Source organism: Lagenorhynchus albirostris, chromosome 19 (genome assembly GCF_949774975.1).
Source record: "Lagenorhynchus albirostris chromosome 19, mLagAlb1.1, whole genome shotgun sequence".
NCBI classification, from domain to species: domain Eukaryota; kingdom Metazoa; phylum Chordata; class Mammalia; order Artiodactyla; family Delphinidae; genus Lagenorhynchus; species Lagenorhynchus albirostris.
Genome location: NC_083113.1, coordinates 30,981,987 through 31,119,848, shown reverse-complemented (window position 1 = coordinate 31,119,848; position 137,862 = coordinate 30,981,987). Strand labels below are relative to the sequence as shown.

The following is a 137,862-nucleotide window of genomic DNA, read 5'->3' as shown; positions in this document are numbered from 1 at the left end:
CTGGAGGAGCTATTAAGCACGTAGGGTCCCTTCCCTGATCTGTGTTTTTGTCCCCCGTTACTGGGGGTGCAGCGTATTCACATACCTTCAGAGGGGTTCAGAGATGCCAGAAGGGGGGTGATTGCAAATGCTTACTATCAGGCTACTTCTGACAATTCCTAATGTAATCCATACACTACACATACATTCTAGTTATACAATTTATGAGGTATAACAAGGGGAGAGAAGTGAAGCTGGGATATAATTGTGACTGATGTGAAACAGACATGTAGAATGAATGGCCTTACAACATTTTCTTTGAAGTTTGTTAAAAGCAGTAAAGTGATATTCACTATAAGTGAAACCTGCTGTTATAGATATCCACTGGCTTGGGGAACATTTTCTTTTGACTTTATTTCTTGAATTTTAATTTGCCACTTGAAGTTTTCGAAATTTTTTTTCTTTTGACGTGCAATGGAAGAGAAAGGGAATAAAAATTGTGGAGCACCTACTACGTGCTTATCCCATAGCAGGCACTTGACATCAGGGCTGACTCACAAGCCACAGTAGGGCACAGTGCCTAGGGGCCACAGGAATGTTTTGGTTTCTTTTAAAGTCAGAAGAAAACAATGATATAATAATAATCCATTATCAATTCATATAATAAAGTTAAAATTTATTATAATAATAATGAATATAACAATGAATCGCACCTGGATTATATTTGTCTTTTAATCCTTTCTTTATGGAAGAAGGGGCCCCCAAAGGCAATGTGGCAAGGGCCCAGGGATTCCATAATGTGGTGGCCCTGCTTGATAGAAATTATCACGTTTAATTCTCCTGAGTAAATCTGAAAGACTGGAAAGTGACATTTCAGAGACTTAAGAAGTTTTCCTAAGGTCCTAAAGCTAGCAAGTGGTAGAGGCAGGTCTTAAGACTATTGTCTAATTCTTTCCACTGAAGAAGAGCTTAATGTATAGGTAATTCTACATTGGAACACCTGGCATTAGGAACGAAAAATGTCACATATATTTGGTACCAAAGAAATGAATGGAAAATCAGTTCTGAGGTTGGCATGTATTTTTCCATACAATATAGGAAGATGTCTAAAAATATATGTAACCCAGATGTCCCCAAGTTTACCAGCTTCAAGGTCAATACTTCTTTTCAATGCTCAAATTATAGTTTACGCACCCACAGGGAAGTCCGGCCTTTGTCCTATCACTATTATCTTCCCATCTTTCTCTTGGGACCTGTGAAGACCACTTATGTGTTCCTCTAACCAGTCCTGGTTAATACTCAACGTCTCAGCAGACTGCTTCTCACCACATTTGGGGCGTCATTTTTGGGGCAGGTGGTCACAGCTCTCTCTTCACACGTTGGTGCGTGCCCCTCTCTTTATTCCCCAGAGCACAGCTAAGAGAGAGCTGGGACTTCCAACCAGTTTTTACTGAAGTCTTGGGGGCATTGGTAATACAACATGAAGGGGAATGCTCGACGAATACCTAGGTCGACCAAGCATCCTAATTTGCCCAGAACTAAAGGAGTTCTTGGGAAATTTTAGTTTGAAAACTGTGTCAGTCCTGGGCAAACCTGGACAAGTTGTTCACCCTACAGATGTCTCATCTTGAACCCACAGCCCTGACTTACCTCACTTAGGGCTTCATCTTGGCTATTGGTCTATCTCCACTTGGCTAAGCTGGTTCTTCCCATCCCTGTCACCTCCAAGAATGCTCTTTCCTTAGATCCCAGACCCAACTTTTCTTGGCCTCAGAGAGAGGAAGACCTCTTTCCTCTAGTTTAAGACCAGCCTCCTTCCCTGCCCAGCCTCATTACTAACAGGAAGACCTCTTACCTTGCTGGGAAAGACCTGTGCTCCTCCATTAGCATGTCATTAAATCCTCATGGCCTGGACAAGACAAACCCAGAAGTCCACAAGACTGTTCCCAGACTCAAAAGTCATTTGGTCTTAAATGACATCATGTATGGGACCCCAAGAGTCTAATATGGGTTGTTCTGTATCAAACCCATGCAGTTTCTTGTCGCAATCTCTTGGCCTGATAGAGGAATGGGAAGTTGGGTCATCCCCATAATTTGGAATCTCTTGTGAGAAATGTTTAGTTTAGAACACAGACACATCTCTGGCACATCATGAGAAAAGAGGTTTATAACTCCTAAGCAGCACAGTTCTGTTCAAACACACCACAGATGTTACCAAGAAGAGCACTCAGCCCCTTGAGGTGAAGTGTCTGAATTTTGGTTACTCTGTGAATTCAGGACTTTAGACAAGAACAATGGGTAGGTATATGTCCTATATACGCTGTTGACTAAAACACCTTTAAATTGGACCTCCCTGAAAAAAAGGAAAGTTCTTTTCCAACACCAATTCCAAATCCTACCCTAGAGTTCAGCAACATTTGTGACTCTCAATGATGGGTTTCCAACTTTGAAAATTTAAAACTTAGGTCTACGAAGAACCCCATTACAGGTAAGATCAGAGAGTACGTAGAGATTACAAAATTTGTAACAATGCAATTAAGTGTCACATGAGTTGACAATATTTATCACAAAGCTAAGAGGCCATCTTGGGCAAACTGACCAAAAATTTAATATTTCTGAGAAGGGAAGAAAAAAATGAAATGAGACAAAGGTAAGAAAGCTGATTTCAGAAGACTTTACACTGAGGTGGTAAGACTGTAGGAGGGCTTTCACCAGACTCTGTAGCATTAACTTTACCATACTTACATTAAAAAAATCATCATTGTACCTTTTTCTATACCCTGTCATTATTACATCACCTGTTTCAGTTTTTTGACCAATGATTATATGTGTGTATGTTAAACTTGAAATTAAAAACCAAATCATCTGTTTTAATAATTTTGCTGTCACTCTACCCACTAAATATCACTTTTCTTTTTTTTTTCTCTGTATATAATCTCAAGAAATACAGGATAAAATAGGTGTTTAACTAAAATTCCAAGTAGACCTAAGAAGTTTGTTGTGCTGAGGCCTGGATAGACTTAGGAACACATGAATCCAGGGGTTAGGGAAGAGGAGGGTCAAAAAGAAAAATAGTACAGATAGTTTTTGCCTTGGTGATAAGTCAGAACTTCATATGCTGCAAAAGTGAGGTATCAGAGCAAATGTGGATTGCCACAGCAATCAGACAAGAAATCAAAGGAATCCAAATTGGATAGAAGGCTGTAAAATTACCACCATTGGCAGATGACATGATACTATACATAGTTGACCCTTGAACAACACAAGGGCCAGGGGAGCCGACCCCCTGCATGGTTGAAAATCTGTGTATGACTTTTGACTCTCCAAAAACTTAACTATCAATAGCCTACTTATGACTGGAAGCCTTACTAATAACACAGTCAATTAACACATATTTTGTATGTTATATGTACTATATACTGTATTCTTACAATTAAGTGAGCCAGAGAAAAGAAAATGTTATTAAGAAAATTAACGAAGAGAAAATACATTTACAGTATTGTACTATATTTTTCAATACTGTTAAGTTTATGTCATCCATTTACAAGATGAATTGTCTATCTGTCAGCACCTACATCAATATTGGCTTATATGATACAAAGCACAGTAGATATTATACATATTACTAATAGCAGACAGCAAAAATGAAAAGATAATGTGAAAAAGAAATCCATATTGCTTTACAAGTATAACGATTCATGCATTGATAACAAAGAAGCAGCAATATGATTGCTTTATGTTAGCCTAGTGTAACTGATACAATTGCTTCATGGTAGCCTAGCCTATAGGCTAATGAATGAATTGTTATAAATTTTCTTTATGACACACAATATTACAGTCATATTCATAATACAGTATTGGAAACATTGTTACATTATTTAGAAAACCACTTACCTGTGATGAGAGGCTGATATGCAGTTTCTCCAATTATGAGAGAGAGAGAAGCACACTGTACAGTAAGGTAATCCTTTGAAAACGAAGATATAAAACAGTAAGAAAACTAGCACATTATTAATTCTATATGGAATGTCACTCACCTATGCCTGTGTAAGAATACGCTATCCACTTCAATACAACTCTTGCACGTATATTTTTGTACATTTATTGAAAAAATATACGTATCAGTGGATTTGTGCAGCTCAAACTCATATTGTTCAAAGGTCACCTATATGGAAAATCCTAAAGACACCACCAAAAAACTATTAGAACTAATAAATAAACTCAGTAAATGTTCAGGATACAAAATTAATATACAGAAATCTGTTGCATTTCCATATACTAAGAAAAAACTATCAGAAAGAGAAATTAAGAAAACATTCACAGTTGCATCAAAGAGAATAAAATACTTAGGAATAAATCTAACCAAGGAGGTAACTCAGAAGTTATGACATTGATGAAAGAAATTGAAGACAATATAAGCAATTGGAAAGATATTATGTGCTTATGGACTGAAAGAATTAATGTTGTTAAAATGACCATACTACCCAAGGCAATGTACAGATTCAATGCAACCCCTATCAAAATACCAATGGAATTTTTCACAGAACTAGAATAAATAATTCTAAAATTTGTATGGAAACAGAAAAGACCCTGAATAGCCAAAACAATCTTGAGAAAGAAGAACAAAGAACAAAGCTGGAGGCATCACACTTCCTTATTCCTTATGCTACAAAGGTACAGTAATCAAAACAGTATGGTACTGGCACAAAATCAGACATATAGATCAATGGAACAGGAGAGAGAACCCAGAAATGAACCCACATTTATATGGCTGATTAATTTACAACAAAGGAGGCAAGAATATACAATGGAGAAAAGACAGCCTCTTCAATTGGGAAACCTGGCCAGCTACATGCAAAAAAATCAAACTGGTCTACCTTATCACACCATATACCAAAAAACCAAAAACCAAAAACAAAAACACCTCAAAATGCTTAAAGACTTTAATATAAGACCTGAAACCATAAAACTCCTAGAAGAAAACATAGACAGTACACTCTTAGAATCAGTCTTAGCAATACATATATATTTTTTGCCTATGTCTTCTCAGGCAAGGGAAGCAAAAGCAAAAATAAGCAAATGGGGCTATATCAAACTAAAAAGCATTGCACAGTGAAGGAAACTATCAACAAAACAAAAAGGCAGCCTACCAAATGAGAGTAGATATTTGCAAACAATATATCTAATAAGGGGTTAATATCCAAAATATACAAAGCATTCATACAACTCAACATAAAAAAAAAAAACAACTGGATTACAAATAGGAAAGAGCACCTGAATAGACATTTTTTCCAAAGAAGGCATACAGATGGCCAACAGGTACATGAAATGGTGCTCAGCATCACTAATCATCAGGGAAAGGCAAATCAAAACCACGAGATACCACCTCAAACCTTTCAGAGTGGTTATTATCAAAAAGACAACAAATAACACGTGTTGGAGAGAACGTGGGAAAAAGGGACTCACTGCACACTGTTGTTTGGACTGTTCATTGGTGCAGCAGCTTTGGAAAACATTATGGAGGTGCCTCAAAAAGTTAAAAATAGAGCTGCCATGTGATCCAGCAGTTTCAGTTCTGGGTGTTTACCCGAAGAAAACAAAAACATTAATTCAAAAAGATATATGCACTCCAGTGTTCATTGCAACATTATAGCCGAGATACAAAAGCAACTTAATTGTCTGTCAGTAGATGAATGAATAAAGAAGATGTGGTATATATGTTTATCGTTCATAAAAAATGAAATCTTGTCATTTGCAACAACATGGATGGATCTAGAGGGTATTATGCTAAGTGAAGTAAGTCAGATAGAGAGAGACAAATACCGCGTGATCTCACTTACATATGGCATTCTAAAAAACAAAATCAAGGAACAAAACAAAATGAAAACAGACTCATAGATACAGAAAACAAATGGGTGGTTGCCGTAAGGGAGGGAGGGTAGGAGGAGTGAATGAAATAGATAAAGAGGATTAAGGGGTGTAAAATTCCATTTATGTAATAAACAAGCCACAGGGATGTAGTATACATTATTAGAAATATGGTCAATAATATTGTGGTAACTTTCTATGGGACTGATCATGATCATTTCATAATGTAAGCAAATGTCAAATCATTACGTAGTATACCTGAATCTAACAAAACATTGTACATCAACTATATTTAATTTAGAAAAATCAATATAGTATGTTATTAGTGTAAGAATAGTCTGGTCAATGAGACACAATAGAGATTCCAGAAATAAACCTGTATTAACACAATAAATTGATTTTTGACAATGGCATTGAAAGAATTCAATAAAGAAAAACCTTCAACAAGTGATGCTGGAGGAACTGAATACCCAGATGGAAAAAAAATGAACCTTGACCCTTACTTCAGTCTGTATAAAAAAGTTCATTTGGGATGGGTAATAGACCTAATTGTAAGAGCCCAAACTATAAAGTTCCTAGAAGAAAACGTAGGAGAAAATTTTTATGACCGTGAAGTAAATAAAGACTTCCTAGAAAGAACACTGGTAGAAATAACCATAATATTTACAAAAATCAGATTTCATCAAAATTAAAAATTTCTGCTTATCAAATCGTATCATTAAGTACAGGAATAGACAAGCTACAGACTGAGAGAAAATATTCACAGAAAATATATGTGGCAAAGAACTTGTATCTAGTATCGAGGACTTGAATCTTTTATAACTCATTACTAAAAGGACAACACAATTTCTTAAATTTGCAAAAGACTTGAACAGGCAATTACAATAGAACAGATACCAGTAATTTAAAAGCACACAAAAAATTCATTAGTCATCAGAAAAATATTAATCAAAACCATAATGGTATACTACTTCACACCCACAAAATAGATAAAATTTTAAAATGCTGACCATACCAAATGTTAATGAGAATGTGGAGTGATCAGAATTTGAATCTATCTCTGGTAGGAATTTAAAATGGTACAACCACTTGGAAGACACTGAAATTTTTTATAAGCTAAACATACATTTACTCTATGATCTAGTAATTCAACGCCTAGCTACATACTTAAAGAAACTGAAACATAAGTTCATAAAAAGATATGTATAAGCGTGTTCATAACAGCTTTATTCATAATAGCCCCAAACTGAAAACAGATCAAAAGTCCATCCTTGGGAGACTGGATCAACAAACTGTGGTATAGTCATAGAATAAAATAGTACACAGCACAAAAAGAAGCAACCTACATGAATGAATCTCAAAAACATTATGCTGGGCAAAAAGAAGTCAGACACGAGAACTACGATTCCATTTATATCAAGTTTTATAACTTGGGCAAAACTAACCTATATTCCAAGATACATAGGAGAATTGAAAACATAGGTTTACAAAAAAATCTCGTACACGAGTGCTCACAGCAGAATTATTCATAGTAGAAAAAAAGTGGGAACCACCCAAATACCCACCAATTGATGAATGGGTAAACAAACTGTGGTATATCCATACAATAAAATATTACTTAGCAATAAAAAGAAAGTACTGATACATGCCACAATGCAGGGAAACCTTAAAAACGTTATGGTAACTGAAAGCCAGACACAAAACGCCACGTGTTGTATGACTCCATTTATATGAAAGCACTAGAACTGGCAAATCCATACAGACAGAAAGTAGTTTAGTAGTTGTCAGGGGCTGGCAGGAAGGGGCAGTGGGGAGTGACTGCTGATAGGTATGTAGTGTCTTTTGGGGGTGATGAAAATATTCTAAAATTAGATAGTGGTAATGATAATACAACTTTGTGAATATATCATTGAACTGTATACTTTAAAAGGATTAATTTTATAGTATATGAATTATATCTCAATGAAAAAAACTATAGTGACAGAAATTTGAGCAATGGTTGCCTTGAAATCAGGGTGTGGATGGGGATCAAAAGGAAAATAGGAAGGAACTTTCTGGGAGGATGGAAATGTTCTGTATTTCTTTAGAAGTGTGAGTTAGAAATGGCTAATAGAAATGGCTGTATGCAAATTTTTCAAAACTTATCAAACTATAAAAAGTAAGATCTGTGCATTTACATGTAGATTTTTGCCTCAATGATAAACAAATTAAAGGCAAAAAAGAAAAAAGACTTAGTTAAATTGGAATAGAATACTTCTTTAACCTAGGTATGACAATTTTATCATATATATAAATCTCAAACCAGTAAGTCAATATCTTAGTATTGAAACCCTCTAGAATCTATAATTACAGTTGGAAACAAGACCAACATGTCCCGTTATGGGTGAAATGTTTTAACAAGATTCTGCAAGTGTTCACCAAAATAATTAGTGAAAATAAAAAAATAAGTTTTCTGTATTAGAAAGGAGGTGGCCCCAAATATTGTTATTTACAGTTATTGGAATCGTCCACCTGAAAAACCCAAATAATAATGAGAATTGTTGGAACCAAGAGGGTTTACCATCCTAATGGTAAAGCCAATAGCTTTCCTATATAATATTAAACACTATTTTTAAAATATAATGGTTAAAACAATACCATTTTTTAAATTAACAAAAATAGGAAATGCCCAAGACCAATATAAGCAAAGTTATTAAACTCTACTGATGGACATGAAAATCACTTTAATAATTCAAGAGTGCCTCTCATCTTTGCATGGATGGACTCAAAATAACAAAGATATTGCTTTTCTCAATTCATGCACATGTACAGTCCCAAGCAAACCCCAGCAAGGTTTTTATGATATTTAAAAAAAATGATTCAAAACTAATATGGAATTAAATGTGTAAGAATAGCAAGAAGAAGAGTGAACTTTCTTCTACCAGGTATAAGAATCCTGTTTTTTTGGCCGCGCTGTGTGGCATGCAGGATATTAGTTCCCCGACCAGGGATCAAACCCGTGTCCCCTGCAGTGGAAGTGCAGAGCCCTAACCACTGAACCACCAGGGAGTTCCCCAAGAATCCACTAATTAACATTGGTGCAGAACTAGTACAGGAAGAGGGGTACCTTGATGGAAGATAATAGAGAGCCAAGACAAAAACCAAAGAATGAGTATGGATTGGGACAAAGTAAAGGCAGCGTTGAAATAACGAGAAAAAGATTGGATTGTTTACCAAATAACGTTAGGACAACTGACGTTTATGTGCAAATAAAAATGACTACCTATTACACACCTTACCATACCACAAATTCACGATGGATTAAAGGTTGAATGTAAAGACAAAACCAGAAAAGTACAAGGAAAACAATAGATAACTATTACATTTGTTAATTTTGGTTAGAGAAGGAGTTTAAGGAGGATGTTTGAAGTATATCATCAAAGCCAGACACTAAAGAGGAAAAGGATTGACTCCTTAAAAACAAAAAACTTCCATATGACAGAAACCTCCTTAAACAAAATTAAAAAACAAACAATTGGAGAAAACACTTACTGCTTATGTGACAGACCAAACGTTAATACCTTCAATATGTGCTTTTTTATGGTTGCTTTCAACTGAAGAGTCCTGCTCAAACTTGCTGAAACATGCACGGGGATTTGCTAGTTTCTGTAACTGGAGAGCCCAGGGATGGAGAGGCCTGAAGCTTCCATCATAAGGAAGCCATGTTGGTTGCCTGTAGCCCGGTCTCTCCTATCCTACCAACCTAACAGTCCTCCAGGAAAGAGTGCTGCTTCTCTGATCGCTCCAGCACAGAAGCTTTTGGAAGGATTCTAACCCAGTTTGGGTCACAGGTCCATCACTGAATAACCCCTGTAGCTGAAGGAAGGTTTCTTTCTCTTTTGCTCCTGTTTCTCTTTTGTTCTGGGATTCTAGTGTGTTACCCACTGATGATTCTGCCCAGGCATGGATCATGTGCTACCCTGTGGCAGGGAAAGGGGTAGGTCAGTGCAAAACACACTACTTGGGATGAATTTTTCATAATACAGAGAGATTCTGTTATCAGAATAAGGGAGAAGGAATGCTAAGGGGAAAAAAATGGCAGATTTTCACTAACATATATAAAGAGCTCTCACAAATCAATAAGAAATAGTATGGTCAAAAATCCATGAAAAGCCATAATGATTCATCATTAATTAAATTTCACTTTTCCTTAGTCCTATTCTTTTATATCTCTGCTGAATGCTTTCCAAGGTTGTAGTTGGCTACTTTGACAAATTAAGCTGTTATAATTTATCACAAGATGCTAATATGTTATAATGAGCTTCCTATCCTCTTAGGTAACCCATAGAGTGCAGGGGCTTCCTACAGACAATGTTTTAATCAAAGGATTGTCTCGGTTGTGAGGATTTTAGGCATGAAAACTAAGATACAGTCCCTCAGGCAGAATGAATGCTCAAATCTTTATTTCACTAGCATTCAATAAATCTTTCTTCTTGTATCTTTGACAAGCAAGGGAAGGCCTTGTTCTTTTGGTTTTTCTTGAATAACCTGTGATTTTGCAGTTATTTTATGTGCATATTTCTTAAATGAATTTAGGGCCCTGAACTTCACTGATTTTTTTTCAAATTTAGTTTGTCTCATTGCAAGAAAGTTTAGATTATTACTTTTATATAATTTATATGTTTTTTATAAATATACATTTTTATCTATTAGATTTCAAGTTGCTGCTTTTTAAAAAACATACAGGCTGTATATTTTAGGCCTAAATGAGAGTATTCATAGAAGATAAAAAGTTCAATTTTTGAGAAAACAGAACATTTCTATTAACTTAGAACCCTGAAACTCAGGAAGCATGATTATTTTGATTTTTTGTTTGTTTGCTTTTAAATTTTGCACATTATTTTTATGAAAGAGAAGGAACCAATGGCAGGGAGTTAATTCAGAGACCCTCTCAAGTTTATATTTCACTGAGTAAATAAAAGTATATGCTTAACCCTTTATGTGTGCTCGGAGGCGTTATTCCCCTTCTCTGTGTCTCAGATTCATCATTTTTGAACAGGGATTACAACAGAATCTACCTCACAGGGTGGTTTTAAGGGTGCAGTGAGTTAAAGTGCTTTGAAAAGTGCCTGGCCCAAAGTAAGTGCAGAGCAGTTGGCTATGCCTATTATTCATGTCATTTCTAACCATAGCCCATCCTACCGACAGTTATGTAGCTGACACAGTTCAGAAGTCCTTGGGAGGTTAAGACGTACCTCCTGCATGACAGAATGCAGTTGAATAGAGTTGAGAAGCTTACTTCCTTGAACTAGAATTCTCTGGAAATAGATGTTTCAACTATGGATAAAAGAAATGAACACTACCATTAATCAGAAACATAAAAAGTTCTCAGAATTCCTTGTTACCTCTCTGTAGTCCTTATTCTATGATGATTTATCCACTGAGGTTTCTGTTTTCTCTACTAATCTGTGAATTCAAAGGATGGCTATGATTTATTTACTATTAATTTCCTCGACCCACTATGGGCCTATCACAGAGGGGCTCACTGAATATTTGTTGAATGAATGAATGAATGAATCAGCTAATGAACAAATAACCGAACAGGCATACAACTCTTCAACCCTCTTATATACATAGTACTCTACTGAGCAGTGTACAAGTCAGGACTAGAAGCCCCAGAGGCCAACTACCTGGAGAGCAATGGGACAGGTTTTATCTACTTGCAATCTATTAAAAGATCATCCTTCAAAAATTCTTTAAAGTGTCTTAAGAAGAGGAAATTCCATCATCACATGTGCTTCAGCCATGAATTTCAACATTTCTTCTTTGAAAAAACATGAAATATTATACCAACACAGATAAAATCTTTTGACTACTTTTATTGATCATTCATGCATATATACTGTTAAAGTTGAAACAGAATTGAAAGGTGGTAACCAAAAGGGAAGGTAACTTAATTTAGAGAAATTTAAAGGATGAGAGGGAAGCAATAAACATGGTTGAATTTGCTGAATATTTTTCTATGCTGGGAAAAAAATATTACCTGATAGGTATTTGATACTTGAACAGAATGAAATAGTTCGATTCAGAAAGTATTTTGAAGCTTTGATTTTCTTTTGATGCAGTAGGTGAGGTCTTTTATTTTTTTTAAGAAAGTATCTAGTTCAGTTCTGTTTGAATGATCCTTCAGTATCTCTCTGCAGACATAACTTGTTTTATTGCACTTCGCTTTATTGACCTTTGCAGATATTGTGTTTTTTACAAATTGATGGTTCGTGGCAACCCCTATCAGGCAAGTCTATGGGCGCCATTTTTCCAATAGCATTTGCTCACTTTGGGTCTCTGTGTCCCATTTGGTAATTCTCACAATATTTCACTTTTTCATTATCATATTTGTTATGGTGATCAGTGATGTTTGATGTTACTATTGCAAAAAGATTACAACTCTCTAAAGGCTCAGATGATGGTGAGCGTTTTTTTAATCGATAGTGGGGTTTTTTTGTTTTTGTTTTTTTGTGGCCTCTCCCGTTGCGGAGCACAGGCTCCGGACGCACGGGCTCAGTGGCCATGGCTCACAGGCCCAGCCGCTCTGTGGTATGTGGGATCCTCCCGGACCGGGGCACGAACCCGCGTCCCCTGCATCGGCAGGCGGACTCTCAACAACTGCTCCACCAGGGAAGCCCACGATAGTGTTTTTTAATTAAGGTATCTACATTGTTTTTGTACAGAACACTATTGAGCACTTAATAGACTGCGGTATAGCGTAAACATAACTTTTACAGGCCCTAGGAAACCAAAACATTCGTGTGACTCACTTTATTGCGATATTTGATTTATTGCTGTGGCCTGGAACCAAACCTACAATGTCTCCGAGGTATTTCAGGTTGAGTATGATGAGCAATTGGATTCGGTTCAGCTTATAGCTCACAAAGTTGTGTGTTTCATTCTGGTTGGGTGGTGGTTGTCACCCCTCGGTCTGGCTGACACCTCCAGCTATTGTGAAACTCAGGGGTCTCCCCTGGAACTGTAAATGGAGACCCCCAAATGAGATCAAATGAGGCAGACGCCTTAAATCAGAAGTGTCAGCTGAAGAAAGAGCTCTTTCCCTGGGTTCCTGCAGAGAGCGGTCCAGGGGCCCATCACTTAATTCAGAGCTAAAAGAACATAAGCAGTGTGCTGGGTTTTCAGAAGTGGCGAACTGAAATCCTTTCCCCTCAAATTTCAGAATTAATCAGGAAATATCTACAAGCATCAGATAGATGAAGATCGAAATGTCGTCTTTATTGCTGGCCTCACTCAATTAGAACATGTGGCTGGAATCTGTGGCCCAGTAATTGGGTTTCCACATCTTGCTTCTCACTCCCTCCTCCAAGACAAGGTATTAGGACGGCCCCTTTGTAAAGCAGACACTTCCTTGGTCAACGGCAGGTAGGGTCACTGTCTCCCATCTGAGAAATCTCATGAGTTCAGACCGGTAGAAATGGCCTTCCTACCTGCCTCCAGAAAGGAGATGCCAGGCCCAAGGTGACTCATCCTCTGGAAGCAGAAGCAAGAGGAGATGCCCCCTCCAGGCAGACAGCCCTGAGACAGAGCCAGGACCAGCCGAGCCAACTCAGGCCAACTAGGCAGGTAGCTCCTTCTCCTCTGGGGAGCGAGTGAAGGGGAGAAACTCAGGCCAACTAGGCAGGTAGCTCCTTCTCCTCTGGGGAGCGAGTGAAGGGGAGCGAGTGAAGGGGACCAGCAGCATTAGGGAATAGCTGTCCACTTTCCACGTATTTTATCCTTGCCCTTTCGTCTCACAGTTCAAAACAGCACTTTGAAAACTTTCTTCAGAATTGAGTCCCTGAGTAAAAGCATCTTCATCCTTCAAAGGAGCCACTCCCATTGCTTTTTTTTTTTTTTTTTTTTTTTTTTGCGGTACGCCGGCCTCTCACTGTTGTGGCCTCTCCTGTTGCGGAGCACAGGCTCCGGATGTGCAGCACAGGCTCCGGATGCGCAGGCTCAGTGGCCATGGCTCATGGGCCCAGCCGCTCCGCGGCACGTGGGATCTTCCCAGACCGGGGCACGAACCCGTGTCCCCTGCATCGGCAGGCGGACTCTCAACCACTGCGCCACCAGGGGAGCCCTCCCATTGCTTTTAAGTCAGGAGAGCCATGGTTGACTTTTTCTAGAAATCCCCCTTTCCATCATGCCTACCCCTTCACCAGAGGTTCCTGTCCTTGTCACTTTCTTCATCCTTAACAACTGAAAGTCTGCGGCCCTTTCTTGCTAAGAAGGGCCTCTTGTGTTGTCTCACACCAGCCCGGGTGGCTCTCACCCATTTCGAGATGTTTTTCTCCCTCTCCCAAGCACCTGCCCTCTACCCAGCACACACAGCTCGGAAGCTCTGATCTCCACCAAAGCCTTGGACCATTTGGATTATTTCCTGAGCACTTACTGTAGTCACAGCCTGTCTTAGAAGACTTAGTAAAGGTAGGGAATTGATTCCCTGTATATACTAGTTTTCTCTATACTTACTAAATGTAAGACTGGAAACATTGATGTTGTTGATTTTGTTGTCATGTTCTGTTGCGTATGAGTTCTTGGGCCGTTGAATTCATTCATTCAACTCAATCATTTATTCATTCACCTACTAATGTTTCTGCAGTGTGCTTGGCCCTGTGCTGAACCTGGGGTTACAGATAGGAATAATGCTCAGTTCCTATCTTTGGGAAATCAGTCTGGGGGGAGGGATGGACGTAATAGATATTTTACCATATGGCCAGGTAAACTGAATTATAGAAGCACATTGAACTGAGGTCTTGGTTGAAGGTTGAAGGGTGAGGGAGACCAGGACATTTTGGCATGTCCTGGTCTCCTTCCGTGTGAAGAAGAGTGGAATGGGCCGCAGGAACAGTGAAAGGCAGGCTGGGCCCAATCTGTGGAAGGCTTTGTAAGACAGAAGAAGGAGTTTAAATGTCATTCTGTAAGCAACAGGAAGCTGGCAGAGATTTTAACCAGAGGTGTAACTCGATCAGCTTTTTATTAGCGAGATAACTCTGCATCAGGCGGATGGGATTCGTTCTTAGAAAAGTTAATCCTTCCAGGGCAATAGGCACTTGGCTGCTGAGAAGCCTGGCTTTCAGCTCAGTGTTTGGAGGGTCTCGAGCGATATTGATGTAATTGAGCTTTTAGCAAAAAAGATGAAATCGTAATAGCCAATATGTCTAAAATGAAAAGAACGTGATTTGCCTTATAATAAGGTACCCCCCTTAAAAATAAATCTTTAATTCAACCTATGAATTTTTAATGCCAAGAACGCAGCATAATACTTTGAAATTGAAACTTGAGATACAGGCATGGCAAAAATCATCCCTACAGTGGATTTGGGGCATACAAATTGAGCAGTATGAACTATTGACACCTCCTGGTGGCAGCAGATGTGTGCTGTTTGCTTGGTCAAAACAAGAGGGAAATGTATCAAAGGCATTGAAAATAAATAACACTGGCAGCCCAGGAGGAAGGGATGGGAGGATGAAATGGCCCTGGTCTCAGGACCGACCTGGTAGAGACCTGCTGGAAGAGAGAGATGGCAGAGGGAGGCCTCAGGTGACCAGGGCCAGCCGCCACTGCTCCTAGTGAGAAGGGCTGAGCAAGGGCGTCTGACAAATTTAAAACCAAAAGGTAGATGACTGAGATCGGTGTTCCAGAATGTCCGCTGGCAGTTCTTTTGTTGTTGTTGGTTTTTTTTAAATGTATTTATTTGTTTTTATTTTTGGCTGTGTTGGGTCTTCGTTGCTGTGTGCGGCTTTCTCTAGTTGAGGCGAGCGGGGGCTACTCTTCTTTGCGGTGCACAGGCTTCTCATTGCGGTGGCTTCTCTTGTTGAGGAGCACAGGCTCTAGGCACGCGGGCTCAGTAGTTGTGGCTCGAGGGCTCTAGAGCACAAGCTCAGTAGTTGTGGCGCACAGACTTAGTTGCTCCGCGGCATGTGGGATCTTCCCAGACCAGGGATCAAACCCGTGCCCCCTGCATTAGCAGGCGGATTCTTTTTTTTTTTTTTTTTTGCGGTACGCGAGCGTCTCACTGTTGTGGCCTCTCCCGTGGCGGAGCACAGGCTCCGGACGCGCAGGCTCAGCGGCCATGGCTCACGGGCCAGCCGCTCCGCAGCATGTGGGATCCTCCTGGACTGGGGCACGAACCCGCGTCCCCTGCTTCGGCAGGCGGACTCTCAACCACTGCGCCACCAGGAAAGCCCTCAGTTCAAAATCTAAAATGAAAAGTTGAAGTTTCTTAGGAGAGTCTGGGAGTCACCTAACAACTGTGATACCTCAGTCAGGGGAACCGTGAAGCCCAGTGAAAAAGGCTTATTTCTGTCGGAGGCTCCTTACCAACTCTGGCAGTGATAAACATGACATGGCATGTCGCTCTGCTCTCCCCAACCCCCAGACCAAGAAGGCTCTATGAATTAGCTTCAGCTCACAAGGAACAGGTCAGACAGAGGCCCCCAATTTTGTGAAATCCCAGGGAGAGAACACTACACGTAATTTATTTCTATCACTCTGCACCTGAGGCTTGCACACACCAACTGCACAGTCCCAGGCCAGCCGTCTGCCGGGGTTCAGAGCCCGGTCCGGACCCAGGCCGGACTGGGTTTCATCTCGCGACCTCCGATGGCACCAGCGGGTCGGCCTGGCTCAGGGCGACCTGGTCCTTCTTCTCCTGCTTTAAGACCTGCTCCTCCCACAGTGCCTGGACCACGTGATAGGCGGTGAGCACCACGGGCTTGGGCTTCTCCTCATCGAAGAGCCGCTCGTTGGCCTCCGGGTACAGCTGGTGGGGCCCGACTGCGTGCACATGTGCCGGCAGGTGCAGGAACTCGTGGGCCTTGAGGTCGCAGTCGCGCATCTGGTACCCCGGCAGCCACCAGCGGCCCACGAAGCCCACATCTGCGATCCGGTCCAGGAAGTCGGCCCAGCAGGGCTGCAGGTAGCGGCAGCGGGCCTGGTGGGGGCTGACCTGGGCATCGAAGGGCGTCTCATACACCAGTGAGCAGAGGCCCGGGCTCACGGGGCACCGGTGGCCGCGACCCGGAAGTCAGAGCGGCTGCTGCAAGGACGCTTCCGAGTCGCGTTGCGTGAGGCGGCCGCCAGCGGAAGGAGGGTCCCCGACGCTTCGAGAGATCGCTCCAGGCCAGGGCGCAGCAGGCCGCCGTGTCCCTGCAGGCCTCGGAGGAGTCCCAGAGCGGAGCGAGGGCACCGGAGCCCAACCGCGCCCACTTGCTGGGCTTCGCAGACGCAGCGTCGCCCTCCCTTCCGCGGCTTCGGGACCAGAATCCCTCCGGAGCGGCCACCGCCCTTCTCTTCAGCTTGGCCAGGTATGCGAAGCGGAAGGCCGGGGGAGTCTCTTCTGCTCTAGCGCCAACATTGCGGTTCGTGGCCCCTTTTTAATTAAAAAAAAGAAAAGAAAATGAGATTTTACGACTGCTTGCGTAGAAGAGAAATATTTGTCTTTATGCCAACATAGTGAAAGTATGCATCTTGCTTCTTGCAAGAAGCGGACGTTCTTGTGCTATGGGCCCCAGGGGCGCGGTGCCCGCAGCATCTCCTGGCAAAGTCGGCCCCGAGGGGGGGCAGCCGGAGAGGCAAAAGGTCACGCGGGGAAAGAGGTGAGCTTCGCTTTAAAGGAACCTGGAGGGCTTCCCTGGTGGCGCAGTGGTTGAGAGTCCGCCTGCCGATGCAGGGGACACGGGTTCGTTCCCCGGTCCGGGAAGATCCCACATGCCGCGGAGCAGCTGGGCCTGTGAGCCATGGCCGCTGAGCCTGCGCGTCCGGAGCCTGTGCTCCACAACGGGAGAGGCCACAATAGTGAGAGGCCCGCGTATCGCAAAAAAAAGGAACCTGGAATCAAACTTGCACTCAGCCACTTATTCGTGTTTGGCTTCAGGCAAGTTATTTGCTCTGACCCTCAAGTTTCTCCGACGTCAAATGAGGATAATAAATCAGAGCAGCTCCCTAGGATTGCGGTGAGGGTTGAATGAGACAGTCCTGCAGACTCAGGACTTTACGATTGCTCAGTGTCTGACATTTAGTAAGCGCTCCATAAATGGCGGCTGTTACTCTTCTTCTTATTTTATTATCATCGTCTTCCCTAAGGGTTTGACCCATTTGGCCAGTATGGTTGCTCAGCTCAGAGCAGGGCCGACACCTGTCTGCCCACCCACTTTCTCCCTGGCAAGGTGAGCAGGGGTCTTTCCTCCTGCAGGCATTAGGCCTAATTCATGGTAGCCTCCCTTTGGGTTCCTCTTGCAAAGAGAGTGTGGGCCCATGGGGCTGCCAAGCCAGCTGGTTGGTAACGCCCACCCCTAGGCACAAGCTGGTGAACCTCACCTGTGTTCATAGTTTGGGAGGGCAGTGATGGTCGCAGCCATCGCCCTGCTCTGTGACTGCTGAGATTATCACATTCCAGCCTGCTAAAAACCCGCAATCATTATTTAACGCATTTGGTTGAGTTTCAAGCCTTTTTTTTTTGCTATGTACACAGATTATTATAAATTTTTTAAAAGTATACTATTTAAGGACTTGAATCTATTCTTACACATTATTACTGGAGAGTAAAAAAGTTCCATGAAATTTGAGTGTGTGTGTTTGGGTCTTTTGCTAGCCTAAAGTTTCCATAACTACATCTGTTTAAGATTCTGTGGGTATGGAAATCTCATATTGTTGATCTAGAAGGGCTATTTTTGCTTTACCAAAGGCCAATCACACAGGTCAGTGGCAACCCCTCCCCCCGCCTTGCTCAACTGCTGTTCTTTGGGCATTAATTTTAATGTTTAAATAGTAATTGCGTTTTCCAGACTGCATAAAGCACTAGATAAGCAGAAGGCCACTGGCTTGGGAAGAGGAGAATGCTCAGCGAAGCCTTTCGCATAGAGAGAATGCTGAATATCTCCACCATTATTTAGCATCAGAATCAGTTATGGTTGTCTGACTGATGGACAATTTTTTCCCTACCTGCTCTCTTTGCAAGTGACCTATACTGTCTAGACAGTTGCATATTATTTATACATTCATTTCAGATTTTATGATTTTTGTTTGTTTCAGTAAAGTTGTGCAGGTTTCATGCAGCCAACTATTGGAAATGTACTTCATGAAAAGCCATATAATTGCACCAGGTGAATGCTTGCTTTCTTAGAGTTGTGTCACCATTAAAATTTTTAAAACGTGTTTTCTTTTTTTAAGAAAAGACCATTATATGAGCTCTGAAAAAAAATGAGACCAAACTTTCCAACACACACTCCCCTCCTATCTTCAGAGTACCAGCAGCAGGCCATGGAGAGAATTAAAGACAGCTAATTTCAAAGGTTCTTAATCAATTCAAGTTGATCCCATTTGTTGATTAGGGAGTCAAAACGCATTATTTGCATTCTGTTTCAAATTCAGAATTTTCTTCAGGAGATTTGAGGCTGGAGAAATCTCTTTCAGAGCGATCCCTTGGGCAATAAGGGAGTTAATTTGAAAACTCTGGTGAGTCTGATGGGTTTTGAAAGTTTCACATGAAACATTTATAATGGCTCCTTTCAGGGTGGTGGATTTTGGTTGAGTGTGTGTGTGTGTGTGTACTTGTGTGCGTGAGGGTTCTTAGGAGTCATGAACCAGTGGCTGAAGCTTTGTGTAATTATCTGGGTAGTGAACAAAATGCCCCATTTCCATCCAGATACATGGTGTTCTGTAGACATTACAGTTGGAGAAGGGCGAATAGCACAAAGTTTAGGATTAAATGGAGGGACATTCCGTTCCCGAGGTGCATCTGAAGCTTGGGGCTAATTCTGTGCAGGTCTCAGGCCCCACGTCTGACCAGCCCCACTACCTTGGATGCGCAGTTTGGAACTGTGTCTTTTCCTGGCTTCATTGTGGGAAGACTTTCTACATGAGACTGAAATTTGGTATGGATTCCTTCAAGCCCATGACCTGGTGAGCTCTGGGAGACATGCCCTGACCAGCGTCAGAGGAAGTGAACCCGAGGGCCAGTTCTCCTGGGAGGACGTGCTCAGTGTAACCAGAAGTGAGGGCATGCATCTGGAAGTCCCTCCCCTCGGATTTCACCTCCCGCCCTCCCAACCCCAGTGAATTTTGCTAAAAAAATCCCAGCCCTGCTTAGAAAAGAAGCATGTTGATGTGTGTGCCCTACATATTGGAAGAAACTATTTCTTTGGGGCAAGATTATACATTAACCTACTTGCATCTCATTTATGTCAACTGGAGATGGTGAGGGTGAACATTTCATAGGAATTAGATGAAGAAAAAAATGTAGCTCCAGCTGGATACACTTTGTTCTGTATCTTTGGAGTCTCACCCCTAGCCCCTCAATACGTACCCGCTTACACTGCTTCCATGTTCCATGGGGAGTCACAGTGGACACCTTAAAATTGACCCTGGTCACCAAATTGTCAACCGTGTTCTGTTTATCAGCCAACACCAACATTAAATCGTAAAACTTGCTTACCAGGTGGCTAAAGTTATTTGGGATGTAAAAATATCACAATGAAGAAAGCAAACAGTCTTCACCACTCTTACAGAAAGGGAGAAAGTTTCACCTGTCTAAATACCAATTCTAAAACACACCATTTCCTTCGATAACGGCAAAGTGGTCCTTTTCAAAGGCTGTTTCTTTCTCAGCTTTGATTTCATTTTCTATTCCGTTCCTACAGTATAAGATTAATTCCCACATTCTGCATATTGCCTGGAGTTCAGCACACATGTTCACCGAGGTGTACAGCCCTCAAATAACTTTGGTGCCTCTTTCACCCACTGTTAGGAAGTATATTTAAAAGAAATTGCCTTTTATAGATTTAAATTACAAAAGTACTGATATCATGCAAAAGGCAGTTTAACTCATGCAGGCATACAAATAGGTAAATCTTAGGGAAAAAGATACCAAGGCTAATATGAATGTAAATAGGATTAGCTGCCTGCATTAGCAGCGGCTGTGAAATTTAAAGTACTTTCTGTTAGGTTATTCTTTAAAATACACCTATATTTCATGTGTGCATTTGTAGATATTTGGGAATATATATTTTACTTTGTCTTGAATTTTGTAACAAGTATAGACAACGGTCCTGAGCTCCACTTATTGACAGCCAAAGTAGAAGGGGAATTTAACTTTCTTGACGGTTAAATATTTATTGATGTAGAATTTTAAATCTCTAGGAAAATAGGACACATTTTGACCAAGAAAACAGAGATTCATATTGCAAAGAAATTAGAAAACCGAGTGTCTAGTGGTTTTATTTTTCTTTTAAGAAAAGCCTTGTTTGTTCCCAAAGGTTGAATCAGATGTCAGTGAGCAGTTCAGAGCAGGGATTGGCAAACAGTAGCCAATGGGCTGGATCCAGCTCCCTGCCTGTTTTTGTTCATCCTCCAAGGTAGGAATGGTTTTCATGTTTTTCAATGGTTGTAAAAAAATCAGAAAAAGAGTACTTCATGACACATAAAAATTACGTTAAATTCAAAACTTAGTATCCATAAATAAAGTTTTATTGGAATATGGCCATGATCACGTGTTTAAATATTGGCCGCTTTCTCACTCTAATAGCAGATTTGAGGAGCTATGGCCTCTAGGGCCTAAAAGATTTACCATTTGCCTTTCACAGAAAAAGTTTGCCAGCTCCAGGTTTAGAGTAATAGTATCTTTATACACTTTATTGTTGAGAATCAAAATCACGTTATTGGAGTTGGAAATCCGTTCTGAAAAGAATCTCTCATATTTGTTTACATTGAGATTATTTTCTTAGCTAGAAGCATCAGAAACAGATTATAGGTAATAAGGCATTTTTAAAAAGTAAGCCACAAGCTAACAGAGCACCTAAGGGCTACAGGTATGAGTCTTTGGATGGAAAGATGTGTGGTCAAGTGAGAGGGAAGAGCCTGGATCTGGAGTCCAACTCCCTGGGCTCACATCTCCGGTCTGCGACATAAGTTATCATGCTTAACCTTCTTTTTTTTTTTTTTTTTTGTGGTACGCGGGTCTCTCACTGTTGTGGCCTCTCCCGTTGCGGAGCACAGGCTCCAGACGCGCAGGCTCAGCGGCCATGGCTCACGGGCCCAGCCGCTCCGCGGCATGTGGGATCTTCCCGGACCAGGGCACGAACCCGTGTCCCCTGCATCGGCAGGCGGACTCTCAACCACTGCACCCCCAGGGAAGCCCAATGCTTAACCTTCTTGCTCCATAGTTTCCTTATCAGTAAAATGGGGGCAATAATGAAAACTTGTCTCATAGGGCTTTGCCAGAACTAAATGAGATGATGCATTATCACGTTTAGATGAGTGCCGGTCGGCAAAGCTCAATTAGCGCTGGTTATTTTTTTTTTTTTAATATAGGATGTTGGCATTTAAATCCTTGTGTATTCTGAGAGTTCACTTCCATGATAGAAGCACCTATTATTTAGGTCACAATATTTTGAAAGGGTTCATTAGGTAACATCACTTTGGGGTTTTGGAACACTTCCATGTGATGTGCATGCCAGCTGAGGATAAAATGCTAAAAATACAGCTTCCGGGAATCACTGATCAGGAGTCAGTTTTCTCAAGCTATGCTGAGGAATGGGATGGGACCAAAAGAATTGCTGAATTGATTTGCTTCAATCCAGCCTGTCCTATATTAGTTAATTTTAGATCTAGTTAAGAATATTCGCTTAGTCCATCATTTTCACATGAAGACATCAAGGTCCAGAGACTGGGATAGACTCAGCCAAGTCACACAATAAAGCAACCCCAGAGCCATGAGAGAACTCAGGACTTATAACTCTCAGACCTGGAGCCTAACAGTAAAAACACATGCACTCAGCACCCTTTTTCTTAGACCGTGATACTTAGCACGGTGCCCAGCACTTAGTAAGTGCTTAGTAAACAAAAGAACAACAAAAAAGTATGAATGAATGAGCTACCTGAAATCTTCAAAGCCCTTTAAAACACACACGAGCATTAGAAAGATTTATTCCAATGGTTAAATGAAGAAAACGCTCCACAAAGAATTTTTTATGGTAGATCTGCCCCAGTCTTACACCTGAGCACCTGCTGTGATCCGTAGAGTCCAGTCCATCACTTTTTTTGCCAGTAAGAGTTTGAATGATTAGTGATTCAGTCCATACATAATGAGTTTATGCTTTTTCCTTTTCCTTTTCACCTACTCATAATTTATATTATAGTGGTATATTATATGGATCTCTATAAACCACCTCCAATACATATTGGAATAAGGTAAAGTGTGCATAAATAAATGAATTGATATATAGTTGGATAAAGTACATAAAAGTGAGAAGGAGAATAAATGGATAAGTAGGTAAAAAGAGACGGTCAGCCAACAGCCATAAATTGCTTAGATGGGTATACAGTAGGTGCTTAATGAATATCGGTTGACAGGATAGCTAGATTAATATATTTTAGAAAGCTTTTCAACATGCAAAATTGCAACAGAATGTAACCTGACCATTAACTTGACCAAACTGGGCACATTGTTCCAGAGCCCTGGAGTTAGATGAGCTTTCTTCTGTCTGGCCTCACAAGGAGCACGGGAATACAAGGGCACCTCCTTCCCAGACCAAGTTTGATGCACGAAAATCTAGATTCCCAAAACAGGTCAAAGAGCCATGCATCTCACTATTCATTCATTCGTCGAGTCCCTGCATTTCTGCCAGACCAGTACTGAATGTTGCACATCCAAAGCATTGTGCTTACCCTCGTGGAGCTTATAGTCTAGAAGAGCAACTAACATTAAACAGATATTCACGGGATATTACAACGTAGTTACACTTCACTAGAGAGGGTGCCCCAGGATATGGCATGTGAAGATTGGTTTGGCTAAATGGTACCTTTATTTAGCAAACCTTTAATGGAGAAGACCTGATGGAGGAGGACAGATTTAATAATATATGTTCTCCTGGTGTTTAATGGTGTGTGAAGTCCTTCCCACAGGTGGGCTGCATGATCACAATCCAACCATCAGCACTTTGGGGCATTTCTGTTCTCAGTGGAAAGCTTGTAAAACCAAGAGTCAGAGAAACCCATTGATCTAGAACTACCTTGGTCTACATAGGCCTCTTTTCTAAGGCTGTATGCACAAAGCCAAGGTCATTTGGAGGAAGCAGGAAAGAACTAAACTTTTGAAGATGCAGCAAAGGGTTAGACAGCCCTGTTAGTTGACTGCATAACTGGTTCATCAGTTGGCTACTGTCTCAGTGTGATTATGAATATTCCTCTTGCACAAATAATAAATAATTGATATTTTAAATAAGCATCATTAGTAAGTTATGCACTTGATAATTTGGTGGAAGCATTTGATGAGTGCCTAGATTGTACAAAACATTGATCTACATGCAGTGGAGATGGGGGCCTCGAAGGTGTGCCACTCACATCTCCCTTCCAGAAAGAACTTGCCATTCAGCTACAAAGAAGGCAGTTACCTCAAGCCTCTATTTGTTGGCCTTCAGAATCCACCTCAGCTTTCAGCCAAGACCATGCTCTTCCTAGGCAGTCTCTAGGTCTTGGCCATTTTTGCCCCATGCAGAACTCCACCAACGGCAACCGTTGTTCTGGAGCTTCCTGTTGAATTGGTTAAGAGTTTATCGGATGAACATTATGTTCTGAGGCTCTTTCTTCCTAATCCTGCTTCCTCCCCACTTTTCCTTTCACTGGTATCAGCTCTGCATTGTGGTCCAATCTTGCTTCCTCCTTTGTACCAGTCTCCCTTCTAAGATGGTTCCCGATGATTCCCAATCTCCCAGCATTCACGCCCTTGTGTAATCTCCTCTCCTTGGCTATTGGCTGGACCTAATGACTCACTTTTAATAAATGGAAATCAGCCAAAAAACAATGGGAAGTCATTTCTGTGACTTCCGTCTCCCTAGGACTCTCTTGCTCTCTCCCCCAGTTGCTCACTCTGATGAAGCAGGCTGCCATATTGTGAGCTGCCCTATGGAAAGGCAAGAAATTTAGGGTAGACTCCAGCCAATAGTCACCTGAGGGCCTCAGATCAATAGCCTTCAAGGAACTGAATTCTGTCAATAACCATATAAGTGATCTTGGATCCTTCTCCATTTGAGCCTTTAGATAAGAGCAGAGTTTCAGCTGACACTGATTACAGCCTCGTGAGAGACCTTGAGTCAGAAGTACCTAGTTAACTTGCGCCATATTCTTGACCCACAGTAACTATGGGGTAATTTATTACACAGCAATGACTAAATAACGCATCCACTTTTATCTTTCATAGGCATTACTCCTTTCTGGAGAACCCAGCTCATCACATCTGAGCCTTGGGAGAAAAGTCAAGGTAGGAAATGCAGACCTGATGGTCAGCAGCATAGACGTGGAACAAGAGATGATATCATTTCGGAGCATGAGGTTGAGAAGAGAAGGGATCGGGTTGGGATCTGTGCATAGCTTCAGGCATTGGAATAAGAGCCAGCCAAGGAGACAGAGGAGGGATCAGAGAGCTTCCTCCTCTGGGACATCTTTCCTCACTCTTCCGTGACTCCTCCCCACTGCTCCCCTGCAGGGGTTGGTGAGATGCTCCCCCACACCCACCACGCCGTTTCCTCCCAATGCAAGTCATCCTGCTGTATCATAATTGTTGATTTCAGTGTCAACCTCCCTAAGAACCCACAAGAGAACCTTGAGGGCAGGGCTAGTGTCTTCTTCACCTTGACTTCCCAGTGTTTCACAAGGCTGGTGCTCAGTAGGAACCCATGTAATGTGTGAACAAATGTATGATCAGAATGTATGAAACCAGCAAAATGGGATGTAAGTTTGACTGTTAAAACATAACTCAGTGAACAATTCTGTATTAAAACCTTAAGAAGGGGGCTTCCCTGGTGGCGCAGTGGTTAAGAATCCGCCTGCCAATGCAGGGGACACGGGTTCGAGCCCTAGTCCGGGAAGATCCCACATGCCGCGGAGCAACGAAGCCCGTGGGCCACAACTACTGAAGTCCATGTGTCACAGCTACTGAAGCCTGTGCGCCTAGAGCCCATGCTCCTCAACAAGAGAAGCCACCGCAATGAGAAGCCCACGCACCGCAACAAAGAGTAGCCCCCCCTCACTGCAACTAGAGGAAACCCGTGCGCAACAACGAAGACCCAACGCAGCCAAAAGTAAATAAATAAATAAAATAAATCTAAAAAAATTTTTAAGAAGGTAGATCTCAAGTTTCTTACTGTAATTAAAGAAATAAAAACCTAAACCAAAAAACTATAGCTCAGCTTTGTCAACATCTGCCCTGTAATACATGCAAAGTAATATATGCAGTTTTCTCAGTTAACCTTCCTAACTCTGTGAGACAGTGACTGCTATTTCCCACTTCACAGGGAGGAGACCAAAAATGATGCATTAGCTAGTGGGCAGCAAAGATAGAGCTTGAATGTGGGGACTTTGAGGTCCCGCTCTGCATGGGAACTAAAAGTTAGGTGAAGGCTCCCCAGCCTTCAGTCTGGACTTAGAATCTGCTTCTTGTGTCCAGGGGCTGAGTCTCCAGGCAGTAGAATCTGCCTTCCCTTCTCCCTTCAGTCATCTGGATCCTGGGAAGTTCAGTCCCTTCTGGCTGAGATCTCTGGGGTGACTGGCCAGGTTGGGTGAAATGTCTGAGATCAGCTTTTTGTGGGGAGAGGCTGGCCTGTAAACAGGAATAGTATTCTAACCGCTTACCACCCAGCATGCTCTGTTTACCTGTGGTTGGCTTCAGTGTCATGAAGATACAGACATCATCTGTCCTTTGAACTATGTCACAACTATTTGTTGCAAAGTAAAAATTTCGTCAATAAGCAAGTCATTTTTCTTCCTTTTGGATCATTCCTCCTTACCCATCCCTCCCCTGCCCTAAATTGACAAGGCATATGGCTGTTATATAGATACCATCTCAATAAGCTGACTTTTCCTGGCAACATCAACAATATGATGCGATAATGTGAGGATTGTACACATGCAGGTACAAAAGCTTTTGAAGTATCGGGGTGGGTACGTTTTCCTTGTAGCATAAAATCTGCATGCTGAGTGAGCATCTGCTAGTCACTGTCTATTCATATTATGGCAATAGCCAGTTAGTTGCACAATTACTGGGCACATTTTCATTAGATGCATACCATGTTTTTCCAAGAACAATTAAAAAATACCTGGAAATGGTCATGGAAAGTGTCCTTTGTTGATTTGACTCAGTTAAACAATGATTTCAAATAACTTTTGATCTAAATTTCTGTATAGAGCCTCCAAATTCTTAGTGACAAGCTTTATCTGTTTCTAATTTATAATAGAGCAAAAAGAAAATTTATTTTAGGGTCCAGGAAATACTTCCTTAATCTCGATGTGTCCTATCACTACAGGGAGTAGCTTTGAAGAAGTGGAGATATCAACTCAGCAAATGAAACCAGAATAAGGCAAGGGTGCTGCTTTGATAGGAGAATTAGTTAGTTCCACTCACAAAGGGGCTACAAGGCAGTGGGACAAGCATAAACTTAGGAGACTTGCTTCTCTATTGAAAGTGTGGTCCATGGACCAGCAGCGTGAACATCACCTGAGAGCTTGTGAAAGATGCAGAATCTCAGACCCCACCTTAGACCTGTGGAATCAGAACGTGCAGGTTAACAAGAGGCCCAGGTGATTCTTGTGCACATTAAACTCTGAAAAACTGCTGTAGCACCAGCCTTGCCTGTAACTAGACAAACCGGAGTATTATTCTCCATCTTTAAAATGAGGACTTTGGCCTAGAGTGGTGCTTCCTAAAGTAGGATCTTCCAAATACTGCTATCCTAAGATGCTTCTTGGGAAAGAGGATTCTGTGGTCAAACATGTTAATGAACAATGAATGTTAGCTTATTCAAGGCTCTGATAAGTCCTGCAATAAAGGAACCTTTTTAAGTAGCATTATTTGATCTCTAAACCATTTTTCACTAAAATTCCATCCCATGGAATTAGTGTTCTACTGAGCATGCTCTGAGGGAAATTGTTTTGGTTTTTTTTTTTTTGCAGTACGTGGGCCTCTCACTGTTGTGGCCTCTCCCGCTGCGGAGCACAGGCTCCGGACGCGCAGGCTCAGCGGCCATGGCTCACGGGCCCAGCTGCTCCGCGGCATGTGGGATCTTCCCAGACCGGGGCACGAACCCGTGTCCCTGCATCGGCAGGCAGACTCTCAACCACTGCACCACCAGGGAAGCCCAGGGAAATTGTTTTTAAAAGTCCTCTTTACCTCCCCGATTCTATAAAATACATGTCCTCTACGAATTTTAGTCAGCATTTGTGTTGTGACAGGTGGTCCTCTCAGTAATCTTCAACCAAATCTAAATATCTCCTCTTTCCCAGCTTGTTTGAACATTTAGAATGCTTGACCTGGAAGCTTAAGCCAAAAGATAAGTAGTGTAGGGGGACCAACCGCTTTCCCTAGACTGTCCTGGTTTTAGCACTCAAAGTTCTTCATCCCAGGAAACCCCTCAGACCAGGGCAGTTGGTAACCCAAAGTAGATCCGTCTTAACAAGATTGACAACTGGCTCGTTTTCCATTCCCCTTCTCTCTCCTCCCCTCCCTATCTAATCCCCGTCTCTACCTGGCTCCCCTCAAATGATCAGCACGGGAGGAGTTGCCTGGTGGTTTGGTCAGATTGAAAGACACATGAGAAAAAGGGTAGTAGGTGTTGAGTTTGCAGACACAAACCATGTGGGTCGCAGTTCCAATGAATGGAGTTGTCCCATTCAGCCAACCTGATACAAGAAGAAATCCCAAGCTTAAGGTAGAGTGTGAGTGTTTGCTTCCCAAACAGATGCATCATAATGTTGAAAAATAAAGACCTACTTTGGAGGAAACATGAATGCTAAACATGTCAGGTGTATTTTTGTATCTTTTAATCAGTTCTTGAAGAAACGCAGTATCCCCTATGGTGATGAAATCTAGATCGCTCAAGTTTCTGGGTATGGAAATTTGGGGCAGGAAACACCTAGACAGCCCCTGCCCTTGAATCTTTTTTTCCTGAGGCTTTCAAATATATTACATTTGATTGACAAGATCCGCACATGTGTACAAATTTCCTAGTTCAGGGATTGTTTTTTTTCCTTGCTACCGTCCAACCTCTATGAAGTATTCTTTGTTAAAGAATACTTTGTGGAGTCCTCCTTCTAATCCCTATAATTCTAAATTCCAGCCTTACCTCACTGTGCATTGCATTTTCCTAGTTTCAGTTCGATGGAACGTTTTAAAAGACACCATTGCAACCAGAACTGGATGCCTCAGTTTTTGCAAAAGCAAAACCAAGTACTAGCATCCTTTAAATAACAATATTTTCTGATGTTAATGTTGAATTAATCCAAGAAATGAATATGTATTGATGGTATTCTTTTGGGTTTTGAAAATCCTTACAACCACATAATTAAATGAGTGCCTTTAGAAATACTGATAAAAGCCCATTGCCATTCAAATATCTATACAAGACAATGGCCGTAAGCTGTGGGCTTGGGAGATTAGTTTGGCCACGAGCCAGTGTTTATCACAATATTTCCATCTCAGTTGATAAAATTTAATCATTCTTATTTAAATAGAAATCAGAATTAATGCAGGTTTTAAAGAGAAGGAATAATAAACGAATCACACTATCTTTATTTCAGAGCTCCTGGCATATATTGTCTATTCAGAATGGAAATGCTAGCAGTTGTTGTGTTGTTTTTCTACCTTGGACTTTCATTCCAGAGTCCTCCAAAATAAGGAGCTATTGCTTCTCGAATATTTATGTCTTCAGCTCTGCTTTAAATAAAGTGGTTCCCACCCTCCTCTCCAGTGGGATAAGCAGGGCTTTGCGTGTGCCGGGGATTGTGACTTGAGTTGGAAGCAGCAGGTCACGTACTTGAGTGATTTCTCCCAGAGGGGCCATGGGTTTGGACTGTCCATTCACATCCTCTTGCCTGGGTCCCTCAAGACCAACAGCGGGAATTGAGGAGGCATCCAGTGTAGATGGAGTGTGTGGCTGGCTTTGGACCAGAACCGTAGTGCTGCCAGAGGTCAAGTCCAGAGCCAAGTCTCTCCCTGGAACAGAGACCACAGCTTCATGTAAGCAGTTACAGCCTAAAGAAACCTTATTGGTCATATAGTTCAACCCACTCATTTTGTGGACTAGGAAGTTGAAATCCAGAGAGCAGAATTGACTTGATTCTTCAGGGTCACCCTTCAAGATAGCAGTCTTGTTAGTATCACACTAACCTGGCAAGTCAGTTCTCCAGACCCCAGCCTGGTGTTCTTTAGACTTTGTACGGTCCTCTTAACCCTGGGCTAGACCTGGAGTGGACGCAACTCAGTACTATTTTGTGTGACTCTGCGTATACATTTTTGGTGCATGTCTCAAAGGGTGTGTACCAAACCAAACCCGTTCAAATTTAAGTAACTCCTCATCCACAAAATAAACAAACCAACTAAAGGAACCACATTTTACCTCAGGATTTTTATTTCTTGGGTGGAGAGGTGTAGACAACCTTATTTCTCTTCCTCCTCCTTGAAATAATATTTTTTAATATTTAAATGTCTTACATTTAAATATTAAAAAACCCAGTATCCCTGTCATTTCATTGTCTACATAATATTGCTAATATTAAAAAAATAAAATAATTCCAATAGGTAAAATTTACTGATCATTTACTATGCTCTGGGCACGTTACTATCTCATCTAATCCATACAACATCCCAGTGAAGTGGGTACCATTTTTATTCCCATTTTACAGTTGAGAAAACTGAGGCTCAGAGGGGTCAAGTAACTTTCTCAAAGTCACCCAGCTAGCAGGTGACAGAGCTAGGAGTCTAGTGGTAGAGCTAGTCATAGTCCTAACAGCTTATCAAAATGCAGTCTGGCTATAGGCTCTGGCTCTTAACCATGATTCCATACAGCCTCAGAAATGTGGATTCTTAATTTAGCCAGCACTAAGGACTTACCCGAATTTTTAATTTCATTTCCTCTTCAAACTTTATGATGAATCCCATCCCATTGTATACTCTCTCCCAGTTGGAATGAGGCCCTAGTAAAGTCATTTGATGTAAACAGTTAAATTTGTTAGAAAAGGCATTTTAGAATCAATTTGACTCTATTGCTTTTGACTTTTTTATGAATTTCAGTTTGGGTTAAGGGTGTATCAGACTTCAAAACATCTGGTTAGGTCATTTAAGAACCTTCCTGAAATTTCACAACCCCTTAAGATTTCCTTTCAAATGCAGACATTTCCTCTGTCACCACACTCTTACAAATGCTTTGAGAAACAATGAAACAGTGCTTTATTCATCTGCAATAATGTAAAGAAGACCTCCTTAATCTGGCATCAGTGGGAGTAAGATGTTTCACATGAGTGAAATTTCCAGATACCTCAACCTTAGACGAGATGACCTTAGCTCTTAGATTTAAGAGCTGGGAATTTTTTTCTCAATAGGTTTTGATAGTCACACATTCCTTTCTTTTCTTTTTGTTTTCTTTCTGTTTGTTTTTCTTGGGTTTTAACCTTTCTTGATAACCCAGAGCTATGGTCGTAATCATGAATAATATACTATGTACCCTAGTTGGAGGCTCTGGGAAAAATGATCTTTTGGGATTTGAGACTTGCAAACAAATGCCACTTTGTAATCAAGCATCCCTTAAATTATTTGACGCCTTTAGAACTTAAACTATAAGCAGGATGATATAATTTGAGAATCATGCAGTAGTTTGAATACAAATACCACGCTTGCATTTTGATAGGCTGTTAGGATTATGAAGACAAGTTGAGAGGGTTAGTTAACTGTTATGGGTGGTCTGGGCTCACTTAGCATAGTGTCCTTCAGGTTCATCCACATTGCTGTAAATGGCAAGATTTCCGTCCTTTTTAAGACTGAATAATATTCCATTGCATGTATACACCACATTTTCTTTGTCCGTTCATCCTTCCATGGACATTTAGGTTGCTTCCATGTCTCCTATTGTGAATAATGCTGCAGTACACATTTGGGTGCATATACCTCTTATAGGTCCTTTTGTTTGTTGCCCTTAGCTTGTGTGTTTTAGTCTCTGTCAAACTGAAATTTCAAACATAATAACTCAATTGAGAAACTCATGAGTGACAGATGGTCCTCTGTCTCCATTATTTATGATCATGTCTCGACTTAAAAATTAACCAGGTAGTGAAGAAAGTCACGTTTTGCATGACATTGGAGGCTGTTCCAACCAGTTAGCTGCTTTAAAAGGAATATTGGTCTTTAGATGTCTTAAGTGTCCCTTTAGGAGTCTGCCTGACCAAGAACAAGAGAGAACAAACTTAACTGAGGTCCCAGCAGTTCTGTCCGTTCCAACCCGAGTCCCAGGGTGAACAGACAGTGCTGACCCCCAAAGAGGCAAAAGGCAGAGTCTGGACTTCCCAGGCCATGCCCGTTAGACTTGAGCTAGATCAAGTTTCCTCATCATCCCCATCCACTTACGGGGGTCTGTGCTGGTAAATACCATTTTGGGCAGGTTCTCCTTGTTTTTTTACCATGGTTACTGCAGGGGCACCCTTGCTGGACTTACTGTATGTCCTGCTGCTGCCAAAGTAACACTGGTCATTCTCCATCACCTTTGTCTTAATTCCCCAGAGAGAACCTTGGATTCAGGACTTTTGAGAACCCTCCTCTCTCCCATCCCTCTTTTCCAGCTTTTCCTGCCCCTCCACTCACTAACTCAGGCACTTAACCCCCCTCTGCCCAGGTAGTCCTTCAGTTATTCCCACCTGTCAGTCACTTTCCCTTTCCTTCCCCCCCCCTCCCATCTGCTGATTTGTACCCTCCACCTACTGGTTCTAGTCCCAACCTGCTCTCTAATGCTGTGTGATCCTTGGCAGGTTGCTGCACCTCTCTGGACTCCATGTGTGCATCTATACAATAAGAGAGTTGGATTGGATCAGCAGTTCCAAACCCAAGTGCAGGCAGGTTCCAAAACGAGAAAATAAGACTGATATACTTTCTTTGCATATGAAATGATACTTTAAAAAGTCTTCCCTTTCCCATCAAAACCTACTTGCTTTGATTTTTTTTGCTGAAACACATTACCGTCTCTGTCTAGCTTTCATCTTTCAACCAAGGATAGAGACAAGGGGCTGAGAAGTAGGTCACAGTTCTGTTTGCTCTAAGAACAAAACAGCACAGATGTGATGACATATAGCAAATGACACCAGCCTCTGTGTTGTGAGGCAGTAGGGAGCAGTGGAGATTGTGGCAACTGGAAAGCAGGACACACGCCCAGGCTGAGGGAAGATCCTGTTGTGCAGCTCCAGATGGATATAGCTTGGCTCTCGCTACCCCCAGTAGGATTTGGAAATTCAGGTTTTTAATATAAAAATCTCTCAATGTTTTATTTTCTTCTTAAACACTGGCATCTAATTTCAACTCTAAAATTAAAAAAAAAATCATTATATTAGTGAGCACCGTGCAGGCCTAACAAAAGAGGCCTCTGGGCCATATTTGGCTTAGGGGAGACCAGTTTGCTTCCTGGGGATTATAGGGCCTCTTATATAAGAGTCCCTATGTGTTTCCAGTTAATAATTCAGCACCTCTGAATCACATCTTTACTCTGTGCATTTTCAGCCCTTGCACATTCGATTTATACTAACCCAGCAATCATTTCATTCATTGCTTTGCAGTTTCTCGAACAGTTTCATTTCTGTGTTTTATCTCATTATCCGGATCGCTTGTTCCTCAGGGCTGAGCCAAGTGCTGGACTAGACTCCAGGGAGAATTGCTAGGGTGAAAGGCGCCGGTCTCTGCCTTGAAAGGGAGAAGATGGGACGGAGCATAGCTGATCTGGGCAGAGGGTACCGGGGGAGGTGCAGCCCAGGATGGGCCTGAGGGCAAGGGCAGCCCTTCCTCAGGTCTTTTCTTGATTCCAGGCAGTCATCTCTAGCCCCAGCTCCATAGTTCTTTGCCCAGACCACTGCAGGAGCCCCCAGTGACCCCCTAGAGCTAGTCTGGTCCCCTCCAGGCCTTTGAAATCACAACAGCCAGAGTGACTTATTGTGTTTGTCTGGCCTATTCTAAACCTTCTAAGGGCTTCTCATTGCTCTTTGGATGAAACCCCTAGGCGTTAATGGGGCCTAAGAAGATCTGCCTGGTTTGACCCTCTCCAGTCGCATCTCCAGTCCCATCTTCACATCCCTGCTGTCTTCTCCATTCTTGCCTTTCAGTTTCTCAAACACATTCCCTTTCCTCCCACACTGGGCCTTTGCACATCCTCTGCCCTCTGTGCAGATGCTGCCCTTTGCCTGGTTAAACCCTTCTCAGCATTCAGGTCTCAGTACAAGGGTTGCTTTCATGAGGAAAGCTTTCCTGAGCCCCCAGGCTAGGTCAGGCTTCCCCGTGGTCTGTGGGAACAGAGGTTTGAATTGCCTTCTTCACCATTAAATTCCTAGATTGTACAATGCCTGGCGCAGGGTCGGGAGAAAATAAATATTCACTGAGAGGTGGAATAAAGAGCTGCTGGAAGGGTGTGATTTTAGGAGTACTTGCTACCTCCCTCTGTCCTAAAAGTATGCCCTCATCTGGGTCCTCTATCACAAATTAGTTTTACAGTAAGAAATATGGGTCAAGAAAAAGCATCCTTCTATAGTCTCTCCCTGGGAGGAGAGTTTAAGAATAGGCAGGGTGAACTCGGGCGACCGGGAATGTTCCCCGTGCCTGATAATTTTCGATCCGATTACTGCACCGATCACCACCTGAGAGATGCATGCGTCTGAGAAAAGCCATTTTCATTTTGAGGGTGCGGCATTCAGCACCCTGCTATCTGGTGCCTTGTTACCCAAAGCGTAGTCTGTGGTCCAGCCACATGGGCATCATCTGGGAGCTTGTTACAATGTGTACTTGACATGGACAGGCACTTTTTCTAGTTCACTCTTGTATTCCCATGGCCTGGAGTGGTGCCAGGTACACAGAAGGTATCCAGTGAACGTGTGAATGAATGAGCGATGGGAGGACCAAAAGCTGGAGTGAAGAGCTGTTTGAATGCAGGCATGTTGCGGATGAAGGGGGAATGAATGAATGCTGGATGAATGGACACACGAGCGTGACATCATAGGCGTGTCAATGATGGGTTCCTTCCCTATGGGCACAGGGCCCTGGAGGAGGGGCTAAAGATACCCCTAAGGCTTCCTCAGGGGAGAGGGTGGGCCATCAACCACAGGCCCAAGAGGTGGAGCTTTGGCTTTGATTGAAGAAAGGGCCCCAGGAGAGTGGCTGGACTTCTTCAGGAACATGGGGCAAGCCCATGTTTGGGCATTAAAGTAAAACAAACAGCTAAACTGTTTGGTCTGTGAAACAGTGATCCTATTATTCCCAACCTCGACAAAGCTTGCTTAACTTGAACTTCAACTGTTGTCATTATTCATCAAGACAGCGCAACCCTAATCCCTTGGTTTTAGCTAAGCCCCAGGCTTGCCTGTGCTCCTTGCAATGGATCCCATGAGCAGATCCAAGCCACAGAGAGAAGAAAAAGGAGAGCAGATGACCACCAAGAGGTTGGTGATACATCCATGAAGGCCTGACTGTCCAGGCAAAACTTCAGAGGAGAAGCTACATTTTCTTATTAGTGTCATATTCCCAGGAAAAATAGGTCTGAAATATTAAGTGCTGAGTATGGAACATAGTATATTGTTTGGTAAATTTTCTACATCATGATGAAAGTAATAATAGTTCATACTTATATAGGCATTGCTCCAAGAAACTAACTTATATGAACTCATTTTACCTTTGTAACAATCCAGTGAAGAGCTATTACCACCCTCCCATTTTGCTGATGAGGAACTGAGGCCCTGAGAGATGAAGTAATTTCACCCAAGGTCACACAGCCATTGAGTCAGTAGCAGAGCTGGGATGCAAACCCAGGCAGCCAGGCTCCCCCGAGTGCATGATCTCAAACTATCTACTACTCAGCCTCATCTGAAGTCTGAAGACTATTAAACGAAGGGATGCGTGCATCCCTTCATGCATTTATTTATTCTGCAGATCTGAAAGCATCTGTTATAAACTAGACCCTCTCCATAGGGATCCAAAGGCAAAAATAGCAATTCCTTACCCCTGTACAGTATTTTAGAAAGTATTTCCTTGATGGCCCAATGATCCTCTTCACAGATGTGGACACCTGACGCCTGGAGAAATTGTGTCTTTTTCAAGGTCCCGCGATTAGAAATAGAACGAGCTAGAACCTGAACCTGGATGTTCTGACCCCAGACCCAGTGTTATTTCCACCCTAACACGCTTGTTGAAAATACTGGAGGAGATTGGATACACAGACATGTAATAGGAATAAAACAAGATAGAAATGGTTTGTGCTTTTACAGAACATGTTAAATACAATGGGGAGCTGTAGATTACCATTGTGTAACAGCCTACATGCTACCATCCTAGTGGAAGAACTCACCTCCTTTATCAGCCTTCCTGGAGAGGTGTTGGAGTGTGTTGTTTTAAAAGAATAAATACATGTATAAAACATCTTGTAAAATGCATGATTAAACCAGCCACAATTTCCTTTCCAAAGAAAGTATCGTTCTGAACCTCATACTATTAGCTAAAAAAACCCTATTTGCCAGTTTATGAAAATAATTTGGGGTCCATATTTCTCCGCCTCGTGGACTGACTTGCCCACTTAAAAGGTCGCCCTTTTGAAATGAACTCTCATTAAAATGCTCAGCTAGTGACATCAATAAGTTTATCCCTTGGAGAAAGCAAGCATGCTGGGGCTGTAATGACATGGTCTTTTGGTGATCTGAAGGCATTGATTAACCCTCACCTGCCAGAAATCATTAGCAACCAGACTGCTATTTTCTGATAGTTTTGAAAGGAGGATAAGTTTTAGTAAATAATCATTGGCCACTTTCCCAGGGGGAAAACCAGGCTGGATCAGCGCTGAACCGCCACACTGGTTTATTTTTTAGTGGGTGTATTCAGGGAGGAATGGAAATTGCATTCCAAGCAGCTAATTATAGGATAAGTGTGCCTACTTAACCAGGGAAAGCATGTCAGCTCTGCACAGAGCTATCATATTATATACATTTACTGTTCTCTGGATAATTAACAGGATCAAAATATTACTGTCAGATTCAAGGGGAAAATTAACACATTATCTTAATTGTCTTTTCTACTCAGGTACAAGGCATTACCATTTCAAAAAGGACTTGTTTAATACATTGGAATTTTAAACTGCAGTTCGTGAAGATGCCGTTAATCCCTTTCCAAACTTTGATCTACTGTTGTGATATCTTTGGACCCTGATTTCTCTGTTTCACTTTTGAACTGTTCAAAAAGGTCATAGAGGGTTACCACATTTTACTATTACCTTTGTTATTGAAGTTATCTCTGCCGTATCTCTATGGTAGAGACTATATAATGGTGACCTGGTGGTTCATCCTTTCCCAGCTCTGCATGCAGTGACATTACATTGGTAGCTTGCCACCAGCCATGGTGCAGGTATTTATGCCATGGAAACTGGCAGATACTACAAATCAAGGCTTTGTTAATTGTCTTAGACCAGGGTTGGCAAACTAGAGCTTGTGGGCTGGATGTCTATTTTAGTAAATAAATTTGTTGGAACATAGCCGCGCTCATGTGTTTATATATTACCTATGGCTGCTTTTGTGCTACAGCCACAGAACTGGGTAGTTCCTGCAGAGACTGTATGTTCCGTAGGCCTAAAATATTTATTGTCTGGCTCTTTACAGAAATGTTGCTCTGGTCTGTATTAAGAAAGTGATGGAGAAAATACCGATAATGAAGCGGCAATTTGTACGTGTTATCATGTCTATAGCTGTTACATTTATGACTAGCGTGTATAACTAAAGAAGCCGGGGATCTCGTCTGCAGTCATGGCTATATCTAGGAGTTCAAATGATGCCATTGGGTCTCTCAGCTTTGCTCTCTTCTCTATTAAGTATTTTCAGGCAGGGTTTACCACGATGTGATAAAGTGGCTTCTTGGAGTCTCTGACTAATATCCTAGTTATAGTTAAGTGACCCCAGGTAAGACAGCGTCACTTTCACGGTAGCTGCAGCAGCAAAAGCTCTGCCATGGGTATATGCCCAGGTTATGTGAACCTGCCATGGGTCATATGCCCATGTATGAACCAGTCACAGAGATGAAGCGCCCTGATTGTTTAGGCCTAAGACACGGGCCCATGCCAAGAGCTAGGGTTGGGGTCAACATTAATCCCATCTGTGTGCCCTAATTGAGAGGGGGAGAGTGTGTGTGTTTCTCCAAAAGAAAATCAGGTAATTGATTAGAGAACAAAGATGCTCTAATCCTTGGATGCTGGACAGGCAGAAGCAGCAGACGTCTGCTGTAAATATCATCTAAGCCCTTGCCGCTGAAAGAGTGGTCCCTGGCCAGCATTATCAGGGAGCTTATTAGGAATGCAGAATCACAGATCCCTTCCCAGACTTCTCGAACCAGGATCTGCATTTTGACGTGATCTCCAGGTGATTTGTATGCATATTATGTTATGAGAAGTGCTGCTCTAGGCCAAACTTCTCACTCTGCAGGAAACCAGGGCTCAGAAGTTTCAGTGGCTTTTCCAGTGTCACCCAGATTAAGTGCTGATACTGCTTCAACCAGCTTGCTGTTCTCTCTGGTACCCCAACACACGTGCCAACACATGATTCCCTAAACAAAACTGCGACGGGTGCTCTCCCTGACCTCTTAGTCTGAAGCTGTCTTGAATTCTATACCCTGTCAGGAAAGAGGTTTTGAGATAAGACTCGAAAAAAAAATTCCCAGTGTTTCCAAAAGAGAGCCTGTCTTCAGCTCTCCATCGCCAAGAAACACAAAGTTAAACTCCCAAACAGTTACTTGCGCACACGTTGCTGGTGATCCATTAGTCCCCAGGCACCAGGTGGTCATGTTTTATTTATGTTGGGCTAACGTGGAATGGTGTGTATTTTCATCATCATTACCATTATCATAAAAACAACAACAAGAACAATGGTGATAAGGAGTACATACTTTTTTTTTTTTTTTTTTTTTGCGGTATGCGGGCCTCTCACTGTTGTGGCCTCTCCCGTCGCGGAGCACAGGCTCCGGACGCGCAGGCTCAGCAGCCATGGCGCACGGGCCCAGCCGCTCCGCGGCATGTGGGATCCTCCCGGACCGGGGCACGAACCCGTGTCCCCTGCATCGTCAAGCGGACTCTCAACCACTGCGCCACCAGGGAAGCCCAGGAGTACATACTTTTAAAAGCCAACAGTGCCCTTTAGCATCCTTGGAGCTGGAGTGGAAATGCACAAATGTTAGGTCTCTCCCATATTTCCTTCCATGTTGACATCAGGAATGACACACATGGTTCGCAGATTTTCCACATGTTTTTCTCCCTGGCTGACATCTCCCCACTCAATCAGAGCGAAGTCTGTGATCAGAGAGAGTGTTGATTGACTGCTTAGAGGGCAAGAGCCTTCACGAAAACACAGGCGTGACAGTTTATATAAATATCCTGACACTTTTTCCTTATTCTCCCCCATCCATTAAATTCCCATTTTTATTTCTTTTCTTTGAGCTTAAAATTAATATTTTCTTTGTGGACATGTAATATCCCGGCATGCCTCAGTGTTCACTCAAGCAGCTTGTTAGAATTTCCTATTTAACTGGACCTCTTTCTCCCTTACCCATGTGGAATTCTCCCACCATGGGTTTCCAATTGATCTAACGTCAAAAAATAAGAAAAAAGAGACCATCTCCCCAAATTATAGAGTGTAATACATTGTCTTCTTTAGTAGAATGACCACAAAGATTCATACGTAGATCGATGTTATTTGGGGGTCCAGGACTACAAAGTTCCAATTATTTGGGTAATGTGGGCACACAGACCCTCTCTCATTTGTCCAGATTAGTTGGCTAATTGCAGCTGTTTGGTTCTAACCTGGAGGGATTTTGGCTCCTTCCAAAGTACAGGGAAATAAATGATGTCGTTTCCTTTGGAACAACATTAAAGTTGGAAAGATTTTAATATGTGCAATTTTCCCACTGATAACATTTAACTTTCTGGATGCCCTGGAGTGGAAGGAAGATTGTACACTATTGACAGAGGTGAAATTTTTTCAGTTCGTGGTCTCAGAATCTAACATAATTATGTAGTACATGTTACCCAAAACTCCTTCAGCCACCAGAGGAGACTGGTGAAATACTCTCTTCTAGTCGTCCAGATAATTCCAAATGGCAGCCGGCTGACCCCAAGCTCTGTCAACATCCACCTAAGATCTTAAGGGATTCACAATTCTTCCCAGGTTGGTCCTGAAAATGGAATTGGCTGTGACACTATTTCTGTCCCAGGGCTATACTTTTACCTGGGGATAGAGCCTCTCCATCCTTTGTCTTCATTTGTCCCATGGTGACACTGAGTGTGTGTATCCCACAGGTACTATGGTCCCTGACTTTCAGGGGACTCAATTACCAAAAGGTAGATCCTTCAGTCCTTTCTGAACATGTGTTTCCTAGGCTTACCCACTCCTTCCGAGAGCCCAAAAGGGCTGTCTCTTTTCAGTCCCCTATACCCAGGGGATCACATGACCCAAGGGCAGCCCTTACTAGTGAAATTCTAAACTCCTCCCCAACTCCTACCCCATTCCCAGGTTACTTGATAAATATCTCTTATTTCACCTTTGCTTAGACACTATAGAAACAAGTCAAGTCAAGAACTCTGAATTCAATTCCCAATTCTGACTATCTTGCTGTTTGACCTTGAGAGAGTCCATTCATTTCTCAAGCCCTCAGTTTTCCCCATCTATAGAATGGGAGGCATTAGCTAAGGTCTAAGTTAAATCCAAACCCAAAAGATGAATCCATTTTAAGAGATTATCATACACCAGAGGAGACTTCCCTGGTGGTCCAGTGGTAAAGAATCCGCCTCCCAATGCAAGGGACTCGGTTTCGATCCCTGGTTAGGGAACTAGGTTCCCACATGCCGCAGGGCAGCTAAGCCCACGCACCACAACTACTAAGCTGGAGCGCCTCAACTAGAGAAGAGAAAACCCACACACCACCACAACTAGAGAGAAGCCCGCATGCCGCAATGAAAGATCCTGCATGCCTCAAGGAAGATCCTGTGGGCCGCAACTAAGACCGACACAGCCGAAAAAAATTAAAAATAAATAAATAAAATAAATAGTTTTTTAAAAAAGAGATTATCATATACCAGAATTTAGAATACGGATTTTCCTATCTCTGAAAAGATGCCAGTTATTATGCATCTGTAAGAGTTTGCAAAATTATGACCAGTCTTAAAAAACCAGCAGTATAGTCATTGCCCATAACATAGAAAAAGCTGCTGCGTCTTCCCTCTGCAATGAATGTTTTTGTCTTGGCTCCTGTGAATGTCTAAACACTTCTAAAGAGAAAATTTCGACTCTCTTTTTTCCCCTTTGTGGGCCAATCTTTTGAACTGCAAATAGATGAGCAGAGACTATTTATGCATTCCTCTTCTCCTGTACATGTTTGTTTGACTGGTAAGATGGAAGGTAAGGGACTATTTAAAGATATCTTTGAGAGTAATATAAGTACACAAGGGGGCCAGGAATAATAGGTTAACATCACAGAAAATGTAGGTTGGGTATAAACTTCCCGGCAGTTTGCATGATTCAGTTATGAAGTAGTATCCCATAGGAAGGGCTTTGATCATCTGTAGTGGAGATGTTTGCAATTTCGCTGGATTTTTAAAAAATCTCTCAGAGTCATCTTTGCAAAAACAAAAGGAGAGAATGCCAAATTTGGGCTTCTTCTATGCATTAATTTCTTTCTCTTTCTTTTTCCCTCCACTTGCTAATTTCTTTGAATAATCATTACAGTGAAGCGTCACAAAGGATCTATTTAGGATTTCAGAATAGCAACAGCATATGTGTACTTTGTAGAGGGCTATATGAGCCTAATCCGATACTGTTGGCTCCTATGTGAAGTGAAAATGTTTAACTCATTACTCAGGACTCGTAAGTGGATGTAACTTATCACTACTTGAGCTTTTCTTGAAGACTAGAATACTCCATTTTCTTTCTGCTTCCTTTATTTTTGGTTAACTGCTTTAAAATAAGACAGAGAAAAAAAAAACACCAAAAAATGTATAGTTTAAAAAAAATGTATATTTTAAAGAGTTATTATAAGAGAAACATCCTTGCAGTCGCTACCCAGATCAAGAAATAGGACTTTGCCAGTCACCCTGGAAGACCTCTTATGTGTTCCATTCTAATCACAGCATCTTTCCTCCCCACAACCCTGACTTTTGTGTCACTTCCTTGCATTTCTTTATGGTTTTATTAAGTGGACATCCCTAGGCACTGCAGTCTTGTGCATTTTAAAAGACATTTTATGTTTTTAAAGTTTCTCTCAATCTATAGGTTTTCTGTCCATCCTTTTCTATTCTTTAACTACTTCTGTTGAAAAAACTTGGGACATTTGACTTGAGAGTTTCCCACAGTCTGGATTGTGCTGACTGCAAATTCAGGGTGCCATTTAGCATGCTCCCCTTCTGCTATCTTTCCTGCAAGGGAACCCAGAGGCTGTCTTGGACTCACGTGTGATCTGTTTAGAAAGAATATAGTTGGTGGTGTGTTCTTTCCGTGGAAAGCACATGAGGGTGTGTGTCTATTTCATGATATTAGCAGCCTTAGACATGCAATGCTTGGATCCTTTCATTCATTTGAGTTTATAAAATGATAGTATTTTAACTCTATAATTTTTCCCATTTAATAGCAACATGAATGTAAAGAGATGCTTGCTCTCATCTGTATTTGGCTGCCCAGTGGCACAGTTTATATATGAAAGGTTGGATAAAGGCTTAGTTTTCCCCCTGTATTTATGAGTTTCCAAGATAATGAATTGGCCGCCTACATTCCAAAGGTGACTAACCGGTGTCTTTAAAAATATCATTATGAATTGTCATCAAAAAAGAGGAAACAAATTGAGCATCAGAAAGAAATAAAGGAGGGAAGGAAGGAAGAAAGGAAAGGGAAGTGGAGGGGAAGAGAAGGGAGGGGCAATAAAAGAAAAGGAAAAGAAAAAATGGGAAAGGAAATGAAGGGAAAGGAAAAAGAAATACTTAGGTATAAATCTAACAAAACATATGAAGGATCCATATGTGGGAAACTATAAAATACTAATGAAAAAAAATCAGAGACCATTCAAATAAATGGAGAGAGAGTTCATGTTAGTGGACTTCAGTTTAAAATAATGTATCAATATCAGTTCATTAATTGTAACAAATATACTCATGTAAGATGTTAATAGGGGAAAGTGGGTGTGGGACATATGGAAACTCTCTGGACTATCTCCACAATTTCTCTGTAAACTAAAAACTCTTCTAAAATGTTTATTTGTAAAATGTCATTATGATCTCAAGAATTTAAACATATTTGATGGGATTCAATCAATTGCATTTGTTTGTTTGTTTTTGCAGCTTAAATTGTCCTGTTGTTGGTCTCTTCAAAATTGGCTCTTGAGTCCTTTTCACATGACCCAAGTCCTTGAAAGTTTTCTGGGTATCTGGTATGACAAGGTGTTCCTGGCTCACCTCTTACACTCCCGCCCCAGACATAAAATCAGCCATTTCTCCAAGAAGCCCTGGTTTCTTCAGTTAGTTGGAAATGTATTTCAAGATCATAATCTTCGTGCTAGGGACAGTCATCTTTAGAACTCATCAACGGAGCTCACGAGTTTATACTAATGATTCCACTTCAAATTCAAGACCCCAGTTATTTTTTATTATTTTTTATTGATTTTTTAAGTTAACTTAGCCTCTTCTGTAATATATCTGTACACCCCCTTTTCCCCACACTGAGAATCTTGGTTCTCAGGGACACAGGGAGTGATAAAAATCAGAACATCCCATATTACTCATTTACTTTACCCCAAATTACACAACAGTTTCAGGACAATACTAACACTGTACCACCAATATAACTATTGAGAAAAGTTAAAATATTTTTCCATGTGGTCTTTTCATTCTTCCTGTTTTATAGTTGTACTATAGATAGCTACAATGCCCGGGCATGAGAGCCCTTACAAATTATACGCTTTTTCCCTTGAACCCTCATTTAGTCTTAGTTCCACAAGTAACTATATGTTAAAGCTTACAAACAGCCCTGTGTTTATGCCTCTCAAGCTGGTTGTCTGAAGCTCACGTTATAGAAACTTCCATGGGAAGGGCGCATGGAAACAATATTCTTTGAGATCTTGTATGTTGATAACATTTGCCTGTGTCCTTTGCACTTTAAAGGTACTATTATTAAATATAAAATTCTTGACTCATGTTTTCTTTCCTTGAATTTCTTAAATATTTCACTCCATTTTCTTCTGATATAAAGTGTTGTCATTGAACTGTCTCATTTTCTTTCCCTTATAAATCACTTGTTCTTTTCCCTAATTGTCTAAAGGATTTTCCCATTCCTTCCTCCCTTCATTCCATCTTTTCTTTTTTCTTTCTATGTTCCATTATTTACTAGAGTATGTCTTAATGTTGGTAGCTTTGGGTCAGTAGTCTCAGTTATGTAGTGTATTCTTTCAACGTATAGTTTCAAATCTTTTTTTCCTCAGTAAAGTTTTTCTGAATTACAGTGTAATAGTAGTATTTGTTCGAAAGTATTCTTATTATTCCTTTGTTGGATAGTCTTTGCCTATCTTAAATACTTGTCACTTTATTTCAAACCCTTTTTAGTTCTTCCTTACTTTCATTTATATTTTTAATACTTTTGATCTATTTATCTTAGGGCATAATCTGTCATATTTATTCATACTTGTGTCCCTTCTAGTTTAATTTTCATCTCTGAAAATAATTTTAAATTTCTCTTCTTATTCCTGTTGTCTCATCTCCAAGTTTTTCAAATTCTGATCAATACTGTTCTTTTGTGCATATTTTCTTATTGTCTTTTAGCTCATTTTAAAATAGAAGTTTATAGTTTTGATTGGTTTTGTGAGCATATATTTCTGGCAAGCTTTTATTGTCTGCAGGAATGTTTTTCTGCCCCTTTTACTCTTTTTAAGATAATTTTGTATGAGATTTATCTTTGGTACATATCTGTCAATCATTTTTATACAGAATTGTTTTTCTGATCTTTTGGAAAGAAGTTTAGTTTCGGGTAGCTTTTATAACTTCAGAGAACTCCCTTTCCTGGTGTTTTTATATAGTATTAAGTATGATGACTTTTCTTGACCCTGTTTCCCTCCTTCACATTTATCTGGACCTTCTCCTTCCTTTGTGTTTGTTGACTCCTACTTATTTATGAATCTGTTTCTGCCAGTTATTCCTCAGTATGAGGGTCCTCTACTGAAAGGGAGTCCTGGCATACTAGTTTTGGATGTTGAAAGGAGCAAAGTTTCTGCAGTTTCTTCACTGCTTAGTGTGAACCCCTCCTATTCACCCACAATTAGATTGGGCAAAACCTCTTCCAGTTTGAGCTACTATTCTCATATTGGTCTTCCTTGCTTGCTAGTGAACACTGTTGGTATTTTGAGATTCTTCTGTTTCCAGGTTCATCGGATGCTCTGTTGCTTCCCTCTGTTTCTTCTTGCACAGGCCTAGTGCCATTGGTGGTTATGATATTGTGATTGAAAATGAGAAATGTATATTTGGGCTTCATCACTGTTTCCAGCACAAAGCTCCTATCCTGGGATTTCTTAAGTGATAAAGGTGTCTTGATATTCATAAGTTATCCCTCTCAACCACACCTGAGTTTTCATTAATGAAGTGACTTTTAGAAAGCACCAAGGGATGGGGGCTCGTTGCCAGGGGGACCAACCACTTGATTAGACGGTTGGAACCTTCAATCTCACTCCCCCTGACCTCCAGGGAGGGGAGAGGGGTCAGTGATTTATTAATTTGCCTGTATAATAAAGCCTCCAATAAAAGCCAAAAAGATGGGGTTCGGAGAGCTTCAGGTTGGTGAACGCGTGGAGATTTGGGGAGAGTGACATGCTTAGAGGGAGCGTGGAAGCTCTGCTTCCCTCCCCGCATACCTTGCACTATGTATCTCTTCCATCTGTTTGTTCCTGTGTTATATCCTTTTATAAAAAAACTGGCAATCCAGCAAGCAAAATGTTTCTCTGAGTTCTGTGAGCCACTCTAGCAAATTAATCAAACCCAAGAAGGGGGGGTCATTGGAACCTCTAATCTATAGCAGGTTGGTCAAAAGCACAGGTAACAGTCTGGACTAATGATTGGCTTCTGAAGTTCGGCGGTGTCAGTCTTGTAGGACTGAGCCCTTAAGCTGTGGCATCTGACAGGTATCTCCAGGTAGACAGTGTCAGAACTGAGTTGAATCGTAGGACACCCAGCTGGCGTCCCAGAATTGCTTGGCGGTGTGGAAAAAACACACACATTAGAATTTTAGTGGTTTATCCCCACGCATTAGTTTTGGGGGGGTTCTTGGGAATACTTGATGCACAGTGTAATTACCAATATTGTTTATAGGTCTTTGATTTTTTCATCTAGTTTCTCTATTTTTATCCTGGAAATTGAGGAGATTAAAAAACTATGCCACAGCTGCTCCCGCCTTTTCAGAATTTCTCCATTTTTCTGACCCATTGCTACACTTATTCATTTTTTGATACCAAAGGAATAAACATTAATACATACAGAATATGAAACAGAGAACATTCTAGTTGTATTTTATTTAGAAATATTCATATATAAAACAAGTATTCTTAACTTGCAGAATATGGTATTTTTTGGAAAATTTTTCAGGAAGAAATAAGTCAGCAAAAGGGAAATAGACTCACAAGAAAGATTTTTGCTAACCATACCTTTTGTTTGTTTGTTTATCTGGGAATATCTTTAAAAAATTTTTTAATTTTATATTGAAGTACAGTTGATTAACAATGTTGTATTAGTTTCAGATGTACAGAAGAGTGATTCAGTTATACATATACATGTATCTATTCTTTTTCAAATTCTTTTCCCATTTAGGTTATTACAGAGTATTGAGTAGAGTTCCCTGTGCTATATGGTAGGTCCTTGTTGGCTAAGCATACATTTTAGAAAGCTGTTCATCTTAAATGATTTTAAGAGACTTTAAGAAAATTGGGAAAGCTGGTAAAATAAGAATATCGACTTCCTTAATTTACAAATGTGGTAAATTTGAAAATTGAATAGTCCCTGCAAATCTAATTCCAGACACTTCTTCATTGGCTATTGAGAACCTTGGTGGTCACAGATAGTCAACCCAAGTTGAAATTATCTGAATCCTTGTTTCTCCATTTTTTTCTCCCCGTGTCCCCCCTTAGCCATAGCATTACCACTAGCATTACCATAACTGTAATTAATATTCACGTAGACTGCTCCTGTTTCCAAAACGCTTCTCATTTATCTAATGCTACTGAAGCCTTATAACTATAAAGATGTGTATCAGTTGGGGATGTGCTCAGTTGCAAATGACAGGTAACCCAACTAATACTGACTTCAACACATAGGAATTTATTTTCCTGTACACCAGAATCCAAAGATAGGCAATCCAAGGTTGATAAAGTTGCTTACGTGACCATCATGGACCCAGTTCTTTCTACTTCTCCACTCTCCCATTCTAAATATGTAGTTTTTGTCCTCATGGTTACAAAATGGTTGCTGCCTTTCTAGATATTATATGGACCATTGTCAAGATTGGGCCTTTGATGCTAAATTATGACAAAATTCAATACACATAACACACATAAATATGGAGAGCATATATTCACTCTTCTGTAAATTCTCTCTTTGGAGATAAATAGTTGAATCCTAAATGGAATGTTCTCATTTGTCAAGATACTCTCTTGTAAAAATATGGCGTTCTTCTGATAGTTTCATAAAAATGTTCTGGGAATTTGCACACCGAGCTCTGGGAATCTCTTATTCTACCATTTGTCTTCTTGCTTTGGTCTTGAGAATCTGCCAGGGGCCACACATAATCCTGGGGCTGTTATAGTGGAACCTGAATTTCACTTTCCTGTACCCCATGTGCAGAAAAACCACCGAGGCCAGTGACATGCCTGGCTGGGTCTTATTGCTATGTTGGAACTTCACTGCTCTTTGCCTGGTGATCAGTTGGGTACTTAATCTTCGTTTCGTGGACAAGTATTTGTGAGAGTGTTGGAGCTTCATTCTTGGCTTCATTTCTTCAGTAGGCATGGAGGTTTGTTGGCAATGGTAGGTGTTCTATATGTAAGGCCTGGTGCCTATCCTCAACACCATTGTAAATATAGATATTGAAAGTACCAGTGTCCTACAGATGGGAGCTTATGTGAAGAAATCTACCACCTCTCTAAATAGGACCAAATTCTGCTCTGCAGAGCTGGCTGCTAAGGGCACAGAAAGGTGATCAGTTTGGGTCATCCATTCTGGCTTTTAGAGTCACCTCTCCTGGGGGCCATGAGCTGATCATGTGACCACCACACTGGCATCCCAGGGCTGCCCCTCCCTAAGGCCTGAACAGGTCTCTCTGACCCTGATTCTTCATCTGTAAAATGAAATAACACTCCTTAGTTCAAAGGGTTGTAAGGCTTAATGAGAGAACATCTATAAATCCAGCCATTCTCCTGTATCCACAGGTTCTGTATCTGCAGGTTTCTCATCCATGGATTCAACTAACCCTGGATCAAAACTGTTTTTTAAAAAAATTTCCAAGGGCTTCCCTAGTGGCACAGTGGTTAAGAATCCGCCTGTTAATGCAGGGGACACGGGTTCCAGACCTGGTCTGGGAGGATCCCACATGCCGCGGAGCAACTAAGCCCGTGCACCACAACTAGTAAGCCTGTGCTCTAGAGCCTGTGAGCCACAACTACTGAAGCCCACGCATCTAGAACCCATTGTCCACAACAAGAGAAGCCACTACTATGAGAGGCCCACGCACCGCAATAAAGAGTAGCCCCCGCTCGCCGCAACTAGAGAAAGCCCATGCACAGTGACGAAGACCCAACGCAGCCAAAAAAAAAAATTTCCAGAAAGTTCCAAAAAGCAAAACTTGAATTTGCCATGTACCAGCAACTATTTACATAGCATTTACATGTGTTTACAACTACATAGCATTACATTGTGTTAGGTATCATAAGTAATCTGGAGATAACAAGTCTATTGAAGGGATGTGCATAGGCTATATGCAAATATTATGCCATTTTATATAAGGAACTTGAGCATCCGTGAATTTTGGTATTCGAGTGGGGTCCTGGAACCAGTCCCCTGCAAATACCTAGGGATGACAGTAGTGACACCTCTGTAAATAATGCAGAAACTGATTAAGCCTCCAGGCACGATATCTAGCACTTAAGAAGTACTTACTCAAAGTTAACTTTTATTTTGCTCATCTGTATTATAGATGAGGGTATTGTGACCCAGGGAGTTTAAAAAGACTGGTCCAAGGGTATGCGGTTATAATTAGTGGGGCAGGAATTTGAACTCAGGTCTACCTGGCTCTTAAGTTTAGCTTGAACGTGGATGCTAAGGAAGTAGGATAAACTTCTGAAAGGATAGGGGACTATACCCCACCCACTTCATTACCAGCATCTCAAGGCTCAGGTGTGAGAGTACAGGTGATTTGCAAAATATTCTGTGGCAGTGCTTGTGAGATACTCAAACATCCAGTCAGTTTAGACACTTTGGGGGAAAAAATGTTGAAATTAATTGTATAGACAATACAATCAGATAATTGGCAGATTCTGACCCCAACCCTTCTCCAATTTTTTTCCTCTATTTTTCTTTCCTGTTCTCCTTCTAGTGATGGACTCCAGCAGTTAAAAAAAAAAAAAAAAAGAACCTCCTTCCTGAGCTCTTCCTTTGTAAATGGTAAATATCTGCGTAAATATGCAGTATTTTGGATACGGATGGAAAGTGGAAAACCGAATGCATCATTTTGAGGTCCTGTTGACCAAATACTTGGAATTTTTTACTTCCCTTGTACTCCTTCAGTTTGGCATTACACAGGCCCAGAGGTATTCCTTTTTTCTAGTCACTTAAGTACTTTCCCTCTGAAGATGGAAAGACTAATAATATTGATACACAATAAAAGAGAGAGAGAGCTTCCCTGGTGGCGCAGTGGTTGAGAGTCTGCCTGCCGATGCAGGGGACACAGGTTCGTGACCCGGTCCGGATAGATCCCACATGCCGCGGAGCGGCTAGGCCCGTGAGCCATGGCCGCTGAGCCTGCGCGTCCGTAGCCTGTGCTCCGCAACGGGAGAGGCCACAGCAGTGAGAGGCCCGCGTACCGCAAAAAAAAAAAAAAAGACTTCAAATCCTTTTTTGTTTTAAGCCTTTGGGAATTTCGCTGATTTTTTTTTCTTTTTGTGAGCTCAGTTTTGCTGCATTTAAAAGGATGTTAATTATATGTCACCCAGTAGTTCTAGAGATTTTGTGATCAGAGATTCTTCAGGTTATCTAGTCCAAAATATTCCTAGAAATAGAGGTCTGCAAAGGAAGTTGAACTAGCTGTACCTACCCTGCATGAGACATGGCTGAGTTTTCTCAGAAAATAAACATTTTGAGGAGGTTTTGCAAAAGTGAAGAAGAAAGATGAGCAAATCTAGTATCTCTTTTTTAGGTGAAGAAATAAGTGAGAGGTGTTGCAGTCACCTGCACTCTCTGAGAGAACAATGGCATCTCTGGCAGGACATCTCATGACGTGATGCGATGTGATGGTTTCTTTTTCTTAGATTATGGAAGGATAATGCAATAGAGAGAAGGATATTTCATTTTAATCTTTTATGTCCATTCACAAGGTATAAAAGGAAAAAATAAGATAAAGCAGTGCTCTCTTGAAAAGTCCATATTTTCAAAGGCTTTCGGCAGTAATGTGCTTATTAATTGTCATAGATCGTCACTGTCATCAAAAGAATATTGCATAATATATAGTGGCCTTTATAGGGCGAAGAGAGAGAATTTCAAGTTTCTCTCTTAAGCTGAGCCACTTAAAATGAAAAACAAAGGCCATTAAATCCTGTTCACTTGAAGTGGATTCTAAATATAGTTTATTGGGGCTCTTAATTCACCCTGAAAAATGCTGTAATTATTAAAAGTGTCCAAGCTGTTAACTTGAAAACAACATATGCCACATTTACATAATGATTTGCATATAATTTCCATGTAATTCATTTAATGTCAAAATGTACAATTATACTTCCAACCCCTCTGCCTTTTACCCCCATGCCCCTTCCTGGCCCTGCTGTGTTAAATCAGAATATCTTCCTTGTTGGAATCTGTTTACGAATGGGTTTCACAGAGATGGCTGGATGGAGATTGTCTATCATATTGGTCGAAAAAGGTTTGGCCAAACGTATTTCTTCTTTCAGACTGGATTGGTTGTACTATCTGTACTGTGACACCTTGGAGACCAGTTACTCAGTTCTGCCTGAGACATATGGGCTCATTTTACAGATGAAGAAACTTAGGCTCAGAGAGGTTCTCCCTGATTTGCTGTGGTCTTTGCTTGCTTTCTCTGCCCCAGCAATCCAAAGGCCTCCACCTGCCATACAAAAGGCTTTCTCGTGTATCTTTTACAACAGACAAATATGCTTTGTTTAAAAAAATCATTTGCCGTAGCTCATATGATTATTTGGGGTGTCAAAGAGGTAGCTCTTGGGTTTGCCATCAAGGACAGGGAAGAATCCTTCCATCTGATTCCATAAACGTATTTATGCAATGCGGGTGGACTTTCTGTCTAAACTAATCGCAGTCCCACAAACATGTCATGCTTTTTTCTGGCTCCTACCTGTGTTTTCTGCATGGGTTACTTTCCCACCTCTTCCCTCTCCCTGAATCTCTATTTGCACTCAACATCCAGTGTCCCGTTTACACATCACCAGGATGCCTTCCTCCATGCCCTGTGACGAGGTTTGATGCCCTTAGAGTGAACTCCTAGATCACCCTGTTTGACTCGAGTTCCCCTGAAAGCAACCCTTGAGACAAAGACTTGGGTGTAGATAGTGTATTTGGAAAGTGACCCCAGGGTAGAGGGATGAGGGAGCCGGGAGAGTGAAACCGGGAGGGAAGAAAAGCAATATTAGGGGGCATCGTTGAAATTGCTGCTGTCGGCAACAGGAGCTTGATTCCACTGGGTCCTCCTGGGGAGTGTTTGGAATGACTCCAGCATGAGTGCCTGGAGGATGGGAACTGAAGCATTTATCCCCTGGGTCAGTTGCCACTGGCTGAGTGTTGCCCTGGGAGCTGCTAATTTCCCTGCCCTTCCCAGCTGTGCAGCTGCACGGGATGACCAAGCTCTCCAGGGCTTCTGCCGTGTTGGGGTCACCCAGAAAACGAAGCTGTGTGTCCCTCAGGTTGGTAGCAATCTGCCAGGCACTGTCCACCCAGCCCTGGCTGAGATCAGAAGGAAGGCCAAGCAGGTGTGTCCCCAGATGTGTCTACCACTGCACTCACCACTCTGTTTTGCATTTCATTTCTCCTCTAGAGCATAAGCAACCTGAGGACAGGGTCTGTGTGACCACTGGGTCCCCAGCTAGACACAGTGTTTGATAATAATCTGTTCCACAAATGCCTCAGGTACCAAATTTAGTTCAGCTTCAGCAACTGCTTACCTCTAAGCTTAGGAAAGTCATAAGAGTTTTTTGTTTTTAATTTATCCATTTTTTCTCCCCAATTCTGCCCTTTCTAAAAAATTGGAAGAAAGTAAATGAATCAAGGGGAATACACGTACACATTAAAAAACTGTCAGGAGCAAAAAGAAAACTGGGTCCATCAGGATTCTTTTCTTGAAGATACCAGCAAATTCTGAGGCAAAATTGTAGCTGATACTTGGTTTCATTCAAAGGAATAGGCTCAAATAAACTAAGTTAAATGGGTAACAGCCAAGGTCACAGTTAGAGACACTTAGGGCGTTTTCTCCCAGAAGCAGCTCTATCTTTTCTACTCACCTCTTTGCTTTGTCCTTCCTGCCCTCTCATTTAGTTTCTGTTCCTCTCCTTTATTTCTTTTCTTTTCTTTTTTTTTTTTAACATCTTTATTGGAGTATAATTGCTTTACAGTGGTGTGTTAGTTCCTGCTGTATAACAAAGTGAATCAGCTATATGCATACCTATATCCCCATATCTCCTCCCTCTCGGGCCTCCCTCCCACCCTCCCTATCCCACCCCTCTAGGCGGTCACAAAGCACCGAGCTGATCTCCCTGTGCTACGCGGCTGCTTCCCTCGTGTCCTTCCTCAGGTCTAGGACTCCGGCTGCTGTATGGAGCCGACAGGGCGACAGGAACACCAGTGGGCGGTGGGGCCACTTTCACTTTGGACTGCACATTTTGTCAAGACAAGAAGCCAGGTGCTCATTGTTCCTCCCCAAATAAACATGAAGATCTGACAGCCAGGGTGCTGAGAGGAGGCCATGCAAGTAAGCAGCCCTTGAGGCTTCCTTATCTAGTAGGAACCCATCCAAAAATGTCAAGTCAACAGATATAGAGGACAAACTAGTGGTTACAGTGGCGGGGGGAGGGGCAAGATGGGGGAGGAGATTAAGAGGTACAAGCTATTAGGTATAAAATAAATAAGCTATGAGGATATATTGTAAAAATAAATAAAAAATAATAGCGTTTGAGGGCTTCCCTGGTGGCGCAGTGTTTAAGAGTCTGCCTGCTGATGCAGGGGACACGGGTTCGTGCCCCGGTCCAGGAAGATTCCACATGCCGCGGAGCGGCTGGGCCCGTGAGCCATGGCCGCTGAGCCTGCGCTCCGCAACGGGAGAGGCCACAACAGTGAGAGGCCCGCGTACTGCAAAAAAAAAAAAAAAAAAAAAAAAAAGTAGCGTTTGATAACACTAAAACAGTTTAAAGTAAAATACTTAAAAATACTGAAAAAAAAAATGTGAAGTTAGTGGGCCTGCAGGGGTGACATGGCACCCGCATTGGTCCCCCCTCCATAGGGACCTCTAGGCTATGGAAGCCTTGCCCTCCAAGCAGGGCCTGAGTGGCGGGCTGTACCTCACGGCGGGAATCTGCCGGTGGGTGATCCCTCGGATGTGCTCACACTCCAGGGGGTAGGCAGCTGCTGGATGGGGCCAGGGAGAGGATCTGAGAGAGGAGGGGACTTCTGGTTGGGAGACAGAGCAGCAGCCTCTCTTCCTGCCTCCCTCCTCACTCTGTAACTTTCAGATGCTCCAAGGGGATCCCTGTTACCACAAATACCTGTGCCTGGTGCGTTCCTTTCTGGAAGCTCCATCCAGATATCCCTGTGATTGACACTGGCCTGTGTGTCTGTGTATGTGTGTGTGTGTGTGTGTGTGTGTGTGTGTGTGAGAGAGAGAGAGAGACAGAGAGACAGGGACAGAGATGGAGACAGAGAGACACAGAGAGAGATAGAAATATAAACAATATTTGTTTATAATAATGATGATAGCTGGGAATTCCCAGTAGTCCAGTGGTTAGGGCTCCGTGCTTCCACTGCCGGGCCCAGGTTCGATCCCTGGTCAGGGAACTAAGATTCCACAAGCCGAGTGGCGTAGCCAACAACAAAAAAAATGATGATAGCTAAATTTATCAAGGTGTTTGTCAAGTTCAGGCACCATGCTACGCTCTTCCCAGGTATCCTCTCATGGGTTCTATGAATATTCCCATTGCACAGATCGAGGACTGAGTCTCAGAAAGGTTAAGTGACTTACGCAAGGTCACACTGAGTAAGTGGAGTAGCTGGGCCTCACACCCAGGCAGGTCAAACTGCAGAAACCAGGTCTGTAATCATCACGGTGGGTGGTTAGACACCTGCAGGATGTGTTCCAGGCGGTGCACAAGTGTGTGTGTGTATGTGTGTGAGTGTACATGTGTGTCCTCTTGTGTGCACATGTATAGAGAAGGTCGTAGCTGAGAATACAGAATGGAGCCAGATGGCATGGGTTTGAAATCCAGATGTTATGTCTCATCTGTGCTGTCTCAGGCAGGTAACTTACACCTCTCTGTGCCTCAACTGCATCATCTGTAAATTAGGCACAATAGTATCTAGCTCATCGGCTTGGGTGCACTTAGAAGGGTGACGTGTGTATGAAGTCTTATGTAAATGCTGGATATTAGTTATTAGCAGTAGTAATCACATATCATTGTTGAGTAAATGAGAGAGGTATCAAATGTTTATTGATAAGCATAATAATAATAGCATTTACTGGCTGCCCACCTTGATGCAGTGCTGTGAATACAGTCCCTGATTTAGACCTCCCAACTCTACTGTGAGGTAGGTATCATTATTTCCATTTTATACAGGAGGAATTGAGTCTCAGAAATATTAAATAATTGGTCCAAAGACAAATATCTAGGAGAGGTCAGAACAGAGACACAAACCTTGATCTCCGTGCTTTCCTGTCTTACACACTTTTTGTGGGTTCATTTGTTCATTTGAACAAATACCATTCATACAGACTTAGAATTTTTTTTCCGAATTGGGAATTGTGCCCATCTGCCTGCCTGAGAAAAGTTTGCACAGAGCTGCTTTTGAATAGCGACCTCTTGTAGCTTTTTAATTGCCACTATCTCTTTGAACATTTGGAATTTGTAATGAAATCACTTTCCAACCCTGATTCATCCCAAATTCAATATTCTGTTTCCTTTCAGCTTTTTTTTGTTTCCCGAGCAATGAAAAGATTGGTAACTTTATAAAACATCTAAAAGTGCGGTGGAAGTTTCCTGGGGCTTCAAGTGTTGTGTTATGTTATCTTTGGAAAAACTTTGAAGTCCCACCGGTGTAATAGAAGCCGTTATTATGTCATGGAGCTGATTAGCATGCCTATGGGAAACATTAATTCATGCTGACATCATAGCTGGGTTTGCAATCAATCAGTTTGTTTTGCTTCTTCTTGTTCCCCGCCTACCCCACAAGCCACCCCTTGGTGCTCTTCACGTAAAGGTGATGGGCTGACTTTCTGAGGATAATGGGACATGTAAGGATGCCTCCAGATGAGGCTGAACTGAACCACAGAAGAGGCCACCTCGTGACAGCCCTGGGAGGAAATGGCGAAACAAAGCTTTTGACAGAAGCAGGGAGAAGGCTGCTGGCCCTTTGATTTGCCTTGAAAGGTTTTGATTTAGTTGGCATTCAGACTCTTGATATATAAAACTTTTTAACTCAGTAGTCTGCAGGGCTGCCTGAATCCATTTGGTTCCGGTCAGTTATGATTAAGCTGATTGCTGGTGGCTCCGGTGTGGTGAGGGGCAGCGCTGGCCTTCGTTGGGTGAGGCTAGCACATTCCAAACTGTCTCATCCTTCGGCCCAAAAGTACATCTCATTGACAAAGGAAGCTGTAAAGAGGAGACCTGTAGACTCCTATTATCTCAAATTGTTAATATTTAACATGCATTAAAGAGCTATCTTTCTGTTCGCCACGTGCAATTAATTTAATCACCAATGCACTGTTAACTTATCTATCAGAAATGTGAATTTTTTCACGATGTATTAATCTGGTAATGATGTCTTTCCTTTTACCTTTAGATGTAGTATTATTATTTTATGTTATGTGGCATGTTCTCTTGGGAACTAGGGAGAAATTACAGGAAGTGTTGGGAAGAGCCTAATGACAGCTGATTTGGGGTAGGGAAGGTTCAGGGTATTTCTAGTCTGAACGGAACTTGGGGCTCCCTTTCTCCTGGGCATGTGTGACCTGCTCTGCTCCCTCTCTCGACCTCTAGATTTATGTAGCTTGGAAAGCCAGGGTGATCAGTTCCCTGGGTCAATTTTTGACCTGGAAGATGGAAACTCTGTAGTCTATGGTGAATCAAGGAAGGAGAAAATTGGGGAAGGGAGCTGTTATTTTAGATGCCTATGTAAATAGCTGTATTTTCATAGCTGGGTCCCATTTTGCCACAGTTATAAGCCGCCCCCCACCCCAAGCTCCCTTTCTGAAAAGCCCATCACATTCACAACTGCCTGCTCAGAATCTGCTTCTCCCATTAGATTCAGGCTGCCTGAAGGCAAGAACGTGTCTGCCTTGTTCACCAAAGTGAGAACCTACTATGTGTTAGATACTGTCCTGGACCTCAGGGTTATAGAGATGAGTAAGGTATGGTTCCTGCCCTCCAGATGTCATACTCTTATGAACAAAACAGTCATGCATTCAGAGAAACAAAAGAATATTTGGAAAATGTCCCAAGCGAGGTCTATCTTACATGCAGTAGCATGCAGTAGGAACAGAGGGGGACCGACTTCATAGCAGAAGTGAGGTTTGCACTAATTCGAAAGGTAATTGGGGATTTCTCCTAGCAGAGAAATTGGGGTGGGGTGCTGTGTTTTTGGTCACCTGCAAGAAACCCAGAATGTCTCCATTACAGGTGGTCCCCCGGGAGAGAGAAAGAGAAAGGAACAGGTAGGGAGTTCTGAAGCTCAGAAAGGCAAAATGACTTGCCCACGGTTGCACAGCAGAGAGAGCTGGGAGTTGAAGGCAAGTCTACTCATAAACCCAGTACTCTTTTGGCTGGATAATAGTTCGCATGGGCTGCCCATGGGGAGAAAACACATCCCTAGTATCAGGATTCTCTCCAGGCGGCCCTATTTGGCTGCCGCAGACTTCCAGTTAACACATAACTTTCAAGCCCCAAATTCTAAGTGCCCAACCTATGGGGAGGACAGAGGTTTAAAAAAATTCATAAGTTATCATGTTGGAGAATGGGACTTTTGCAAAAATGAAACAGCATATAATACAGATAGAAACTGCTATAGAAATCCCCCTTCCCAGCTGAACTGTTGGTCCACAATGATCTATTGTCCTTATTTTATTTTTTTCCTCCAGTTCACGCTAGGTGTACCTTTATTTTATTTTTTCTATTCTATTCTATTTTCTATATTACATTTCATTTTTTATTTTCCCCTTCTGTGTCCTATCCTGACTCCAGATCTCTAACTCCACGTACATGCATCCTTGCTGGTGAATTTAGTTGAGGCTCTTCTAATCCGCCCCTCCATACACTGATATGTGCATCTCCTGGAACACATTCTGTATCTGTGCTAAAATTAGGTGGCATTGGACTACCAATCTCATTCTGCGAGCCCTGGGCACCACGCTGTTATCAAACTCATTAATATATTTCTGTATCAAAATGTATGAATATTTACACTAAGTGGAATATGAAGAGACTCTAAAGGGCCTCATGTCAGTTCAGGTCAAGTTCTGCCTCCAAATAAGTTTGTGCCAAAGTTTTGAAAAAATTTCATATTTTCAGAGCTTTTAAGAATTGCAGATAAGGGACTGTGGACCATTTTACTCCTCCGTTCCGCCTCTGATGGACCCCTCTGAATTTCCAACTCTGCCAGTTTGAACAGTGCTTCAAAAGCAGGCCTCATCCACGTCTTCCTGTGAAACTTTGGGAGAAAGTCTCTGGGGTAGACACCCCAGAGAAGAGGATGTCCTGGGATCTTAGGACCTGTGCATTTTTACTCTCACTAACTACTGCCAGATTCATTCCTCTGCAAAATACCTGTAGCAGTTAACCCCCCGCCAGCAGGACATGAAGGAGAGTTCCTGTTTCCTAACATCCTCACCATCACTTAATATTATGTGATTGTCTAATTCTTTTTTCCAGTTTGAAGAGTGTAAAGTGCCACATCACAATCTTGTTCTGATTTGCCTTTCTCTATCAGTGCACATGAACTTTGTAAATATGTTAGCTCTTCTTGTTTTCTCTACTGGGAAACACCTATTCATATCCTTTTAGTTTCGCATCTTTTTTTCCCCCCACTATATCATTTGTTCTTTGGGGTTTTGACTACAAATCATTATCTACTCCAAGGTCACAAGCACATTTATCTTATCTGCTTACTATATTTCTTAAGTTTTACTGTTCATCAGTTCAGTCTTTAATTCATCCAATTTATCTAGTGCTTACGTTTTTGTCTATGGTGTGATGTATAATCCAACTTTTTCTCTATGCTATGAGTCAGTTTCTCCTTTTACCAAATAATCTGTACTTTCCCTATCGATGGGTGGTGCTCCCTCCCTTAGATACAAATGAAGTAGAAAATCCTACAAGGACATTGGTTGGAATTACAGTTGACCCTCGAACAATACAGGTATTAGGGGTGGCAACCCTACACATATTCAAAAATTCACGTATAACATTACAGTTGGCCCTCCAATACAGATACCATGGATCACGTGGTACTGTAGTATGTAGTCATTGAAAAAAAATCTGTGTACTTTGTTGTGTATGTGGACCTGCATAGTTGAAACCCATGTTGTTCAAAGGTCAGTTGTACTGTAGTACATATTTAGTGGGAAAAAATTCACATATAAGTGGACCGGCACAGGTCAAACCCATATTGTTCAAGGGTCAACTGTATATATTTATTTAGGGAGATTTAACATCTTTTATAGCTCATTTAGTCCTCACAAGAACACGGTGAGTTAGATCTTCTATCCTCAATTTACAAAGAAGGAAACAGAAGCTCCAAGAAACTAAATAAACCAGTTATTGAGTGGTAGAGCAAGGATTCAAACCCAGATCTGACTTTCTGAGGGTTTTTATTATTATTATTGCACCTTTGTCTTTAGTATTACTAATCTGCCTTTCTCTTGTCCTTGTAAATGTATATCCTTGCTTATTTATTTATGACCAACCAATCCCTCATAACCTGCTTTCCTCTAGCTATAAAAATAACCCAAGGGTAGTAGTTGCCAAAGCAGCTTGATAGCCTATATATATATACATATATTTTTTCTACCTGAAACACAGGGGAATCTCTTGACTGCCTGCCACAGGAAGCAAGAACAAAAGCTTTGAGATTCCGTCTGCCCTCAAATCAGATCAGGGTCTTGGAGAAGTGACCTGTTCTACAAGTAAAACAAAAATGAATAGACTCTATAACTAATTTCCATTTTCCATTTTTAATATCTCTGATGAATGAAAGAATATCTGATGGCTGAACTTAAATTTGAAGTTTATAAAGAATCTCTAATTTGATCTAGAAAAATATAAAATATTTATGGTATAAAAATAAGTAGAAAGTAATAAGAGCGATGATAAATTATATAGCCATAGTTCTTTATAGTTGTCAGAGCATATTAATGCTCTTTGTTTCTTTTGGTTCTTCCAACGGTCTTTTAAAGCAGGTAAACTGAGCCCCCATTTTACAGACAAAGAAATTGAGGCATGGAGTTTTACCCAAGCCCAGCTGATTGTGTGAATTCCCCCAGCTCTTCACCTCTAACTGTATTCATCCTCTTTGCCATCTATCTTTAAAATTCTTCCCATTGGGGCTTCCCTGGTGGTGCAGTGGTTGAGAGTCCGCCTGCCGATGCAGGGGACACGGGTTCGTGCCCCGGTCTGGGAAGATCCCACATGCTGCGGAGCGGCTGGGCCTGTGAGCCATGGCTGCTGGGCCTGCGTGTCCGGAGCCTGTGCTCCGCGACAAGAGAGGCCACAACATTGAGAGGCCCGCGTACCGCAAAAAAAAAAAAAAAAAATTCTTCCCATTGAGAGGCAGAATATATTTCCTCAACCACTGATTCTGTGTTTGACCATGTAATTTGCTTTGGTTCATAGGATGTTAGCAGACATGGCTAAAGCAGAGGTTTGAAAGTGCTTGGTGTGCTTGCCTGCATGTTTCTGCTTGCTTTCTTGCTTTTTGGATGTTACAATAAGGACAATCCAGGCTGGCCAGCTATTCCAAGGAGGAAAGTAAGAGACATCTGGAGCAAAGTTTCCCCAAATAAGATGCCCTGGCCAAGCCCTACCTGGAGCAGAGCCTCCCACTGACCTGCAGATTCATGAGTTTAATTATTTATGATTGTTGCCCTAAGCCACATAGTTTGGAAGATAGTTTGTTACACAGCAGTAGCTAACTGATACATCAAGGTAAACCAGCTAGTAAGTTTTAGAGCTGAAATTAGAATCTAGATCTTCAAACATGTAGTTCTACACACTTTCAACTATGCTAAGTTGCTTTTCATGCAGAGAGACATTTATTTGGGTGTGAAAATACCTCAGGATGGAGTCTTTTCTGGTCAGGGACTGTGTTTCACTCTTCTTTGATTCCTCAGATCCTAGTCCAGTCCCTTGCACATGGTAGGTAGTCAGGATATGTTCACTAAATAAATAAGAGATAAAAATATGAGGGCCATACCTCCATCCCTTTGGTCTTATTTTTACAGTTTCTGGTTAATAAAAATAAAGTCAAAATGGAAGGTATATTGATCAGTGAAAATCACCTTCTAAGAACTGGTCCCAGCAACTGCACAAAGAGGGAACAGTCATCCTTTTCTTTCAGACATCTGTCCATATGTGGCATATTTCCTCTCTGAAGAAAGATCAAACCCCATAAAATGCATCATTTATATGCCACTCCCCATTATGAACCAGCATGGAGACAATTAATGAGAAGCAAAGGCTAAAAGAAGAGTCCACGGGTTGGATTCAGGCAGACTGTGGTGAAAATGCACTGTCCTTTGGGAATTACACACAGGAAAAAAGAACAAACATCGTGCCTGATTCCCTGCCTGCCCCCCACCCTCACCTCCATCTCCACTTCCCCCGTCACAACAACAGCTTGAGGTAGAGAATTTGTATAACCCACATGGAGAGCTTTTTCCTCTGATTTTTTAATCTCAGAAGTCCAACAGTGGCGATGAAGGTAGCTGTGACATTTGCAATTTTCCATGCACCAGCCCATTCCATTTCCTTTCCTGGTGCTGCTTCCATGGTACAGTAAACCTCCAGCTCTGACAATAATTATAGCCGGAATAATATGAAGGGAGTAATAGGAACAAAGTGTCGCTGTAATTGCCTTTTCATTATTTGCTAACAGTTACTTATTCAGTCAGAGGGAGAAATTACACAGTAATTGGTTGACAATGGGGAAGCAATCGCTGAATCCCACAACTATGATATTTTTGCTTGTTGGGCTTTAGCCCTTTTATTCATATTTTGATTAAACAGCTGGAGCATTAAACTGACATATGAATGTATCCTTGGTCAAATTCCGATGTGATTGTTTCTACCCCATTCAAAATGTTGAATTTAAACTAGCACCTACAGTAGAGCTGTAAATAGTCTATTGACTTTCAAATAAATCCCTCCTCTTTACTCCAGTTCATAAAGAAGGCATGGTGGGTGTAATAGCACAGACTTTCTTTTTTTTTTTAACAAATCAGTTTTCAGTTGGGTGTTTTCAAAAGGAAAAAAAATACGGAATCACGTGGTGGAATCTTCCTGCCTTCAGATTTTTCTCGAATTTAACTTTCTAAACTCAAGGTCTTTATAAATAGAGTCCTAGAAAACATTCACTTTCACTTTCTCCTACAGGTAGAGAAACTGAGGTCCAGAAAGGGAGCTGTTAAGGGCTATCCGGCTCTCTACTCTTTTTAGGACTAGAAACCAGAATGCTGACTCTTAGTACTTCATCTCAACTGTCTTCTGGCTCCACATTTGCATGCAGGAGGACTAGGAAAGCAAGACAGGTAAGATCTACGCCTGCGCCTGCACAAGCGTGCATCTCCACATGCGTGCATGCGCTCACGCACACATGCGCGAGCACACATACGCGCACACACACACAGTACACGGGTAGGTACTATATGTTGCTTGACTGTGGGATGTCATTTAAGTGGTGTTTACAATCTCCATTGGTAAGCTTCATGGGTACTGTAAGGAACGGCACCAAAAACGGAGGAGAGCTTAAACAAGCTTTATTTGGGAACGCTCCCGGGCGAGGTTCGCTGGTCCGAGGGAAAGGGGCCAGAGAAGTCGCGCCCGGCTGCGGGCGCGAACAAAATTTATAGGGGTGGACACGGGGGAGGTGCTTGCTGTGTGAAGCAGCCCTTTTTTGGTAATCTCTCGGGTGTTGTGGCAGTGTCAGGTGTCGGTTGCATCAGCCTCAGAGCCGTTGGTTCCGCCCCTCGGGGAGCGGGAAGACCGGCGCTGAGTGGTGTGGCAATGTCAGGTGTCGGTTGCATCAGCCACTTTGGCGGGGATTCCGTCTGGCTCCCTGGGCCCTTACCCGGACCTGCTGGCCTTACAGGTACCACCTTTCCTTGGATTATTCCAGGCATTCAAGGACCTAGCCTAGGGCTGTGTGTGTCACGACACCTTGCGAAATGTTTGATGATGATAAGAGAGCGAGAAGATCTAATTCTTAGGGTCCAAGCTTAGGAATCTTTTTACTCTTGGTGATATAAATGTTATCTTGGTTAAACAGCAGAGTGTTGAGTTGGTGTCCTTGTGGCAATTGCAGAAGCAGCTGAGAAGGTGCATTGTAAAGAATACATTCATGTTTGTATGTATGTGTATGCATGTGTCTATATCAGAGGCTGCTGATGAAAGATGGAAACGCTGCCCCAAAGTCTTCATTTAAAGATGGAAATTTTCTGTTTAGGGGGTAGAATGCACTAGATCATATGCATGGGGACTTGAACCCACTTCGGTATGCAGGTAAAAGAACCTCAAGGCCGTGACTCTGAGGAATTGGTTATGTATAGGAAAGATATGTGGGAACAGGATGGGTCTAAAGCTATGACTAACTCGGAAAGTCAGGAAATAAGCTTGGTGCTTCATACATGATCTTATTTAATTCTCAGAGTAGCTCTAAGGGGCCAAGTTTCTCATCTTCATTTCATAGATAGAGACTAAGTCTTAGAGAGATTAAGGGACTTGCTCCAGATCACCAAGCTAGTGAGTGGGAGAACCAGTGAATAAAACCCAGAAGCTAAACTTTGTCACTTGAAGTCATTGCTGGCCTTTAGCCACTTGCAAGTAATTGGAACTTACCTAATTTTCCAAGTCAATCCACAGTCAACATTGTTTGATGTCTACCCTCTAAGTGCACCATGGGGATTCACAGGCAAATGAAAAGCTCCTCTCCTTGAGATGCTTAACCTCTCCTAGTGGAAACCATGAAGCAAGGCATGGATGAGTCAGTCCAGCATAGAGGCCACTCCTATAACCGTGGTGACTCGGTTTAAGTTGCCCCAGAAGCAGACCCTGAGACAAAGACTCAAGTGCAACTAGTTTATTTGGAAGGTGATGCCAAGAAATGTGGATACAGGGTAAGGAGTCAGACAAAAAGGGCAGGAAGCCAACACGGGGTGCCTTGAAGGTTATTGCCAAGGACATCGGGGCCCCATTTTCCTGGGAGAATTCTAAGAGGCAGTGGCAATCAGGCTTCCGTGTTATCCTGACCTGAGGGTGAGGGAATTGGGGTATGTATCCTCAGTGCCCTGTCCATCACTGTTAAGGGCTGCTTCTCAAGGTCTTAACTCTTTGCATTTCCAGTTTACTCTGTGCACAAGCTCAGGGTACACCAGCAGCCAGAAAGAGCCCTTGGTAAAGATTTGCCGGTGGTCTCACTGAGCATCCTTCTGTATGAGTGCCAAGGTGATATGGGTGGGGAGCTGGCAGTGTCTGTCACCGTGGTGACAGGCAAAGTGTGTCCCAGAGTGGGTGGTATTGCTGAATAAGACTTCAAAGGTGAACAAAAGGGCATTCTAGAGCATGGTCGCCACCTGAACAGGGGTGTAACTTGAGACCATCAATCTCTAAGAGCTGCCAGGCTCCGTACCAGGGGCAGAAATTGTCTGAAATGCCAGATTCAATCCCAATGAAATCATCTCCTGCTCACTACATAAAGCCCATATTCTTGTCCTGGTATTCAACGCTATTCACAATGCAGCCTCAGTTTACCTCTTGACAAGTTCTGAGTAATACACCCTGGGCTTGGATTCCTGTGTTGCTGCCCAGTCTCGCCTTTGAGACGCTGCCAATCCTTGAGGCTCGCAGCTCCAAGCCTGCCTCCTATACAGCCTTTCACGACCAGCTTGGGTGGAGACCATTCTCTGCCCCCTACTCCTGGCCTGACACACTTACGCAGCCTCCGTAACTTCCAGTGGTAAAAGCCACAATCTCTTTTCTGCATTTCCCAAATCCTTGGAGCTCTAGAAGTTCAAAGAGTTTTGCTTTTGGTATCATTTGTTTGTTTTGCTTTTTAAAAAATCTTATATGGTAGCAAAATCTGACCTGAACTGCCATGAAGCTATTTCTAGTTCTTATTTGATCTAAGTATTCACATATTTCACTACATAAATATTCATGTATTTGGTTACAGAGTACAGCCCCAGATCCTGCTGTGATTTTCTATGTGTACTATATTTCTTCCCTAAAATCGTTTTATCTGCACCATATTTCTTTTCTATAATTTTTATATGTGTGTCATATTTCTTTTCTAAAATCTGAAAAATTCTGAATTATAAAACACGTATCTCTGGCTCACATGATTCAGACATGGGGTTTTGAGCCTGTAATAATAATGATAATAATAATAGGCAGTACTGTAGTCCATTCTAAGGATTTTATATATTCAATGATTTTAATCCTCATAAGGACCCAAGAAGATGAGTTCTAGTAATAACTCTATTTTCCTAACATCGCTTAGGAAACTAAGGTTCAGAGATGTTATGTAACTTGCCCCAGGTCACACAGCTTGCAAGTGCTGGAACCAGGATTTGAACTTAAGGCAGTCTGGCAGAGTCAAAGCTCTTACTTGCTCACTGGGCTTCTTCTAAGTCTGAATGTCCAGCCTTGGAGTTGTACCTAGCACCCAGCTCAGACTTACCGTCTGGCTTGTCCCTGAGTGTTCTCCTGGGGAGCCTGTTTCCTTCTGAGTCTGAATTCTCGACTTGGAGCTTTAAGCCACCAGCATTGAGTTGGTGCTGGATATTTATCTCCCTGGAATGAGAGTTTCTGGAACTTCTTGCAAACTTCAGTGGTCCTCAACTCTTCAGTCCACAGCCTCAGGAAGAGCAACTTGCCTCTTGCAGCCCAGCCCCGGAACTGGTGCTGCGTGCGCCCTGGGTCTGTAGCCCCTCCTCAGGCACCTCTTCTCTGCCCCTGGAACCTCAACCCTGCCTCTCCCATGTCTTGGAACACTTCTAAGATTAGAGACCATGTAAGTGTGTGTGCCCGGGAGTTATCCCAAGATCTTGCCTATAGTAGGGCCTTTGTGACGTATGGTGGCAAGAATATATAACTGAACGAGGAGGTCCAGATTTAGAACTTTTGCTAGTGTAGACATGGCCTTGGTTTTGAAATTACTCTCACACTTGACTCTCCCCACCACCCCATTCTATAGTACACACATAGTGCCAGGATTTGAACCCCCAAAATTGGATCCAGAGTTCATTCTCTTAACTATGGTGACAAACTATGCTTGTTAGGTGCTTCTTCTGCATTAGTCACTACAGTAAGCCACTTAAATGCCTTGTCTCTGTTGATGCTCACAGCAGCCCTATAAGGAGGCGCCATCACTGTATCCTTTTACTGTACGAAGAAACCGAGGTAGAGGAAAAGGAACTTCCCCAAGGCCTCAGTACTTACTGCACCCGTCAACTGTTGTCACAATAACTTTGTAACAAGCCACTCCAAAACTCATCTGTTATTCCTGCTTACCCATCTGTTAGCTTTCATGACGTCATCTGGGCTACTACAGGCTTAACTCCAAGCTGCCGTTGGGTTCAGGTCCGCTCCATATGCCTTTCATCCTGTTGGACCAGGGGCTAGTCTCGATATGTTTTTTCTCATCGTGATGGCAGGGCAAACCCGATGTCTCAAACGCAGTTTGAACCTCTAACTCTATCAAAACCACTAACGTCTCTTTGACCAATGCAAGGCACATGGTCAAGCCCAACATGGGGACGAGGGGCAGAAGGCTCCTTCCAAGGACATAGGGAAATGGGACCCAGAGAGACTATCCATCAAACAGTAATCTAATCTACAATACCCACTAAAAATTAGAGCCAGAAGCCCCCCAGGGCTTAAGCACTCTCTTGAGTAGCAACAAGTTCCCAGGGTACAGCTTTTGGACTTATAGGAAACAACATCAGTCTCTTGGGATTTTTGCTGCTGAGTTGGAAGACGTAAGGCTGCTCCTAGGCATGTGAGAGATGGCGGGAGAGCCTGAGTGGTGGAGGGCAGGTAAGTGCGTGTCCTGCCAAGCTGACATCCTCCCCTCTGCATCCACACATGACCCTGTGATGAAGCTCCCCTCTGGGCCTCAGACCTATCATTAGAGGATTAACTTTCTCATCACTCTCCTTACACATGTCTCCATGCAGCCTTGGAATGCATCATCAAAGTCCAAAGCAAGGGCATTTTAATTCTTTGCCTGGCAGACCTATTTTCTGGTGTTTAAAGAGATTGCTAGAAATTCCTGAATTTTGGAGCTGTTTTTTTTTTTTTTTTCCACTGAGAGAGAGGAAGGAATAGCAAAAGCTCCCAGTGGATTAATTTATTCGTATTTTGCTCTAGCTCCTGACATTTGGAGAAGGCTTGAAGAGCTTCCTAATGTTTGCTATTTTGCATTTGCTTTGTAGGATGCTAGATCAAACCACAGAATCCTGGAAAATAGACTTGCTGTTTTCCTTTGCAGACATACAAGGTCTGAAACTGTTCTCTCAAGTGCCAGGGTGGCCAACCCTCAGCTCCAGAGCTATGGCTCATCTCCACCCTCACCCTAACAGACATTGCCAATCGATCCCAGCACTGCTGCCCGCGAAGCCCAGAAATGGCCCCAACCCTCCCAACACAGCCCTCCAGGCAGCCACTACCACTTGATCAGAATTAATGCAACTGAGTTCCCATCCTTGCTCTAAAACTTTTCCATTTTTAACATGCCAGTAAAATAACTTTATCAAGTTCTTTACAGAGTTCTGATTTAAAAAAAAAATACTGCCTTTTTCTGCTCTACTTCTCATTATGCTACTATCCAACTTAAAAATTCTCAGTCTCCAAACTCCTTGTCTTGCAATCAAGTTCCTTCATCATCTGACACTTTCACTCCCCAGAACTAATGCTCTTCGAATCCCTTTATCACCCCTTGTGTCAGGAAATATTCCTTTTTTTTTAAGATTTATTTATTATTCATTTATTGATTTTATTTATTTTTGGCTGCGTCGGGTCTTAGTTGCAGCATGCGGGATCTTCGTTGAGGCATGTGAGATCTTTTGTTGTGGTGTGCAGGCTTCTCTCTAGTTGTGGTGTGTGGGTTTTCTCTTCTCTAGTTGTGGCACGCAGCCTCCAGGGCGCGTGAGCTCTGTAGTTTGTGGCACACGGGCTCTAGTTGAGGCATGCGAGCTCAGTAGTTGTGGCGTGTGGACTCAGTTGCCCCGCGGCATGTGGGATCTTAGTTCCCTGACCAGGGATCAAACCCACGTCACCTGCATTGTAAGGCGGATTCTTAACCACTGGGCCACCAGGGAATTCCCTGTGGTAGTAAATATTCTAATTCAGCTGCCAAGGTTCCTACTCCTGCCTCCAATCCGGATATATGTGCCCTGTATAATCCTCTCCCCTTGAGTATGGGAGAAACTTGTGAATGTGATTAAGTTACTAATCAGTTGACTTGGAGTTAATCAAATGAGAGTTATCCTAGGTGGGCCTGACCAAATTACGTGAGCCTTTAAAAAGAGGGACCGATCCTTCTGGAAAACAGAGAGATTCTCCTGCTGGCCCTGAAGGAGCAAGCTGCTGTGTTGTGAGAGGGACTACGGAGGGGTCCATGAGGAAGGGACCTGAGTCACACAACAGCAAGGAGCTGAGCCCTGCCAACAACCACATGAGGTTGGAAGAGGAGCTCCCCAGAGGAACCCCTTGGTTTCAGCCCTGGGAGGTGCTGAGCGGAGAATCCAGCGAGGCTGAGCCCTGACTTCTGACCCACAGAAGCTGTGGGGTGATAAATGAGTGTTATTTTAAGCTGGTAACTTGGTGGTAATTTTTAACATAGCAATAGAAAACAAACACATCCCTGTTCTCAAGCCACATCCACATCCTTGCTACTATCCATACCCAGGTGAGTTTTCCTACCTCAGGGAAAACTTTGATTAGAGCCTTTTCTCAAACTGGGAGCCCTTTCTCATCTCTGTGCTTAAATCTTACCCAAGTGTAAACCTTACCCAAATATACCCTCACCTCCTCCCTGAAGCCTGTTTTGGTAGGCTCAGACATACGTTACCTGGTCTTTTTTGTTTTTTGGTTTTTTTGAGGCCATAATTGTTTCCCTTTGTTTGGGCCTTGTATTGTAAAATCCCCCTGCAGACTTCTTTGCAAGGAGTCCTTGTCTACCTGATCCTTGCAGCCCACTGTAATTCACTGTACCCAGCACACAAGAGGTGGTTAATAAATATTTATTACATGAATGAGTGTTTTGTGAATTACAGTATGCATTTGACTAACTTGTATTTGACAAATTTTCTAACCTTAATATATAATATTTTGATGATATTTAAAAAGTTTACATGACCAGGAACCAAATGAAGACCTCCCCACTCTACATGCCCAAGTATAGTTACTCTCACATTCCTCTCTCTTCTATTTAATTCAAATCAGTGCCCATCTGTTGCGTGCCAGGTCTTGTGCTCAGTCCCTGCGCTCAATGAACTTAGAGCCTGAGGGCGTTGGGTTCATCTGGTAGGAGAGGGGGAAGCACCGAGCAGCATTAAACAAAGGAGTGGCATGGACCCACTTGTACTTTAGATGGATCATTTGGGTCCCTGGGTGTATGAGAGACCTGAGGTACCCAAGGCAGGCAGCAGGATGACAATGAGGAGACTGTTGACCTTATCAGGGAGAGGTGACCATGGCCTGAACTGGACAGTGACAGTGGAAATAGAGAGGAAGCAGAGATCTCTCTATCTCTCCATCTATCTACTCTTACTCACACATACACATGCATAAACAAACATAGTGATGGAAAATATTTGTATGGATATTTATCTGGGATGTATATGCTTACCTTGTTAGGGTACAAAAATGGGATTACACCATATATATTATACCTTTTCACGCATTTTTAATAGATCTTGAACATCTTTGTATAACTGTGCATATAGGTCTCTTCTCTCTCTGTGTCTTCAGTAGCTGCCTAGTATCCCATTGTATGGATTTACCAGAAAGCAGTCCTCTATTAATTGGCATTTAGATTATTTTATTTATTCTTTCTTTTTTTTTACTCTTCCAGTGCTGTAATGAACATCCTTATACATTATTTTTGAGTGCTAATACAAGTCTGTCTACAAGATAAAAATCTTAGAAGGTACATGGCTAGGTCAAAAGGGTATAGACATTTTAGTTTTTTTTGTTGTTGTTGTTTTGTTTTCATTTTTGTTTTTTGCAGTACGCGGGCCTCTCACTGTTGTGACCTCTCCCGTTGCGGAGCACAGGCTCCGGACGCGCAGGCTCAGCGGCCATGGCTCACGGACCCAGCCGCTCCGCGGCATGTGGGATCCTCCCAGACCGGGGCACGAACCCGTGTCCCCCGCATCAGCAGGCAGACTCTCAACCACTGCGCCACCAGGGAAGCCCCGACATTTTAGTTTTAATAGTTATTGACCAATTGCTGTCTGAAAAAGTTGTACCAATAAGCATTTCCATCAACAGCATATGAGAGTGTTTGTTTTATAACCATTTAAAAATTGAGAAGAAGTTGTATATCCTGATATAGAAATACATTTAAGAATGAGTAGAGTGGGACTTCCCTGGTGGTGCAGTGGTTAAGAATCCACCTGCCAATGCAGGGGACGCAGGTTCGGTCCCTGGCCCCGGGAAGATCCCACATGCTGTGGAGCAACTAAGCCTGTGTGCCACAACTACTGGGCCTGCCTTCTAGAGCCTGCAAGCCACAACTACTGAAGCCCACACACTCTAGAGCCCGTGCGCCGCAACTACGGATCCTACACGCTGCAACTACTGAAGCCTGTGTGCTCTAGGGCCTACGTGCTACAACTACTGAGCCCGCATGCTGCAACTACTGAAGCCCGCACGCCTAGAGCCAGTGCTCCGCAACAAGAGAAGCTGCCGCAATGAGAAGCCCGCGCACCACATGGAAGAGTAGCTGCTGCTCGCCGCAACTAGAGAAAGCCTGCACGCAGCAACAAAGACCCAACGCAGCCAAAAATAAAAAAAAAATTAAAAAAAAAAGCTTGATTGGAGGAGTCACCACATTATGTATATAACTCTGACTTTGATTCCTTTAGAATATGATCCAGAGCATAACCTTTAATATGCTGTATTTATCTAGTGTGAATCTTAAATGATTCAGAAAAGCATTTTATAATACACATTTTAAAGTATGAATTGGGCTTTAAGCAGTACTGCATGGCTCATATGAAATCATATCAATATAATAGCTCGCTTTGCCTTTCAATGTGACATCCACAAAAAGATATATTAAATATATCTATCATGTGATAAGTGAAATGTTTTCTGTTAAAAAATGTCTACCACACTTGGTTCCGTTGCAATGCAAATTTTATGTTATGGTTCTGAAGTACATTTTTTCTTGCAGCTAGATCTTTATTAAAGTCAGTCAAAGGCTGCGCTTTTCATGTTATGAATAGTCGTCATAATTATCTAATGCAACTACTCCAAAAATCAGATTAGTAATTAGCTGGACCAACTGATTGGTATGACTTCCTGGATGCAGCTCTTTAATGTTGAACATTTACTTTGTGCTTGAAGGATTTGTTTGTGTATTTCCTATGTGTGATGAGAGCTTTTCGATAATTAGCTCCTAAGGGATGTCATATTCCAATAGTTAAAGAATAATTACAGCCTTATGAAAAGTGAAATGACTTCAGCTTCCTTTTGTTGTGGTTTAATTGTAGGCAACAAGTCCAGGAGGCCTCTCATTTCAAATTGTGATAGTGAAGATGTAGCTTTCATTAGAAAAAAAAAAAAGATGTGAATTTGGTAAAATGGCAAATTGGTGTAATTTTGAAAACAAACAAGGAAACCATCCTATTAAAACAAGACGTGTTATTTCATTAGTTCATAATTTTGATTACAAATTAAACTGTGGCAGAGTGAGGAGTTGTAAGGTTGTACGACAAGGGAATGGAACTTGAAAAAATTCACATCAAAAGGCATCAGCTGGGGGAATGCCACTGTAATGGATTGTTAATTAGTGCCAGTGACCAAAATGAAGAGTAGAACGACAGGCCCGTTCTCACAGATCATATAATTTGGGGTTGAAGTTAGAATAAAACACACTAAAAATACTATATTTTCTTGAGTACACTTGTTACTTTTGAAAAATGGACTTTTTGGGGAAAAAAAGTTTTAAATCCAGCTGTATCAAGATATTTTTCACTCTGAGCAAGTGTGAGGGATTAAAGGATGCTAGTTTATACAAGACAGTAATATGTGAGTCAGTTATTGCTTCAATAATGCTGCATAACAAACCGCTCCCAAAATCGGTGTCTTAAAATAACAAGCATTTATTTGTCACCCATTGGTCTGTGCATTTTTTGCAAATCTGTAAAAAGATTTTGCACACGTGCTGTATTGATGCCTTTCTTTTTTTATAGACATTATCTCTGTGATTTTTTTTAAATTTTTATTTTATATTGGACTATGGTTCATTGACAATGTTGTGTTAGTTTCAGGTGTACAGCAAAGTGATTCAGTTATACACATATCTATTCTTTTTCAGATTCTTTTCCCATTTAGGTTATTACAGAATATTGAGCAGAGTTCCCTGTGCTATATAGTAGGTCCTTGTTGGTTATTTATTTTAAATATAGCAGTGTTTATATGTCAATCCCAAACTCCTAATTTGTCATTCCCCTCCCACCTTTCCCATTTGGTAACCATAAGTTTGTTTTCGAAGTCTGTGAGTCTGTTTCTGTTTTGTAAATTAGTTCATTTGCATCATTTTTTTTTTTAGATTCTGCATATAAGTGATATCATGATATTTGTCTTTATCTGACTTACTTCACTTAGTATGGTAATCTCCAGGTCCATCCGTATTGCTGCAAACAGCATTATTTCATTCTTTGGGCATTGGTTGCAACTTGATTGGACTAGGCTGGACTTCACGCTCATGACTCCAAGTTCCAAGGTCAGACTCAGGTGTCCTCCATATGTCCTCTTTGGACCAGTGGCTACCCAGAATGTGTTTTTCTTACAGAGAATGGCAGAAACAAAAGAGCCTAACCAGGATACACAAGACACATAAGGTTTCTGCTAGTGTCACGTCCAAACTTCTTTTTGCCAAAGTGAGTTACATGGCCCAGCCCAAGATCAATGGGGTAGGGGAGTGTGCTCTGCCCAGAATGCAATAAGGCGGATGGAAGATGTGTGCTAAACAGTCATTCACATGATCAGAGTAACCTGTGTTGATCATCATGGTTGAGATTATTCCCCCATCAATAGGAATTACGATCTTCCAACATTTTGATACATACACATTGTTTCCAGTTTAGGTGTGGCCTGATGCAGTCAGGCCACACCTAAACTGGAAAATGTTAAAGAAAAGAAAATACGATGAGACCAGTTTACTTGCAGCACTGGTTGTGACAGGACATAGTAAAAAGCCGTACTTCTTGTGCAGTGAGGTTTGGACCACTGGAAGCATGAAGCCAACAAATTAAAGGAGTATTTTCCCTCTGTCCATCTTGAAAATTCTCTAGGCCGAATGGTGTGAAGTGGAAAGTAGACTTGTTCTGAAAATACTGGAACTTTACCTAAACTTGCATTATTTCCATCCAAAACCTGCCTTGTTTCAAAGCATCCTATGAGATTGCTTATTCCAGCATCAATGAAATAATCGACATAGTTGCGGCAGCCTTGTTGAAGCCACGTGTCTTGGAAATGGTTGAGCTAGGGTATGGTTTGGAAGGAAGAATAAAATGGTAGAACTGCCTTAGTCAAGTGACATCACCCATTCCAGAATCGCTGATCCATTTTCCACTATTTTGAAGCAGAACATGGAGGAATTCCCAGCTACTCTGTGTCCCTTCATCAAACGACTGGAGGAGATTAGCAATGTCCTCTTTACAGTCTTTTTTTTGTCCATTATATAGAGGATGGTGTCAACAAGGAGAACTCATTGCTGGTGAACCTGTTTCTAGAAATTGCAACAGCCTCTTGGAAATGGTGCAAATGTCACCTGGAAGAAAACTCACAGTATCTGTGTGTAGCAGACCCTGTCCATGCCCTTCTCATATCTCCTTGGCCCGTATCATGACTCACCATCTCCTGAATTCTGAGGGCTTCTTGCTGTAAACACCTCCCACTCTCAAGCTGAAAATATTTTCTGGATGCTGGAGTAGGCTCAGCCCACGCACCAGGCAGGATCAAAATGCTGGAGAAGTTAGTGTCTCCAGGGGAACAACCCCCAACCAGTGATGAATGGGGGGTGATGCTTAAATATCGCTCACTGGGGACAATTCTGAAGCAGTTCTCCACTCTCTCCCAGGATTTGCCAGCAGGACCGCACCCGAGTGGCCCGCAGCAGTAACCAGCTTGATGATACACCCTTTAATTTCTTCTTTCCATTCCCTGACTCCTTTCCCCACTCCCCTACAGGTGCTTCCTGGGATCACTTCCAAAATAAACTGCTTGCATTCATGTCCCCGTGCCAGGGACGGTTAAGGGGGAAATCTGACCTAAGACACTGTACACCTGCAAAGCTGACGTCTCATCTGGTTTTGCTACTTGGTGAATAAAGAAGTTCTGTACCTTATCCTAACTTGCTGCTGTTTTTCACAGGATTCCACTAGTGTCAAAACAGTCAGCCAACAATGCTGACAGGCATCTGGTCGACCACAGGGAAGCGTCTCCGTGATATTAGAGCTAGATTCTGTTCACCACCTTTCCAGGGGGCTTGTCAGAAAGTGGAAACAGACTGAAGGCTTGCTCCAAAATCCTGAAGTTCCCTAGTTTCCAGGGGTAAATCTTCATGCACTTGATTACCATTGGGAAGAAGAAACGTGCCCTTTCTCGAAACAATTTGGAAGAATTTCTTTAAGTCTTGGCATTCTTGGCAGATTTTTTTTTTTTTTTTTTTTTGGCGGTACTCAGGCCTCTCACTGTTGTGGCCTCTCCCGTTGCGGATCACAGGCACTGGACGCGCAGGCTCAGCGGCCATGGCTCACAGGCCCAGCTGCTCCGCGGCATGTGGGATCTTCCCGGACCGGGGCACGAACCCGTGTCCCCTGCATCGGCAGGCGGACTCTCAACCACTGCGCCACCAGGGAAGCCCCTTGGCAGATTTTCTTAAAAGATCAAATGAACAAGATAAATCTCTTAATTCAAGGTCTTGCCATTCTTGTTATGGAAGCTGTTGCAAAAAAGCTCTGAACCCTTTAGGCGTCATACTTCTACTCTGGGTGAGAGGACTGGTGGTGGAGAATTTACCCGTTTCTTCAATTTTAAGATGAAATCTGCTGTAGAATGTGCCGTTACTTTACTCACAGTTCAAGTGGGCGAGGGGACATGGCCCATATCCAATGTACTCATCAGCTCTAAGAGGGAAACTTTTAACATGTGATCTTGGAATGGAGGACTTATGAGGGAGCACCTGGTCAGTGCTAGTTGGAATGACCTCACGAGTACACTTGATGGTGGCAAATCCTCGTCAGTTTGGGGGCAGATGGAGATTGATGGACACCTGGAAGGCTATAAGGGCTTTTTGAAATTTTCTTATGCTCAGGGAGCCTTAACATTGAAATACGTAACCTTCTGCTGCTGTAGCTATTGTCAACGAGGCAGGTCCTGGCACAGATGACCTCTCTGACTTGACAAAGGGACTGATGCAAAACGCATTCCACTTTAAGTCTTGGGGAATTCTGATGTTTCTCTGACTAGCCTCACCCTTACCCGGCCACAGGAGCGACAGGAATCCTGACACTGTTTGCCACTGTTCATGACTGTGCCTCTGTATTGTCAGCCTGTGTCCCTCACAGAATGAACAAGAAATGAAATGAGTCAGATGTCAATGAATGGCTGTGTCAAAGACCCATCCACAGATTTACCCTCGCAGTCAATCCAAACAAAAGAACCTTCCAGTGGAAATTTACTTTCAAGCAAAATTAAAGTTTACTTTTTGTTTTATTTGTGTAATCTGTATCTGTTTCCTTCTGAAGGAGGGGGAAGCAGCCATTCATTTTCATCTGAGAAAAAAATGAAAGACAAAATTTTGACAAACATTGATCTTATTGATGACGATATGAAAGGAACCTATTTCCAATGCAGAAGGCTGATATGCACAATTTTGCATATATATGCATTTTCCTGAGGTTCATGGATTCCTTTAGACTTTTCAATGGCTTTGCAACCTCCCCCCAAAATTTTTTTTAATTACTGTTTGAGTCAAACTACTTTGGAAACTGAGGATTAAAAGAATGTAAGTGATTTACTCCATCATGATTATATAGTAAGGTATTTTTGAAGTTATGAAAAGAAGTGTATTTTTTCTCGAAGGTGAACAAGTCCTTCTTGCTCTGTTGACGTAACTATTAATTATCCTAATAACCCTCACCACCCTTCTTATACAGTGGAAAGAAACAAAAAGTCCACAGTTTGGTCTAATCACAAATGCTCACTTAGTAAATTAAGCTAACTAAGGTTTTGCAGTACATGTCTTATTATAATACTTTTGCATAAATCTCAATTTCGATCTATTTCTTCATATACCGTGGATAATTATGTAGCAAAGTTCTCTCTCTTGCTTGGGGATGATTTGTCTTTTCCATCCACAGTGTTTCTCCTCACCTCCACCCCTACTCCAAAAGTCTTAACATATTTCCTTTCATTCAGAACCTATATAAATATATGTTTCTTTGTGATGCTAAAAACTAATCTTTGTTTTTTCAAGCTTTTAGGAGGGATACTTACCTTAATCCTCTTAGGTCTGTGTGCCTTGAAGTGATAGCACTTGGCAAGTTTCAAGTTTCAAGGAGTAGCTCTCCTAGGACTCAGGTTGGGTTGACCTTCCCTGAGATTCCTGCCCTGTCACCCTTGTGGGGAACGCTTTAAAAAGATTTGTGGCTCCCATTATTGCTCTGTGCTTGGATATCTACCAATGGTGCATTTAACAAAGAGGAAAGACAAAAAGAGAAAAGAAAGAAGAGGAGGAAAGGGGGGGGAGGGGGAAGGAGGAGAGGGGGAAGAGGGAAGGATTCAAATTCCAGTGCATTGTTTCTACTTTTCTACCTTTAAATATTTTCCTAATTGTGTCGGTGTTTTCTTTCTTTGCCTTTTCTTCTCTCTCTTTTAAAAAAGATTTTAGAACCCCTCTTATTTCATTAAAATACTATATTCCCATTATCAGGCTCATACATTTGATAATAAGCTACAGGGTTTTCTGATCGGGCATTCAAAGCTGTTTGTAAATCCCATCTGTCTTTGTGTTACTGGCAGACAAACCAGCCTTCAGCAAGTCGCCTTGATGAAGAGCCTCATCTCCCAGAGCCTTTAGTAAGCACCTGGCACTGCCCAAGAGGTAGTGAGAGGTGCGGTTACTGAAGGAGAAAAAGAGAGCAATTGTCAAGATCTGCTTTGCTTGTTTCAAAGACTCCCTCTGGCGATTATTTTGGATTTAGTGAAACTCGTTTAATACTTAATAATTGGTCTACCTTCCTAGGATCTAAACCAACGTCTCTTGACATAGAGTTCACAGGTCTTGACCTACATTACATTTAGGGGAGCAGTTTAAAATGCGAATCCTCATACCCCAGGTCTGCTGAATTTCTGGGAGCGGAGTACAGGAATCTGCTTTTCTAACAAAACTCCTTTGGCAATTCTGTAGTAACTGAAGTTTGAAAACTACATCTCTCAGCTTCCCACCTCTGACTGTTTCAGCTCCCGTGTACTCGCTCGAGGTACCCTCTCTAGTCCCCCCTCTAGTCCCTGCTCTCTCTCCCTGACGGCCAGTGTCTAAGAGATCGGGGGTGGTGTGTGTACGTGTTCATTTTGCCTGTTTGGCGTTGATTTTCACCCACTTCCGGTACCAGCTCTCAGATTTTCCTCAATGGGAACCACCCATTTCCTATTTTTAATTCATATGACCAGACAGGAGCCCACATCTTCACACATCTAGGAGGTGGCATGTGACAAGTGGGCATTCTTATGCAAGAATTAAACGAGATGATGTATGTAAAGTGCTTATCACAATGCCTGGCCCAATTAATTAATAATTACCCAGTTAACCTTAGTTCTTCTTATTGACCTCAGTATACCTTTTCAACATTTTTATTCCACTTTTACCATATGTTGATATGTTTCATAAATGTCTCCCTAACTACCCGTACCCATCAGTTCAAACTTTTAAGCTCTTTGCAGTAAGCACTTCTGTTAACCAGCTGTGGTTGGCTTTAGGTCTTTGAGCCTCAATTTACCTATCCAAAAATGGAGGGAGTAGGGGCAGAAGGGCTAGATTGTTGGACTAGATGTTCACTGATGTTTTTACTACTTTTAATATTTCTTCTGTGATTCCAAGAACTCTAAGTATGGTAACCAACAAACTAAAAGTTCCTAGGCAAACATCTCAATTTTGTATTGCCTAATCACTGATTTTGTCAAGGTACTTTAAAATATGCTTTTTATTCTCTGCATGAGGAGCTATAGGTGTGACTCTATATGTATGAATTTGGTCAAGAATCATATACACACTACTATATATAAAATAGATAACTAATAAGGGACCTACTGTACAGCACGGGGAACTCTATTCAATACTCTGTAATGACCTATATGGGAAAAGAATCTGAAAAAATGGATATATGTATATGCATATCTGATTCACTTTGCTGTACAGTAGAAACTAACACAACATTGTAAATCAACTATACTCCAATAAAAGTTAATTTAAAAAAAGAATCAGAATGACATCTACTGTATACACGTAGTTTTACTGCAAATGCTATCAATAGGTAAGAATGTTCTTTTGAAGCTTACAGCCCAGAAGATAAATTGCATTTTGAAGATACCCAAAGATTCCCCCCATTTTTTTCATTTCTTTGATGCATGTAATTCTTTTGACTTCAGCCCAAGTCTCATCTTTTGGCAGATGACCAATTCACAGTTTCCAAGCAATATTCAGAATGTATTCAGCTAAAACAAATCAAGCCAGACAGTTGTCACAGAAGCATTTAACCAAAATTACTTCAACATTTTAACAATGCTTGACGTTTTCAGGGATGTCTTTGAAGTACAGAGCTCCCAAAATATTTAGTGTTAACAGTTTTAGACAGGTGTTTTGCCAAAGACATGTAAAGATGTGTTGAGTGAAGATTATTATTTTGCAGTGAGCTTAGCCTCTGGAAAAATATTTATGTCTTAATTGGATGGAATTCCACCTGTCATTTTAGCAAACACTTTGCTTATGGTCCGTTTTGCTTAGAGTCCAAGAAAAATGGAAGTATTTTAGTTGTGAGAATTAATGAGACACGTTTGGGCTTTGTGGAATCACTGCATTTGTTAGCTGATAATTATAAGAGAGTGTTTTAGGAACTTGAACTGGAGTTTGCAATTAGAACATACGAAATTGGGTCTCAAAAGAAAGCTTAAGAAAGAAGAAGCGTGACAGAAACTGTTGCAAAGGTCCTTTTAGAGCAAACCAAAGTTATAGAACTGAAAAAATCACTTAATGAAAACTCAGATGGAAAAAGGCAGTCAACACATTTTCTAGGAACTTCTTTCATTCTAGGGACCAGTTACCTTAGTACCTGTCACATAGTAGGTCCTCAAAAAGAGGGAGCTTCCTGCCTGTGTCTCCCTAGTTTTTCCCTTCTTTCACTTCATCATTCTTCCCTCTACAAGGTTTTTGGTCATTTACAACGTGATTTCAACAAGGGATACTGAAAATAGAAAACAGAAGTCAGCTGCCTTTGAATCACTCTTTAGATCAGTGCAAAGAAATCTCCCTCCTTTGCTCAGAGAAGTTCTCTGTGTGAGTGTAGCTGATGAAGTGTTAGCGTATTGACTCCATTATCGAGATGAATAAATCTGGTTCACATTTTGATGGGCCAAGACAGACTGTGAAAGTACCTGAAATGTTCTGTTTAAGGCCCAACCACGCGTTGAATGAGTGTCAGCTCTGGGTGGGTCAGCGTGAGCCCCACTGTCACCTTAGAGACGTGATCCTGAAGGGAGAAGTGGGTCATAGGTGAGGTGTTTTGCCGGGGGCGGGGGGGGCAAGAGAGTGTTGGATCTACCTTCTGAACCTCTCATTTTGGGTCGTGGTACCCCAAAACCCCAGCAGTAAAAGGTCCGACTCAAACCAAAAAGCAAAGTCTCCCTCCTGTGTGGTGGCATCTAAAGAAACAGAGTGAAGGACAAATCCAGCTAGAGGACTTGACTCAGAGATTCCTTACAACGCACACCCGTCCCACCTCCACTTTGTTCTCTGTAGACCAGGCATTCTCACGTAGTCCCCAGATAAAGAAATGGAGAAGTTGTTGTTCACCAGATCTCACCTCTATTTTCCTTGTAGTGAAAACACTTGAAGTGCTTGGGCTAGAAATTGAGGCTCTGGAGGGCCCTTGAAGGAGGTGGAGGGGCTCTGGGTAAGATTTGGTGGGGGGGAAGTGTAGCCTGAGGAGGGCTGGGGGGAAGTAGAGCCATGGAGCTAGTGAGAGGTTGTGGGTGACGTGATGACTGACCCCCCTATCTCTGCCCCTGAGCCCCTTGAACTTCTAAACTCCCACAAGGCTTGGTGAGGGCTCTGGCTTAGCCTCCTGTTCTTGGTGATGTGGAGAAGCAGTGCGTGCAGCCACGGGTCACGGAGGTAGAGAAGTGAGCCGTGGCAACTCACGGGCTTCATGGTGCGTTTGCCTCAATGGGAGCTCGAGGCCAGCTTCAGCCGACGACCAGGTCTCCCAAGCGACCCCGGCCACCACATTGTCATCATAAGGACTGGGTAGGTGAGCCACTCCTGCACCCCTTTTTACCAGGGAGTGAGCCTCTAGCTTCTTGACGTGGGTAACATCCTTCTCATCCTTCTTAATGCCCTTTCTTGTTCTCTGGCCTCTTATGCTATGGTTTCCTTTGTTTTCCTTTTTTTTTTTTTCTTTTTTTTTTTTTTTGGCCATACCACTCGGCTGGCGGGACCTCAGTCTCTGGACCAGGGATTGAACCCGGGCCACAGCAGTGAAAGCGCGAGTCCTAACCACTGGACCACCGGGAACTCCCTACTGTTCCATTTTTGAATTTTTACAACATGTTGGGCACTTGTTGGATCAAGGTGACAGTCTGGTGTTTGTTTTTTCCAGTGTCCCCGTCAGGCCTGATACCTTGATCTTGGACTTCCAACCTCCAGAACTGTGAGGAAGTACATTTCTGTTGTGTAAGCCACCCGATCTGTGGTACTTTGTTTTGGTAAGCTTGGCAAACTGACACACTCCCCAAACAGGTAGATGGTCTGCAAATAAAGACACACGACCATGTAGATAGGTGGCACTGGAAAAAAATATACAGCGAGGAAAGAAATTCCAGAAGCACCAAGAGCTCCAGCAAAGATACAGAGGTAGGAAGAGGAAAATATATTTGAGACTGGAGTGTGGGAAGGAATAAAGGGTGATAAAGCTAGAAAGGTGAATTGGTCTCAGATGATCAAGGTGAGTGAATTCTGGGTGGAGAAGTCTGGCCTCTCCAGACATCCTTTGGACCCTCAGTAGGCCAAGAGAACCAGGGAATAGATGTTGGATGTAAATTTAGAGCATGTGGGAAAGCGCAGCATTTTTCTTGCTTCTTTTCCTGTATGAGCGATTACTTTAAAAGTTGAAAGAGATTCTGGAGCATAAAAAATGTCTATAAAACGAAGAGAGAAGTTGAAAGAAGGTTTCTTCGCTTCAGGGGCTTTGGGTGGAAATTTTCGTTGGCTTGAAACTTTTATGGGCACAACGGCATTTCGATGCCCATTTATTTGAGTAAATCTGGGGACATTCTCCTAGATGTGATACATTTATTGGCGGGGAAGGTAAGAAGCTTCCTGACTGGGTCCCTTCAGTGCAAGCAATGAAATGACTTTGAGTCTTTTTACATTCAGTGAAGAAAATTTAGGTGGGTCACTTTCTGCTGCTGCGGCGTGCAGTGGAGGGCGTTAGTGCTGCGGATACCTGTCGGGGAGAGGGCTTCTCAGGGGCTCCCTACATGGCAGGCTTTTGTGTGCTGGGAGGAGAGACAGCTTGGAGCACAGGGACAAGGTGTGGCTGATAGGACCTGATAAACCCCACACAAAAAGCCAACTGTAGTGCTGAAAGGGTCTCCAATGTAGCTCTTTAATTTCCTCGCTTAGAAATGTTTCTCCTCTTTTCATCCCCAGCCTTTATCTTAACTTCTAATCGGAGCAAAGCGGCAGCCTTTCAAATTGAACAAATAGGTTCCTCTGGCCGTGACAAGATGTACCTCATTTTCTCAGCCAGCCTTCAGCAAGGTCACACCTTTTTAATTTATTTTCTGTAAGAAAAATCTACTTGCTGGATAGAACAAGGGCCAGATCTCGCTAGAGGTCATTTCTTGAGCTAGTCATAAAGCAGAATGGGATTAGAACCGTTTAATATCCTCACCCTCACCTTGCTGCCCACCGCCAGCATGGAGGGAGCAGAAGGGAGCTGGCTGGGCGACAGGGACATTCCACGTGGATTGTTCTGCCCTCCTATTGTGCTGGGGGTCTTTCCCCTTGTATTTATTTGTATTTCACACATGACTTTTACTCTCCAGAAATGCACTCACTTAAAAATGTTAGTGAAAGATCAGGGACTGGTTTAACATTTTCTAACATAAAAAAAAAGAAGGGACGGGAGATAGTTTGCTTCTGTTTTATATAAGCTAATTTATTCGTTAACGGAACTTGCCCACCACCCCAACTTTTAAAATTGTTCCCAGACATTGTTTTTTCCCCCCTGGGCATTTAAAAATTGAAGTGAATGATTTTACTCCGAAATCAAGGAAGTCTTCATTCTTTAAGTTTTAATTATTGGATAATTTACTAAAATATCCAGCCAATTCTTTTTGTTTTGTTTTGCTTGTATTAAGTAACTTCATTTTTCTCTTTGTAAAATTAGTTACCATGTACTTTTATATATGTAAATATATAGAAAAATGTCTGGAAGTATATATACCAACCTTCAATAGTAATTACTCCTGGGGAAGCACGTAGGGATTGTAGGGAAAAGAGGACTCCATATATTAACTCATTACTTGAGTAATTTACAATGATAAGGCATTTATGTTAAAAAAAGTTTTTTTAATAAACAAAAATAAATTTTTAGAAAACTAAAACCATGCTAAAATGGATAGCAAGTAAATACAAGTCACCTGTAATCTTACCTTCCAGGAAAAAATATTGATGACATTTTGTTGTATTCCTTCCCACACTTTAATCCTGTATACTTTTCTAACTCTTTTTCTCCATTTCATTAAATATTCTTTTAAAACAGTGTATTCAGTGCCTTCAGAGTATTCCATCATATATGCATACCTAATGCATTTAGACATTTTAAAACCTGCTTGCTGTTTTCAACTTGTGGCCTCTATTAAAGGAACCACTGCAATAAACAGCTTTATCTAGACACATTTGGGTACATCTCAGATCATTTTCTTAGGCTGGAGAAAATTCCTAGAAGTGGAGTTACTAGTTCAAAGCAGAGAACATATTCAAGACTATTGATACATTTTGCCAAATTAAACTCCAGTAACAGTGCCTTCATTTAAATTATCACCAGCAGTGTAGTAATGTGTCTATTATAATTTTTCCTTTTACCTGACTCTTTGAATTTGATGAGGGGAGTAGTCATTGTTTTGATTTGTATTTTAAAAATTATTAGTGATGTTAAACACCTATCATTAGTTTATCAGTTGTTGGTATTTCTTCTCTTGTGACTCAGCTGTTTGGATTTTTTATCCATTTGTTTACTAGGGTTTTCATTTTTGCTTACTGACTTGTAAATCATCTTTAGAGTTTAAATATATTAACCCTTTGTATATATTTTGTATTCTAATGTAATTTGATATCTACATTTTTATTTTAATTATATTTAAAATATCATTATTTTTTTCCATTTTTATGCATTCAAGCTCACCATTCATGTCCTTCGTGGTATTTTCATTTGCATTTATGCTTAGAAATGTCTTTTCTATCCTAAAAATATACCTATTTCATATCCTACTCAGATACTTATCCTTTCATTTTTTTATGTAACTCTGTATTGATTCAGAATTTATATAGTATAAGATAGGAAACACATTTTATTTCTCTAACTAGAAAACCAATTTTTCTAAAACTGCTGATTGTATTCCTTTTTCTTGAAAATTCGAAATTCTAAAATTCTGTGTCCTGTTCCATTGATTTCTTTGTCTATTCTTATATTGACAACATACTGGTTTAATAATTGTAGTTTTATAATATGTTTTCATATTTGTCAGTTTATTATTCTTCTTTTTCACAACTTCTTCCATAGTCTTGCCCATTTAATTTGCAGATGAATTTTTTTTTTTTTTTTTTGCGGTACGTGGGCCTCTCACCACTGCGGCCCCTCCCGTTGCAGAGCACAGGCTCCGGACGCACAGGCTCAGCGGCCATGGCTCACGGGCCCAGCCGCTCCGCGGCATGTGGGATCCTCCCAGACCGGGGCACGAACCCGTGTCCCCTGCATCGGCAGGCGGACTCTCAACCACTGTGCCACCAGGGAGGCCCTGCAGATGAATTTTTAAATTCCCCTGTCATTTGGTGCTTACCAATAAACACTTAGTACGTAACAAATAAACATTTTTGATTGTGCAAATGAATAATTAATTTGATTGGAACTGAATTAAACCTCTAATTGGGAAGTATTGACATCTATGCAATATTAACTTTCCCATCCATGGACATGATTTGTCACTTCATTTGTTTAAAAAAATTGTGTTCCTCAATAATGTTTTTTTTTTTTTTTCCACATAGGCCTCAAATATTCTGTGGTGCTTGTGGAGAGGGAGAGAACTAGATGGATTTGGGAGATAGATAAGATTCACAGGCTTTGCTGGTAGATCAGTCATGGGAGGTTAAGGAGAAGGTTCTTGGCTTTCATAACAGGAGAACAGATGGTGCCATTCACTAAGACAAGGAACGTCAGAGGAAAACCAGCTTTGGGGGAGAAAGATCCATACTTTGGTTCTGGACGTGTGAACTTTGGGATGACTTTGTGACATCTAAGTAGACACATGCAGGTTAGCAGATGTGCAGGTTTGAAGCTCGGCGGAAAGGGCTGAGCAAAAAAATCCACATTTATGAGTCACCTGCAAATGGATGGTAATTAAAGCCAGACGTTACGCTGGGAGCAAGCATGGCATGATAAGGGAAATATGCATAGGACTGAGCCTTTATGGCTGGGGAGATGTTGAGCCTGCAAAGGAGATAGAGAGACCAGAGTGAGCTTAAAGTCACCAGAGCCAAGGCAAGAAAGGGTCTCAATTACATCTACCGCTAACTGATCTTTGACAAGGGGGCCAAGACCATTCAATGGGGAAAGAATAGTCTCTTCAACAAATGACGCTGAGACAATTGGATATCTACCTACAAAAGAATGAAGTTGAACCCTCACTTCATTCCACATAGGAAAATTAACTCAAAATGGATCAACACCTAAATATAAAAGTTAAACCATACAAGTCTTAAAAGTGTCATTTAAGAAACTACACACAAATCACCAACTGTTCCTCAAATTCTGAAAGAGTATTTGGAGCTTTATGCGGTAGTTAAGTTTTGGTTACAAGTTACAGAAATGGACTTCAGCGAGTTTATGTGAAAAAGACAATTATTAGAGGAAGCCTCAGGAATTTAGTAAAAGTCAAGAAAATCAAGAGCTGGGAATGGGCTGGGACTGGGCATCTAAATTGCCCTGGGGGGGAACCAAGGAAGTTTGTTGGTTTATTAGTTTTTTTCTCCCTCCCTTCTTTCTCCCATCCCCACCCAATCTCTCTCTGTCGCTCTGTCTCTCTGTCTCTGTCTATCTCTGTCTCTCTGTCTCTGTCTCTCTCTCTCTCTCTCTCTCACACACACACACACACACACACTTTATGTCTTTCTGCTTCAATATCTTCTTTGTCTGCATTGTGGCTTTCTCTGTTTCTCATTCTGAGTGGTGAAACATGACTAACAAGAGCTCCCAGGTTTACACGTGTTCAGTTTCTGCCAATCTTGGTTCCACTTCCAAAATCCTAGAGAAGAGCTCTGACTGGCCCGCACTGGGTCAGATGCTCCAGCTTGGACCAATCATCTGTTACATTTTACTAAGACTGTGATATTCACCTAACAATGCATATGTAGTGGATGGGGAAAGAGCAGTTCCCTGAAATATGTGTAAAAGGTGGATACTAAACAAGTAAGTTTGGTTTTCTCTAAAAAAGCATAGTCCAAAACTTCTGAATTTGGAAGAAAGTGGCTAACTTTCAAATATTCAAACCACCTTAAGGAGCTATTAGTATGATTTGATTCAAGCTCCCTTTGATCAAGTCCTTGCCTTGGGAAATGAGAGCTACTTCAGAGTCATCTCTGATGATTGTAGGGTGCTGCCATTTTCAACACAAGTGCAAGTTTGTATGATAACTTGTTTTTGAAACTAGGGTGAATTAGGTGTAACTCCATTGCAGTAGGTTGGCTTTGAAAGAGGATGTTATAATAGTCAGGCATCAGAGTAGAAGATGCTTCATAATCAGGTAACAATGTGGTTTGTTAAATCATGGCCAACATAGACAGACATTTTTCCATGATGACTACAGAATGTTCAACAAAATCAAAGCATTTTGATTTTGCCCAATAGTTTGACTTAGTAATATCATTCAACTACTAGTAATACAGACCCTCAAATACAATAAGTTGGACCAGTCAGGCATTCATTTTTCTCCCATAAAATGAAGTCCTGAGGAAGACAGCCCAGGGTTGAAGCAGCAGTGACAATTCATGCCCAAGCTTCTCTACCCCATGTCTTTGGCCATCTCTAGCATGCTATATCCATGCTCAAGGTTGCCTCAGCATCACATAATGGCCCCTGCTGCTCCAACCATCACATCTATGTTTTATGAAAGAAGGAGGAGAAAGAGGGGAAGGCAAGAGAGCCCCTACCAGTTGAGTCAGTAAGTTTTTAAGAAGTATCTCAGAAACTCCACCCAACAGTATCCACTTACTTTTTGTTTCTAGAACTTAGTCATGAGACTGATCCTATCTGCAAGGGAGGCTGGGGAATGGAGATTTTCATTGGCTGTTATGCTGTCTTTCCCCTCAGATTTTCTACGGAAAGGAAGAAGAGATAGGACAATGAGTTGGTAACCAGCAGTTTGTCTTACCAACTTTGCTTTCTTTGACATTCTTTGGTTTCCACATTTACATTTCATGATTCTCCCACAGCTGCACACTAGTCTGTTCCCTGCGTTGAGAATTATCTATTTTTGCGATTTCATTTGCTTGTTCGTCTAACTAATATCTACTGAGCACCAACTGTGTGGCCGCATTTGTAGCTATGGCACTGAACAAAATTAAACAAAAATCCCTGCTCACAGAGTTTCATTTTAGTGAGAGAAAAGATGATAAATAAGAAAAAATATGTTAAAAAGATACTGTGCTCAATAGTCACAAGTGCTAAGGCAAAGAAAGGCATCAGGGCAGTGGGATGGGAATGAAGCATTGGAGTAATGGTTGCTGAAATTTTAGATAAGAAAGCCCAAGAAGATCTCATCAATTTTTGGAATACAGGCAGAAGGAAGTAAGGGAGCTAGCTTCAGGAAGAGCATTCCAAGGAGAGGAAACTGCAGGTACAAAGGCCCTGTGGTGGGAATATCTGGAATGTGTCTGAAGAAAACAAAGGAGGTCAGTGTGGTTAAAGCAGAGTGCAGGGAAAGTAGTGGGAGATGAGTCAGAGGGAGAGCAGGGAGTGATCACTTGAGCATCAGAGACTCTATGAGGGACATCAGCTTTCATTATTTTGCCTCCTATCCCTACTCGGAATTTCTATAAACTGATAAAGCTTTTGCTTTAGTTTAATTTTAGTATTATTTTTAAAATTCAGCTTATTTTAGTTGATTTACAATATTTCATTAGTTTCAAGCGTACAACATAGTGATTCGATATTTTTATAGATTATACTCCATTTAAATATTTCATTATTTGTTTAATGAAATATTAGGTTTATGGGCTGATTACCAGCATTGGGTGAATATTTCTGCTTCTGTCTCATCAGCTTTAATAACATTAGACTCATGCCTTTATTCTCCCCAATTACACACACATTCACACACATTTGCAAATACTTTTTATTTTGAGTTGTTGTTGTTGTTTTAAGTAGCATTGTTACTCACCAGTTGGCTGTGCTGGTGCACATTTTTATGTACTCAGTTCTTTGTAGAAACTGAGCGATATGGCCTGAATGTGGTTGACATGAGTGGGTGAGAGGATGATGATATGTGAGAAACATATTAAATATGAAGGCGATCCTTGTACAAAGGGATTTCAACCAGTGGGTTTAAAGATGGGAACCAACCCAGCGGCAGATGGAGTTACTTAGAAGTAGTTAGAGAAGGAATTCAAAGTGCAAGCTGAAACACAAACCTGGATTAAACCTCCCAAATATGAAGGAACTTTCATGATGAAGTTTGTTTTCATTTTTTTTTTCTCTCTTCAAATCCCAGCCCCAAACTGCATGTCTCAGATGAATAGGGAGCAAGTGTAATTAACTGAATAGAGCAGTAAAAGGAGAATTATGGGATATGGAAAGCATTTAAATATGATTCATGAGTTTGGAGATATTGCAGACATGTGATAGATGCTTGGAAGAGGCCATCAGAGAGATTGTGCTGAGAGGTCAGTTGGGAAATGACTAAAGCCTGCCCCCGAATCTTGGCAGTTCATATAATTAAAAGACTAAATATTTTATAAAGATGAAGCAAGTAAGATTTCACCAGCACCACACTCTGAGCCAGAAGTGATTAAACATAAACCAAAAATGCATGCACATTTTGTCCCTGGGAAGCAGGGATGTTTCTTCCCTCCGGAAGTCAGGACTGGAGGGGCACGGTGCTTACATCATTGCTGAATGGATTACTAGTGGCAGGAATCTGAAAGTAAGTGGAAACCAGGTCCTTGGCTCTATGGTGGATGGAACCAGGACATGAGCTGGCATTCTACAAGAGAAAAACCATCCCAAAGCTTTCATATCACTTACCCTCTCACCACTCCCAGGATATCAGCACAGGCCATGCGCACAATATGAAAGTTGAAACCATAAGGCTTCTTAAAGAAAACATAGGAGACTATTTTTATGACCTTAGGGTCGGCCAAGATTTGTTAGATGGGATGCAAGAAGAACTAACCATAAAGCAGAAGATTTGATAAATTGAACTTGAATCAAAATGTAAACCTCTTCTCATTGAAAGAAACTGTTGTGAAAATTAAAACAAACACAGACTGGGAGAAAATATTCACAAAACATATATTCATATCCACAATATATAAAGAACTCCTATGAAACAATAACGAAAAATACAATTTTAAATTGGCAAAACAAAACAGAAACAAACCAAAAAGTGGCCAAAAGACTTGAGCTGGAACTTCATAAGAGAAGACATATGAATAACCAGTAAGCATATGAAAAGGTGCTCAATATTATTACTCATCAGGGAAATACAGATTAAAGCCACAATGGGATACCAACAATACTCAGCAGGATTAGTCATCCTGTAGTCATCCTTATCTTCCACCTCCAGCTGGTGGCCACATCTTGGCTGTTGTTCCCCCTTAATGTCACCAGTGACTGATCCACAGCCTTAGTTTCTGCCTTAGGACAGTCTCTCTCCAACTCTTCCTTTCACTTTTGGAACATCTTCCTTACCCATCTCCCTGACTCTGGTCCCTCTTCTTCTACTCTTCTTCACTCTGTTGCAAATTTGGTCAAATCCCTCCCTGTCCCACTTTCTTGGTGAGTTCCCCAAGCCTACAGGTAGAGTACACCCTCCCCTAGCACCCTTGCCCCTCCAATACCTCCACCTCTGGCCTCATCTCAGGAACCTGCTCTGTTCCAGACACACGACAAACTACCTTTACAGATTCCCAAATACATGGGCTCTGTGTCCATTTGTTTGTTTGTTTGTGTCCTGGAGATTCTGCCAGCCTATCCCCATCACCCTCAGGATAAACACCAAACTCCAAGGCCTTGCATGGCCCACCTCTTCAGGTAACTACCCACTTGGTCACTCTCTTTATTCCAGCCAGGGTTGGCGGGGGGGTGGCTTATGCTCCATCCTGCCCCAGGGACTTTGCACACGCTATTCCCTTTCCCTGAAACACTCTTCTCCTTTCTACATCTAATTAATTCCTACCCAGGCTTTGCTCTCAGCTCAGTTTTCCCCTGCCCTTACCTGGACTGATTCAGATACCCCTTATTATCCTCATAGCACCATGGACCTCTCCTTTGCAGTGTGTGTGTCATAGCTATAGTTTTACACACACAGTTTCTCTCACCACATTGTAGACAGGAACAGTATCTGTTTTTCCACCGTTATACCCAGTGCTGACAGCAGTGCCTGGCTCCTAGTAGGAGCTCGTAAGCATTTGTGGAGGGGCAGGGACTTGGTTGTGTGCTCAGACTCAGGTCAGACTGCCTTGATCCAAATCCTGGCTCAGCCACCTACCAGCCGTGTCAGCAAGTTATTTAACCTCTTGGTGCAGGGCTAGGACTAGAGTGGGGAAAGGTGCCTGGGGTGTAACATGTAAAGAGGTATTCACTGCAGGACCTCCCCCTGTCCTAGTGTTGCTGAACCAAACTTGGGTCTGCTCACCCGCATGCAGTAAAGCCAGTCTACCCACACCGGGCTGTGGTGAAGGGAAGTGCAGCGTTTATTGCAGGGCCAAGCAAGGAGTCCAGGCAGCTAGTGCTCAAAACACCTGAACTCTCCAATGGGTTTCAGCAAAACATTTTTAAAGACCAGGTGAGGGAAGGGAGTTGAGGCTACATACGTGATCAACTCCTGCATGATTCTCTGATTGGTTGATGGTGAGGTATCAGGGCAGTGTCACAGGGGGTAACATTATCAATCCTTAGGCTCCAGGAGGCCTGGGGGCCTGGGGGTCATCAAGTAATAAACATCTTCCTATTGGTGGGGGTTTTAGCGTCTGTAAAAAACTCAGGAAATATGGATCGGATACTATTATCTTGATACTTCAGAGAGGAGCTAAAGCAGAGAATATGGGGGAGGGCCTGTCCTGGGAAGGCCCCATAGGGTCCTGATCTGTTACACTGGCCTTGTCTCTCAGTGTCCTCATCTGGGATAATCACTGGGCCTGGGTCATAGGCTTACAGAGATGAAATGATTTCATGGATGCAAACCACTGGGACCAGTTCCTGGCACAGCATCTTCATTTGTCAAGTGGCTCAAGGCTTAGTTCATACCTGTTCTGCCAGCACTTCCAACTCAGGCCCACCTCTTCCTTGGACCCCTGCTGCCACTGTCCTCTTCTGAAAAAATGGCACCCCTAATAGTACTGAGGTGTACAGTTCTCATGGCACTCGACGCATCTGTCACTTTCTCTACTAGACAAGAGCACTTTGAGGACATCTAAACCTGAGCATCCCCTGCCCTAACCCAGGTCCCAACAAAGAGGGTGTCCTCCCTGAAAACAGGTTGAATGAATATTTATTTGCTACTCTTGTTCAAGGCCAGATCTAAGAGCCCCTCCCGCCCCGGAGGGCATGTAACCCTGACTCCTGGTTGTCAAGCTTCAGAATTTGAAACTTGCGGCAGGGGGAGGAGGAAGGAGGTGCAGATTCCAGCAGCATCCGTACCTGGTCTCAGGGAAGCCCAGTTTGCTGGCAAAATGAGTATGTAGCCCGTGAAGAGCAGAAATGCTCAGAGAAGGAAACACCCTCAGAGATGAACATTTGGGGGGCTGGGGAGAAGTTTATACAGAAACCCATCTAGGTAGCTAACCTTTTTGTTTGTTTGTTTGTTCCTTTAGTGGCTTGAACTATCTAGGAAACACTGCATACTTCCAAGCAGTAAGCAAGCCTCTTTTCTTTCTTCATTGTCCTGCTTGTCACTCCTGGCCTATCTGCCATCCCCTGCTATCCACGCCTGCCCACTGGGAATACTGAAGGATCCCAGGTTCCCATTCCTCTGAAGAGGACCGGAATTGTGGCTTCTGTCTCTCTGTACGCCAGTGACCCTCACACTGAGATTCCATGCTGCCCAGCTTCTCACAGCCCGTGAGGTTGGTCACGAGGGGGCCGACGTCAGGGGGGAACAGGTTTTCCAGGCCTGGGGGCACATGCCCAGACTCTTGCCCCACGAATGGCCCATCATCTTTAGAACTGTAGAACAGTGTGCATCTTTGTTTGGTGGAGGATGAATCCATCAGGAGACCCATCTCTGAGGCTGCTGGCTGGTGACTCACGTCCAAATGCTGTTTATTTCAAGCCCTGTGGGAAACTCTGAAGCTGACATAGGTTTTCACACAGCTGGACTCTGGCTTGTCTCCTATATCCACTCCTCCACCCCTTTTCTCTCCAACAGGAGAAACTGAGGACAAGAACGATCCCAAGGTCATTCTCACTGAACTGGGGGAGCTGTTTGGAAGGGCTTACAATTCCACAGGCGAATCTGGGTCCAGTGCAGCGTGTGGGGTCACCGTCTCCCCCGCTGTAAACCCTGATTATTCTTGCCCTCTTAATCTGCATCATTCCTTCTGGCATCTGCAAAGGGAGAAAGCCAAGCAATCCAGAATATTATCAGTTACCCAGAGACGACAGAGAGTTAAGAACAATCTGGAATGACATAAAATGGTACATTGTACACTGTGGAGTGGATCACTTCCAGTTAAGTTACAAAGGCTTCTGTTGCAATTATGACTTTATTCAAATCAATACTTAAACGAAGCTTGGAAATAGAGACGGAGAGGTCAGAAGGCAAAGCACAGCACGCCACGCAAAGCACCTTTCCAATAAATATGCAAGAGTGTCTCCGCCACGGAATCTATTGCTCCCGTGAAGTCAGCATAAATATGCGAAGTACTTAACAACACTCGCTGCATGTATATTGGCAGTTTGTCAGCGTGCTAGCAGCAGGAATCGAATGCCTAGCGCCTGGTGTTGGGCTGGTGTCATTTTTCAGAGGACCAGTACAGGAAATTGCTAACTCTGGTTAATTCTTTTGAATTAAAATGACCCACATGTTTTCCTGAATGAACCACAAACAATTCAGGGAAACTTCCTCCCCACCTTTCCCCAGCCTTACCACCCATCCCAGGGTTCCTTATATTCTCAGCTTCCTCTCCAAAAGCTAGCCAAGTTTGGTGGATATCTTTTGTTTCTTTCATCGGATCACCTCTCCGACAAACTATCTCAATTTTCCTCCAGGATAACTGTCCCTCCTGTATCCTCAGCCAGTGGTAGTCTGGGTGGGGTTGACTCCACCCTCAGCCTGTGTTTTGATCTGGCCAATCAAATAATCACGTTCCTCTAGCCCCAGTGACTGGTTCAGAGATAGGCGTGTTACTCAATTTGGGCCAATGAGAGTCAGGCCTGGGAATGTTTTTTAAGCTGCTTGGAGAAAAGAAGCTCTCTCTTTCTGCAGGGCTTGGAGCTTTGAAGAGTGAGCCTGGAGTTGCCCACAACCAGCACATGAGAAAATCTGCCTGAGAATAAAGCCAGCACAGAGGAAAGTGGAATCAACTGAGTCTTAATGACATTGTTTGAACCACTGGATCAAGCCATGCCTGAAGGCAGTAATCTCAATTTTTTAACTATAAGAATGTATTTAAAAATTATTATTTTTTGTTCAGTAGATTGAGTTGTGTTTTCTGTCACTCAACAACTGAAAAACTCCTAACGGATATGTCCTAAATCCCCAGAACATACACACTATTCTGTCAAGTACCCACTATTCTTTCAAGTACCCATGTTAGATTAGTGAAACTAAATGGCTCCTAAATAAAAATAAGTAATTCTTTTAAAAGGAGAATGGGATGTTGCTGCAGACAGAGGGCACTGGATGTGTCACCAGCATCCCTGAAGTTAGTGTCACTCACCTGTGGGCTTCCCCTCACCTTGTTCAGTCTCTCCTCCACGGCATAGTGATGCTTCATGCTTCCTCACTAGACCCGTGTGTTAGTCCTGTCTCAGTTTCAGCACTTAGGGCACTGCTTGGCACAGAGGAGATGTTTGATGTGTGACTTTGGGGAGATAGCTTAGCTTCCTTGTGCCATAAAATGCCACCCCCCCATGGAGATGCTCGCTAAGGCTGTGTATTCTGCAGTGGGAATGATGCACGGACAGCCCATGGCAACTGGAGAAGAAATCAACCTCACAAAACAAGTAAAATGACCTTCTGTTTATGCAGCACGGATGGAGCTAAAAATTGAACTCTGATTTTTTTTATCTTAGTATGTCCACATCCAGTATTTTCCATGAGGAAAGAAGATATGCCTTAACCCACAATTTCTCAAATTCCTTTTAGTAGATACACTACTCCTTGACTCCTTGTTCTGTTGCAGTGTCCATGAGTCTGTGTTATTTCTGCAAAGATGGTAACTGGGGTGGGGGAGAGAGTCACTTTGATTTGCTATGTGTCATTGAAATGTCTTAGCGCTGTCAGCCAAAAAAGCAGCTAAAAAACTCCCACACTGTATGCGCCCATCTGTGGAGCAAAATGAAGGTCTGAGTCGCGTGTTTGGGTTATGATCATAATCACAGCAAATAACCTCTTTGCTATTTTGCTGTGTGTACAGCCTTGTGTTTCAGCTCTGAGCTATCAGGTTTACTATTACCCCCAGTGCCATCTCACCAGCACACCGAGTTCAAAGTGGCGCCAGGCAGTGAGCTTTAAGGTTGGGTTTCCGCTGTGGTAGCAGATGTGACTCTTGTCCAATAAAACACATGCTCCTTTAGCATCTCCCGGTGACTTCAGCCTGAAAGGACAGGTTAAGGGACCATCATTCTTTGCGGGGAGATATTTCATCTGCTAAATTGTTTTCAGTGAAACAATCAAAGCTACTGTGTACAGCTCCAAAGTACAGGCAGGGACGAAGCAGGGAAAGTGCTAGGGTTGATATGCAATCTGGCTTGGGTTATAGCTACGTGTAGGCAAAATGCGGCTCCAGAAATAACTGTGAGGTTCCCGATTTTGATGCAGAAGTGGATAGCAGACTGGGCAGCTGGTAACGCCAGGTCACAGTGAGCTCAGCACCAAGGAACATCAATCCTTTCAATGTGTCTGTGTCCAGGACCTGCTCTGACTCCTATTTTCCCCCGGGGGTGGTGGACTTCCTCTTCTGAATTAAGAGGTAAGTCCCACAAAGGCAGAGAATTTCGGTCTTTTTGTTAACTGTTGTTTCCCCAGTGTCTGGAGCAGTACCTGGCATGTGGTAGGTGCCCGTAAATTTTTGTTGAAGAAAGGAATCACTCAATCGACAGACTCAAGTCTCCTTTGGGTGTTTACATATTGAGAAGGAAAAATACAATGCACAAGGACTAATTATGAAATCCCCCAAGAGAAGGATAATGTCCCTCTGCAATCACAGCCTTTGTTTTACATGTAGATTTCAAGACTGGAAACTCTGCCATCACTGGTATGGGACAAGTTCACACTCTTAAACCGCATAATGATTGTCTGCTGATAACACTCCATGTTCTGGTGGCTTGTGGGCTGGGTCCCTGCAGCTCACACTAGTGTGAATCCAGCCTGTGTTGCATTTAAAGTGCAATTAAACTAGTTGGCAATGTTTAAAATATGGGAGCTTTTAGATTACAATATGAATTGCTGGGCTTCCCTCAGTAGTAGAAAGGCACTCGCCTTCCTGCAGGGTAACACTTGGCTGGCGCTGAGATGTGGATGGTCCCATGAGAGGAGCCATCCTGTGACATCCAATTTGCTGAAGGTGCCTGGGTCACCTCCCTTGCTCTCATAACCTACCTGCCCCTGAAGACTTTTGAATTTGCTGCAGGGAGCCCTAGGGTATTATGCAGAGAGAATTATGTCCCTGTGAATTTTGGGTGTAGGACAGTCCAGAAAAGTGTGTCCTGAGTACCTTGATAATTTGTGAAAAGGCAACATTTTGTTGATTAGGAAAACAAAGCAGCAGGATTTCAGGAACAGATGCCATTAAATTTTTTGAATCAGTAAAAGCAAATTTGAAAACTTCATTATGGATCTATGGCATAAAAATTGAGGGCATATCTTTCTCAGGGCACTTTGAGGTCACAGCCAATGTCTCCTTCCAGGGTAGTTTTTAATAGCAAAGAAGCTGATTTGTTTCAGAAACAGATGCCTTTTAAAACTTTGACTTGGATGTGTGCTATAAAATATGTTAATGTATTTTATTATTTTGGGATGAGACTTTAGTCTTGCTAGTTGTGGTTTCGTACAACTGTTACGTATTTTTCTCCTACCCCCCTAGAACTGTAACCCCTGTCAGCAACAGGAGGTGACCGCATGGGGTTCAGGGTCAGGTTGTAGAGTTCAGACTAAAAGTGCTGTGAGGAATTCAGGAAAGCTTTGAGATTGGAGTGGACCAGGATTTCAGAGGAGGCTTCAAGGGAGCCAGGAAGCTGGTTCCCAGAATGCCAGGATGACAAAGGACTGCTCTAGTTGCGGGGAGCAACGGGAACCTGAGAGAGGAGAGAGAATTTAGTAGTGCATCTGGTAAGCTTTGGGAGGCAGTGCAGTCGAATTCTTAAGGGCCAACCTCTGCATTCAAATCCCACTGCATTCAGATTGCTTCCTGCTGTGCTACCTTGGGCAAGTTACTTAAATTTGCTGAGCATCAACTTCTTTATGTGAAATACGGTTCCTACCCCATAGGAGAGTTCAGTGAGTCTAAGTGCATACACTGCACTTGAAAAGAGTGCCCGGCTAGTGCTCTATAAATGCTTGCTACGATTGTCAAAATGTGGGTAGGCCTTGAGGGCGGACTTGTCCCTGGGAGCGTGAAGCTTGGTGCAGTCGTCTAAGACTCTGAGAATTGGTCCTGCTTGTGCTACATCTTCTCTTTGAGCTGCAGATAAGGCCTTGATACAGCTTTGTTGCACGGTATGGTCTGTCACTTCCTGGAAGATAAGGACCTAGTCTTAGGGTCTTTTGTGCCTGCCACAGGGTAAATACTTGGTATATATGATTTACTCACCAAATATTGGCTAGTTAATTCACTTCAAAGTCTCCATTCTTGTCCTAGATCAATTAGATCAAAAATTTCAAGAGAATGCAGAAATCCTAATTCTCAGGTAAAACTTTCCAATGTTAAAAAAAACTTAGTATGGGTCAACTAAAACATACCTGCAGGCTGCGTTCAGCCAGTGGACTGCTAGTTTGAAACTTCTAAGCTAGCTCTTTGTAGTGGATGCTAGTGGCGCTTGTGGGGTCTTATTACTTCAGAGCCCTCAGGGATGCTCAGCCCCTATGTCCCTTTGCCTGGGGTCTTTCTCAGGCCAAAGCATCCACTCAGTTCATACACAAGGATTTCAGTGCCAGGGGGTTGACCCTTTTCAGAAGCAGCTCACGTTAATAACTGATGGGAGTGGTGGATAAATACCTCAGCTCCCTCGCCCGTCAGACAGGATAACTCTGAGACCTGTGGATGTTCTATACTGGTTCTCCGTACTCTCCAGCAGGATGGAGCCCCATTTTGACTGGCTTAGTAACACACCCTTTATTGGCTGGCTGCCTTCCTTCCCCTGTCTCACTCCTCCATTCTACCACCCTGTTTCCTGAGACCACTTCCCTACAACTTACACGTGAATTCTTGTCTCAGGGTCTATTTCCAGGGGAACCCACACTAAAATAATTCTCTTGGGCACCTGTCACTTGGGAAAACTGAGTCTTCCAGCTTATCTAGTTGGTGTCATTGGCCAGGCACTGCAAAATGGAGTGGCTTTGGGGCCCAAGGGCCTTTTGGGGACCAAAATAAGGTTTTGTGATCAACCTAGGCTTTTAGAGAATTCCCTCCTAATTTTGGAGGGAGATTCTTTCCATACCCATGCATTCATTTGCATTTAAATTTGAAGTTGAAATTAAGGTTTTTAGAAACTTTTAATTTCTATTTAACTATAAGAATTTCACTGCAGGGTATCTATCTGATTTAAAAGAATAATTAAAATTAGGTATAGCTGCAGTGATTTGCCACAGCGTATGTCTGTCCTTTAGAATGTTAAGCAACAGAAAATTATCTGTGGCTGGAGGTGCTCTATATGTAAATTCCCACAAGAAAAGAATTTGGTGATAGAGAAATTCAGATTATGAAAATCACGTTGCAAGTTTGAACATCAGTGCTTAATAAATGCCTTAGTTGTTACCATTACTTCTCTTAATATCCTCAATTAAATGATTTAAAATAGAACAACAGATAAGCAAGATCAATTAATTTTATAAGATGATCAAAGGAATGTGGTTCAGCATTGTCAAAGCTGTAAACGTGATAATGGTTTTATCAGACAAGAAAAATAACTCGAAGTGGCTCAAACCTTATTCATTTATGCTCAAAGGGGTTTTATTTGTGATTCATCAAATCGTCTTTTGTAATAGGGAGAGTTTTAGGATCTTACCCATTAATTTGAGAAAAAAATAATTCAGACATTAAAATAGATGCTATTCTCAGATGCTTGTATGTCAACCATAATAAGTAAAAACAACCATCAAAGTTTCTTGATCCCATAACCTGTTGGAAGGAGGCTGCAGGAGGAGCCAGGGAACTGCCAGTGGCAATGACATTGATCCTCCTGAGTACTCAAAGAAAGGCCCTAATTCAGCTTGTGTGTCTGAGGTCTAGGCTGGAGGCCAAAAGCAAGGTACAGAATCAGCCAGTGATTCTCTGCTCAGATGAAGCATGTGCCATCGGGAATTTGAGAGCAGCAGGGTGAAAAGAGGGATCATTTCTGAAAGGCTACATTTATCTGCAGTGTGTATTGCGGTTAAGAATGATTCAATTATTTATACCCCTCTGCCTTTCAAAAAGGAAATAGGTAGCTTCCCCCCCCCAAAAAAAAAGGACAGAAACAGTAAACAGAACAGAAAAAGAGCAAAGCTGAGTAATAAGAGGGTGGTGAGTTAGGATTACGGTGGCTCAATCTAAGCTAAGGGCAAATGTTTGCAACTAAAAAATATTTTTTGATTTGGAGCTTCCTGGCAATCAGAGCAACAAGGGAAGCATAGTGAGTGATTGCCTCTTATTATCTTATTTAAAGTAGAAAAGAGATGACTTTTAATTTCTAAGAGGATATTTTTTTAATAAGAGTAAGAAAGTGAACACAAGCATTGATTGTAAAAAAAAAAAAGGCAAGGTAATAGTGTCAGAAACACAAAAATAGTTCCTCTGTAAATGACCCTGCTTCATTTGGACCAGAAGACTTCTGTCTGGATGAAACCACATCAGCAAGTTTTGAGAAGGTGTACATTCGTCTTGTGATATCAGTCGCAAAGGCCAGGAATATCCCCACAAATCTAGTTTTTTTCACAATGTAAGTTGGTGTCGTGGCTCATGGCCAGTCAGCATGCACTTGGCCGAAATGGGGTTGAAGGATCAAATATTGGCTTCGTGACTTTGAAGGGCAGTTCAGTGATTTCTGAGGAGAGAGCAGGGCACAGGGCGGCAGGCAGCGGACGGCACTGTGACCAACGAGTGGCTTTCTGACAGTCAGCTTGCTGCATGAGCCACGGTTGGATTTCCCCACTGCTGTGAGGGTAAAGCTCGGTCACTAAGTGGCTCATGGGCTGCTGCCTGCCCTGCATTAGCGCAGCTATTTGGGGCTTACTGAAAGGACTTTGGCACGCTTGCTGATTAAGCAGACCACAATGTTCTCTTGCTCCTCCCCTGAAACTCCCGGGGCTAATCTCCTATGGCTCTCAGGTCTAATGGCAAAAAGGTGCAGCACACTGCCATGGACCAACTCCCACTGGAAAATCAGCAAGGAGAAAGCTCCTGGACTCGGCTGTTATTTGAAATTCCTGGAGGGTAGATACGCCAAGGAATTTTCCTGACCAATGCTGATCCCTTTTCCAAGTCTCAAGGTACTTCAAATACAAATCCTGCAGGAATGTGTCATTTTCTGCCTTACGTTACATTATTTCTGGGTGTGATACAAAGGGCTTGGGTTTGGGAGACAGATTTGGGTCCAAATCCCATTTTGCCACTTACTGGTTATGAGATCCTGGGTAGATTATCTAACTTTGTCGAGTCAGTTTTCTCATCTGAAAAACAAGTCTCCGTGAGTTAATAAATGTAAAGCATCAGGATCTGTCCTTGTGTGTAGACAGTCCTCTGGTCATAGTTCCATTTTTAAATATGTGATCGACCCTGTTCTAGATGTTGAGAATACAGAGACAATAAAACACAATCCCTTGAAGAGTTCCAGGTCTACAGGGGAAACACCAAGACACTGTGACACGTGCTATTACTGAAGCATGTGTTAACAGTGCCAGAGAAGGAGGGAGTCTAGGTTGGTGATCTGTACACCAAAGGACGGTGTTGACCCAAAGGCCATGGCTGAAAGCAGAAGAAACAGTCTCTAGCTGCCTAGGGTATGAGCCATGGCCGAAGGTAAGCACTTATATTTTAGTTGCCTCATCTATAAAAGAAAGGAAGGTCATCAGGAGGTCCCTTATGTTCCTTAGTAGCCATATGGAGACTGGCCTTCAAGATAGACATTGAGAAAATTACAGAACTCAGGCAGATTTGAGCGTTAGAAAATTTACCCCGTCTCCACCCAGAGTTCACCCTGGAACTCTTCTATGAGAGCCAATGCTTTTCCATTAGCTAATCCCTGGTACCCAAAAAATACAAAGAGGGGAAACAGAGTACATAATCCATTCCTGTAAAGTAGTTATTAACCTTGCACTATGATTGTGTTTACAAGGTGACTGGTATGCCATTAATAAGAAGGATCCCATCCAGCCCAGTGACTGCGATTTAGTTCAGGGAAGGCAACCCATAGAGGTGCCCTGGCTGTCTTGCTGGCCAAGTACACTGAGTCAGGGTCACTCATCCAGCCTGATGTGCGCTTCAGCTTAAGCGCTGAACTTCATCAGCAGTGTAATTCCATTTATGCTATTACAAAATTAAATCGAGACTTGAACTGTGCTTTTTAAAAGATTATGTGACCATATGTACCTTGAACGAGGGCCAGCTTTGAGAAAAGTGGTCTTTTCACAATTCCTTTCTATTAGGTTAGGACTTTGTTATTTCTTGTTTCCTTTTTTTTTTTCTCCCATAAATTTGAATCAAACCCAGTCAGTAGTTAATACATTGATATGATTACAGCTTAAAGTATTTTTATTTAAAAATATGCTTTCAGTATGTTTTAAAACAAAAATAAAATCTTGTGGAATCCAGATCGTATATCGGGCATGGAATATCAGTGTTCCCACACTCTGAGGACAACATGAGCTAATGTTTCAAATGGCTTTTTATCAAATCAAGTTTTAAACCAAAAGTTTTAGAGTCAATACTGAGTAATTTAATTAGCAAATGGTACCCTTAATTCTTAAAGTAAGTCAAGTTAAGGAAAACAAAATCTTATTTCTAGTATAAAGCTACCATTTTTTGAGAAATTATTTAACATTCAGGGGAATGCCTCTCTTATACTCACTAATACTAGGGAACTCAATTCAGATATATAAATTAAGCCAGCAGAGAATTTTTATAGCAATTAATTTTATAGATAAACAAAACAATATGAATAGTTTTCAATGAAATCCAGCCATTATTTTAAAGCACACATCATATCTGGAAAAATTAATAGGAAAAATAACCGTACTTGAAGTCTAAGGAGAACGTGGCCAGTTTTAATTTTTCTTAATCAGCATAAACTGTTCCTTGTAAAATCTAGACTGGTCTATGCATATGCAACAGCTCTTATTAAGATGCATTAGAAAACACAAGTGCCATTAGATAATGAAACTGACCAGAGGTATTTTCTAGTGCTTCAATTAATACCCTGGTGGTTAAACTATAATGACCAAACTCAATTGGCATCACATTCAGACGTGAATTGTACTTAAGGACCTCAGAGTCACTTCTTAGTGGATTGGTTTTGAAACACAAAAGCACTAAATTAAAATAATTGTTTTGTCTGAAAGTTTTTTTTCAGTGATCTCCAAAATGGGTGCTCCCTCAATCTCAGACGTTAGCACAGAGCACGGCAGGGTATTAGCATCTTCCATTCTTGTCCCGTGCCTGGCACATAGCTGGTACCCAGTAAATGTACTGTGTTAAGTACGTAAAGAGTGTTTTCAGAAACTCAGTATGATCTGATCCAAAGCAATATGCTCTTTCCTTTGAGATCTTCAAGTCCACAGGCTTGCCTTGACTGAAGTTCATTCAGTGCTAAACTCAATCTTGGTTTGTTTTTTATTTTTAATTTTTATTGGAGTAGAGTTGATTTACAATGTTGTGTTAGTTTCAGGTGTACAGCAAAGTGAATCAGTTATACGTGTACGCACTCTGTTTTTAGATTCTTTTCCGATATAGGCCACTACAGAGTATTAAGTAGAGTTCCCTGTGCTATACAGTAGGTCCTTATTAGTTATCTATTTTATATATAGTAGTGTGTATATGTCAATCCAAGTCTCCCAACTTATCCCTACCCCCCCCTTACCCCCGGTAACCATAAGTTTGTTTTCTACATCTGCGCCTCTACTTCTGTTTTGTAACTAAGTTCATTTGTACCCTTTTTTTAGATTCCACATATAAGCAATATCATATGATATTTGTCTTTCTGTGTCTGACTTACTTCACTCAGTATGACAATCTCTAGGTCCATCCATGTTGCTGCAGATGGCATTATTTTGTTCTTTTTTATGGCTGAGTAATATTCCATTGTACCACATCTTCTTCATCCATTCCTCTGTTGATAGATATTTATGTTGCTTCCATGTCCTGGCTATTGTAAATACTGCTGCAATGAACATTGGGGTGCATGTATCTTTTCAAATTATGGTTTTCTTAGGATAGATGCCTAGGAGTGGGATTGCTGGATCATATGGTAGCTCTATTTTTAGTTTTTTAAGAAACCTCCATACTGTTCTCCATAGTGGCTGTACCAATTTACATTCCCAAAAACATTGAAGGAGGGTTCCCTTTTCTCCACACCCTCTCCAGCATTTATTGTTTGTAGAGTTTTTTGATGATGGCCATTCTGACCAGTGTGAGGTGATACCTCATTATAGTTTTGATTTACATTTCTCTAATAATTAGTGATGTTGAGCATCTTTTCATATGCTTTTTTTGGCCACCTGTATGTCTTCTTTGGAGAAATGTCTATTTACATCTTCCACCCATTTTTTTGATTGGGTTGGTTTTAATTTTTAAAATCTTGAAGGTGGAGGCACACAATACTTTTCATTTCATGAGTTTCTAAATAACATCCATATTCAGTTATTTGATCCTCACAACAACTCTATCCCAATTTTACGTAGTGAAATTAGATAACTTCCTGAAGGTTGCACATTCAGTTGGTGGTAGAACCAGGACTGGACCCAGTCAACCTAGATCCTAAAGCCATTCTTTCAGCCTCTACATCAGAGGTCCACAAACTATGGCCCAGAGGCCAAGTCCAGCTGTTTTTATTAAGAAACTTCCCTTGGAACACAGCCCCACCCATTCGTTTGGGTATTGTCTAGGGCTGCATTCATGCTACAAAAACAGAGCTGAGAAGTTGCAACAGAGACTATATGGCTGTAAAGCCTGAATTATTTACTATCTGATCCTTTAGGAAAAAGTTGACTGACTCTTGTTCCACACAATTTGCTTAAGAGTAAAGAGGAGTCAAGATGACAGCTCAGAGAAGGTTCACATCCACAAAAGCCTTCCACTGAAGTCGACCAGAAGCCACTGTCAGAAATAACGGTGTCTGTCAACCAATTCAAGACAGTGTGGGATGGTGAAAGGAGCATGTGGCTTTGGAGCCAGGTCAAGTTTAAATATTAACTCCAACAGTTAATGATGTAGAGACAAGTAAGTCACCTCTTTTCTCTGGGTCCTCATTTTCCATCCATAAAATTGGACTGGTTTATACTTCCCATGCTGAGTTGTTTTAGTGAATTAGATAAGATAATTTATGTTGAAGTCTTAATGCAGTGCCTGGCATATAGTAGAAGGTCAATAAATAGTCATGAATCAACAGGGATTGATTCTTGTATTTTTTTTTGTCTATATCTAACTACATCCATACATCTATTATCAGAAATCTTTTCTTTTTTTTTTTTTTTTGCTGTACGTGGGCCTCTCACTGTTGTGGCCTCTCCCATTGTGGAGCACAGGCTCCGGACGTGCAGGCTCAGCGGCCATGGCTCACGGGCCCAGCTGCTCCGCGGCATGTGGGATCTTCCCGGACCGGGGCACAAACCCATGTCCCCTGCATCGGCAGGCGGACTCTCAACCAGTGCGCCACCAGGGAAGCCCTAATGTGCTTCTTTTATTTGGAGTCTCATGACTAATTCTAGGAAACCCTCAGCCTTCATGTACAACTGACACATCATGTTTTCTCCAATTCTTCCTATACTCATCTCTGGAACTCCAATTAGTTGTATTTGGATCTTCTGATTCCTTCCTTTCTGTCTCTTCATCTCTCTTCCATATGATCCGTGTTTCTCTGCTTCCACACTCCATTCTGAGAAACTTTCTCAGATCTATCTTCTGAGTCACTAATTCTCTCCTCAGCTGTATTTAATTTGCTATTTAACTAGTCCTTTGAAGTTTAACTGTCCATGAGTATATTATTCACAAATAAGAAGTTATTAATCAGAGAATTATTTATAATTTAGAAGCTGCCTAAATATCCAACAATTATAAAATAAATGATGATCAACTAAATCACAGTGCATATATTTGATAGATAATTATGTAGCCATTAAAATTATAATTACAAAAAGCCTGAAAGCAAACAGTACAAAAACTTATTAAAATTAAAAAAATATAAAATTATATGTATGCTATCCTTGTGAACATATGCAAAGGTAAAAGTGAATACACAAGATAATAATAGTTGCAGTAGGGTGATTTCATTGGAGATGACCTTTTCCTCTTCCAACCTTTCTATAACGATGTTGCATTATTTTTACTATTAAAAATAGTCCCTTAAAACACATTCAACTTCTCAATAGAATGTCTGAGTACAGATGCTAAATATGAGGTCAGAATTAGCACTTGCTTAAATATGTCCCTCCTGTTGAATACTTCTAGCAAGCAGAAATCCATTTCTGGATGCTGATAGTCAAAATCTTGTTAGTCATTTTGAATCCATACATGTTATTTCTGTCCCAGAGCTGAGTTCAGAAAATTGAAATCCATGTGCTTGTATCATGACTGAGATGCCCCGAATCTGTTTCTTGCTTTTCTCTCAAACACAATTAAGAGTTTGGCTTTGAATATTGTCAATTAGGAACTGAAAAATGCATTTCTATTCTACAAATTGTGCTTTTGAAAAAAAGTTTATAAAGCATGGGCCGTGCTTAAATTAACTGGGGACATGTTTTTAAAGATTTGGCTTTTGCTACATAAAAAACAAGTTTACGGGCTTCCCTGGTGGCGCAGTGGTTGGGAGTTCGCCTGCTGATGCAGGGGACGGGGGTTCGTGCCCCGGTCCGGGAAGATCCCACATGCCACGGAGCGGCTGGGCCCGTGAGCCGTGGCCGCTGAGCCTGCGCATCCGGAGCCTGTGCTCCGCAACGGGAGAGGCCACAACAGTGAGAGGCCCGCGTACCGCAAAAGAACACAAAAAAACAAGTTTACATTTCTAAGAAAGAACTTAATCACTGCGTATTTGCCAATCATACTAATTTCTTACGCTGGCAATGTCAGGGTTTTCCTTAGCTTATCTGAGGCTAAAATTTGGCATTCAGAAAAGCTGTTACACAGGCCGCTCTAAAAATATCTGCAGTGTATCTGACCACATCCTCTAATTTGGTCAGTTTCCTTCATTTTCTTTCCTTCTTCCTAGTGTTTCTATAATGTTTTCTCTGCAGACTCAAAGATGCCCTTTCCCTGTTACATGTCCTCCACCAGCACTCTCTCACCTGATTAAACAACAGGACAGCAGGGGCCATAAAAACTGATAAAGGGAAAACTTCTCTAAAATTTCTGGATTTTTGACTCTCAATGGCCTGGCCTGGGTTCCTGTTTTCAAGATGCTCCTTGAGTTTGTATCATCCTCTGGTCGGACCATGATCCTTAAACACAATGATAATCATAAATGCTCTTCTGTTTCCATTTATTCTGAGAGGTCAAAAGATGCGGCTGGTTTATGAGTTTATTCTGCCATGTATCACTACAGGCGGGTCAGCAGGCCAGTGGACGGATGGGCAGTGCTCAGCTCCCCATTTATTACTCTTGTCAACTCAGAAGGGATTTTTTTTTTTTTTTTTTACCTTGTGAAAGGCCCATCAGCAATGAATCAGTGAAGTGAAGACGACAGTTGATTTGTGAATTTAGATTCTATAAAGTGACTCTGCTTTGGTGGGCTGTGTAGATAAAGCAACTGTCATGATAAGCTGGCAAGTGCAATTCCACAAAACCAAATTTATTGCACATTTGAGGAAATCATCCTATTTTAAAATGCCATAAATTCGAAATTGAATATTACTTATTCCCATGAATTTTGATTTATATTTTGAATATTTTTAATGGGATGCTAAATAGCCTAGGTTCGAAGCTATGAGTTTATGCATTTCTTCTTGCAGGCTATTGTGACTTGGCGCAGAATATATTGGCCATTCTTAGGATTTTATTCGTGTGGACCACGGTGCGGGTGGGAGAGAGGATTCATGCACTTGCTGAAGACGCCCTGTGGGGAATGATAGGGATGCTGGTTTAAAGAAAGGGAGCTGGCTGGCTGCAACCTTCTTTCTTCCAAGCAGTGAGCAGTCTTATACGGATGCCACGGAGCTCAGGGAGGGACTTTTGGCCCGAGCTCAGACAAGGCTGGGAATCGTGACTCTCCCCACGTGGGTTCGACCCCTATTAGCCACCTTCATTAGAATACCCATACTTCTCTGCAACACTTATTGCTGCAGTAATGAATGATTTCAGTGTTGACTTATTTACAAGCTGTGTCCAGCAGTGGGCTGCATCTCCTGGCTCACGACTGTAGCTCCACAGAGCCTGAGAAGCAAGAAATCCTCCGTCGATGAAGACAAAAACCTCCCTTTCCCAGAATGCTTTAGCCTATCACCTTTCCAGTTAGTTCAGCTTTCTGCTTAACTGATACGTAAAAAGAAAACCGGCCTAATTTCAACCCTGGCTGGTAATGCACTTCAGAAAAGGTATACCCAGTTTACCCTCCTGCAAGGAGAAAGATCCAACCTGTACTTGAAAACTGACAGCTTTGCCATGTCCCCACCAGGCAGCGGCCTCCAGGACTGTTTACCCGGCCCTCGGTGGAAAGGCAGCTGGGTTGGAAGGTCTTGAATACTTTCCCCACTCCTTGTGCAGACTTCACCCAGCACCTGGCATTGTGTGGAGCCAGGTGCTGAAACTGGCAGATGACGTGGTCAGGATTTCTCCAGCCTAGACTGGAGCTGCCTTGTCATTAATCCTCCCAGGCAGTGGCTGAGCTGGCAGAGAGAGAAACTTCCTCCAGTTGAGAAGATTCAGCAGAGCAGATTTAATATGCAGATGAGGGCCTGGGAGAGCCATGAAGGTGTCCAACTCCTCTTTAAATACTTTTAATCACTGCTGTGTTTGGAGCATGGGTGAAATTTGCATGGTACCTGCTAGAAACTTTCTAATCTCTGTGTAAAGTGAAACCTTATAACTTTTACCACCTGAGTCCTCTTAGGCCCCAAAGCCGCCAAAGAAATGTGCTGTTCTTTGCATTTACTGTGGTTTCTCTTCCCATGAGGCATAGAGAATAAGAGAAACACACAAATAAGCTTTGGAAAAAAAAGATAGGGGGATTATCTGGCATACTCTACTCCGCCGTCTCTGACCACCACACCTACCAGGCTGTATAGCTGCATCTGGGTAGCTTCAATGCACAAAATAACGTGATTCCACATACGACTGCATTGGCTGAGACCTGAGCTAGGGCTTTCTGGGAAAATACCACCACATGGCCTCACCAGGTAGCCTGGGCGTCCTCATAACGTGTTGGCGGGGTCCAAAAGTGAGTGTCCAGAGTGGGAGAGAAGGATAGGAAGAGAGGGGCAAATAGAGACGGACAGACAGACAGACACACACACACACACACACACAGAGACAAAGAAACAGAAGAATAACGAGGGAAAGAGAGAAGAGAGGGAGGGAGAGAGGGACAGAGAAAAAGAGACAGAAAGACAGAAAGAGAAACAGAGGGGCAGCGGGAGAGAGAGAGAGAACACTAGGCAGAAGCTATAAGCTTTTTATGACCTAGCCTCGGAAGTCATAGAAAATCACTTGTCACTTCCTGTTCATTAAAATAAAGTCGCTTGATTAAGTCTGACCCACATTCAAGCAGAAGGAAATTAGACTCCACCGTCTGAAAGTGTCAATGAACGTGCAGACCTATTTTAAAACCACCACATAGGTTCATTGTGGGGAGCAAACTTGCCCCTATGGGTGTTGAGATCTACTCTGGGTGGTGCCTGAGACCTTTCAAAACTCAATTAGCATCTTTTGGAAGCAACCGAGGGAGTGGGGTTTGGCAAGCCACCTTCCTACCTGGACAGGAACTTGTAGCATCTCCTGTAGTGACCTTTTTTTGGTTATAGGGGCTTTGAGGGAAAAGTGCATAAGCAAGTCTGAGGCCTCCTCTAGCATTCCAAATACCATTTAATATTTTCTGGAACATCTCTATGTCAGGAGTAGAGGTAGCTGTGCTGTGCCCTCTGCTTGCAATGTCTCTGTGCTTGACAGACTCTACTCATCCTTTAATGCCCACACTTCAAGCGCATCTCCTCTTTGAAATATTTCAGGGTGCTTCCAGGGATTGTTGAATACCCCTGCCTCTCTACTTGCACATAGTCTGTTATTCTCAGGTCCATCACAGCACCAAAATGTCTGTCACCTTGTCTTTTGGATGGTGGGTTCCCCTAGAGCCGTAATCCTGCCCTTTCCCAGCCATAAACAGGGCTCCTGGAATGTCCTAGGCATTTATAGTCCATAAATGTTGGCTCAGAGGAACTTAGAAAAATGGGCAATTGTTTTAGGCTAGCATTTTCCAATATGGGATGTATGCAAGCTTAACTTCATGAAATCCTATAAAAGGAGGGTTTTGTGTCAAATGAGTTTGAAAAAAATCTACTGTTTCTCATGGTGGGTGGTGATCTTGCTGAGTTTAGTGGGTGTCCTTTTGTGAGAACTCAGCACTTGTTCTGCAATCCTTGCAGGCATGTTCAGGGAGAGATGCAAAGCTCCTTTTGCGGTCAGGAACCTCCATCTCTGGTAGGGAGCTTCCGGCTCCTGATTACAGAAGCTCTGTTGCTTATTTACCCCTGCGAAGCTGCTCATAATTTTTGTTTAGCTCCTCATAGAGACTTGAGGGTGTCAGGGGCTTCCTGAATCCCTGGAGAGGTCTGGGCTCAAGGTGGATACCTGGGTCCTGAGTTGAGTCAAATAAAGTGGTTTTAACTGTCCCACAGCTATGTCTCCTTTTTCTGGTAATAAACCACCTTGATCTTTCTTTGGGAAACCACTCCTTCCCACTCCCTGGCTTTGTAGCTTAGGTAGGGCCAACTGTAACCCCTGGCAACAGACTGGGCACATGACCCAGGTCTGGCCAATCAAAACATCCCATTTCCCTGCTTCAGAAAAGGACATGTGACCTAAGTGGTTCAATGAGGTGACTGGGTGGAACCATGGGAAGAGAGCCTGGCTGGTCGCGGGGTGCGGAGTGTGGAGCCGTGGAGAGTGCTGCCTTTGTCCGGGGACATCAAACTCGTTGAAACCTCCGTTCTGATAAAAAGTGGGGAAAGAGAAAATTTGCAATTACATTACGGTTCCTCTCTGGAATAATCATTAATACTACAATGACTGTGTTTTATTGACTATTTACTATGTGCCAAGCTCCTGGGTCTCCTCAGTTCTAACGCACATGATTTCCCATTTGAACATCTCAGGAATCAGGTTTCATCTTCCCTTTGATGACTTCATACAACTGCTTCCAGCCAAACAGTGGTCATGACCTGGTTGTCATTACCTTAACCAATATATCCCACTCCCATTTTGTATGAATACCAAGCGTGATACGTGGTGAAAGTCTACATCAAGATAAATCTTCAAAATACTTTTTCAACAAAAATTCCAAATGATAAGAAAGCTTTGGGATATGGTTCCATCACCAGTGTTTTTCGTTTCTTGGAGAGACACAAAATAACGTTGCATCTTGCAATGGATGACATCTCCATTTCTACAAAATACAAGATTTCCTTATTTAGTGTTCGTCTTGGTGTTGTGTTACATTTAAGGAAACCAGTGCTTGGGGAAGTTAGCTAATTACCCAAATCCACCACCAAGTGCCAAGTGCTGAACCAATGTGTATAAAGCACATAAAACTGGGCCAAATTAGATCAGTTCAAAGCTCAAATCAAAAATGGACTTTGCCCTCTGGGGAAAGATTTCTAATTTGTGATCGTAGGCAGAGGTCATCTTTTCTTATTCCTGTATTGAAAAAAAAAATTTGCTTCTGTCCTTTCCCAAATCCAAACCTTCCGTTAGTGTTGCTGCTTTAGATAATACCATCTCAGTACAGTAGCATCATGAAAAAGTTACTTGTAATCTACAGGATTAGATGAAAGCTGTGTTCCCAGTCTGCTGTTTCTCTACCAGAAAATTGATACCAGGGATTTTCCGAGCCGAAAGAGACCAGTGAGCTTGTTTAAAACAACCAAGGACCCAGTTGCCACGATGTGGCAACAATTAGAATATGATTTCCTTTGGGAAAACGGCACTCAGCTTATTTCAGCCAAATGCCCAAGTCGTTACGGACAATTTTTCTGCACAACCCACCCACTCCCAAATTTTTATAAATTAGAACCATCCAACTAGGCTTCAGAGTTTGCTTGGAGCGGGGGGCGGCGAGTTTCATTCCAGAAAAAATTGTACCACGGAAAGAAGGGTCTTAGCGCAGATGCTGTTTCCTGATGGCGTGGAGGGGATGGGGGCATCGCGAGACTTTCCTTCAGAGGTTGCTTTGAACCCTGGCTTTCATGTGAATATCAGACGCTTTATTGCCTTGACTCAGGTGACCTCATCTACCAGAATGAAGTCATCCAACCCTCCAGGAAAGACAAACCTTCGTTCCAGAGAATCAATCAGGCCCATCAGGGGCCCTGCTTCCCCCCTTATCTCCAGCCAGTGAAGGAGTGCACAGTTATAAACCTGACAGGCCCCAGCGAGCCCCCGTTCTGCAGGTCCCACTAAATCAAAAAGGGACCCGGAGACTCGCAAAGCACCAGCTTGCTACTGGGTAAGCACTGCGTGACATCATTTCTGACTTGGGGGATTGTTTTGCATCGAGGTATTTCTTGAGAACAAAACCATGGCATTCCACTGAACTTCGGGATGTTTCTCCTTCTTGTTATTAAACTATTAACTCCTGCCAGATAGGAATGCCAGGCACGTAATTGCTCACCCGGCCTTTTTATCCCAGGCTGTTGCACAACCCATAAACATTCCAATTAGGGAACCAATTAAAATGAGAAAGAGGCTTCCTGAATTACCCAGCAGTTGAGGCAGCGCTGCCTTTTCGATGTCAGCCAGTGAAAGGTTTTTATTGCATCTGCTGAAGAGGTGAAAGGAGGAAGGAGAGTCGTGCTGCGCGCCTATGGGTTGAGCTGCAGCGAGAGGGGAGCCCTGGACAAACTCAGGGATGCTCTGGGAGACCACGAGGAGGGTGTCGGAGGAGGAGGAAGCTTTGCTTTGCTTATTAGAAGCAAGACAGAAATTACAAACAAAAATTAAAAAGCGTACCATGAAGTTTATTCCTTTATTTCTGCAGAAGCTCTGGTGAATATGTACGGTTTCAGAAAGCGGATTCTTTCCCTAGGAAATGGATCCCGCCTTGAGAACCTGGAGGCCTCTCGTGTACATTGGATGCTGGATCCTTCTTCGAGGCACCCCTCTCGGTGGTTGTAGGAGCTTCACGCTACCAAGGAAGAAACTGACCTTGACCAAGGTCACTTACCTCTTCATGCATCTGTTCAAGAGACACTTTCTGTTGGCTGACTCCGGGCAGTAGACATTGCGGGCCCTGGGGGCCTGAAGAGTGAATAGGACAGACTTCTGCCTCCACTGACCTTGCAGGTTATAGACACATTCACTCACTTCTCCCTGGGCTCGCCTCCAGTTTAAACCTTTAGCTTCAGACCTAATACCAGTGCTTGACGCACAATGGGTACTCAAACAGGGGGATGGTGGAAGTGTCCAGACTCATAAACCTCTGCTCATCCTGCTTGGCCATCAGCATCCCGTCAAGGGTCCTCAAAAAGATGGGTGCTAATGATTCCTTTTCCTGAGATGGAAACTTGCATGTGTGTGTGTGCACACGTGCATACATGCATGCGTGTGCCTGTGTTTACGGGAGATATAGTTAATAAACTGAGCGTTTCTTGTTCTCCACGGTAATAGAGCCTCTTCGAAATATTGAGGCCACTCAGAACTCCACTTGTAAAATTGACTTTGTTCTTTGCTGCTTATAGAGTCAGAAGAAGGAAAGTGGATTGGAGGTGCAGTAGACCTCTGAAATGCCGAGAGGTGGTGCCCTACGAAAGCCCCATTGCACTCTGTAAACGCACCAATTGCTTCCTCCTTCTCTCTGAGAGAGTTTGCCATGTCTCCTTCCTCCCTGTCTGGATCTGAGCTCCTTGAAAATAGGCACGGGGCCTCTTTGCTGCTGCAGCCCCCAGGACCTCTGGCTCAGGGCCTGGCCAAGGGGGCCCCTCCCTGCATCACTGACAGGAGAACACACCGTTCTTGAATGTCTCTGACTTTCTCCGCCTTCTCACTCTGTTAGCCCTATAACCTCCTGGCCCACTTTATTTCCATTTGAAATGAGATGGTGGCTTCCGCACTAGGATTTGAGTCTGTTAACTTCAGCCTCATTGGGTAAAAAATTGGGTCTCGTCCAAGTTCCTCCAATTAGTCACTTGGGCAAGTTGCTTAATCTTCTTAAGTCTCTGTCTCCTTATCTGTAAACCACAAATGATAATAGTACCCGAGTCAGGTTGTTGGAGGATTGAACGAGTTCATATATGCAACATGCCTAGACCAGGACCTGGTGCATGGCAGGTGCTTCACGATGTAAGCTGTTATCATTTCTGTGCTGTTTTGTCCAAGCTGTTGGCTTTCTCCTGGCACGACTAGACCTCGAGCGTGCAAGGCTATACTCACCCCTTTCCAGGAGGCTGAGAGCAGCATCAGTTTCAGTGGGCCTTGGGGGACTTCAAGTGCTCCCAGCATCTATGCTGGAATCCGCTGAAAGGTTGGTTGCCATGGATTGGGCATCTGGTATGTAGTAAACGCCATACTTTGTGTTTTCACATGTCCTGTCTCATTTAGTAAAATGGCCAGCCTTGGCTTAAATTTCTGGTGGCTGGGAGCCCACTACATCATAAGATTTCTACTAAAATGTAGCATAGCAGAGTAGTTAAGAGTATGAGCTAATCATGTTTGAATCCCAGCTCTACAGCTGTGTGACCTTGGATGAATTACTTAAACTCTCTCTGCCTTATTTCTCCATCCATAGAATGGGGATAATAATAGTCCCGACCATACAGCTTTTATGAAGATTAAGTGAGGGAATATTTATAAAGTTTCTTGAAGAGTATCTGCTGTGTATAAAGTTAGCAAGAGCCTGGCTCAGAGAGGGTCTGTCACCACTGGGTTCAGGATGAGTTTCTGCATGCTAATTTGGACTGGGGTACCCATTTTATTTTATTTTATTTTATTGGAGGGGTACCCATTTTAGAAATGCGGAAAGGAAAGAGGAAGTAACCTCCCTAGACAGCATGGCCAGGACATGGCCTAAATGATAATGGGCACCAAACTCAGGACTTTCTAAACTTGGCGCCCTTGCTTGGCTCTGCTGAGTCAATATGGATTTCAGATCAGTAAAAGAAAGAACTGTCTAACATTGAGTCGTCATAAAAGTGGAACTTATTTACCGTAGTCTTATGTAGGGAAACACATCAAAATATTTTCAGATGAGAGGACATGATGTCATCCATGTTTGTTTGTTTGGTTTTTTTTGCGGTACGTGGGCCTCTCACTGCTGTGGCCTCTCCTGTTGCGGAGCCCAGGCTCCGGACGCGCAGGCTCAGCGGACATGGCTCACGGGCCCAGCCGCTCCGCAGCATGTGGGATCTTCCCAGACCGGGGCACGAACACATGTCCCCTGCATCGGCAGGCGGACTCTTAACCACTGCGCCACCAGGGAAACCCAACCATGTGTTTTGGTTTTTTTTTTTAATTTTTATTGGAGTATAGTTGATTTACCATATTGTGTTAGTTTCTACTGTACAGCAAAGTGAATCAGCTATACGTATACATATATCTTATATACATATATCTTATACGTATACATATATCTTATATACATATATCTTATATACTTATACATATATCATATATCTTTTTTGTATTTCCTTCCCATTTAGGTTACCACAGTGCACTGTGTAGAGTTCCCTGTGCTATACAGTAGGTTCTCATCAGTTATCTGTTTTATACATAGTATCAATAGTGTATATATGTCAATCCCAATCTCCCAATTCATCCCACCCCCACCTTTCCCCCTTGGTGTCCATACGTTTGTTCTCTACGTCTGTGTCTCTATTTCTGCTTTGTAAATAAGAGCGTCTATACCAATTTTTTCAGATTCCACATATATGCGTTAATATACGATATTTGTTTTCCTCTTTCTGACTTACTTCACTCTGTATGACAGTCTCTAAGTCCATCCATGTCTCTACAGATGACCCAATTTTGTTCCTTTTTATGGCTGAGCAATATTCCATTGTATATATGTGCCACATCTTCTTTATCCATTCATCTGTTGATGGACACTTAGGTTGCTTCCATGTCCTGGCTTTAGGTTGCTTCCATGTCCTGGCTATTGTAAATAATGCTGCAATGAACATTGGGGCGCATGTGTCTTTTTGAATTATGGTTTTCTCTGGGTATATGCCCAGTAGTGGGATTGCTGGGTCATATGATAGTTCTGTTTTTAGTTTTTTAAGGAATCCCCATTACTGTTCTCCATGGTGGTTGTATCAATTTACTTTCCCACCAACAGTGCAAGAGGGTTCCCTTTATTCCACACCCTCTCCAGCATTTATTGTTTGTAGATTTTTTTGATGATGGTCATTCTGACTGGTGTGAGGTGACACCTCATTGTAGTTTTGATTTGCATTTCTCTAATAATTAGTAATGCTCATCTTTTCATGAGTTTGTTGGCCATCTGTATGTCCTCTTTGGAGAAAGAAGACATGTTTAGGTCTTCTGCCCATTTTATGTAGGTCTTCCGCCCATTTTTTGATTGGGTTGTTTCTTTTTTTGATACTGAGCTGCATGAGCTGTTTGTATATTTCGGAGATTAATCCTTTATCAGTTGCTTCGTTTGCAAATATTTTCTCCCACTCTGAGGGCTTGTTTATGTCTTTTTGCCTTGTTTATGGTTTCCTTTGCTATGCAAAAGCTTTTAAGTATCATTAGGTCCCATTTGTTTATTTTTGTTTTTATTCTCATTACTCTAGGAGGTGGGTAAAAAAAGATCTTGCTGTGATTTATGTGTTCGAAGAGTGTTCTGCCTATGTTTTCCTCTAAGAGTTTTGTAGTGTCTGGCCTTACATTTAGGTCTTTATTCCATTTTGAGTTTATTTTTGTGTATGGTGTTAGAGAGTGTTCTAATTTCATTCTTTTACATTTAGCTGTCCAGTTTTCCCAGCTCCACTTATTGAAGTAGCTGTCTTTAGTCTATTATATATTCTGGCCTCCTTTGTCATAGATTAGGTGACCATAGGTGCATGGGTTTATCTCTGGGCTTTCTATCCTGTACCATTGATCTATATTTCTGTTTTTGTTCCAGTACCATATTGTCTTGATTACTGTAGCTTTATAGTATAGTCTGAAGTCAGGGAGCCTGATTCCTCCAGCTCCGTTTTTTTCCTCAAGATTGCTTTTGCTATTCAAGGTCTTTTGTGTTTCCATAAAAATTGTAAAACTTTTTGTTCTAGTTCTGTGAAAAATGCCATTGGTAATTTGATAGGGATTGCATTGAATATGTAGTTTACTTTGGGTAGTATAACCATTTTCACAATATTGATTTTTCCAATCCAAGAACATGGTATGTTTCTCCATCTGTTTTTGTTGTCTTTGATTTCTTTCATCAGTATCTTATAGTTTTCTGTGTACATGTCTTTTGCCTCCTTAGGTTGGTTTATTCCTAGGTATTTCATTCTTTTGGCTGAAATGGTAAATGGGATTAATTTCTCTTTCTGATCTTTTGTTGTTAGAGTATAGGAATGTAAGATATTTCTGTGTATTAATTTTGTATCCTGTGACTTTACTAAATTCATCAGTTAGCTCTAGTAGTTTTCTGGTGACATCTTTAGGATTTTCTATATATAGTATCATGTCATCTGCAAACAGTGATAGTTTTACTTCTTTGCCAATTTGGATTCCTTTTATTTCTTTTTCTTCTCTGATTGCTATGGCTAGGGCTTCCAAAACTATGTTGAATAATAGTGGTGAGAGTGGGCAACCTTGTCTTGTTCCTGATCTTAGAGGAAATGCTTTCAGTTTTTCACCATTGAGAATAATGTTTGCTGTGGGTTTGTCAGATATTGCCTTTATTATGTCGAGGTAGGTTCCCTCTATGCCCACTTCCTGGAGAGTTTTTATCATAAATGGGTGTTGAATTTTGTCAAAAGCTTTTTCTGCATCTATTGAGATGATCATATGGTTTTTATTCTTCAGTTTGTTAATATGGTGTATCACATTGATTGATTTGCATATATTGAAGAATCCTTGCATTCCTGGGATAAATCCCACTTGATCAAGGTGTGTGATCTTTTTAATGTGTTGTTGGATTGAGTTTGCTAGTATTTTGTTGAGGATTTTTGTGTCTATGTTCATCAGTGATATTGGTCTGTAATTTTCTTTTTTTGTGATATCTTTGTCTGGTTTTGGTATCAGGATGATGGTGGCCCCATAGAATGAGTTTGGGAGTGTTCCTCCCTCTGCAATTTTTTGGAAGAGTTTGAGAAGGATGGGTGTTAGCTCTTCTCTAAATGTTTGATAGAATTCACCTGTGAAGCCATCTGGTCCTGGACTTTTGTTTGTTGGAAGATTTTTAATCACAGTTTCAATTTCATCACTTGTGATTTGTCTGTTCATATTTTCTGTTTCTTTCTGATTCAGTCGTGGAAGTTTGTACTCTTCTAAGAATTTGTCCATTTCTTCCAGGTTATCCATTTTATTGGCATAGAGTTGTCTGTAGTAGTCTCTTACGATCCTTTGTATTTCTGTGGTGTCAGTTGTAACTTCTCCTTTTTCATTTCTAAGTTTGTTGATTTGAGTCCTCTCCCTTTTTTTCTTGATGACTCTGCCTAAAGGTTTATCTGTTTTTTTTATCTTCTCAAAGAACCAGCTTTTAGTTTTACTGATCTTTGCTATTGTTTTTTTTTCATTTCTATATCATTTATTTCTGCTCTGATCTTTATGCTTTCTTTACTAACTTTGGGTTTTGTTTGTTCTTCTTTCTCTAGTTGCTCTAGGTATAAGATTAGGTTGTTTATTTGAGATTTTTCTTGTTTCTTGAGGTAGGATTGTATTGCTATAAACTTCCCTCTTAGAACTGCTTTTGCTGCATCCCATAGGTTTTGTTCATTTGTTTCTAGGTATTTTTTTTTTGTTTCCTCTTTGATTTCTTCAGTGATCTCTAGGTTATTTAGTAGCAATATTGTTTAGCCTCCATGTGTTTGTGTTTTTTATAGTTTTTTTCCTGTAATTGATTTCTAATCTCATAGCATTGTGGTTGTTCCATATGTTTTAAAGTGACCGGGCGTGAGGAAGGGGTGGACAGTGGGCAGAGAAGATTGAAACAATGACTAGGTGTTGGTAGGCATTAAAGCTGAGAACAGCAGACTTATTTGATTATTCTCTCTACTTCTATATATGCTTGAAATTTTCTATAATAAATTTAAAAATAAACAGGATAATGTAATAGAATGAGCAGGGTTAGTGATGGAGAGGGAAATCAGGGAAGTCTCTCTGAAGTTCAATGGCAATGAGCCAGCCACATGGGGATAGAGGGGAGGGGGATTCCAGGCATAGGGAACAGCAAGTACATCACCAAGATTACTCAACTCTAGCTAAGAAATAACCTTGTAAAGCCTTGGAAAATGCCACTTACACATTTTCTGAATGATCGGATCAGCCAAGAGAAGATGTCTAATTAGCAACTGAAAATATTGCTGCTTTGAAAATGATGCTGATTTTCAGTAGGGTTTCTTCTGTCCAAATGGAGATGTATGTGTGCAAACCTTATGCTTCGGATTAAAATTTCAAGTGTTTTAAATTTTGATTAGGATTATTTGAATTTAAAAAATCTTAATTGCCTTATTGTCTTCATCGTTTGCTGTCTGATTCCACCACTGGGATCCATCCTGCACCTGCTGGAGTTCCACAAGCTGCCAGTTCAAACAGCCGCATGTCAGTGAATAAAAGGAAAAGACAGTTTTTTATGTTTGTGAAATACTGCACCAATGCATGTAGTGTAAAATAGGCCAGTGTGGTCCCAGCTGAATAGTAAGAGGGTGATTTATTCCCAAGGCTCTGTTTCCATTTTTGCTGTTTATGATAGCATATCAACGGAGCTTTTTGAGTGAATTACCACCTTGTATTCAGGCTGGGACCATGCATTATTACATATGTAAGTATAAATGTTGATGCAAATGAGTTTTCTTAATGAAATGAGAGGCAGTTTATTTTTCCTTGCTTAATGGGTGGTTCTGAGGACCAGATTTATTTTCCAAAAGTGAGTACATGCTTATTTTTCAATTTGTCATCCATTTTTAGCACGAGCACCCCAATAATTCAGATCTGTAGATCTTTACGCTTTCACATGTTAATGTGGAATTTTTTTTTCATTTCTAAACTGAAATCAATTTCAATGTGATTTATCATCAGAGAACTGCCTTATGTAAAATGCTTAAGTGAATGAAGTAATAACTTTAAGCCTCTCAGTTAGAGGGCAATTTTCAGATTCTGAGGTCTGAATAAATGGTGAGATCCCTGGGTCACATTTTCATTTCATTCATGACACTCTGTGCTTTAGTTATTACTAAGTTTGGGAATGTTTAGCAGCTTCAGATGAGCTGAATTGCTTTTAAATATTGCTGAATTTTACTTTATACAATTTGAGCTACTTTGCTTGGGTGTTGCTTGCTATTCTATTATCGCCTTACCTGAACCAGCTGGCCAAGTCTGGAGTTTATTTCACTCTTCATAAATGAGGATACTAATGCGGAGCCCTGGGCTCTTTCTTTGCATATGAAATTAACCACAGCTTCCTTGCTTTGAAAAGTAGAGTCAGTTGAGGATTTGCTTAGTAAACACTTGTCCAGAGATTGCAGAGGGAGAACCAGGCTGAAGGAAGTGCGGTACAGAAGTGTTTCTCTCCCAGCTTTGAAGAGGTGAAGGATCAGGTGAGCAGATCTCAAAGACAGACAGGAGTGTGCCCACCAAGCCTTCTTGTGTCAGTTTGGGGGTTAATTGGGCGGCACCTCTGAGAGCATAATGTGAGTTTAGGGACAATGACCTCTTTCTTTTCACAGGCCAGACATCTCCTAATAATAGTAATAGTATTTAATAATAATCTTTCTTTATTATACTTACATATAACTAATATATAATAATAAATATATATATTATACTAATATATAGGATTTATATTGTAATAATAACAACATTATTATTATTCAAATACTTATGGAGCACTTACTGGGTCCAGGCACTATGTTAAGTATCTAACGTGTTATCTCATTTAATCTCCAAAACAACCTTCCAAGGTAAGAACCACTATAATCTCCATTTTACAAATAAAGAAGCAGAGACTCAGAGAAGTTAAGCAATTTGGCCAGGGTCACCCAGCGAATAAGTGGAGGAACGGCGATTTAAAAGCAGTCTGGCCTCAAAGCATTCTTCACCTCGCAAGCCTCTACTTTAGCAAGGTTTCCGCCTATGGAGGAATGCTCCTCTGTGCAGTGTTTGTGAAAACCCCCACAATCTCTCCTCCTGCGGAAGGGAAAGGAGATTATGTAGCCAGGTGGTGGGTGAGAGGGCCAACTTTAAAAGTCAGACAGATCTGGTTAAGTTCCAGCTCTGGGGCTGTCATTTCAGCTGCATGGCTTTGCATAAGTTGCTTGACCTCTGTCTGCCTCGGTTTCCCCACCTACAGTATGGAGATGCTAATGATACTATTGTTATTGTGAAGAATTAGTGAAGTAAGGCCACATCCAATGGGTCAGAACCTACTGGCACTAGCTACCCTTAAACTAAAATCTTACACCAGATTTATTCAGGTGGGAGCTGCCTCTGGGAGCTATTTTAAAGGGGCTTATCAATTTGCATTTCTAATTACCCTCTAACTACCTGCCTGCCCAGTCCTCTGAGGACTTGCTCGGTGATTGATGTGATACCACTTAGAAATTTCTTTGAGTTCCTCAGAAGAAAGATTTTCTGTACAATCCAGCTGGTGGTGTTACCGTTTAGAGGCATCTGAAAACCTAACTGTGCCGTTGATACGCTCATAGGGAGTTGAAAGGGGGATTATCTTTTAAGACCGGAGAATGTTGATGTTTGCAAATATTTTCTAGCTGCCTCTCCTAATACTGCAAATTGACTGCAGAGATAATGGGCAAAGGATGACATCATACAAAACAGCAGCCTTTTAAGTGCAAGAGCTGGAGGAACCACTTAGAGTAATTAGGAAATCCTTAAACAAGTGTTTGCAAAGTATTGACTCACCCTTAAGGTTGGCTTCTTTTTCCCCTGGCATCCACCTCGGAAAAATCTGACCTTGAGTAATTATCTACCCACTGGCTTTCAGCACCAGGAGAAGAAAGGTTCCGGGTCGCCGTCTGGTTGCGTGTGGACAGCACCGCTGAACCCGAGTGCAGTTAACAAGCGAGGAGCTGTTTGGGAAAAGTGCTCTCAGACAGACGAACTGTTCAGAGTGGCGTTCCATGAGGCCCCTGCTAGATGCTCTGGGATAAAGTGCCAACTTCCTTTCCTCTTGCTTGTGTGGACTGTGTGTGGAGATCCAGGGCATTCCTTCTGATGGAGAAACGTGGCCCACACTGATTGCTGATGCCCTCGAAGGCAGTAGTCCCCATTATAGTTTCCTTTCTGCCCCTGTACATCCCAGGGCTCTTTAGGTTCTGTATCAGGCCCTTTCCTCGATGCCCTGTCACAGGGTGCTTTGGGAAGCCAGCAGAGAGAACAGTGACCTGGGGCTCACCCATCCTCTGAGCATGCATGTAGAAGCCATTCCCTTGGAACCTCCCCTGTGTCACTCTTGCTCTGGTCTTCTGTTCCCCTCTCTCCCTTCTGCTCAATTTTTTATGGGGCTTCCCTGGTGGCGCAGTGGTTGAGAGTCCGCCTGCCAATGCAGGGGACACGGGTTCGTGCCCCTGTCCGGGAAGATCCCACATGCCGCGGAGCGGCTGGGCCCGTGAGCCATGGCTGCTGAGCCTGCGCGTCTGGAGCCTGTGCTCCGCAACGGGAGAGGCCACAACAGTGAGAGGCCCACGTAGCGGAAAAAAAAAAAAAAATTTAAGAATTTTTAAGATAAGAATTGAGTAATATTTAGGAATAACAACAGAACTTGAAATCAGGTTGAACTACAACAGTACAAGTTGAGATATTTAATATTGTACTTATTCTTAGACTCGGCAGTTGAAATCGTGTCCCAGGGTAAATGGTGATATTTTCCTCATTAAAATATCATGAGGGGGGCTTCCCTGGTGGTGCAGTGGTTAAGAATCCGCCTGCCAATACAGGGGACATGGGTTCGAGCCCTGGTCCGGGAAGATCCCACAGGCTGCGGAGCGACTAAGCCCATGCGCCACAACTACTGAGCCTGCGCTCTAGAGCCTGCGAGCCACAACTACTGAGCCCACGTGCCACAACTACTGAAGCCCGTGTGCCTAGAGCCTGTGCTCCGCAGCAACAGAAGCCACCGCAATGAGAAGCCCGTGCACCGCAATGAAGAGTAGCCCCCGCTCGCTGCAACTGAAGAAAGACCACACACAGCAACAGAGACCCAACACAGCCAAAAATTAATTAATTAATTAATTAATTAATTAAAAGCTATTATGACAGATGAATTACACTTTTTGCCCACTTGATTTGTAACAGTAATTTATAACATTATATGTTTCATGTGGACAGCATTATAATTTGACTCTGTCTACACTACAGCACGCTCACCACTAAAAGTTTAGTTGTCATCCACTACCATACGCTGACTCCCTTTACCCACTTCACCCTCCTCCACCCCCTTCCCCTCTCATCACCAGTGTTCTCTGTATCTACGTGTTGTTTTTGTTTTGTTTGTTTGCTTATTCACTTTTTATATTCCACATATTGAAATCGTATGGTATTTGTCTGTCTCTGTCTATTTCACTCAGCATAATCTCAGAGAAATGCAAATCAAAACTGTAATGAGGTATCACCTCACACCAGTCAGAATGGCCATCATCAGTGTACACACTGCTATATTTAAAATAGATAACCAACAAGGATCTACTGCATAGCACAGGGAACACTGCTCAATATTCTGTAATAACCTAAATGGGAAAAGAATTTGAAAAAGAATAGATACATGTATATTTATAACTGAATCACTTTGCTGTACACGTGAAACTAATACAACATTTTTAATCAACCATGCTCCAATATAAAATAAAATTTTTTTTTTAAAGTCTACAAACAATGAATGCTGGAGAGGGTGTGGAGAAAAGGGAACCCTTCTACACTGTTGGTGGGCATGTAAATTGGTACAGCCACTATGGAGAACAGTATGGAGGTTCCTTCAAAAACTAAAAACAGAACTCCCATATGATCTAGCAATCTCACTCCCGGGCATATATCCAGAGAAAACCATAATTTGAAAAGATACACACACCCCAATGTTCATTGCAGCACTATTTACAATAGCCAGGACATGGAAACAACATAAATGTCTATCAACAGAGGAAATGATGAAGAAGATGTGGTACAATGGAATATTACTCAGCCATAAAAAAGAGCAAAATAATGCCATCTGCAGCAACATGGATGGACCTAGAGATTATCAAACAAAGTGAAGTAAGTCAGACAGAGAAAGACAAATATCATATGATATCACTTATATGTGGAATCTAATTTTTAAAAATGATGCAAATGAACTTATTTACAAAACAGAAACAGACTCACAGATTTCAAAAACAAACTTATAGTTACCAAAGGGGAAATGGGTGGGAGGGATAAATTAGGAGATTGGGGTTAACATACACACACTATTATATATAAAATAGATAATGCACAAGGACCTACTGTATAGCACAGGGAACTCTACTCAATATTCTGTAATAACCTATATGGGTAAAGAATCTGAAAAAGAATGAATATATGTATATGTATAACTGAACCCCTTGGCTGTATGCCTGAAACTAACACAACATTGTAAATCAACTGTACTCCAATAAAATTTTTTAAAAAATAGCACCTCAGCATAATAATACCTTCGGGGGCAAGTCTTAATCCTCAAAAAGTAATAATGGGGTTTAATGGAGTTCAACAAAGAGGAGATCCACCATCATACATTAGCTTTTCAGATTCAAAACTATCTAAATTCCAAAGGAAATAAAAGGCATACAAAGAATTGGGGAGAAAAGTTTCCAAATAGATTAGAGCACAGGGATTCAGATTTTCTGCTGTGTTATTTTTCTTAATGATGCTCAAATTTCACATGGTAATTTCTTTTTTTTGTTGTTTTTGTTTGTTTGTTTGTTTTGCGGTATGCGGGCCTCTCACTGTTGTGGCCTCTCCCGTTGCGGAGCACAGGCTCCGGACGCGCAGGCTCAGCGGCCATGGCTCACGGGCCCAGCCGCTCCGCGGCACGTGGGATCTTCCCAGACCGGGGCACGAACCCGTGTCCCCTGCTTCGGCAGGCGGACTCTCAACCACTGCGCCACCAGGGAAGCCCTAATTTACCTTTTTTAAAGCAGTAAAGTAACATGATCAAATTTGTATCTCAAGATCCTTTGGGCTGCATTGTTAGGAAGGAGGTGAAGGTGGTAGGGAGACCAGCTGAGCCAGAGTCCACATGAAAAATGGCGGTGTCTCAGATGAAGGTCCTGGAGATGGCTCATGGAGAGACAGATCAGAAAAGGACTGTTTCTGCAGGAAAAATTGACAAGCCTTGGCGAGACTGGATGGAGGTGGGGGCTGGTGAGGGAGAGGAAGATACCAGGGATGGATTCTGGATATCTGCCTTCAAGCAGCCGTTTACACGGAAGGAAAACCCTGAAGAACAGCGAACTTGGAGGTGGAAGAGAAATATGAGGGAATGAAGCATCACAATGATTTCTTACTTCGTATTTAAGACCTCTGACTCTCTGGGTAGTCTGGGAGTAGAAGACAGGACCCCATGTAGATGGTCCATTCTTGTCCTCAGAAGTTTATGATGATGTGGAGCCCAGGTGTTTTCACAGCATCAACACTGATATCCCATTTCTTTTTTTTCTTTTTTTAATTTTTATTTATTTTCTTTATTTTTGGCTGCATTGGGTCTTCGTTGCTGCGCGCGGGCTTTTCTCTAGTTGTGTCAAGTGGGGGCTACTCTTTGTTGCAGTGCGCGTGCTTCTCATTGCAGTGGCTTCTCTTGTTGCGGAGCATGGGCTCTAGGCACACAGGCTTCAGTAGTTGTGGCACGTGGGCTCAGTAGTTGTGGCTTGCGGGCTCTAGAGGGCAGGCTCAGTAGTTGTGGTGCACGGGCTTAGTTGCTCCACGGCATGTGGGATCTTCCCGGACCAGGGCTCGAACCTGTGTCCCCTGCATTGACAGGCGGATTCCCAACCACTGCGCCACCAAGGAAGCCCTTATATCCCATTTCTTAACACATGCTAGACTTCACATCTCTCCTGTTGGGGACGTAAGTGTATTCACTGCCAAATTTCTATATCATTTAATGCCTTTTGATAATGAATATAAATCATCCATCCACTCACCACCCAAAATGGAGGGATCGATCTGTTTTCCATCCCAAGTTGAGCTCTGCTATCCATATTCTTCTCCTGGTAACCACGGAGTGTGCAATTCTTAAGATATATTTTAACAAGTTTTCTTGAGTCATTTTAATAAGTTCTTTAAAAGAAACGGTGTATATTTTTTTCGGGAAGTAAACGATGGCATTTGTGCCATTATAAATCATGATGGATTTCCATATTCTCTGAACCTTTTTTTCTCTTAGAAAGGAAAATTAAGGTTGCTGTAGCAGGGGATCACTTTCATTATCTTTAGCATACAAATGATCTTTTAAAAAGATTTTCTTCCTTTACATATGTACAGTATCAGTGATATAATTTACATTGCATCCTTCATATTAACACTCTGATCCATCATCGCTAACAATGCAGGGTCTTTGTGTGAGAGGCTGTCGGACAAATGTTTTAGCTTGTGGGAAGAAAATTGTTAGCATTTGAATAGAGAATGGTACAGGAAGGATTAATAGCCTACTTTGATGGATTAGAATGTAGGGAAATTGCTCAATATTAATATGAAAATGTTTGTGAATTGGTGGCAAGGTGCTGTCAATGGAAAATGATTATGTCTACAAGGCCTTATCAGTTGAGACTTGACTCTTAGCTAAGACTTTCACACAGAAGACTGATGAGGGGCTTGGAAGATGGCTGGCTCAGGGAGCCTGGACAGAAACCCACCATTCCACCAGTGGAGTCCTCCTGTCACTTTGGGTGCCCTTTCTGTATTACTGTACATCTTTATATTAACATATCTGAATGTGCATTTATAATAGAAGAGGAAGGAAAGTGTGGGCAATGTTATTATATTTATAATTTAGACTTCCCATTTTGGAAACCCCATCAGAAACAAGCAGGTTTTTGTTGCACAGACAATCTAGCTCCCTTTAACTGAACTTTTGGTCTGTGTACAATGGTTTCCAAGATGGTAATTTGCAAGGATGGTCAACAGTTCAAAAACCATGATATGAAAATGATTGTTTAATACTAGTGTCAACAGACTCAGTCAGAACCAGCCTAATTCTAGAAGGATGTCTGTGAGGTTTGGGGGAGTGGGGTATTAAAAAGTCGTATTTGGTAAAAAAAAAAAAAAAAAAGTCATATTTGCAAAACTGCACTCTGGTGCTTTAAAAATATCTTAGGTATTAATTTACCTTTGAAAATAGATTTAGTACAGAACATTCAGATTCATGACAAAAGGGAAACTAATAAAGCGCTGTTGCCTCTACAAACAATCTGAAACAATAGCTGGCTCTTTTTGCCCATCTGATGGGGTACCCACCAGTGTCGGGCAGCCTCATCCTGCACCGGTGCGGTAACGCTGTCATTCAGTCTCACTGAGTGTCATCAGAGTAGAAATGACAGGCTGGGCAGCGGGAAACACTGCTCTTAAAATCAACGCACTGTCTCTTCCAAGAACGGAATGCTCAACAGGGTCCTTGGACTATATGTTTCCGATTTAAGTTTCATATTTAATGCTAGAGCAGACTTTTCCAGCTTCAGTACTATTGGCATTTGGGGCAGAAAAAGTCTTCGCTGTGGGAGCCGTCCTGGGCATTGTAGATATTTAGCAGCATCTCTGGCCTCCACGCACTAGATGCCAGTAGCATCCGCCCCCAGTTGTGATGACCAAAAATATCTCAGACGCTGCCAAATGTCCCCTGCGGCACAACTCCTCTCCTCCCACCAGCTGAGGACCACTGGGCTAAAGGCGAGAAAGGTTACCATGAGTTACGCACAAATATTACTGTTGGAATTAAAAAATATATGATGTTAAATTATTCTCTCCTTAAAATACTGTAAAAGGTGAGATTCCATGACGTTTATTTACACATTTTATTTATTGATTGTTTTATTTACACGTTTTTAAAACAGGAATACTAGCAACTGTCTATTGAATGCTAGTGAGTTCCCCAGCATCGAACGCTTGAACATCATTATATGGTCCTCAGAATTGGGTGAAATGATTCCTCTTTAACAGGAACTGAGGCTTCAGGCGTTAAACCACTAGCCCAAAGTCAATTTGCTAAGATGGCACAAATGGGACTCAGAGCCGACTGACCCTGACAGCAGTGCCTCCTCAGCGCATCTGTGTGTTCCCGGCGGGGAGGTCCTCACTACAAATGGCTCCATTGTGCCCCTCACAGCCTCCTGTGCTTGGTGAATCTCAGCCTCCACCCATAACCCCTAAATGGAGCTCTGAGAGGCTGCCTCTTTCCCAGGCTGCTGAAGGGTCGCCAGGCAACATGGCAGCGGGGGCGGAGTGTGTCATGAACCCCGGGGTCCTGTTGGAAAGTGAAGCATTGTTCAGCTCTCCATGGCGCCTTGCACCTTTCTTGCTGCATTAGGCTGACATCCCCGCTGCACGGATCCACTCCTGCAAGGTACAGAAACCTGAAATAACAACGCTAGGTATAACCAAGAAGCCTAGAGACCGTGCAGTGCTTCCTCTTTCCCCATAGTCTCTATAGGTGAGACGCCCTAAAATGGTGACATCACTTCATCCTGGCCTGGTATCCAGTAGTTTTAGTCTCGTTGGCACAGTTAAGTATGGAGCCTGCACAAAAATAAACGCACATCTGCATACATATGCCAATTGACATAGATTTTCAGGGAGGTCATCGGACCTGCCAAGACTTCTTTCCCTAGACTCCAGATTAAGAACTCATTTCCTGACAAGTATGTGGGCTCTCCAAGAATTTTATCCTAACTCAGAGTAGCACCTTTTTCTTTAAAAAAAAAAAATCCATTTTGGACATACTGGGATCTAATTTATGGAAATGAGCAGTTATAGTCACCAGCAAGGGTACACTGGGGAGGAGAGGTGACAGCCTCCCCGGGCCCGGCGATGTGCATTTAAGAGGGCTGACAGTTCGCGAGGCCAGCTGTGGCAGATGTGTCCCCCGCGTGCCCCTGGGATTGGCAGCTTCATTATTGCTGTCGTCTGTGTTTGTGGAGTGCCGACCCTGCGCGCCAGCCAGGCCTTTCCCAGGTAGAGATGTTCATTGTAAGCTATTAATTCCCAGGCAAAGACAGAGTCAAGATGGAGGGCTGGCAGCTCTTAATGCCTCCGCTGGACTTTCTGCTTTAATTCCTCCTTGTCTGTGGCTCAGGGCTGCCAACCTCCATCCTGTCTGTTGCCATCTTGGCCCAGATTCCCCTCTTCTTTTTTGAATTAAAAACTTTCCCCTAAAGTTATACATGTTCTTAGTTCTAAAAAAATTCAATAAAGCTCCCCCTTGCCTCTCCAAGTTCCCTTTTCACTCACCCCAATCCCACTCTCTACAAGTGACTCATTGCTTTCTGATGTATCTCTGTGCACATATTTCCATGTTTTCTAAATCACGTCTGTAGAGCTTTTTCTTTATTTTGAAATCTAGGTATTGTCTGTTAACTTTCCACTGTAGAATATGCGGCTCTGGCTCTTCATGCATTTCCCTACCACTGCCCCCAGCACACACACACGCCTGGCAGCACAGGCCCCCTTCCAGCCACCTTCCTCCCAATGAGTTGTCACAATTTGTATTTAGTTCAATATTTGGCATTTACCTCATTTTGATAATGTCAGCATAACCCACGATTGAGCCATCGATTATATTATGATTATATTTCGTTCTTGTATAACTGTTTGTTTTCTCTGGAGTTGCTTATAGCCTTGTTTTCTAGGTACCTCTCAGTAATTCACCTGCAGGCTATCAAAACTGTGACTGTCTTCTCAGCATTTTTAAACACATCTGTTATTTCATCAGTTTTGGGATTCCTCTAGGAGGCGTCCCTGTGGTCTCCAGCACCACTCCATTCTCCTGCTCAGTCTGGACTGGCTGCCCTCTAGACTGCCTTCCTGGTCTTTCTTCACCATCATCCCAGGGGACCCCTTTAGTCTCCTTATTAGGTTAGATCTTTGTTTCCTGTCCTTATCTTTTGGTGGGCATCATCTAGTAACTTCTGATCGTGGGTTCATGTCACACACATTCTCTGAGACTGAAAATGCCTTTTTCCTAACCTCACCAACAAATGTCAAGGTTGCAAGTGACCCCATTTCAAAACATCATAAAAACCTCTTACCGTTTCCCCTACCTTACCGCTCCCAGGGCATCAACATGTTTCTGTAGTCGTAGGCTTTTTCCAGCTCTTAGGAGCATTGAGTATAACCCTGTAATCTATTTCTCACTGACGTCTCAGCACTAATAACAGCCTACATTGTATAGCCCTTCACTGTGTAGCAAGCGCTGCCATAGACATACCTCACTGCAGGAGGCAGGTAAACATTACGAATGTTGTGTCTGAGGAAGCTGAGGCTAACTCGGGACCGCACTGTTCATAAATGGGGTATGCGGGGAGTCAGGGTTCTGGCCCCCAGTGAGTGCCCGAGAGCTTGCGAGACCAACAACACGTGTGCTTGTGGCACCACAAAAACAGAGGCACCACAGAAATTTTTGTTTCGATGAGCTTAGGCAGAATTTTGCATTAGGAAATTCTTCCAATGAGCTGTTTTTTGTATCAGCTAACATGTTTCGGATAAGTTTCACATTTTATGGTTTTATAAGTTTTGAAGTCTATATGGTAGGTCAAGGGAGCACCGTAATATTTTCGGGGTTCAGGGCTTATATTTTCAGGTTTAGGTTTGCTTCAGGTTAGATGATTTGCTCCCCGTAACCCCACACCCACCTACTCTACCTTGATTAAATGAAGTTAATTTCTAGAACTATGCTTTAGTTAGGTCCATCTTAGGAAACCAACTTTTAGGAATTGACCAAAAACTCCTTCAAGAATGTTCTGTTGACTGAACAGTTTTGCAGTTGAAAAGGAAGGAAAGGGTTTTATATGCAAATCACCAGGAGAGAATTTTCCACCTGTACTCTCTCTCTCTCCCTGACATTTTGCCCTGATCTTTATTCCATTTCCTTCCACCATGCTAGGGGGCTGGTGTTACTGATGGTGGTAGGTGGGAAAAGAAAAAGTCAAAACAGTAGAATTCCACTGACCTTTATCAGAGTTTATGAACCACTTTTGGTTTCCAGGAAGAGTAAATTGCAAGTGCAAAGGCCCCGTGTCCCTTTTGAGGCTCCCATTCCCTCGATGCTCTGCTTTCTCAGATAGCAGCTAGCTAATTTTTAAAGTACTTTTTAAAGTAATTAAAAAGTAATTCCTGTTGAAGTACTCTGGATTAATGTCGTTTAAACATAGCTTGAAAAACATGTTTAGAGACTATACCTTAATCCAAAGAGGGAAGAGAAGTAGTGGAATTTCTGATCATGGCAGGCAGGGGACTTCTGTACTTTTTCAGCCATGGGGAACAGCCCACCTAGAGAAGCAACAAGGTACAGATGAAACAGGAAGTATTTGAGATCAGGAGGCTCCTCTGGTAACCCCTGTTGTCCTATCCTGGCTGCGTGATCGGAGTCACTCCTTACTGTAAATTGAGATAATATAAAACATGCATGCCTTAACCTGTATCTCAAATGCAGAGGGGATAGCAAAGTGCTTTGTAATGCGGTACAGTATGTGAAAGACATTTGCATCCCGGTAAGCATTAAATGCATGTTAATTTCAATTTCATTTCCTAACATTTTCATGCCAACATATAGTACTCTCACATAACCCCCTCACAGAAGGTATATTTCTGTACCTCATTTTTCCATACCGGCCAAAACCCAGATTTTCTTTCCTTGGATGCAGTCTGCATAAAATTAAATGTGTGTAAGTGTGTGTATCAGTGAGGGCTTGGGGTTGCAAACACAGAGGTGGATTCTCTTATCTTAAGTAGAAAGGGGAATTTAGTCAAAGTTTATTGGGGTGTATAGAATTGATATTCAAAATAGTAACCGATAGGGTCTGGCACTGTCCAGTCAGAAGGGGGCTGGAACAGGTTCCTGGTGGCCTCCTGCTGTTCTGGGCGTTAACCCCTAGGTTTCCGGATGATGGGGAAAGCTGGGCAGGTTACAAGGAAGGGGCCTTAGCCAGGGCAGCAGGTAGATACAGTTGGGGAGCTTGGAGCCATGGCTATTTACTGATGGGAGAAGAAGTACTTCAACATTTTCACCTCTGGCGTGGGTTCACTAATGCAGATCCACTGAGCATCAGCTCTGGCTGAGAGAGAGACCAAGAGAACCAGGCTGGTTCCCATATAGGAGGGATGATGCCTCCCGTATCTCTAACGAGACCTTCCGGGAGGCCACGGTCACTGATTCTGCACATCACTGCTGGGAGGGAATTGCTAACTGTGCCTGCATGTCTGTGGCATTCATGCAGGATGCAAAGTCCCGCATGGGAACATCAGGCCGGCTGAGGGTAGGCATGCCCCCTGCCTGCCAGGGAATGACGCGGGCAACGTGACTTCCTACTACGACATAGCCAATGGGGATTCTTCCAAGGAGAAAAGGGCTTTGGATGCCGCGTACCCAATGTCCACTAGAATGAAGGTTTAATGTCGGGACAAAGATGCTTTCTGTAAGGTGGTCTCTAAACCTGTTTCTCCTTCTTTCCTGCATCAGGAGAGGAACTCTGTAAACAAATCATCATCGTCGTCACAAAAAGACCTTAAAAAACCACAAGGTGATCGGCAGTGTGTTGCCAAGCTCAAGGTCACCTTGGATTTTCATCTTGACTGCCATGCTTTTCTTCTCATTAAAATATTTGACAAGAATTCTTTGCATGGACGAGCAGCTCCAAGCACCCCAGACCCACACTGTTCTCACAAAGATGTTGTCCTGTCAGAGGAAATAATTGTGCTGCCAGCTGAAAACCAGTATCTGTGTTATACACACATTAACACAGAAATCTGGTATTCGTACCGGTACAGTGCCAGAAGATATTGCACGACTTTTTGAGGAAATAACATATATTTCCTTCCTCTTATGTTACTTATGAGTGGCCTGAAAAGTAGGGTTTACATCTTCATTTGTTTCCGGATCCCTGCTGCACTTGGCAAAAAGCTCTGATCACAGTTGATGGTTGAAAATGTTTATTGAGTTGGACAGTGTTGTTGGAAACTGCAAGAACATGACTACGTCCTAAGTCTAAGAAGTTGTATATGGGAGGAAGTCAAGTATAGTGGTTAGTATTACAGGCGGGAGGACCAACTGTCCCAGTTTGCCTGGGACTGGGAGGGTGCCCAGGATAGAGGACATACAGGGCTAAAACTGGGAAAGTCAGAGGCTACCAGACAACCTGGATTTGAATTCTGGTTCTACCACTTGTCAACTGCGTGACTCAGTTTTCTACTAGTATTTAAAATGCAAATAATGACACATTTATTACTGGGCTTTGGAAATACATATGCTAATGTGTATAAAGTACTTAGGACCACGGTGGCTCAGAATACACGCTCAGTTAATGTTGACAAATAGTAAATTGTTATAATGCCTGACTATAATGTCTCCCACCAGAGCCCAGAAAATGCTTCCATGAATATCATTCTTAGCATTTGTAAGTCCTTTTAAGATGCTGTGTGTTGGGCTTCCCTGGCGGTGCAGTGGTTAAGAATACACCTGCCAATGCAGGGAACACAGGTTCGAGCCCTGGTCCAGGAGGATCCCACATGCCGCGGAGCAACTAAGCCCGTGCACCACAACTACTGACCTGTGCTCTAGAGCCCGCAAGCCACAACTACTGAGCCCACGTGCCACAACTACTGAAGCTCGCGCACCTAGAGCCTGTGCTCCGCAACAAGAGAAGCCACTGCAATGAGAAGCCCACGCTCCACAACGAAGAGTAGCCCCCGCTCACCGCAACTAGAGAAAGCCCGTGTGCAGCAACAGAGACCCAACGCAGCCAAAAATAAATAAATAAAAATTAATTAATTAAAAAAAATGCTGTGTGTTGTAAGATTTTTTAGGTGGCTGTTGTACTATCTGACTCTCCCCGTGACGCGCGCGCACACACACACACACACACACACACACACACACACACACACACACACACACACACACACACACACACACACACACACACACACACACACACACACACACACACACACCTCCCCAACACAATGCTGGTGGTTTTCATACTGGCAACTAGAGGATTTCCCAAAATTATCCAGGGGAAAAGAAAAGGAAAGTGGGGGAGGTGAGTATTTAGCCTCCACTACCTAAATAAATACCATCGGAATGCCACCGTGGCTCTGATCTCTTTGATTTCCCCCTCTCTCTGATAGAAATGTTCCTTTGCCCCAATTTCATGAACAAGCTTAAATCAGTGTGTAAATATTTTGCCATCATTAGGGCCTGATTTCTTCATCTAAGTATTCAGAAGTCTTTAGTCCACATGTGAAAGAACACAGAGGCCTTATCATCTTACATGGAAACCAAGGCATGTGCTGAAAGCTAACCCAGGAAGGAATAATAGTGGTCTGTAAGGCAAAGACTTGCCAGCTCTCTGAGCTAGCACTCCCCTGAGCCAACGAGGCCCACTTGCTGTTAGCCCAGCCTTGCTTTTAAGTGAGTTTCGGCTCCATGAGCTCAGATCATGAGGATGAAAAGAAGAAATGGTCGATAATCTGGGTGTTTTGTCTGTGCTGTCAAATATGTGGGCGTGGGGAATGTCTGTGTGGCTGAGTTCTGACTCTGTTATACAAGGCCTGAATCCTTTGTTTTTCTCCTTAGACTGTAAGATCCACTCAGGGTGAGCTACACTCAGAATTGTAAGGTAGCTGCAGTGTTTTCTTGTTTCCTCCTGCTTTTTAGAAGAAAGAAGCAAAGAAACAGGAAGCAAATTAATGGAAACCTTTAGTTAAAAAGACATTAAAGAAACAGGATACGATAGAGTGTCAGTAAGCGTTACCTGGCTTGGTGTTTCCAAGCGTAGGACACATGTCGCTGGAGGGGGGTGAAAAGATTTTAGGTGGAGCATTAAATAACAGAGACTTCCATAGCGATAAAGACTCCCTTTTCTAGTCTTTAATCCCTTTACCTCCATCTGGAAGAAAGTCTCAGCTGGGTGCTAGTATGTCTCTTAACATCCCTCCAACACTAGCTAACCTGCCAAAGATCAGTGGCCTAAGGTCCAACCCTTCAGTAGGCAACAGAATCTCTCTGGAATTTAATAACATTGCTTTACTTGCTTTTTGTCTAATTTTCATATTTGCCTTCTTTTCCGTTTATGGCACTGCATAAAGTTTTTCTTTTTAAATAAAAGTGTGCATATTTAAAGAAAGCCATTAAGTCATTGTAGTAAGGTCAGTGTACAGATATGGCAAAACTCATAAAGGAAATCTGTAAATAGTCCAATTTTAGGAACCAATGACCAAGTCCTTCACTGTGAAGAGACAGCGTAATCCTTTCATTCATCCATCCATTCACCCATGTACCCATCCATCCATCCTCCATCCATCCATCCACCGATCTTTCCATCCTCCGTTCATCCTTTCATCCATCCACCTATCCATCCATCCAACAAATATTTCTTGAGTATCTATTATGTTGTGCTGAACCCTGCGGATCAGGGGGCAAAGTCCTTGGTCTTAAGGAGTAGTAGGGGAGGTAGACGGCAATCAAATCAACAAATAAGTATATAAAATAATGTCAGAAATAAAATGAAGGAAAAAACCCAAGGGACTAGAGAGTGACAGAAGGTTCTATTTTTGACAGAGTGGTGAGGAGAGAGCCCTCAGAGCATCTGAGGAGATGCCATTGAGCAAAGCTGGAATGAAGTCGGGTGTGAACTCTCATATATTTGGAGGAAAAGCATTTCAGGAAGATGGAACAGCCAGTGCAAAGTCCTGAGGCAGGAGGGTGCCTGGGATGGTGTGGTTACAGCAGAGTGAACAAGGGGTACAAGATGTGACTGGAGGTCTGGGCGGGACTGGAGTCACGTAGGGCCTTTTATTCCTAGTGAAATGGGAGCCATTTGAGTGTCTTGAGCAAAGAAAACATGATCTGAACTACGTTTTTAAAGGTCACTCCGGCTGCTGTGCAGAGAAGAGATGGGGAAGGGTGTGGAGACATGAGGAGGGTCCTACAGGCTGTTCCAGGCTGTGGCTTCTACCCACACGGTGGTGTTGAGAAATTTAAGCACCCAAGGCTGGGGACCTTTATTAACCATTTCTAAGGGATGAGTGAAAACTGCATAAGACTCTCTCTTCTTTCTACTCTGAATGGTCTCCACAGGTCTCCCATCCCAAATACACAGTGGACTGAACCATCTGCAAGTCTAACGTGTTATAATCCCTCTGTCCCACACTTCTAACTAGGTGTTTAAGAGAAGCCACATTCCCATCTCATCTCAGCAAAGAAAGCCCAAACCTCACCAAGGACAGAATGAGATTACTAGGAGATTGCGCACAATTCTCTTAAAAGAACCTGTCATATAATCTACCTTCCATCCGGCCCCACCCTTCTGGCAGTCCAGTCCATTCACTGCTGAAGATCACCAGAGACGCTCTTAAAGTGCTTCCTCGGACTTATCTTTTAGGCTCCATCAGCCAATTCTTATGATCCGATAACAGAAGCTATGCTCAGGAAGCTGTCAGGACCACCAGCTCACCACGTTAAAATGGAATTATCAGGCTGAAATCAGAAGCCATTTAAATCTTCAACAAGCTCTCACTACGGCTGTTGATTCAGGAGACTGTGCTTTCCCAGACACCGATAGTATTCCTGACAGATGTTTTGCTTGCATGGAGGAGGTCTCTTCAGAGGAGTAATTTACAAATATCCAAGGAGGCTGAAACATCAAGAATCTGCAAATCTCTTGGTCCTGTTTCTTTGGAAGGCGCAGAAGAGAAAATGCACCCAAAGTGCATCAGAGGTCCATCTTATCCTTCAGGAAAGAGCGAGACAGCCCCCTCAGAGCCCCCTCAGAGTGTTTGCTCTGGGAGTATTCCCCAGTAAGCTTTATAATGTACTTGCTTCTTCAACTGGTGAACTGAAATGCAATCATCTTTTTTTTTTTTTTTTTTTTTTTTTGCGGTACGCAGGCCTCTCACTGCTGTGGCCTCTCCCATTGTGGAGCACAGGCTCCAGACGCACACACTCAGCGGCCATGGCTCACAGGCCCAGCCGCTCCGCGGCATGTGGGATCTTCCCGGACCGGGGCACGAACCCGTGTCCCCTGCAGCGGCAGGCGGACTCGCAACCACTGCGCCACCAGGGAAGCCCCGCAATCATCTTCTTAATAATAAGAAGAGCTACTCTACTTTCAACACTCCAACATCCTGGCATTGAGGGAGTCACAGCAGGTCTCCTGTACTTCCCAAACCTTCCGAGGGCTCCCATTTCCTAGAAATATCCAAAGTCTTCCCAGGGCTCCCCCACTTTTCCTGATCTGGTCCTCTCTTACCTCACTGATGTCATCTCCCACCACTCTTGCCCTCCCTTGTTTTCTCCAGCCACACTGGTCCCCTTGCCGCTCCTCAGAAACTCCAGGCATGCTTTCACCGTAGGGTTCTGCACTGCCCCAATGCTTGGAATGACCCCATCCACCGTATTCTATTGGCCAACTCATTCAGCCCCTCCAAGTCTGACTATACTGTGCCCTCCTAAGCTGTTCTTATTTTACCCCGACCTTTCTTTTTTCTATACTGTTTTCAACTAAATTTCATATGACTGTCTTGTTGTTTATTATTTATTGTCTTTTTCCACACTCGAGTATCAGTCCTACAAGGTCAGGGATCCTGTTGTGGCTGTTCTGTTTTGCTCACCCACGTATCCCATGTACCTCAAATAGAGTCCAGCACGTCGTAGTGCCCAGTCAATAACCGTTGAGTGCGGAATGGCTCAAATTCGTTGGGTGCTTAGTCTGCACTCATGACGCTGCGCACTTTACATGTGCACATATAATCCTTAGCAATCCAGGAGAAAGATAATATTATTAACCACACTTACAAGTGAAGAAATTGAAGCAGAGAGAGGTGGATTAACCTGCGAGGGTCACACAGCTAGTAGATGATGAAGCCAGGATTCAAAGCCAAGCAGTTAGTCCTAGAACACTAGTTCTTAACTTTACCAACTAAACTGAAACAGGCAATGCCGAGAAGAGGATGTGCACTCAGCAGGCAGGTTCTGCTTACGGTAGACATCAGCTTGCTGCTCCTACATTCGTTCTCTTGCTGGCAACTGCACCCAGTTTTCCTCTGGGGAGTCATTCCTTCCCCCACTTTCAGTCTATGGGACTCTATCCCTGAGCAGGGGCAAAACTCTTGCTGAGAGAAAGCCAGTCAGTACTGGTGAGCCTCAGGTCTTGGTGATTGGCTCAGGGGTGGTCATGTGACCCGATCAGCACTGAGAAAGCACTGACAATACGGCTTCACTGCTGCAGGACCTGGAGGCTAGGAAGCTGGAAAGCTGGTGGCGCCGGCTTGTGAGATCACAGGGAGGCGAGTCTGGGTGAGAAGAGCACCAACACACAGGAAGTAGAGTCAGTGAACTTGAGAGAAGTCCTGAGGCTGCCCACTGGGCTTGTCTGAGGCCCTGAGAGGCTCTCCTCTCTACTCCAGCATCCTCTGTGGATAAGAGCGTCTCTCTGCAGAAGAACACCCCTTTGGTTTTCTGCTTTCATTTCTCTTTTCCCTTTCTTTCTCCCTTCCTTCTTTCCTTCCTTCCTTCCTTTTTCTTTCTTCTCTTTCTTTCTTTCTTTCTTTCTTTCTTTCTTTCTTTCTTTCTTTCTTTCTTTCTTTCTTTCTTTCTTTCTTTCTTTCTTTCTTTTCTTTCTTTCTTTCTTTTTCTCTTTCTTTCTTTCTTTCTTTTTCTCTTTCTTTCTTTCTCTCTCTCTCTCCCTGCCTTCCTTCCTTTCTCTCTCTCCCCCTTCCTTCCTTTCCTTACATTAACTGAGTGGCTACTATACACCAGAAACTATCCTACATTTAAATACATCATCCCATTTTTGCAGCAACCATATTAGGTAGACACATTTAATATTCCCATTCTATAGATGAAACCAGGCTAGAAAATCTGCACAGGGTCACCCAGTTGACTGAGTCCAATTTCAAACCCAAGCCATCTCACTCCAACCCATGTACCCTTAATCATTAGGCAAAACTTCCTCCCTTGTGGAGTACAGGGGTTTGTGTGGGGCAGGCCAGAGTGAATAGAAGGAGAAAGGGTGGCTACAAAGTCAGCTAGTGTGAATGCAGGTAGCAGTGTAAGGGGCACACTGGCATAGTGATTAAGAACCGCGCTTTGGATTCAAGCCAGCTCTGGTTTGAATTCAGCCTCTTCCATATACTAGGTGTGTGGACT

General features: G+C 42.3%; 1 pseudogene; it reads right to left on the bottom strand.

Annotated features, from left to right (window-relative positions):
- Positions 1-16,459: 16,459 nt before the first annotated feature.
- On the bottom strand, positions 16,460-111,846 carry LOC132509152 (mitochondrial import inner membrane translocase subunit Tim29-like; annotated as a pseudogene).
- Positions 111,847-137,862: the final 26,016 nt, after the last annotated feature.